The sequence below is a fragment of the Bos grunniens genome, chromosome X (assembly GCF_055505025.1).
Source record: "Bos grunniens cultivar Pamir isolate PY7600 chromosome X, Bosgru_T2T1.0, whole genome shotgun sequence".
Taxonomy (NCBI): domain Eukaryota; kingdom Metazoa; phylum Chordata; class Mammalia; order Artiodactyla; family Bovidae; genus Bos; species Bos grunniens.
The window spans coordinates 54421690-54565868 of record NC_141194.1 but is presented as its reverse complement, the minus strand read 5'-3'; the positions used below and the strand labels follow the sequence as shown (position 1 = coordinate 54565868).

Here is a 144179-nt window from a genome sequence, read left to right as displayed (position 1 = left end):
CATTATACATAAAACACGGAAAAATCAGAAGTTGGCTAGATTTTATTCTGTTTTACAATTTACTATCATTTTATTTTGAATTATATATGGAGTGGGAAGTGAAAGGCATAACTTTTTCTAAAATATATTGAAAAACAAATATACTAACCTAAAAATGCATAAAGCATAAATGTACAGCCAAAAGTTATTATAAAGTAAACATCATGTGATCACCACCCAGGCAAGAAATATAGCATTGCCAACAGCATCCCAGAAGTATCACCTGGGATGGCCAACTCTCTTGATTTGTCTTGAACTGTTATAGTTTAGAAAGTCCTAAAGTTCAGCCCAGGTGGTGCTAGGGGTAAAGAATCCGCCTACCAAGGCAGGAGACAGAAGAGATCCGGGTTTGATCCTAGGGTTGGGAAGATCCCCTGGAGAAGGAAATTGCAACACACTCCAGTATTCTTGATGGAGAATCCCATGGACAGAGGAGCTTGGGAGGCTACAGACCATGGGGTCACAAAGAGTTGGACATGACTGAGAAACTAACACATTGACTTTTACTTTCAAATCTCAGGAAACCCCTCCTTGGGATGTAAAAAGTCTCGATTTTCAGTGATGGTTGCTAAAGATTGTCGGAGGTGGGGAGGTGGGGTATAAAACCTGTATGGTAACCACCCAAAACAGAGAGTGAAAACAACACAATTTTTAGTGTTAAATGGATATGGTATTGATTATCTGCCTTCTGTAGTTGTGGCTGATTTTTTCCCCTGGCTGCTGATATTGATAACCATGATTTTGGTCCACAGTAATGAATCATTCACTGTTGCATCACTCTGAATGAATAATGGATGTTTCATTGTTGCATCACTCTGAATGATGCCACTTCAGTGCATTATAATCATGAGCATTAATAGTCTTTGACTTTGCCTGTACTTTGTTGTCTTTTGTATTGAAATAGTGCTAGTTTAACCTTTAACATTGTTAATATTGTCACCATGTGCCTTAGTCTACTTAGGCTGCAGTAACAAAATACACATAGACTGGCTTAAGAAAATAGAAATTAATTTCTCATGATTTTGGTGGCTAGGATGTCCAAGATCAAGACGTAGGCAAGTTTATTTTCTTCTGAGGCCTCTCTCCTGGCTTGTAGATTGCTGCCTTCTCCCTGTGTCCTTACATGGTCTTTCCTCTGTAAAGCATGCATTTCTGGTATCTCCCCATGTGTCCAAATTTCCTTTTGTTATAGGGGCACAGTTAGATTGGATCAGAGCCCACCCTAACAACCTTAATCACCCCTTTAAAGGTCCTATCTCCACATACAGCCACATTCTTTGATACTGGGAGTTGGGCCTTCAACATACGAATTTGGGAGGAATGCATATTCTGTAAGAAAGCAGATAATGAAAATGAGAACCATTATAATACCAATGCTAGCATCACTGAAAAGAAGGATAAACTATTGTGTTGTTTTAGACAGATGAAAAACACTTACAGTTGGATTAGGGAGGCAAATAACCCAAACAGGACCTATTACGCAATATAAAGAATTTGGGACTGGGCATGGTGAAGAAGGCTGTGTGAAACGATATATGGAGACTGAGACTTGTGAGGCCTGGATGAGACTGGCCAGTACTTCAAAAGTTTCCCCCAAAGATGTCACCGCTCAGTTGAAAATAATAACCACTGAATTAGCATGGACATACAGCACAAATGAACATTCGTTATCATGTTATCCCTTTGTTTACTCTATGAAACTGCCTAGATTTACAGACCCTGATTCAGACGTTGCAATTCTAGGCAAACAAAAGGGGGAAATTTTGATGACAGATATGTTGGTCCCTTGACAACAGATATGTCGGTCGCTTGGGTTTCCCTGGTGGCTCAGATGGTTAACAATCTGACTGCAATGTGGGAGACCCAGGTTTGATTCCTGGATTGGGAAGATCCCCTGAGAAGGGAATGGCAACCCACTCCAGTACTCTTGCCTGGAGAATCCCACAGACGGAGGAGCCTGGTGGGCTACAGTCCATGGGATCACAAAGAATTGGACACGACTGAGCGACTAACACACACACGCACATGTTGGTCCCTTACAGAATGCTTTTTACAGCGTATCAAATGATGAGTCTGATCTCAGCAAGAAAAAATATTCCTCTTAGTCATTAGGTACTTCAACGTTTTTAAAAAAGTAGAATTTCCTATTGTTTTTTGATAGCTGTGAAGATGTTAATGAAACCACAGAAAGCAGAATAATACAAACTAGATTTTGCTCGTATATCTGCATATTCAGCACACAGTACACACATAAATTTTGAAAAGTCCATTCAGTCTATAAATTTTCTAAAGAAAATGAAAATATTTTGCCTGTTCAAAGTCCTGCACACCCCATGCACAGTGCTGCTTAAAAGGAGGGTGTTTTGCTTACTTGTGAAATTAGAACTTTCATAATGAAAGTTTTGAGTCATTTTCAATTTCTTCAAAACATGCAGAAGCACATAATGAGATGTCTTAGTTTATAGAAATGGAAGGAGACAGCCTCCTTACATGTGCTGACAAGACACCTATGGTTGTTAATCATGGAAAAGGTGCTAAAATGTCAACCTGGCATAATGTCAGAATTTCAAAGTATAGGACAAGAAGTATGCTGCTGCTGCTAAGTTGCTTCAGTCATGTCCGACTCTGTGCGACCCCATAGACAGCAGCCCATAAGGCTCCCCCGTCCCTGGGATTCTCCAGGCAAGAACACTGGAGTGGGTTGCCATTTCCTTCTCCAATGCATGAAAGAGAAAACTGAAAGTGAAGTTGCTCAGTCGTGTCCGACTCTTCGTGACCCCATAGACTGCAGCCCACCAGGCTCCTCCATCCATGGGATTTTCCAGGCAAGAATATTGGAGTGGGTCGCCATTGCCTTCTCCGGAAAAGAAGTATGTCTTTCTCTATTTTAAAAAGGCCCTGCAGAATGTGAATAGAGAAAAAGATGATAATAAAATATAAATGAATTCGCTGTTTCTCTGAAAATGTCTGAAGATCTTTGAAAAGGTCATTTGAAGTATAGAAGATGATGAACTCCCTGCACCCCAGCTGTTCAGTGTTATGTGTTCAGTTCAGTTCAGTCGCTCAGTCATGTCCGACTCTTTGCGACCCCATGAATCGCAGCACACCAGGCCTCCCTGTCTATCACCAACTCCCGGAGTTCACCCAGACTCATGTCCATCGAGTCAGTGATGCCATCCAGCCATCTCATCCTCTGTCGTCCCCTTCTCCTCCTGCCCCCAATCCCTCCCACCATCAGAGTCTTTTCCAATGAGTCAACTCTTCGCATGAGGTGGCCAAAGTACTGGAGTTTCAGCTTTAGCATCATTCCTTCCAAAGAAATCCCAGGGCTGATCTCCTTCAGAATGGACTGGTTGGATCTCCTTGCAGTCCAAGGGACTCTCAAGAGTCTTCTCCAACACCACAGTTCAAAAGCATCAATTCTTCGGCGCTCAGCCTTCTTCACAGTCCAACTCTCACATCCATACATGACCACAGGAAAAACCATAGCCTTGACTAGACAAAACTTTGTTGGCAGAGTAATGTCTCTGCTTTTGAATATGCTATCTAGGTTGGTCATAACTTTTCTTCCAAGGAGTAAGTGTCTTTAAATGTCATGGCTGCAGTCACCATCTGCAGTGATTTTGGAGCCCCCAAAAATAAAGTCTGACACTGTTTGCACTGTTTCCCCATCTATTTCCCATGAAGTGATGGGACCGGATACCATGATCTTCCTTTTCTGAATGTTGAGCTTTAAGCCAACTTTTTCACTCTCCACTTTCACTTTCAGCAAGAGGCTTTCTAGTTCTTCTTCGCTTTCTGCCATAAGGGTGGTGTCATCTGCATATCTGAGGTTATTGATATTTCTCCCGGCAACCTTGATTCCAGCTTGTGCTTCTTCCAGTCCAGCATTTCTCATGATGTACTCTGCATATAAGTTAAATAAGCAGGGTGACAATATACAGCCTTGACGAACTCCTTTTCCTATTTGGAGCCAGTCTGTTCATGTCCAGTTCTAACTGTTGCTTCCTGACCTGCATACAGATTTCTCAAGAGGCAGATCAGGTGTTCTGGTATTCCCATCTCTTTCAGAATTTTCCACAGTTTATTGTGATCCATACAGTCAAAGGCTTTGGCATAGTCAATAAAGCAGAAATAGATGTTTTTTTGCAACTCTCTTGCTTTTTCCATGATCCAGAGGATGTTGGCAATTTGATCTCTGGTTCTTCTGCCTTTTCTAAAACCAGCTTGAACATCAGGAAGTTCACGGTTCACATATTGCTGAAGCCTGGCTTGGAGAATTTTGAGCATTACTTTACTAGCATGTGAGATGAGTGCAATTGTGTGGTAGTTTGAGCATTCTTTGGCATTGCCTTTCTTTGGGATTGGAATGAAAACTGACCTTTTCCAGTCCTGTGGCCACTGCTGAGTTTTCCAAGTTGGCTGGCATATTGAGTGCAACACTTTCACAGCATCATCTTTCAGATTTTGAAATAGATCCACTGGAATTCCATCACCTCCACTAGCTTTGTTCATAGTGATGCTTTCTAAGGCCCACTTGACTTCACATTCCAGGATGTCTGGCTCTAGGTGAGTGATCACACTGTCGTGATTATCTGGGTCGTGAAGATCTTTTTTGTACAGTTCTTCTGTGTATTCTTGCCACCTCTTTTTAATATCTTCTGCTTCTGTCAGGTCCATACCATTTCTGTCCTTTATCGAGCCCATCTTTGCATGAAATGTTCCTTTGGTATCTCTGATTTTCTTGAAGAGATCTCTAGTCTTTCCTATTCTGTTGTTTTCCTCTATTTCTTTGCATTGATCACTGAAGAAGGCTTTCTTATCTCTTCTTGCTGTTCTTTCGAACTCTGCATTCAGATGCTTATATCTTTCCTTTTCTCCTTTGCTTTTCACTTCTCTTCTTTTCACAGCTATTTGTAGGGCCTCCCCAGACAACCATTTTTCTTTTTTGCATTTCTTTTCCATGGGAATGGTCTTGATCCCTATCTCCCGTACAATGTCACGAACCTCAGTCCATAGTTCATCAGGCACTCTATCTATCAGATCTAGGCCCTTAAATCTATTTCTCACTTCCACTGTATAATCATAAGGGATTTGATTTAGGTCATACCTGAATAGTCTAGTGGTTTTCCCTACTTTCTTCAATTTCAGTCTGAATTTGGCAATAAGGAGTTCATGATCTGAGCCACAGTCAGCTCCTGGTCTTGTTTTTGTTGACTGTATAGAGCTTCTCCATCTTTGGTTGCAAAGAATATGATCAATCTGATTTTGGTGTTGACCATCTGGTGATGTCCATGTATAGAGTCTTCTCTTATGTTGTTGGAAGAGGGTGTTTGTTATGACCAGTGCATTTTCTTGGCAAAACTCTAATAGTCTTTGCCCAGCTTCATTCCGTATTCCAAGGCCAAATTTGCCTGTTACTCCAGGTGTTTCTTGACTTCCTACTTTTGCATTCCTGTCCCCTATAATGAAAAGGACATCTTTTTTGGGTGTTAGTTCTAAACGGTCTTGTAGGTCTTCATAGAACCGTTCAACTTCAGCTTCTTCAGTGTTACTGGTTGGGACATGGACTTGTATTACTGTGATCTTGAATGGTTTGCCTTGGAAATGAACAGAGATCATTCTGTCGTTTTTGAGATTGCATTCAAGTACTGCATTTCGGCCTCTTTTTTTGACCATGATGGCTACTCCATTTCTTCTGAGGGATTCCTGCCTGCAGTAGTAGATATAATGGTCATCTAAGTTAAATTCACCCATTCCAGTCCATTTTAGTTTGCTGATTCCTAGAATGTCGACATTCACTCTTGCCATCTCTTGTTTGACCACTTCTAATTTGCCTTGATTCATGGACCTGACATTCCAGGTTCCTATGCAATATTGCTCTTTACAGTATTGGACCTTGCTTCTATCACCAGTCACATCCACAGCTGGGTATTGTTTTTGCTTTGGCTCCATCCCTTCATCCTTTCTGGAGTTATTTCTCCACTGATCTTCAGTAGCATATTGGGCACTCACTGACCTGGGGAGTTCCTCTTTCAGTATGTGTATGTTGCAACAAAAAAATTCATATGGCAAAAAAAGAGACTCATTTTGGGGGGGGGGAAATTATGAAGAGATGTTCCACAGAAGGGCAGCCACATTAAACAGGACTTCCTTAATTTCTTTAATAAAAATGTAACTTATCTGGAATCCAACTTCAGCTTTTATTTCATGCTTTTGAACCATTTTTCCTGAAAAATGGATATTTATGACATCTAATTTGTTTCAGAGAATTAAAAAATGATAGCCTTGTTAAGACAAATAGTCCATATATAAATTTAAAGATGCCAAAGACCTAATTGACAAATAGCTGATTTCCCCAAAACACTTTTTTTTAGTCCTTCTGCTCCAGAAGTCTTAATTCAGCTCTGACTTAGAGTGTGAAGGTGGAGGATGAAGTGTGTACTAAAATGTGGCTTGCTAGTGATCTCAGGAGGCAAGTTTATACATACCTCCATCTAAGGACAGTTCTAGTTATGAGCAAGCTGGGAATCAATAGTTACAGCCTTGGATTCTATTACTCCCCATCTGAGCTAACCTCCAAACTTCTGTTGACTCTGTTCTCACATTAGTCAAAGGCAGATCCCCATTTCCCTCTAAGAGCTCAGAAATGGAGAGGAGTGTGGGGATGGGAAAACAGGTTCACTGCTCTTGATCTCTTCCTTCTCTCTTCCTTCTGAAAATTATCTCTTCTACTTTGGGAATCACTAGATATTTATTCAACAAATCTAGATTGGAGCCAGAGATTCTTTTTCACTCTTTAGAAATCAAAGTTCTCATTGGGCAGGGAGCCAAGTGTCTGTGTATGTTGGCCTGTAAGGGATGGAAGGGATGAGGTAGCTGGGGTTGGTGATTAAGAAAAACTTGGTTTCTTTCTTTGGCCAGTACTCAGGTTAGCTTATGGGAAAGTAGGTTTGTTTCCTGAGGTCTGCCTACAAGAGGGAAATAAATTCTGTCTTCAGAGGAAACCGACAAGCCCTAGGAACCAGGAGTGAAAACATAGAAGTCCAAGAAGCAAGCCCCGCTCTGCAGGCTGTTTTTCCCTTCCAGCCATCGTAGTTGCTTCCATAGAACAGCCCTGCTATCCTACTGTCCCGGAATTGTGTTTTCCTTGGTTCTCTGTTGCAGACCGTAAAGTGGAGTGGGCACTCGTGAGGAGACTGGGGAGACAGCTTTTTACGGACTCACTCCATCCCTCAAATCACACCCCACCCTTTTCCCTGTCTTGCTCAGAGATGTATGTGCAAAATGGGGCTGATGATACCTTACTGGGTTGTTGAGAGGATTAACTGCAAGTGTAGTTGAAGTGCCCAGGCCCCAGATTCCCAGTGCCTGTAGGTTCTATGGGAATCAAGAGATGCCAGGCCCAGGCCCTTGAAAACTAAGAAATTTGCCCTCCTTTCCATCCACAATGAAAATGATAGTAAACATTTATCACTTTACATACGTTAACACATTTCAGTCTCCCTAACAGCCTTCTGAGTTAGGAACTATTATCCCCATTTATGCAGAACCCATGATGTGAAACTTGAGACCCAGAGAGGTGAACTAACTTGGACTCACACAACCAGTAAGTGATAGAGTCACTATTTGGACCCAGCTAGTCTGGCTGCAGTGTCTATTCCCTGGGAGGCTCCCAGGCTGAATGCATCTTCTGCTCTTGCCCCTATCTGCAGAGTTCATTCCCAGGATGTGACAGTACCTACTGTTCCCACCTCAGGGATGGGAGCACACAGAGCACCCAAAAGCCCCACTTTGCCTGCTGGTCCTTTCTGAGCAAAACAAATAAGCTTAGTTCCATTACCACCACTGTTTACCCACGAGACAACAGTTAAGCCAAGATATGAATCTCAGACCTGCCCAAATTCACATTTGGGTCATAGAGAAGGAACCTCAAAACCCAAGTCCTTCAGGAGTAAAGTATGGAGGAAGTGAGGTTATGGCTGGAGCTAATGAGCCTCAAGAATGTGAAGATTAACTCCTGCTGGTGCCAGACCCTCCCCATGGGTGCCAGTGGTCCACCCTCCAGGACTCCCAGTTTCCCTCACCTGAGAAATGGCATGGCAAAATATACAAACAGGTGAGTGATGGAGGCATCCTGCAGCACTAAACGGGTTTTGGTTGCTCTGATGAATCCTAAGGACTAATGCGACTTTGCCCCCTCCGCCACCAGGCCTGCGCTGCCTCTTCCTGTCCCTTGTTACTGTAGCCTGCAGGCATATGAATCTTTGCTAATACTGCTGGCAGATGTCTTGAGGCAGGAAAGGGAACCCCAGCTGGGAGGGAAACTGCAATCTGAAAGGGACCCTGGCAGTTGCCTAGCAACCATCAGACCGTACAATAGTCTTGAGAAGTGTTTGTCTCCTTTGGCTGTCTGCTCACAGGAAAGCAGACTGGGAAAATGTAGGGGGTTGGGGTGGGAGGACTAGTGTCAAAGAGTCTTTCTTTGACCAAACTTTAGTCGCACTCCAACTATCTTGTCAACTAGGCCCTGACTTTTTGAGCTTCTGTGTTCCTCTGTGCAGCATCCAATTTTAGCAAGAATCCTGCTAAGTCTGTTTAACCAGAATGCACCTCCTATCTGATCACCCTCAATATTTGATGGAATTCTGCATTCTCTACCACCCCCCAGGTGATGTCTGATCACCCAGACTGCTTTCAGTTAGATTCCTGTTGGTTCAGTGTAGCCAGTATCCCCCCTTACCCATGATGTTTCCTCTTAGTTGTTTTTCATCTGCTGATATACCAGCCCAAACCCTGTTCCTTGACTACAAATCCTCACTTTTTCTTGTTATATTCCAAGTTAAGCCCAATCTCTCTCCCCCATGGCTGACTCCATTGTAGTAATTCCTCAATAAAGTCTGCCTTGCTGTCTTTAACAAGTGTCATGAATATTTTTTTTCATGAATACTTGCAAGATAAGGAGCTGAAATCACCAAGCACAGAGTGAGGCTTTCCTCAGAAAAAGCACCATTTGGTGAAGTTTGTATATGGTCAAATAATTTTTAACAGCTAACTAGAGTAGCATTGCTAGCCAGCTAGCTAGACGTAGACAGCTCCTCTTGCTCTCCACGGGTTGCCAGACTTCTAGAAAATTCAGAAGCAGGCTGGGTCCTTTCTCCACATGTACAGCTTTTTCTGTTTGAGATTATTTCCTGTCTTATTATTACATCATCATCTTGGCTACAAGGTCTGCACTGGGCACTTTCCTACCAGACGTGGATCTCAGCCAAGTGATGGGAAAAAGAATAAAGGCTTTGTGTCTAGAATATACAAAGACCTCTTACAACTCAATAATAAAAAGATAAATAACTCAATCAAAAGATGAGCAAAGAATTTGAATGTACAATTCTCTAAATGAGATATATGAATGGCCCCAAAACAAAAGATGCTCTGACATCATTAGCTATCGAGGAAATGCTGCAAATCAAAATTACAGTGAGATACTACTTTACATCTACTAGGATGGCTAGAACAAAAAAAGATAACAAGTGTTGACATGGAAGAAACCCCCAGTAAAAATGGCCATCATCAAAAAATCCACAAACAATAAATGCTAGAGAGGATGTGGAGAGAAGGGAACCCTCCTACACTGTTGGTGGGAATGTAAACTGGTACAGCCATTATGGAGAGCAGTGTGGAGGTTCCTTAAAAAACTAAAAATAGAGCTACCATATGACCCTGCAATCCCACTACTGGACATAAACCCAGAGAAAAACATGATCTGAAAGGACACACGTTCCCCAATGTTCACTGTAGCACAGTTTACAATAACCAAGAAATGGAAGCAACCTAAAAGTCCATTGAAAGAGGAATGGATGAAGAAGATGTGGTACGTACACACAATGGAATATTATGCAGCCATTAAAAAGAATGAAGCAATGCCATTTGCAGCAACATGGATAGACCCAGAGATTATCATACTGAGTGAAGTAAATCAGAGAAGAAGAACTATGACATCCCTTATGTGTGGAATCTAAAAAGAAATGATACAAATAAAAATGATACAAAAAAAGAACTTACAAAATAGAGACTCATAGACTTAGAAAACAAACTTATGGTTGCAGGGGGGAAGGATGGGAGGAAGGGATAGTCAGAGGGTTTGGAATAAACATGTACACACTGCTATATTTAAAATGGATAACCAACAAGGACCCCTATGGTATGGCACATGGAACCCTGCTCAATGTTATGGGGCATCCTGGATGGGAGGGGAGTTTGGGGGAGAATGGATCCATGTATATGTCTGGCTGAATCCCTTCACTGTTTGCCTGAAACTATCACAACATTGCTTGTTAACTGACTGTGTGTGTGCTCAGTTGTGTCTGACTTTTTGTGACCCCATGAACTGTAGCCCGCCAGTCTCCTCTGTCCATGGACTTTTCCAGGCAAGAATACTGGAGAGGGTTGCCATTTCCTACCTCAGTGGATCTTCCCAATCCAGGGATTGAAGCTGTGTCTCTTGTGTCTCCTGCACTGGCAGGCAGATTCTTTACCATTGTGTCACATGGGAAACCCAATACAAAATAAAAAGTTTTTAGAAAACACTAAAAAGGTAAAAATAAAGCTATCAAATCAATCCAATTAAAAAAAGAAATAGAAACACTTATACACTGTTGGTGGGAACATAAAATAGTATATCCACTTTGAAAAATAGTCTGGTGGTTCCTTGAATGATTGAACGTAAAGTTATCATATGACCCAGCAATTCCACTTCTAGGTATATACCCAAAAGAAATGAAAACATATGCCTGCACATAAACTTGTACATGAATGTTTCAGTTCAGTTGAGTTCAGTCACTCAGTCGTGTCTGACTCTTTGTGATCCCATGAATCGCAGCACGCCAGGCCTCCCTGTCCATCTTCAACTCCCAGAGTTTACTCAAACTCACGTCCATCGAGTCGGTGATGCCATTCAGCCATCTCATCCTCTGTCGTCCCCTTCTCCTCCTGTCCCCAATCCCTCCCAGCATCAGAGTCTTTTCCAATGAGTCAACTCTTCGCATGAGGTGGCCAAAGTACTGGAGTTTCAGCTTTAGCATCAGTCCTTCCAATGAACACCCAGGACTGATCTCCTTTAGAATGGACTGGTTGGATCTCCTTGCAGTCCGAGGGACTCTCAAGAGTCTTCTCCAACACCACAGTTCGTTTACAAGAGCATTATTCATAATAAGAAAAAGGTGAAAACAACCTAAATGTCCATCAACAGACAAATGGATAAGCAAAATATGGTATCCATGCAATGAAATATTATTCAGCTATAAAAAGGACTGAAGTACTGATACTTATGCTACAACATAGATGAATCTTGAAAACATATGCTAAGTAAAGGAAGCAAGTCACAAGAAAACCTGTATACTATATGATTCCACTCATATGAAAGTTCAGAAAAGGGAAATACATAGAGACAGAAAGGAGATTAGTAGATGTTTAGGGTTGGAAGAGGGAATGGAGATATGGAGGGATGATAGCTAAGTGGTTTCTTTTTTAAAATTATTTATTTATTAATTTAGCTGCCTGGGGTCTTAGTTGCAGCATGTGGGATCTTTTGCTGCAGTGCATAGACTCTCTAGTTGTGGCGCACAGGCTCAGCGGTTTAGTGTGGACTTAATTTGCTCTGTGGCATGTGGGATCTTAGTTCCCTGACCAGGGATTGAACCTGTGTCCCTTGCATTGTGAGGCAGATTCTTAACCATTGGACCACAGGGATATCCCTAACTGGTTTCTTCTTGATGTGATGAAAATGTTCTAATATTAACTGTGATGGTTATACATATCTGTGAATAAGTCACTGAACTGTACATAGTTTATTACACACACACACACACACACCCCTAGTAACTCCATAATATGCCAATCATGAGCTAGTTTTCAGCAGTTACCTTCCCTTGATCATAGCTGAATAACAATGTAATTAATTGGAAAACAGGGAAACCAGAGACATGGCTAGAAATGACCTCACACAGCCTATACCATTGCAATATAATCGTCAAGTTCAGTGGAGTTTGTAAAGCTGGTTCAGTTCTGCTCCCCTTGGCAGAAATTCTCACGTTTGTAAAAATTGGATCAATAAGTTCCTAGTTTGAATTGTCAATGGCTTTATCCAGAATATCACTGGCAACTGGTGACTGTAACACCAGCCCAACTTCTTCTGCCCCCATGCTGAGGCACTTCCAATTGTAGATAATACTGTAGGTTGCTGTCCCCATACTGAACTTGAACTTCTCCAGGAAAGTTTTGTTCTCCATAAGGTTCACTGCATTGAACACGTCAAACCCTTTCATTTTGGTGAGAACGAGGGTATTACTCATGAGTTCTAGAAGAGGGGTCTGAGTATGAACATTGTAGAAAGAATATGCAGACTTTAGACTCTTGTGAGGCGGATGGTTCATGATGGTGAGCAGAAGTGTATAAAAGTTCAGGAAATCTATTACCTCACTATTCACATTCTCCACCACAAAACTGTTAATGATAGAACTTCGACAATGTTCTGTAGAACCAGTGTTCCACCTCCTCCTGGCTCATGACTGTTGTGACCCAAAACTGCTTCAGGTACTGGGTGAGGAGCTGGTGCACTACGAGTATGTTCTTTTTTCCCATTGGTCACACCCCAGCTGTCTTGAGAGTCTCTGGCAGCTGGTAGAGCTTCATAGTGCACTGCATGGTCAGAATTCAAGTGGAAGAACTTCACTTCAATCAGCTTCCATGGGTTTAGGGACCAAGGCCAGTACCTGCAGGTGCCAACAGGCTTTGGTAATACCATTGTGGCCGTGTAAACAGCTTGGAAGATGCCTTCCAGGTAAACCCATCAGGTTATCTCATGGATCAGGACTGGAACCACCTTCGTGGAGTACAGCTTCTGGTGGACACACAGGAAGTTGATCTCTACCATCTTCTTCTCTGTGTAATATGTATGGATGTTTGCTGGGATGGCAGTGATGAATCCAACCCATTTCTGACTTGAGACCACCCGAACCCCACAGTGCCACTGGGAAAGCCAGCTAGGTGGCTGGAGAGCCCACGAAACAAATTCTGGGGAATAATCAAATCAGAACATGTTGTCATCATCTTCCACATAATTCTCATTCAGGAGGGTGTTTTTTGCAGATTCCTTGACCCAGTGAAAAAGACCTGAATGGCCTTCTGTGTTTCCTGGGTCTTCTGCTGGCAAACAGTTCATCTGATGAACAGGCCGATCCTGAGCTGAATCTGTCTCATTGCCTTCCTCTTTCTGCTGCTTCTTTTCAGTTTCTTTTTCTCCTTTTTGCTCCACTGTCATTGGATAGACTCAAGCCATCCTGACTATAGCTGGTGTCCTCCTCCTTCTTGCAATCGCTGCAGTGCTCTTGGGCCTTTCCATTCCCTTCCATCATCTGCAGCAGTGGAAGTGCCAGTGGTTTCCCTGCTGTATCACTCCCATCCACCTTCTTGAGTTGCCTGTACATACACTTTTAATGGGTGAATTGTATGATATGTGACATGTGACTTATATCTCAAGGGATAAAAGGAATGAGAAATACTTAACTAAATCCAAATAAAAGTGAGCAATAGAAGGCCTTTCTTCACCTCCTACACACACGCACACATACTGCCCTTCCAACTCGTCCATGGTACCTAGAATAATTCTTGGCATATATAGTAGGTACTCAAATATAGATCAATGGAACAAAATAGAAAGTCCAGAGATAAACCCACGCACCTATGGACACCTTATTTTTGACAAAGGAGGCAAGAATATACAATGGAGAAAAGACAATCTCTTTAACAAGTGGTGCTGGGAAAACTGGTCAACCACTTGTCAAAGAAGGAAACTAGAACACTTTCTAACACCATACACAAAAATAAACTCAAAATGGATTAAAGATCTAAACATAAGACCAGAAACTATAAAACTCTTAGAGGAGAACATAGGCAAAACACTCTCTGACATACATCACAGCAAGATCCTCTATGACCCACCTCCAAGAATATTGGAAATAAAAGCAAAAATAAACAAATGGGATCTAATTAAAATTTAAAGTTTCTGCATAACAAAAGAAACTATAAGCAAGGTGAAAAGACAGCCTTCAGAATGGGAGAGAATAATAGCAAATGAAGCAACTGACAAACAACTAATCTCAAAAATATACAAGCAACTCCTGCAGCTCAATTCCAGAAAAATAAATGACCCAATCAAAAAATGGGCCAAAGAACTAAATAGACATTTCTCCAAAGATGACACACAGATGGCCAACAAACACATGAAAAGATGCTCAACATCACTCATTATCAGAGAAATGCAAATCAAAACCACAATGAGGTACCATTTCACACCAGTCAGAATGGCTGCGATCCAAAAGTCTACAAGCAATAAATGCTGGAGAGGATGTAGAGAAAAGGGAACCCTCTTACACTGTTGGTGGGAATGCAAACTAGTACAGCCACTATGGAGAACAGTGTGGAGATTCCTTAAAAAACTGGAAATAGAACTGCCATACGCCCCAGCAATCCCATCGCTGGGCATACACACCAAGGAAACCAGAATTGAAAGAGACACGTGTACCCCAATGTTCATTGCAGCACTGTTTATAATACCCAGGACATGGAAGCAACCTAGATGCCCATCAGCAGATGAATGGATAAGAAAGCTGTGATACATATACACAATGGAGTATTACTCAGCCATTAAAAAGAATACATTTGAATCAGTTCTAATGAGGTGGATGAAACTGGAGCCGATTATACAGAGTGAAGTAAGCCAGAAAGAAAAACACCAATACAGTATACTAACGCATATATATGGAATTTAGAAAGATGGTAATGATAACCCTGTATGCAAGACAGCAAAAGAGACACAGATGTACAGAACAGTCTTTTGGACTCTGTGAGAGAGGGAGGGGGGAATGATTTGGGAGAATGGCATTGAAACATGTATAATATATAAGAAACGAATCGCCAGTCCAGGTTTGATGCAGGATACAGGAAGCTTGGGGCTAGTGCACTGGGATGACCCACTGGGGAGGGAGGTGGGAGGGGGATTCAGGATGGGGAACACGTGTACACCCATGGCAGATTCATGTTGATGTATGGCAAAACCAATACAATATTGTAAAGTAATTAGCCTCTAATTAAAATAAATAAATTTAAATTAAAAAAATAAATATACATGAAGTAGATACTCAAGAAATATTTGTCAAATTAAGGAATATAGTTTATATCTACGAATGGATGTATTGGAGATGGATGAAGGAGTAATACAAAACTGAAGGATGTCCAGAACAGGGGCTAGCTGGGCCTGAGGTTTTGGGGAATGGTCACTATAAGTTCTCTCTCTGTATATATTTTGTCAACCTGGTAGACAAACTACTTTCCTGAAATCCAGTGAGACACATCAGTTTTTAGCTGCTCCATCCTAGACTCAGTCACTACTTCCTCTAATCATATTCTGCTCTTCCCATAGCCACCATTTCCTTTTCTCTCTTGCAATCCCACTACCTGGATTACTACAATCCCACTAGGAGTACAGCAGACTCAACATTAAAAGCGCTCTCTTATGAGGTAATGAGCTTCATGTCACAAGAGGATGAAGACCTACTATTAGGATTCTATAAACACCATTCCTATATAAGATTCCATCACATACTATATAAGCATGGTCAACATACATAATGTCAATTTCAATTTCCTCATCTGCATGCACACATAAACCCCCTCAGACTTAATTCAGATAGTCCCCACTTTAAACAAATTCACAATAAGCTTTCAAAGGCACAGGAATGGTATATACATATATATTTAAATAGTCAATAATAATCCAAATAATAACTAAAAGCATGAAACACATGATTCCATACTGATATAAATAAATGATTGAACAAATAAATAAATAGAGGAGAAGGAAAAAAATCTTTCTTACAGAATGATTCCAAATAGTATACATATTCTCTTCTTCTAGGTGGTGGAGCTTAACATCCTTCCCCTAGAGTATGAGCTGGACTTAATAACTCAGTTCTAACCAATATGTGTACAGAATAGAAATATGTATAGAGATGGGAATGTAGTAACTTTTTGATGGAGAAATTTGGTGGAGACTAACTTAGAAAGGTGATAAAAGTTCACATTACCAGTGATGTCCTGTGGATGTTACCTCCTCCCTGATACCGTGAGATAAGAAGGGCACTTCACCTTGGTGATGTTCTTCTCCCAAGCCAATCACCCCAGCCTAGTTATAAGGAAAACATCAGACAAACCCAAACTGAAAGACATTCTACAAAAATACTATTCTAAACTGTTGAGGTCATGAGAACCAAGGCGACTGACAAACTGACAGATCAGAGGGGACTAAGAGAACATGATGACTAAAGACAAAATGGTAGCCTGGACTGAGTCCTAGAACAGAAAAAGAGCATTAGTGGAAAAGCTAGTATAATACAAATACATTCTGTGGTTTAGTTTACAGTAATTTGGGTTTTTATTTTTTATTATTTATTTATTTTTTATTTTTTAATTTAAATTTATTTATTTTAATTGGAGGCTAATTACTTTACAATATTGTATTGGTTTTGCCTTTAAATTTTGAAACAAGGAGTCACAGGAATGTAGCACGCTGACATAAGGGGAAACTGGGTGAATTTTTGATACTATCTTTGCAGCTTCTATGTAAATCTAAAATTGTTCTAAAATACAGAGTTTATTTAAAAAGAAACAAAATAAATATTCTCAAGATTCTTTTAAAGAGATTTAAAGGATCTTAGCATCACTGACTCAACGGACATGAATTTGAGCAAATTCTGGAAGACAGTGGAGGGCAGAGGGGCCTGGTGTGCTACAGTACATGGGGTTGCAAAGAGTCTGACCCTGTTTAGCGACTGAACAACAATAATAAAGGATCTTAATTCAACCATCCATCCAGGATTTTTGTTGAAAGAGACACTAGAGCATAATGGTTAAGAATTGATTGAGGGCAAGTGTACCCATGTGGACTCCCCAGGTGGCTCAGTGGGTAAAGAACCTGCCTGCAATGCAAGAAACGCAGGAGGTATGGGTTCAATTCCTGGGTCCCCTGGAGAAGATCCCCTGGAGAAAGAAATGGCAACCCACTCCAGTATTCTTTCCTGGAGAATCCCGTGGACAGAGGAGCCTTGCGGGTTACAGTCCATAGGTCGTAAAGAGTCAGACACAACTGACTGCAGATGATGATTGCAGCCATGAAATTAAGACACTTACTCCTTGGAAGGAACGTTATGACCAACCTAGACAGCATATTAAAAAGCAGAGACATTACTTTGTCAACAAAGGTCCCTCTAGTCAAGGCTATGGTTTTTCCAGTAGTCATGTATGGATGTGAGAGTTGGACTATAAAGAAAGCTGAGTGCCGAAGAATTGATGCTTTTGAACTGTGGTGTTGGAGAAGACTTTTGAGAGTCCCTTGGACTGCAAGGAGATCCAACCAGTCCATCCTAAAGGAGATCAGTCCTGGGTGTTCATTGGAAGGACTGATATTGAAGCTGAAACTCCAATATTTTGGCCACCTGAAGCGAAGGGCTGACTCATTTGAAAAGACTCTGGTGCTGGGAAAGATTGAAGGCAGGAGGAGAAGGGGAAGACAGAGGATGAGATGGTTGGATGGCATCACCAACTCAATGAACATGAGTTTGGGTAAACTCCGGGAGTTGGTGATGGACAGGGAGGCCTGGCATGCTGCAGTTCATGGGGTCACAAAGAGTTGGACATGACTGAGTGACTAAACTGACTGAATTGAAGCACTGAACATGTATGCATGCATGCACATGCGTGCCTGGCACACAGACTACAGCAGTTGCCTATGTCTGTGCAAGCTCTCCAGGCTTGGTGGCTCCTGGTTAAGCGTCCATCTGGCCCTGCCACTCATGGACATCCCTTCCTGTAGCACCCACACACATCCTGGGCGGTAATCCCCAGCCCTGTGCTGCATGCTCAGGCCCCAGCCCAGATCCAACATGGACGATGTCCTGCAGCATATCATGGCCATCACCGACCAGAGCTTGGAGAGGCACAGGCCAGAAAGCATGCTCTGAATTGCCATCCAATGAAGGCTGCTATCTTCAGTGTGCTCTGTGAGATCAAGAAAAAGACAGGTGAGCAGAGTGAAGGTCCGGAGAGAGAGAATTTCACCCCAGTAACCCACAGCCAGGCTGCATGCTGCCCCTCCAGACCCTGTAATGGCTCAGGGAGGAAAGCCTGCACCCACAGGCCCCAGGCACTGTCTGTGCATCTGCTGCTCTACCACATCCATGAAGGCTCCTGGCCTCTGCCATCTGTTTCTTCCTCTGAGTGCAGGGTCTAGGATGCCCTGTGTCCTAGGACTGCCCTGGTACCTGGCACACAGTGTACACATCTTATATTTTTGTTGAATGAAGAATTGTTTATAGTGACTGATACCTGTTAGGTGAAATCCTTTTTATCCTGTGCACCTGACAGAGTTTAGGAAGACTGAGTGTCTGGGGCCTGACTTAGAAAACAAGGCTTATCATCATATCATCCTGAAAAGAAAGCTATCCTCCATGTAAACCTAGCGTTGCTGGACGTTCCTGGAAGCACTACCCTATGAGTTCCAAGAACTACCCTCTGATGCCTCCTCTGACCTGTGGGACGGACGCTGGTGAATCTTCCGTGGTTGATATGTGGGGGCTCCGCCTGTATTCTCCTCTGTGGTGTCTGAGTGGTCCTGCCTGCTGCAGTTTCTGAAAGCCAAGGATACCATAGGAGTACACACTCCTCCCAAATCCTTCCCTTGAAAGAGTTCTCCTTCTTGGTATTGGGAGGAGCTGTCCCGAGGAGAACAAAGAAACACTTTTTTAGAGAGCTTTGAATTTAGCTGGGGGAACCCAATACTGGCCCAGTCCCTTTCCTGAAACCCTTCAGGGCTGAGTGTATTAGAGAATTCAGAATTGTTTGGGTTTCAGGTATGTGGTGTTGGCAAGGACTGAGGCAGAGCCTGTGTTCATTGACTTTTAGCCTCAGAACATGAACAGTTGCCCACAGTGGTGTGGGTCGGGCTTTGCCTCCAAATGAACTTGAGTGCCAACTTGCATAAAAACTTTGTATCTTGGATTGCAGCTGGGCAGGCCCTTGAGGAGCTGCCAGGCTTCCTGGGCAGTTCACACTAAGGGGCCTGTTCTGTCTTCTCTGAGCTGTGATTGTCCCCTGCTCGGGCCTCACGTGCACATCTGTGCCTCACTTTGGTCAGTTCTGAGTTTGCTTCATCTCTAAGGAATAAGAAGTTCCAGCTCCACCAGACTTGCTCTCGGGCCAAGGGGCCCTTGCTATGCTGAGGGAGCACAGGCAGCTGCTGTCAGTGGGAGTAGATGTGAGTAACTCATCACACAAGGGAACACCCTCCTATTTCCTCACCACTGTTCTTGGGCTGGGCTTGGAATTGTCAGGCATAAGTAATCCAGTGATTTTTAAAATAAAATTTTCTTTTAGTGTAGTTGCTTTACAATGTTGTGTTCGTTTCTACTGTACAGCGAAGTGAATCAGCTATACATATACATGCATCCCCCCCTTTTTGGATTTCCTTCACACTTAAGTCACCACAGAGCACTGAGCGTGTTCCCTGCACTACACAGTAGATTGTCATTAGTTACATATTTTATACACAGTATCAATAGTGAAAGTCGCTCAGTTGTGTCTGACTTTTTGTGACTCCATGGAATAGTCCGTGGAATTCTCCAGGCCAGAATACTGGACTGGGTAGCTGTTCCCTTCTCCAGGGGATCTTCCAAACCCAGGGATCGAACCCAGGTCTCCCACATTGCAAGCGGATTCTTTACCAGCTGAGCCACCAGGGAAGCCTTAGTATCAATAGTGTATATTTGTAAATCACAATGTGCTTCCCTGGTGGTTCAGATGGTAAAGAATCTGCCTGCAATGCAGGAGACCCAGGTTCCATCTGTGGGTCGAGAAGATTCCCTAGAGAAGAAAATGGCTACCCACTCCAGTTTTCTTGCCTGGGAAATCCCATGCACAGAGGAGCCTGGCAGGATACAGTCAATGTCCCAATTCATGCCACCCCTCCTCTTTTTCCCTTGGTATCCATACATATACATCAACAGAGGAATAAATAAAGAAAATGTGGTACATATATACAATGGAATATACTCAGCCATAAAAAGGAACAAAACTGGATCATTTGTAGAGACTGTAATACAGAATAAAGTAAGTCAGAAAGAGTAAAACATATATGTGAAATCTGAAAGAATTGGTATAGACAATCTTATTTATAAAGCAGAAATCCAGTGATATTTTACCTCTCTTTCCATTTCTCCTTAGCCACTCAGGTTTGTTGCAATTGGAATATCATGATTAGTAGCTTCAGCCTTCTGGTTGGGGTCAATGTGTGACTTCTTCCAGAATTTGGATCCCTTTTGTAATTGGCTAGACCCAGGGCTGAGACCCATGTCCAGTATTTCATCGTGACCATGTGGCTTACCCTATGGGAGTGATTTACATCTGAATTAATTAAATTCAAGTATAATTAAATAAGGCATTCTTCAGCCACACTAGCCACATCTCAAGTGCTCAGTAGCCACATGTAGCTGGAGGCTCCCGTATTAGATAGTACAGATCTAGAACATTCCATTATTGGGACATTTTTATTGAACAGGCAAGTGGATTAGTATAGCCAAATCAAGGATTATGAAAAAAAAATCTAATGTCCATGATGATGACTAGAGAAACAAAATATGGTCCATATATTCAATGGACTGTTATTCAGCCATAAAAAGGAGTGAAGTTTTATGACACGAGCTACAACATGGATGAACCTTAAAAACTTTATGCTAACAACAAGGCCCTATTGCATAGCACAGGGAACTATATTCAATATCTTGTAATAACCTATAAAGGGAAAGAATCTGAAAAAGAATATGCATACACACACACATACACACAACTGAATCACTTTGCTGTATACCTGAAACATTGTAAATCAACTATACTTCAATTAAAAAAAAAAAAACAACCTTTATGCTGAGCGAAAGTAACCAGACACAAAAGTCCACAATAATGTGTGAGTTCATTTATGGGAAATGTCGAGTAGGTAGAAAGAGATTAGCAGTTGCCAGGGCCTGGGGTGGGGGAATGAGGAGTGACTACTAAGAAGGACAGGATCTCCTTTTGAGGTGGTGAAGAAGTTAGGTGGTAGTTGTACAACCTGGTGAATGTACTGAAGACCACTGAATTATTCACTGGAAATGGGTGAATTGTATATCACATGAATTATATCACAATAGCTGTTATAAAAACCAAAATAAGGATTGATTGAACTCCAGTTCTGGTTCTTATCAGCTTTATGACTGTGGGTAAGTGACTTAACCCCTCTGTGCCTCAGTTTACTCATCTCTGAAATGAGGATAATAATAGCACTTACCTCATAGGTCAATGGAGAAGGCAATGGCACCCCACTCCAGTACTCTTGCCTGGAAAATCCCATGGATGGAGGAGCCTGGTGGGCTGTAGTCCATGGGGTCGTTAAGAGCGATTTCACTGTCACTTTTTGCTTTCATGCATTGGAGAAGGAAATAGCAACCCACTCCAGTGTTCTTGCCTGGAGAATCCCAGGGACGGGGGAGCCTGGTGGGCTGCCGTCTATGGGGTCGCACAGAGTCGGACATGACTAAAGCGACTTAGCAGCAGCAGCAGCACAATATCTAGCACTTGTAAATGCTATATAAGTATTTGTTGAATAAAATATAAAGTAACACTTATGAAAACTTCTGCACAGACCCTAGCAGTGCAGCAGCCCATCATATATCTCAGTACACGCTCATTGGATTCATATAACATACCCTGAATATAATTTAGGGATGTTTATGAACCTACTAACCTGTGAGATGGCATTTACAATCCCCCAAAAGGTTACCAGAGAAGCTGCTTTAGAATAACAGGCTGCTTTGGGGACCCCAGATGCAGACTGGCAGTTATTGATGGATGATGGATGGTATGTCAGGAAGAAACCTACTAGACAACGGTGTGCACAGGGAAATACTTATATTTCTTCCCCCACAGATTCACCTGGGTTGCTTTTTGCTCCCAATGCTCTTTCCACTCACTCTCTGATTAAGACTTTCCTTTCTTTACCATTCAACTTAAATCTTACCTTAGCTCTGAGGCCTCCAGGGCAGTCTTTCCTCTGAACTCCAACAAAGCTAGTTGGTTCTTTCATTTGGCCTGGAGACTATGCTGTCTTGTGCATTTTTTTCTCTCCTCCTTCAGATCACAAGTACCTGAAGGGCAGACACTGACCTTGTGTCCCTCACAGGACAGCTCCCCCTCCGTGGGAGGTGAATTGATACTTAGTGTTCAAGACCAAACAGAAAGTCCACCCCTCCCTTACTGAGTGGTGTTCCTCAGATACTTACTGAGCTGTGTGCTTGGAGCAGAGGATCTGGAGGATGAAAGAGTAGAGTCACTGTCCTCAGGAAGGCAACAAACTTGAATCAAAACTTTATGTGTTAAATTCATAATATCATTAGTCTTTGGTGGGAGTTGAGAAAAATGGGATGGGGTCGGGGCAGCAACAAAGGAGCCTTTGTTTAACCTTCTCAGTAATGTTCTTTTATACATAATTTAACTACCTGGTGGAAAAGAAAGGCATCAAACTGAGGCAAAGGTGGAGGAGAGAGGGCAATTCTAATAGGAGAGAGAGAGGAATTTGTAGTGTGGGAAAAACACAGGACAGGGCTTCGGAAAGAAGCAGGAAGGGAGAGACAGGAAAGTATGACCCTTCCCTTAGTCCCTCTACATCTTCAGTAGATTCTTCTCTCCGCCTCTGATTTATTTTTTAAAGATTTTTTTTTTTGATGTGGACCATTTTTAAAGTCTTTATTAAATTTGTTACAATATTGCTTCTTGTTTTATGTTTTAGTTTTTTGGCCACACAGCATGTGGGACCTTAGCTCCTTGACCAGGGATGGAACCTGCACCCCCTGCATTAGAAGGTGAAATCTTAAACATTGGACCACCAGGGAAATCCCTGTGCCTCTGATTTTTTAAAAATAAGAGTCTTTATGCAGCTGAATTGCTTGTGGGAACCAGAGAGAGCGTATGTAATACAAAATGAACGTCCCTCCGCCCACCACACGCAGAGTTCAGCCACAGTGGTTTTACACGAATAACTGTTAAAACCACTTCTATGCAGTTGTGGACTTCCCAGGCGGCACAGTTGGTAAGGAATCTGCCTGCCAATGCAGGAGATAAAAGGGATGTGAGGTCAATCCCTGGGTTAAGAAGATCCCCTGGAGTAAGAAATGGCAATCTGCTCCAATATTCTTGCCGGGAAAATCCCATGGACAGAGGAGCCTGGTGAGCTTCAGGCCATGGGGCTGCAAAGAGTTGCACCTGACTGAGCACACACGATCTATGTAGGTACTCAGGCAGGAAGCAAGGTATATGGTGCCAACTTCCTAAGGCTCCCAATCTAGGGATGAGACAGATAGTAAACAAGCAGAAAATACATAATTTCCAAATTGTGATCACAACCAGGAAGAAGAAATATCAAGAGAAAGTAATGGGCAGATGGCCTACTTCAAAGTTGGTACATAGAGATGGCCTCTCTCAGAAGGGATTACCTCAGCTGAGACCTAAGCATTAAGCTGCCAACAGTGCAAAGCCTGGAGTGGGAGTTGGGGGAGTGCTCCAGATGAGGGGAGCAATGAGAGAGAGAAAGATTAAAAGGAAGAAGAAAATGTGAGGGGAAATATTAGTAGGAGATATTACATCCACTGAAACTCAGGGTAAATGATCTGCTCAAAATTACAGCACTAGTTAGTGACAAATGAGAGGATTTGACTAGTTAGACAAATGAGAGGATTCTAGAGCTCTATCCTGAGAAATAAAACTGAACAGAAGGCATCTGGGGCTTCAAGGAAGCATCTAGAGACCTAGGGACAAAACAACAGGGATAGGGACTCAGAGCACTTTCTATGACTCTAGAAATTTTATCAATATTCCAGTTGTAGTAATTTTTGTTAATCCCTTTCTGTTTCCTGAAGGGGCTGACAGCAAAATCTTTGAATGAAATTCATAAATATCAGATTAGTAAATGTTTCCAAGTTGCCAGGTCATGGCCCCTTGTCTCTGGGGCAGGCCTGCAGGCCTGGATTCCATATCTCAGTCAATCCTGGAAAAGCTGAATCCCAAGGCAAAGAGCAAAGGCTGACAGCTCCCAAAGGAAAGAAAAGCAAGTTGAATGCCCGGGTTTGTGGAACAATCCAAAGAAGCAGGGCCAAGTGGTTGAATACATGGTGGAGAATTGAAGGAATGGAGAGGGCTCAACAGTTTATCAGAAGGTTCAGAAAGAGGTTATCTTGCTCAAGGCCACATAGCAAAGCCAGGAGTGGAAGCCAGGTCTGACACATTCTAGCCTTTGTATGAAATCACTTGAGATGATTCCTCCACAACTCCTCTTTAATGTTGCTGGTAAGTTGTTTTTAGAATGATGATGTTTAAAAGTGTGAGTGTAAGAGTAAGAAAAATGTGAGTGTGTGTTGAAGAGAGACCTAATGAGATTGATGTGCTTCTGCTGTTTTATTTGTGTACTTTCTCTGTGTCTACCTATGACTTGGTAGAATTATTCCATAAATGCATTTCTTGCTGATGAGACAACCTAGTTCCAGTTCATGGAAATCCCTGAACCTGAACAGAGGGGCCTGAAGAATATTGAGGATCCCCTACTAACCAAACCTTTTGGATTCTTGGGACAGCTGAGCAAGGGCAGAGAGGAAACAGCCAGTGGTGTCAATGGGCAGCAATCCTGAGCTGTAGGCTGGGCCTCCATGATTGAGGTTTTATGGGAATGTAAACCTGGAAGCAAAGTCAGACAGTTGTGTCTGATTTTTTACAACCCATGGACTGTAGCCCTTCAGGCTCCTCTGTCCATGGAATTCTCCAGGCAAGGACACTGGAGTGAGTTGTGATTCCTTTCTCCAGGGGATCTTCCTGACCCAGGGATGGAACCTGGGTCTCCCACATAGCAGGCAGATTGTTTACCATCTGAGCTACCAGGGAAGCCCCTAACTGGTTTCATAAAGACGCTGTATGTGCTAGGGGTAGCCCTGAGGGATACCCGCTCAGTATTGGAGGTACAAACATCACTTCACAACTCTGAGGGATAAGAAATATCACATCTCTTTGTACATCAGAGTTAATTCTATTTTGAACTCCCAATCCCATAAGTACAGAGGGAAACTCAACCTGTGCTTTTTCGGACCCCTGACTCATAGTTATACATCAGTTCTGGAATTTTATACACACAAGCACATAGCAGTATGGCCCTCCAGTCATCAAGCCATTTGCTTACACTGGTAAATGTTGAGATATCCATTGACCCCTGTTCTGGTGGGAAAGATCCCCTGGAGAAGGAAATGGTAACCCACTCCAGTATTCTTGCCTGGAGAATCCCATAGACAGAGGAGCCTGGCAGGCTACAATCCAGGGGGTCACAAGAGTTGAACACGACTTAGCAACTAAATCATCAACACCAGGGCCCTTCAGGTCCAGCAGCACTCTGATGCTTTTGTGAAAAATTTTTGCTTCTGGTTCCAACTTCCCAGATTCCCTACCTCATGACTTCTCACTAGGGCCTTCCCCATATGCTGCCTAGAAGCCAGGCCAGGCTCTGCTGCTCTGGAATTCACAGAGCTCTTTCTCTTCTTCCCTTACACTGGAGAAATCTCTTTTTTTGATCTGAGAAAAGCCTCTCTCCTTTTTATTTCTTCTAAGATGTTTTTTTCTTTACTGGCAATTTTTTTCCCTCCCTCTGGGGCTCAAAGCTCTTGTGAACAAAAGTCACAAAGTGTTGTGGGAAATGTCAATTTTCTGCCCTTCTACAACCCTCCTGGTGGCCAAGAGGGCCAGAACCAGCTACCTACTTAAGTGAAGAAAATAAAAGGAGGAATATATGGAGATAAAAATATATACAAACACATTAATCTCTTAAAGTATTATCCAACTATAGAGCAACAGGAACTCTCATACATCACTGGTAGAGGTTTAAATTGGTACAACCTCTCTGGTAAATTTACAGTATCTATTAAAGATGAACATATACATGTCAGAAATATCATCATCAAGTATATAGCAAGTATAAATGAATGCTTTTGGCCACCAAAAGACATGTATAGGAGTGGAGTATTTGTAGGAGCACTCTTGTTTTTTTTTTTTTTTTGAAGGGGGACAGGAGTCACTTTTTTATTGGCTTGGTGTGGGTTCTGCAGTAGAGACGCTTTGGGTTTAAGAGCATTCTGCTGTTTCCTGTCTTCTCAACTTCCCCTGCTGCCTGAGCTGCCATGCCTGTAATCCAGCATCCATTTCCTGTGACAGCAGTGCAACTCATCTCGCAAACTTTTCCCTTTGAGTTTGTCTTCAAAGCTGGCCTTTCACTGGAGGAGAAGGGCGGCCATCTGCCTAAGATCAGTCTGGGAGCTCCGTAAAGGGCTGGTAGCCAGAGGGGCTGGCAGCGAGGCCCTGCTGGAGTTGCCACTGGCTGCCCATGTGAGCCTTGGGGCTGCAGTGCAGCCTCGGGACACCCAAAGCAGCCATGCTGAGGCACAAGAGCTGGAAGTGGGTGCGGTCTCGGTAGCCAAGGGCAATGCTGTGTGGGAAGCTATAGCAGCAATATTCTTAGTAAGCCACACTGAAAACAATCCCAATGTTTATCAATCATAAAATAGATGATATAACATACAATGGAATATTATACAGCAATGAGAATAAAACAATGTGCAACATGATTGACTCTCACAAATATAATGTTGAGCTAAGGAAATAAGGCACAAGAAAATTATACAGTATGATTTTATTTATACATAAAGTTTTTTAAATGGCAGAGACAAGCTGTGGTGTTGAGAATCGGTATAGTGGTCACCTACGAGAAGAAGGGAAGGGGTAGCATTTTAAAGGAAGCACAAAAGAGGGGCTTTGGGATGCTGGTAATGTTCTGTTTCTTGACCAGGGTAAGTCCAGCTTGTGATAACATCAGTAATACATTGGGCTTAAGACATGGAAACACTCTAAATATCCATCAGCAGATGAATAGATAAAGAAGTGGTACATATATACAATGGACTATTACTCAACCGTTAAAAAGAATGAAATAATGTCATTTGCAGGAACGTGGATGGACCTGGAGATTGTCATGTGTTAAGTAAAATAAGTCAGACAGAGAAAGACAAATATCATATATCACTTATATGTGGAATCTAAAAAGAAATGATACAAATGAACTTATTTACCAAATAGAATCACAGTCATAGGAAACAAACTTACCATTACCAAAGGGGACAGCGGGAGGGGGAGAGGTAAATCTGAAGTTTTGGATTAACATGTACACATTATATATAATAAAGAGCTTCCCTGATGGCTCAATGGGTAAAGAATTCGCCTACAATGCAGGAGACACAGGAGATATGGGTTGGATCCCTGGGTCAGGAAGATCTCCTGAAGGAGATAATGGCAACCCACTCCAGTATTCTTGCCTGAAAAATCCCATGGACAAAGAAACCTGGCAGGCTACAGTCCAGAGTCACAAAGAAATTATTTACAAAATAGAAACAGAATGACAGTCATAGAAAACAAACTTATGGTTACCAAAGTGGATATCAGGGAGGAGGAGAGATAAATCAGGAGTTTGGGATTAACAAATACACACTATTATATATAAAATAGGAAAAACAACAAGGACCTACTGTATAGCATAGGGAACTATAGTCAATATTTTATAATAACTTATAATGAAAAAGAATCTGAAAAAAGAAAAAATATATATAAAACTTTGGTATACAGTCGAAATAAACACAACTTTGTAAAGTAATTATACTTCCATAAAAATGCATTAAAATAATATATTGGCTAATGATTTTGTGTTTTTGTGTATACAGCCAATAAAAAGTAGAAAGTTGAATTTTAAAAAAACAGCCTGTCACACCAATTAGCTGACTATAGCAATAATCCAGGTGGTAAAGAGTAATGGCCTGAATAATTTAAGATTGTTTAAATAAGGAGGGAGAGTGAGTGAAAGTCACTCAGTCGTGTCCGATTCTTTGCGACTCCATGGACTATACAGTTCATGAAATTCTCCAGGCCAGAATACTGGAGTGGGTAGCGTTTCCCTTCTCCCAGGGGATCTTCCCAACCTAGGGATCAAACCCAGGTCTCCTACATTGCAGGCAGATTCTTTACCAGCTGAGCCACAAGGAGGGAGAAGCAAGGATCAATGAATGACTGGATGTGAACAGCATAGAGGGAAAGGAGTCCAAGACAAAGCCCAGGATTTGGGCTTGGTTGTTCATTGTTGTTCAGTTGCTAAGTTGTGTTTGACTCTTTGCGACCCCATGAACTGAAATACGCCAGGCTCCCCTGTCTTTCACTATCTTCCGGAGTTCGGTCAAATTCATATCCATTAAGTTGGTGATGCTGTCTAACCATCTCATCCTTTGCTGCCTGCTTCTCCTTTTGCCTTCAATCATTCCCAGATCCAGGGTCTTTTCCAAAGAGTCAGCTCTTCGCATCATGTGGCCAAAGTATTGGAGCTTCAGCTTCAGCAACAGTCATGACAATGGGTTTGGACAATTAGGTAAATGATGGTGGGATTAGTTGAGATAGGGATCATTGGAAGAGGTAAGACTAAAGTGAATGAATAGGTAATGAAGTCTGATTGGCACATAATGAGCTCATAAGGTCTATGGGACATTTATGTGGAGAGGCGGTGTGGCATAGGGTTTTAAAAGTTAGGGTTGATTTTTGATTCTGGATATAATGTAATAAACACACACCTCTTTATCTGCCACACACCTCTTTATCTGCCACTTAGCTTGACTCTAAAACTTGTACAGAATACATGAGCAACTCTTTGAGAACTCAATACATATCAGCAGACAGATCAGAGAACCATAGAAATAAAAGTAACACCAAACTGGTGGAGAGTTTACCACTTTTGTTCCTCCAGCATCTCCCACCACAAACTCAACACATTCTAAAAACTGGAAGTGAGCACAGTGATGCAAAAGGACCTAACTGAAGCAGAAGATATTAAGAGGTGACAAGAATACACAGAAGAACTATACAAAAAAGATCTTCACGACCCAGATAATCACGATAGTGTGATCACTCCCCTAAAGCCTGACATCCTGGAATGTGAAGTCAAGTGGGCCTTAGGAAGCATCATTACGAACAAAGCTAGTGGAGGTGATGGAATTCCAATTGAGCTATTTCAAATCCTAAAAGATGATGCTGTGAAAGTGCTGCATTCAATATGCCAGCAAATTTGGAAGGAGGAAGCTGCTAGTTTTGCATGGAGGAGCAGCAAAGGGAAATCCTAAGCTCCAGACAGAGTGCAGGACACACACGGGTACTCTCTCCCCCTCCCCTTTTTTTCTGTTCTCTAGTGCCCCAGTCACCAGGTAGTCCCACAGTGGGGGTGGAGGCAGAGGCAAGGAGCAGCCGGAAATGGGAAATGGCAAAAGCCAGAATTCTGAAGTACTTTCCTCTCTCTTCAATACACCTGCAGCTCTAAGAGGGAGGGGCCCAAACCCAGGGCTTTCTTTTTTAGTCTCTGTCTACCCCTTCCTTGTCCCCTCCTAGTCCCAGCACAATTCTGGACATGGGTTCTTTCTAGCCATGAAGGAACCATGAGAACCAAACATGGAAGCCTGGGAAACTAGGAAGTACTGGAACTCAGGAAAGCTGCCAATAAAGCTGTTTACTCTCAACCTCTGGGTGCATTTTAACTGCTCCTAATTAGCATAATGCAGATGGAAAACTGAACTAACAGTACTTTGTGAAGGCCCAAATGACTCTTGGTTGGTGAATATATAGGAAAGACCTGATTAGTGGTGCACAATTTATAAAACCCCAACGGAAGTTGGAAACACAGCCTCCAGAAGGAGCAAAACAAAAATGACAACATTATTCATAGGAGGGAGTGAGGTGTGGTGACTATAAAGGGAGAACACCAAGGTGTTTAGGGGGATGATAGAACTGTTCTGTATCCTAGAACCAAAAATCAAATGAATAATAGTTTTAAACATAAAGTGAAAAAATAAAAGTGAAGGCCCTGGAGCCAGACTGCCTGAGTTCAAATTCTGGAACTGTACATACTAGCTGTGTGACCCTAAATAAGTTACCACCCCACTGGGCTTCAGGTTTCCTCATTCATTAAATAGTGGCAATCATTCCTAATTTAATAAATTAGGAGTTTGGGATTAAGGGATCCACACCGCTATATACAAAGTAGATAAACAATAAAAGTTAACTATACAGCATAGGCGGAGAAGGTGATGGCACCCCACTCCAGTACTCTTCCCTGGAAAATCCCATGGACGGAGGAGCCTGGTGGGCTGCAGTCCATGAGGTTGCAAAGAGTTGGACAAGACTGAGCGACTTCACTTTCACTTTTCACTTTCATGCATTGGAGAAGGAAATGGCAACCCACTCTAGTGTTCTTGCCTGGAGAATCCCAGGGACAGGGGAGCCTGGTGGGCTGCCATCTATGGGGTCGCACAGAGTTGGACACGACTGAAGCAACTTAGTAGCAGCAGCAGCATACAACATAGGGAAATACATTCAATATCTTGTAGTAACTTATAATAGGAAAGAATCTGCTATATATGTATGTGTTTAAAGCTGAATCACTTTGTTGTACAGCTGAAACTAACACAAATCAACTATACTTCAATTAAAATAAAAATAGGGACAATCACAGTTCTTGCCTTCTAGAGAGTCTGCTGTGGTAAAGTGTAATGATGTAAATGTGCTTAGAACAGTGCCTGACACACAGCATATGTTCAATGAATGCCATGACCAATCAGCATAAGGCTCTGGGGCACAGGAGTCGGGTGAGAGGACTCAAGAAATCACCCTGAATCACTATTGGGTGTATTTCAGCGTTTGTAATCCTGAGAAGAAGAGCTGCTGTGACCTTTTATTTTTAAGCCATTCAATCTGCCCAGCCACCACCCTTCTTCACTACCCTTCTGACCTCCTTTCAGTTTTCATGCAGTTCCTGAGTCTCTGTTTTTGGCTCTAGGCCTGCCTTTCAGTTCATTAACTTGTGATCTCTCCAAACTAGTCTCTAAGCTGTTCTTTACCTTGGCTGTATGTCAAAATCTCTCAGATATTCTTCGAAACTACTGGCCTGAACTCAAAAAATGTCAGTGTCATGAAAGACTAGTGAAAAGGCTGGGGAACTGTTCTAGATGACAGGAGACTAAAGATAACTCCATGCAACATGTGGATTTTGGAGGGGGTAGAGGAGAATGTCTGAAGAGGCCATTATTAGGATATTTAAGGAAAACTGTATATGAACTCGGAGAAGGCAATGGCACCCCACTCCAGTACTCTTGCCTGGAAAATCCCATGGACGGAGGAGCCTGGTAGGCTGTAGTCCATGGGGTCGCTAAGAGTCGGACACGACTGAGCGACTTCACTTTCACTTTTCACTTTCATGCATTGGAGAAGGAAATGGCAACCCACTCCAGTGTTCTTGCCTGGAGAATCCCAGGGATGGGGGGAGCCTGGTGGGCTGCCATCTATGGGGTTGCACAGAGTCGGACGTGACTGAAGCGACTTAGCAGCAGCAGTATATGAACTATATGTGAAAGAATGTCCTTGTTCCTAGGAGATACACACTACAGTACTTGAATATCCTAATGTTTGCAACTAACTTTCAAACGGTTCAGCAAGATACTAGTTACTATGTTATATGATAATAATTACACACTCATGATTTTAGTCAGTTGTGTGCTAGATAGACAAGCAAGATGGCAAGACATTAACAGTTGGTAAAACTGGATAAAGGGCACTTGTGCTAATTTTACAACTTTCTGCAGGTTTTCTTTTTTTTTTTTCAAAATAAGAAGGAGTGATAGACCATCTCTTGAAGATTTTTTCAAAACACACATGCCGTGTTGCAGTCCTAACTGAGGAATGAAGACTTGCCCTGGGTGGGATCTAGGAATCTGCATTTTAAAAGTTTTGGGATCCTCCTCTCCCCAGAAAAGAAGCACCACAGAGAAACTTCATCTCAGACCCACCTCTACCTCCTCTGGCTCCTGGTTTCCTTCAGGACCCAAACCTCAACACTAAGGTTTGTTTGGCAAACCTTAAACAAAGTTCTGTTTGGCAAGGTTACAGCTGGGACTTTCTCCAGCCCTTTGCAAAGCTGGTGCAGCCAGGGAGTGGGAGTGGTGAGAAAAGGTGAGGGTGGATCTCTGTGTACTCCAACATTCATCACATGAGTAGATAGGGTTCCATGAGAGACTGAGAAGGAAGGCCAGGGAAATAGGATGAAAACCCCAAGAATATACTCAAAGGTGGATAAAGATACATGGCAAATTCTAGGAGTGCCTGCTCTACAAGAAGCATCAGGGTGAGAAGTAAGTTGCTGTATCAGTGCAGAAGTGGGCCCTTTGTTGCCAGAAGAGATTTTCCTGGCAAGCCCTCTCTTCCCTACATCAGAGTCCCCCACCCCCACAGGGCTGGCTGACAGGCATCTGAGATCTCAGACAGGAGAAATCTCTTTTTTCAAAAGCAGGGTTCCTGGGAGACAAATGCTATCAAACCCTTCGAGAGGAAGATTTGCAGGTCAGGGTGTTTGACTTTGCTTCTCCCTCCTGCTGAGTTTGGAACAGGATTTATAGTTTCTGGGAAGTGTTGTCTGAAACCCCTTCAGGGTCAGAAAAAATACACCCATTTGTCATTTGGGGGTGGGGGGCATGGAATCTAGAGTTGACTGTTCGTTCCTAGCATCTGGTGAGAGTGAGAGTGTGAAATACAGACAGTGAACAAAGTGCAGCCATAGGGAAGGCAAGTTAAAATCTACCACCCTTCCCTTTACCAGTTGGCTCCATCACAGCAGAGGTTTTCCTGTCAGTCATCCTTACCTCCGCCACCTGCCTTACAAGGGATGGGTTGGCCTGCATGTGGATAAATCCTTTTAACCATCAGTAAAGTCCAGTGAAGTTGGCATGATGTATGGAACAGTCTTATGGACTCTGTGGGAGAGGGAGAGGGTGGGAAGATTTGGGAGAATGGCATTGAAACATGTAAAATATCATGTATGAAACGAGATGCCAGTCCAGGTTCGATGCGCGATACTGGATGCTTGGGGCTGGTGCACTGGGACGACCCAGAGGGATGGTATGGGGAGGGAGGAGGGAGGAGGGTTCAGGATAGGGAGCACATGTATACCTGTGATGGATTCATTTTGATATTTGGCAAAACTAATACAATTATGTAAAGTTTAAAAATAAAATAAAGTTAAAAAAATAAAATAAAAATGAAAAATGAAACAGAGGAACAACCAGAAATAAACAAAGGAAGTAAATAACAGTTGAGCAGCACTCCATCCAGTACATCCGTCCCACAGCAGACCAAGTGAACATTCCAGAACATAAATCTCACCCTGAAACTGCCGGGCTCCAACCTTTCAAATGGTTTCACATTGGCCTTAGAAGTGAGTCCAAAATTTCAAACAAGATATACAAGGCCCTTTGCAATCAAATGCCGGCTGAATTTTCTAGCTTTATTACCCGTCAACTCCCCTTCACACACTCTGCATTCCAGCTACATATGTCTCCCCAGTTCCTAAACAAGCCACATTCTATTCATCTCTGAACTTTTGCACACGTATGGCCACCTACCAGTCACTTAAATCAAACACAACAGTTAAGAGTACAAACTCCAAAATCAGGCTGCCTGTTGTGGGCCAGTTTCTGATTTTATTTGCCTTCATTTCTTCAGTTGCCAAATGGGGTTTCCAATAGGGGTGCCACAAGGATCAGATGAGAAACCTGGCACAGAATCAGCACACAACCCACATTAGCTGTTACTCAAGAAAACATCGATTGGCCAACTGCCCAGGAAGTGGGGGGCCCTTTTTATCCATTTATTATTACATGCTACTTCCAGTCTAGAGGAAAGACAGACATGTAAACAGGACGTTATAATACAACATGAGCAAAGTGAGGATAGAACTCTGTGAGCCACAAGGAGAAACTCGTGGGTTCCTTCCATTCCACTCTTTCCTCAGCTGGATTCACGTCAGATGATATCTCAAATTCAGTTTTCAGCCAGACCCTGAGGCTTGAGGAAGATAGGAAAAAGTAAAGAATTTCAAACCTAGGGCTGGCATTCAGGCTTTAGGCACTGGACAACCCTTCAGTTCAGTTCAGTTCAGTCGCTCAGTTGTGTCTAACTCTTTGTGACCCCATGAATCGCAGCACGCCAGGCCACCCTGTCCATCACCAACTCCCGGAGTTCACTGAGACTCATGTCCATCAAGTCAGTGATGCCATCCAGCCATCTCATCCTTCCTCTGTCGTCCCCTTGTCCTCCTGCCCCCAATCCCTCCCAGCATCAGAGTCTTTTCCAATGAGTCAACTCTTCGCATGAGGTGGCCAAAGTATTGGAGTTTCAGCTTTAGCACCAGTCCTTTCAGAGAACACCCAGGACTTATCTCCTTTAGAATGGACTGGTTGGATCTCCTTGCAGTCCAAGGGACTCTCAAGAGTCTTCTCCAACACCACAGTTCAAAAGCATCAATTCTTTGGCGCTCAGCTTTCTTCACAGTCCAACTCTCACATCCATACATGACTACTGGAAAAACCATAGCCTTGACTAGACAGACCTTTGTTCGCAAAAATATTATTAGCTGTTAAAATATTGAAATAACTTTCATACTCATTGGCAAAGGCCCTAAGCACCCCTAGTGTTCCATAATGCCTCCTCCCCCTTGCCTCGTGCAGCCTGACTCTTGGAAACATTGAATGGACACCATCAGGGACCACCCTTGTTCCCCAAAGAGCACATGCATGCCAACTTGTCTGGAGCTGTTTCACTCTGGTTTCTCCCCCATCCCTCAGGACCCACCCCCAAGTAGTGGGTTTGGGGACTGTGAAAAAATGTGAATTACCAGTTTGTTCCCTGAGTGTGCATTTTGAGTATCTCCTCTGAACTTAGGGGTATTGCCTGTTCCATGAGTCCCAGGAGTTTTGTCTGCTTGTTTGTTGAGATACCTGCTGCTTTGGGGTATCTTTTGACCTTCTTGTGGACCTTGGCTTATGCCTGCAATACCCTTTGGAAATCTCTGCCCATCCACCAGCTTGGATTTCTTCCAGCAAACCATCCACTCCACACCAGAGGTTCCTGTCACCTCCTAGATGTGTCTACTCCATTCTGCACTATGCCGGGACTTATCCTGACATGTGGCATAATGGACAAGGTCTTGGTATTCTATGAAGCAGAACAGAATGGGGGTTTAGGAGCCAGGATTATCTGTGTTTGAATGCCAATTCTACCACTCCTAACTGTGTAAACTTGGGAAAGTTCTTCAGATTCTCTGGGTCTCATTTGTCTCATCTTTTTTTTTTTTTTTTTACACGCGGCCGGTGGACCGACCCTGGGCCTGGGGCAGGTACCGCCGCCTCCTGCCCACCTGGGGCGCTCCTCGCGGCTCCGCCTCCAGCTCCTAGCGCCGGGGCTTCCTGCTCCGCCCTGTCTCATCTTTAAAATGGGATAATAAGAGTACCTAACTCATAAGGTTGTTGGGAGGACTAAAGGACAACATAGTGGAAAGCACTTAGATGAATGCCTGGCACATAGTAAAAGTTCAGTAAATGTCAGGTATTTATTATTTTCCATGGAAACTTTAATGAGCACATTTAGGTATATTTTTCAACATTTTCACCTGGTTTGTTGACTCTTTGATCTGTACAACAGCTCCAGAGAGGTAAATATTGAAAGGTATTGGTTAGCATCTAGATTTTGGGGATGAGGAAATTGATACTTATGTACTATATTTAGTGATGAAGTGGTATTAAGTGGCCATGGTTAATGACAAATTTTCTGATTCCCCAATTAGTTCTTTGTCCCCATCAGGGAACACTGAAATAGGTAGGTTGCTATTCATTCAAGAAATGCTTATTGAAGAGATACAGACATAGAGAACAACTGCATAGACACCAAAGAGGAAAGGGGGTGGGTGGGTGGGAGGACTTGGCAGATTGGGATTGACACACATACACTACTGATACAATGTATAAAATAGATAACTAATGAGATAGTTATACTGTGGAGCACAGGGAACTCTACCTAATGCACTGTGGTGACCTGAATGGGAAGGAAGTCCAAAAGGGAGGGGTATATGTATATGTATGGCTGATTCATTTTGCTGTACAGTAGAAACTAACACAGCATTGTAAAGCAACTATGCTTCAATTTCTGAAATAAATTTGGAAAATTTATTTCCAAAAATTTTTTTAAGAAAATAAAGGACTTCCCTGGTAGTGCAGTGGATAATAATCCATCTGCTAATGCAGGGGACAGGGGTTTGATCTCTGGTCCAGAAAGATTCCACATGCCACAGAGAACTAAGCCTGTGTGCCATGGCTACTGAGCCCCATGTGCTGCAACTACTGAAGCCTGTGCACCCAGAGCCTGTGCTCTGCAACAAGAGAAGCCACCACATTGAGAAGCCTGTGTACTGCAAGGAAGAGTACCCCCTGCTTGCCCCAACTAGAGAAAGCCAAAGTGCAGCAACAAAAACCCAGTGCAATCAAAAATAAATTAGAAAAATACAAAAAGATGTATTGAATGGCTGCTATGTACCAGGCACAGTGCTGGGTGCTGAGAATACAGTAGTGAACAAAACAGGTAGGTCCTGTGCTCCTGGTGTTACTGTTCTGGTGGGAAGAGACAGTCAATAGGCAAATAGATAATGATGAAAAGGATGTATCAATTAGTGTGATGAAAATAAGGCAGAGTCATATAATAAAGAGTAACTGTGGGAGACAGGGTGGTGGAAGAAGGCTTTTCTGAGAAGGAGACTTTTATGACAAGAAAGAGGTGAGCTGAAAAACCTTCTCCCTTTGGATATGTAGCTGGGATCTGGGAGGGAAGTTCTGATAAAGAGAGAGCTTCCAAAGTTCTGCTCTGAGCCACGACAGACAAGAAGAAGCAGCAGGAGGGAGGGCTGCTCTTTAAAGGTACCCCAATGTTCATCGCAGCACTGTTTATAATAGCCAGGACATGGAAGCAACCTAGATGTCCATCAGCAGATGAATGGATAAGAAAGCTATGGTACATAAACACAATGGAGTATTACTCAGCCATTAAAAAGAATACATTTGAATCAGTTCTAATGAGGTGGATGAAACTGGAGCCTATTATACAGAGTGAAGTAAGCCAGAAGGAAAAACACCAATACAGTATACTAACGCATATATATGGAATTTAGAAAGATGCTAACAACCCGGTGTACGAGACAGCAAAAGAGACACTGATGTATAGAACAGTCTTATGGACTCTGTGGGAGAGGGAGAGGGTGGGAAGATTTGGGAGAATAGCATTGAAACATGTAAAATATCATGTATGAAACGAGATGCCAGTCCAGGTTCGATGCACAATACTGGATGCTTGGGGCTAGTGCACTGGGACGGCCCAGAGGGATGGTATGGGGAGGGAGGAGGGAGGAGGGTTCAGGATGGGGAACACATGTATACCTGTGGTGGATTCATTTTGATATTTGGCAAAACTAATACACTTATGTAAAGTTTAAAAATAAAATAAAATTAAAAAAAAACAAATACAGGTAGCTCATTAAAGGTAAACAATAGAATGGGAAAGGCTAGAGATCTCTTCAAGAAAATTAGAGACACCAAGGGAACATTTCATGCAAAGATGGGCTCGATAAAGGACAGAAATGGTATGGACCCAGCAGAAGCAGAAGATATTAAGAAGAGGTGGCAAGAATACACAGAAGAACTGTACAAAAAAGATCTTCACGACCCAGATAATCACGATGGTGTGATCACTCACCTAGAGCCTGACATCTTGGAATGTGAAGTCAAGTGGGCCTTAGAAAGCATCACTACGAACAAAGCTGGTGGAGGTGATAGAATTCCAGTTGAGCTATTCCAAATCCTGAAAGATGATGCTATGAAAGTGCTGCACTCAATATGCCAGCACATTTGGAAGACTCAGCAGTGGCCACAGGACTGGAAAAGGTCAGTTTTCATTCCAATCCCAAAGAAAGGCAATGCCAAAAAATACTCAAACTACCACACAATTGCACTCATCTCACATGCTAGTAAAGTAATGCTCAAAATTCTCCAAGCCAGGCTTCAACAGTATGTGAACTGTGAACTTCCAGATGTTCAAGCTGGTTTTAGAAAAGGCAGAGGAACCAGAGATCAAATTGCCAACATCTGATGGATCATCGAGAAAGCAAGAGTTCCAGAAAAACATCTATTTCTGCTTTATTGACTATGCCAAAGCCTTTGACTGTGTGGATCACAATAAACTGAGGAAAATTCTGAAAGAGATGGGAATACCAGACCACCTGACCTGCCTCTTGAGAAATCTGCATGCAGGTCAAGAAGCAACAGTTAGAACTGGACATGGAAAAACAGACTGGTTCCAAATAGGAAAAGGAGTATGTCAAGGCTGTATATTGTCACCCTGCTTATTTAACTTATATGCAGAGTACATAATGAGAAATGCTGGGCTGGATGAAGCACAAGCTGGAATCAAAGTTGCCGGGAGGAATACCAATAACCTCAGATATGCAGATGACACCACCCTTATGGCAGAAATTGAAGAAAAATTAAAGAGCCTCTTGTTGAAAGTGAAAGAGGAGAGTGAAAGAGTTGGCTTAAAGCTCAACATTCAGAAAACTAAGATCATGGCATCTGGTCCCATCACTTCATGGCAAATAGTTGGGAAACAGTGGAAACAGTGGCTGATTTTATTTTGGGGGGCTCCAAAATCACTGCAGACAGTGATTGCAGCCATGAAATTAAAAGACACTTACTCCTTGGAAGAAAAGTTATGACGAACCTAGACAGCATATTAAAAAGCAGAGACATTACTTTGTCAACAAAGGTCCGTCTAGTCAAGGCTATGGTTTTTCCAGTGGTCATGTATGGATGTGAGAGTTGGACTATAAAGAAAGCTAGTGCCGAAGAATAGATGCTTTTGAACTGTGGTGTTGGAGAAGACTCTTGAGAGTCCCTTGGACTGCAAGGAGATCCAACCAGTCCATCCTAAAGGAAATCTGTCCTGAATATTCATTGGAAGGACTGGTGTTGAAGCTGAAACTCCAATACTTTGGCCACCTGATGAGAAGAGCTGACTCATTTGAAAAGACCCTGATGCTGGGAAAGATTGAAGGTGTGAGGAGAAGGGGACCATAGAGGATGAGATGGTTAGATAGTATCACCGACTCAATGGACATGAGTTCGAGTAAACTCTGGGAGTTGGTGATGGACAGGAAGGCCTGGTGTGCTGCAGTCTATGGGGTTGCAAAGAGTCGGACATTACTAAGTGACTGAACTGAACTGAACTGATAGTCTGAAGTCAGAAAGACTTGCTGAATTGGAAACTTTCTGGAAAGAGACAGAAGAGCAAAAAACTTGTGAACAGTGGAAAGGGAATTTTTTCCCTAAGGTATTCCATTTAGATATATTTAAAAATATAATTCCCTGGTGGCTCAGACAGTAAAGAAGCTGCTTACAATGCAGGAAACCCAGGTTTAATCCCTAGGCCAGGAAGGTCCCCTGGAGGAGGGCATGGCAACCCACTGCAGTATTCTTGCCTGGGAAATGCCATGGACAGAAGAGCCTGGTGGGCTACAGTCCATGGGGTTGCAAGAGTCAGACATGACTGAGTGACTAACACTTACTTACTTATGTTTTAAAATATATGTATATATATATATATATATATATATTAGCAAGCATTATATATATTAGGAAGCATCATTATGAACAAAGCTAGTGGAGGTGATGGGATTCCAGCTGAGCTATTTCAAATCCTAAATGATGATGCTGTTAAAGTGCTGCACTCAACATGCCAGCAAATTTGGAAAGCTCAGCAGTGGCCACAGGACTGGCAAAGGTCAGTTTTTGTTATAATCCCAAAGAAGGGCAATGCCAAAAATATTCAAACTACTGCACAATTGCACTCATTTCACATGCTAGCAAGGTGATTCTCAAAATCCTTCAAGTTAGGCTTCAACAATACGTGAACTGAGAACTTCCAGATGTACAAGCTGGGTTTAGAAAAGGCAGAGGAGTCAGAGGTCAAATAGCCAACATCTGTTGGATCATAGAAAAAGCAAAAGAATTCCAGAAAAACATCTGCTTCACTGACTACACTAAATCTTTTGACTGTGTGGATCACAACAAGCAGGAGGAGGAGGCAGGATTGAAGGCAGGAGGAGAAGGGGATGACAGAGGATGAGATTGTTGTATGGCATCACCATCACAAGGGATGTGAATTTGAGCAAACTCCAGGAGATGGTGAAGGACAGGGAAGCCTGGTATGTTGCAGTCCATGGGGTTGCAAAGAGTTGGATACAACTGAGCGACTGAACAACGATATATATTTTAAAATAAATTATTGATATAATTTAGATAGAATAATGTTCACTAATTTTAAGTGTGCAATTTGATCAGTCTTGAGAAATACATACACCTGTGTTAAATGTATACATATCTCCTATCAAGATATATAGTTGACATTTCCATAACTCTAAAATGTTCCCTCGTGAACCTTTGGAATCAATTGTGGTCATCTGGTTAGCTATTTTGTAGACTGTCCCTCAATTAAGGTTTATCTGGTAGTTTCTCATAATTAGATTGCTGTTATGGGTTTTTGGCAAGAATGCCACAGAGGTGACATGCCCGTCTGTTGATGTTATATCAGGAGGTGCATGATATAAATATGTCTTCACTGATAATGTTAACCTTGATCACATAATTCAGGTGTTACTGGTAGGCTCATCCATTGGAAAGTTGCTCTTTCCCCTTGGCAAGTAATAGCTATCTTGCGGGAGATACTTTGAGATCATCCCAAAAAGATTTAAATTGGCATTATATGAAACATATATTGAATTAGAAAGTGTTTTTTTTTTTTTTTTTTTTTACTTAGTTTTACTAGTCAGGGGCATGGCCTATTTTTCTATTTATCTATCTATTTTCCTTTCTTTTTCTCACTCATGTATTATAGTTGTTTAATAAACATGGATTCAGAATTAGTGGGAAGACAGTGTAATAAAAAGGAAAAAACATAGGATTTGGCATGAGGCAAACCTGGATTTGAATCCCAACTCTCCTGCTTACTGATTGTATGACTTTTAAAAGGGTCTTTAAACCTGACCCACTAATTTCACGGCTGTATAAAACAACTAATAACAAACCATCTTACAAGGTTTTTAAAAGTAGTGTCTGGCACGCAATAAGTGCTCTGTAAATAGCATTTCTTGCCTTCTTTAATACCTAGGTGTTTAATATTATTGTCACTAAGGTAATTAGCCTTTCTTCTTTCTGGCTGGGTGGCTCTAAGATATAGAAAGTCAATCGATTCTTTCAGATTTTTTCATGTTCTGACACCACAGAGACCTTAGTGCAGGGGAGCTGCTGGACTTTTTACATGTCTTCAAGTCAGTGGGGAGGAAAGCAACTGGAATTGTTTTATAGTTGATGGCAAACTCTTACAGCTCATAAGTGTTTTCTATCCTATACCTTTTCAAAGCTCATTCATTACCTCTTGTATTTGGGGATTTGATTTTCATGGATGTACAAACATATCATTTGCTAACGTGTCATTTTTATTTCTACTGCCCCTATATTTCTACTTTTTACTTATTTTTCTTCTTTCATTATCTGAACAATTTTAAATGAGAATTTTAATCAGGGCAATCTTGTGTGCTTCCTGTTTTTAACCAGGATTAATCTAATTTGAGCTTTGGTTTGGACAGATATGTTATTGCTGTTTAGTCGCTAAGATGTGTCTGAATCTTTTGTGACCCCATGGACTGTAGCCCACCGGGGTCCTCTGTCTGTGGAATTTCCCAGGCAAGAATACTGGAGTGGGTCACTATTTCCTTCTCCAAGGGATCTTTCTGACCCAGGGATCAAACCCGCATCTCCTGTCTCTTGCATTGGCAGGTAGATTCTTTACCACTGAGCCACCAGAGAAGCCCTTGGAAAGATATACTCAAATTAAGCAAGAGAGAGAACATGCAATACCCCTTTCCTCATCCTTGATTTTTTTTAAAGGTTTAAGTGAAGCTTTGCCTTTTGTTTTTTTTGTTCTTGCTCCAAATTTTATTTCTCCTTTCCTAAGCTTGTTTGATGTGTTGTTTGTTCCCTCCCTAAGTTCTTTAGGCAGTAATTAATTGTTGCTTTTTTGTACTGATGCAGGCTTTCAGGGCTATACATTCTCTAAATACTGCCTTGGCAATCTCTCATAAAGTGGTCCCTCCATAAAATGTCTTACCAGTTTTTCCTTTTACCTCATGTTCATAATGTTTTGGCCTAGCATTATTACTAATCCTTCGTATCACCGTTTTTGACATTTTGATACCCTACATTAATTGTGATTTTTAAATGATGCATTAAAATTATTGATTTAGGGAATTTGGGATTAGCAGAGGCAAATGATTATATACAGGATGAATAAACAATAAGGTCTTACTGTACAGCACAGGAAACTATATTCAATGTCCTCTGATAAACCATAATGGAAAAGAACATGGAAAAGAATATATATGTATATATGTGTATGTGTGTGTGTGCTTAGTTGCTCAGTCATGTCCAAGTCTTTGCAATGCCATGGACTATAGCCTATTAGGCTCCTCTGTCCATGGGGATTTTCCAGGTAAGAATACCAGAGTGGGTTGCCATGCCCTCCTCCAGGGGATTTTCCCTCCCCAGGGATTGAACTCAGGTCTCCCACACTGAGGGCAGATTCTTTACCATCTGAGCTACCAGGGAAGCCCAAGAATACTGGACTGGGTAGCCTATCCCTGCTCTAGGGAAACTTCCCAACCCAGGGATCGAACCAGGGTCTCCTGCATTGGAAATCGATTCTTTATCAGCTGAGCTACCCGAGAAGCCCAATCTGAGTCACTTTGCTGTACAGCAGAAATAAACACAACATTGTAAATGACACTACCATTACGGCAGAAAGTGAAGAGGAACTAAAAAGCCTCTTGATGAAAGTGAAAGAGGAGAATGAAAAAGTTGGCTTAAAACTCAACATTCAGAAAATGAAGATCATGGCATCTGGTCCCATCACTTCATGGGAAATAGATGGGGAAACAGTGTCAGACTTTATTTTTTTTGGGCTCCAAAATCACTGCAGATGGTGATTGCAGCCATGAAATTAAAAGACACTTACTCCTTGGAAGGAAAGTTATGACCAACCTAGATAGCATATTCAAAAGCAGAGACATTACTTTGCCAACAAAGGTCCATCTAGTCAAGGCTATGGTTTTTCCTGTGGTCATGTGTGGATGTGAGAGTTGGACTGTGAAGAAAGCTGAGCCCCAAAGAATTGATGCTTTTGAACTGTGGTGTTGGAGAAGACTCTTGAGAGTCCCTTGGACTGCAAGGAGATCCAACCAGTCCATTCTGAAGGAGATCAGCCCTGGGATTTCTTTGGAAGGAATGATGCTAAAGCTGAAGCTCCAGTACTTTGGCCACCTCATGGGAAGAGTTGACTCATTGAAAAGACTCTGACACTTGGAGGGATTGGGGGCAGGAGGAGAAGGGGATGACAGAGGATGAGATGGCTGGATGGCATCACCAACTCGATGGACGTGAGTTTGAGTGAACTCCGGGAGTTGGTGATGGACAGGGAGGCCTGGTGTGCTGCAATTCATGGGGTTGCAAACAGTCGGACACAGCTGAGCGACTGAACTGAACTGAACTGTAAATGAACTCTACTTCAATAAATTTTTTTAAAAGAACATTTTGATTACTGAGGTTTTTTTGTGTGTGTGCCCCCCTCATATTTTGTCCCTGAGGCAAATGCCTCTCTTTGCCTCACCTTGGCCTAGGCCTGGCCCTGTGGTAACCTCTCAGATGAGTTTTGCTCACAACTTTGTGAAATGGAGGCCAGATGTTCAGAAAGACTAAAACTGTCAGAAATATCAAACCAGTGATGCTGCCTGCCAGGAAATAATCATGTTTTCCTTTTCTTACTCCTGTCATCCCTCTCCTACTATTTGCTAGGCTTTCAGCTCAGCAGAAGCCCTTGTCCTTTTCTAGCTGCTGACACTGAGCACAACCACATTGCTAATAGGATGCCTGGGATCACTTCTCCATTTAGAGAGGTGAAAGGCCAGGGTCTCACCCTCCAGGAATAAACCCAAGGACTGTTGAGCTCCTCCAGACTCTTGTCAGGGCCCTTTCTGGCCCAAAGCATTCCTTTCTCTGCTGGAGTCTGTCAGCTCTGGCAAAAATCAAGTTTCCTCACCCTGATCTTACCTCATCCACACAAGTTTCCCTGAGAAATTATGGAAGAGAAACTCTTAGAATCCTCAAATATCAGAGTTGGAAGGGTCTGTAGAGACCATTTTGCCCCAACGCACCTCATTTAACAGAACATATAGCTTCCTTTGCTCTACTTCCATGTTCCAAAGAATCCCCAAGGCAGCCTCATAATAAAAATCAAGAGTAAGTCAAGAGCCAAGTTAATCAATAAAGTAAATTACTATGGGACCCAGCTGTGCTCAGGGAGGATTGAGTAATCAGAAATGTAGCCCTGGTCCCAGGATTTGTTTATTAAGGATTTTCTTCAAGGACAAAGAGAAGGATCTGTGGTGGCTCAACTCCAAAACTTTTCATGGAGTGGGGATACGACTGGAAAATGTTTGATTAACTTTATCAGGGCTGGGGAGTTTTTAAAGTCCTGCTTTGAAGAGGCCTGCCTTTACTTCTGACTAGTCCAGACACTGTGAAGAAGTTGTCAAAGTTAGTTTCTTTGCTTCTTACCTCCCTCAAAATGTGCTTTTCTAGGTCCCACATTCAGAGAATCTTGCTTTCAGTTTTGGAGTGTATCAAGAGCACTTGCAGCTGTGTTACCATGGGCTGTGAGAGGTACAGCTTCCATTCCATACCTCATTTGTAATAAGATTCTTCTTGCAAAGATTTATAGAAAGAACTTTTCGAATGGGATCAGATACTTTATGACTGACAACCAGGGGATTGCACATACTGAAAAAGACATAGGGCTTCCCTGGTGGCTCAGTGGTAAATAATCTACCTGCCAATGCAGGATACATGGGTTCAATCCCTGGGTCAGGAAGATCCCCTGGAGAAGGAAATGGCAACCCACTCTAGTACTCTTGCCTCATGGGAAATCCGATGAGGAGAGGAGTTTGAAGGTTACAGTCCATGGGGGTGCAAAAGAGTCAGACTAAACAGCAACAGCAAAAAGACATAATTTAGAGGACTATCTCCAACCTGAATGGAAGGATCCTTTTCAGGTACTCTTAACTATCTAAGTACAGTGAAACTGATGGGAATTGACTCTTGAATTAATTTCCACTCACAAAGGGCCCCTGCACTGGACTGGACTATGGAGAGGAAATAACTCTCAAACAGAGGAGAAACTATCCTTACACCAGGACAAGAAGAAGACAATATCAGAAATAGATAGCTTGCCCAAGATCCTCAACTTATGACTTGTGTGATCATTTATGTTTTCTTGACTTCTTGGAAATTTGCATATGAATCAAATGGTTTTTTATCATAGGCGTGATCCTAAACTATTTTTAGAAATCAATCCAATTGTTGGGTTTGTGGCCAATTAACCTGTGTCTAGTCCTTCTGGGTTACCTTGGTGAATTCCAGTACTCCAAGGCTCTAATTGGTTGGCCCTGAGAAAATTTACCTTAAAAGGAAAATTATAGTTATATTCAGGTCACTGTTGATATTACCAGATGGAATTCCCTCACCTGGCCAATTAATGCCTGCTCTGACTCTGGCTGTAAATATATTTTCTTCTATTACTTAAGCTCAATCAAAGCAACAAGCAAAGTTTCAGCCAAGGAATAAAATATCCCACAATTGTGGGATGGATTTATGTAGATAACATCAAGTCATGGTAATTTAAGTTTAAAGTCTCTATGTTGGGAACAATTAAATCATACTAAGGGTAATCAGTCTAGTGCTTAGTTGCTCAGTCATGTCCGACTCTTTGCGACCCCACGGACTGTAGCCTGCCAGGACCCTCTGTCCATGGGGATTCTACAGCCAAGAATATTGGAATGTGTTGCCATGCCCTTCTCCAGGGGATGTTCCCAACCCAGGGATCAAACCCAGGTCTCCCACACTGCAGGCAGATTCTTTACCATCTGAGCCACCAGGGAAGCCCAATCAGTCTAGTAACACTAAGAAACTGGGCTGTGTGCATTGTGGACAATGCCAATATATAATTTCTCTGAAAGATCAAGGTTGGAACAGAACAGACCAAGTCAGGTGACGTGGGATATTATTGGGATGGACCTAATGGAAGTTCTTGACTTAATTATTACTTATGATTTTACTAATACTGCTAGCTATGTTATGTATATTTCACCTGTTTTATAAAATTGATCTTTCTTACATTACCAAATGTGTTACTGAGCCTCTGATACAGTAATATATAGTTCCATATGAGATCAGTGATTGTAACAGTGTAACTCTGGATTTGGGAACAATAAGAGGAAATATTTTCCTAGGCCAGAAGAGGCTTATACAGGCAGGTGGCCCAGAGAATTTTGGATATTGTTTTATGGCCTAGTCCACTAACAACACATTGAGTTACCTTTGTCACACCTGGGAAAGAACATTCCCAGCACTGTGGGATGAAATGGTCATGAAATGTGCCCCCTCCCATCTCCCTGCAAACCATGGTCAAATTTATTACCATGAAGAGGTCCTTGCCATCCGCCTCTGCAAAGATTAAATCATGGTCACTGTAGCTGCTGACCTTCAACACCCCCTGAAAGGAGTTCAGGGTGGAGATCAAGAATGAGGCACTCTTCAGAGAGTTAGATATTTTCAGAAGACTTTATGAGTCCCAATTCTTACAACCTCTTATACCTAGAGAAATACTAACATGGTTAACAGTGACATCTGCTTTGGCTATTGAGAATATTACAACTAAAAGTAAAAATTGTGTAGTTATGGTTCAGACATCCAAGGAAATAACTAGGTAACACTATGCATGTAATTTCAGGCAGGTCCTTGTATTGCTAAGAACTTGAATTTTCTGAGCTGTGTTCGATTTGGATGCCGCTGGATGCCACCCACATTCTCAAAACAATGTCTGCTGGAAGCTAGTAATTGCAACCTTACTTTTTAAAGGTCTCCTCTTGTAACTATTATATTTCTAGACAAGGAAATTGCTTTAGATCATACATTAACAGAAAGAAGAGAGATGTATGATAACTAATAGATCCTATTTGTGGTGGTGGTTTCATCCTAAGCCTTGTCTGACTCTTTGCGAACCCATAGCACCTATAATCTATATGTTAATACTCCATTAAAAGTTAAAACCTACTCATAAGACTAGACAACTGGCTACCTGGCTACAAGTCTCCCCAAAGTGCCAGGTCCAGACTGGGTTTCAAGCTTATTCTCCTGAAAAGAAATGAAATTTGTCTATTAAAATTCCACTTGTTTTTCTTCCAACTATTTGTAATTTGGTCTGTTACACCACAATCACAGGCAAGGGATTGAGATTTTAGTCATACAAGACTCAGATCCAGCACTTGGAAATCAGAAATACTTGCAATTCAATGCCTGTTCTCCAAATTGAGCCAGCACTATGCTCCATCTTCTCCATGGAGAAGGAAATGGCAACCCACTCCAGTGTTCTTGCCTGGAGAATCTCAGGGATGGGGGAGCCTGGTGGGCTGCCATCTATGGGATCGCACAGAGTCAGACACGACTGAAGCGACTTAGCAGCATGCTCCATCTTGACAGGAAGTTGCCAGAGCCATAGTTGCCCAGTTCCTTGAATTAAAACTGAGCAAGACGGGGCTCTGGACTACAAATCCTTTCTGTGTCCCCATTTTTTTGGTAGGATATGGACTTCATTCAACGTCCTGACCTTCCCTGAGTTCCAAAAGCCAGATTCAAACAGTTGCTAATCAGAGAAGGGAGGGGATACAGAAACAGGGGAGGAGCAGTCAAGTGGTGTTACAGCCTTCGGGCAGGATCCTAGTTCATAATCAAGGAATATGTATAACAATATCTTTGAGTTGTGTAGAACTGGGACCCCACCCAGGTGGATGATGGAAACTTCAAGCTGAATGCTAGATTCCTGGAACACTATAAGATCCACTGGAGAAGGAAATGGCAAACTACTCCAGTATTCGTGCCTGGAAAATCCCATGGATAGAGGAGCCTGGTGGGCTATAGTCCAAGAGTCAGACACGACTTAGCGACTAAACTACCACCACCACCCTATTACTTCACCACCAACCATTCAGAAGAAAGTCACACCATGCCAAGTCACACCTCATGCCAAATTTTGCCTTCCTTTTCTGGGGCCCAGTGATGACCATTCTGTTAGGCCTCCTGTTTGGCCCCTGTCTGTTTCATCTCTGACAGGGTCCAACAGTTTCAGGCTAAATTGTTGTTACTATGAGGTGAATGTTGGTTTTAGGCACAGAATACCTCTGTTTAAGTCAGGTGGAGAGAGACTTCTGCTCTACTAGGCAGGACTACGTATGCCCACTGTCAGCTGAAAGTAATTATAGAAGAACCAGCCCTCTGCCTCAATTCCCAAGAAGTATCTTGAGTATAGGGCTTCCCTTATGGCTCAGCTGGTAAAGAATCCGCCCTCAATGTGGGAGACCTGGATTTGATCCCTGGGCTGGGAAGATCCCCTGGAGAAGGGAAAGTGTTAGGCGAAGCACTCTGACTAAAACCGCCACCCTGGCCAGACACAATAGTAACCATTTGCATGAGTTGTTTTACGCAACAGGAGGTCCTGGTAAGGAACAGGGAACTAACAAGCCACCACCAACCGAAAGAGTTCTGGAAAGGTCAAAAGGAGATACCACATGTCTGACCACCTCCCAGAGTCCTTCTTGCTGGCATCCATCTTGGCTGAACAAGTCCTGCACCACCAGGAAGGACTCTGAGCCAGAATGATTGGCTAAAGACAACCCAGAAACGAATCCTATCACCATAAAACTTGAGACTGTGAGCCACATGGCAGAGCAGTTCTCCTGGGTTCCCTTAACCCTACTGCTCTCCACCCAGACACTCTTTCCCAATAAAATCTCTTGCTTTGTCAGCATATGTGTCTCCTCAGACAATTCATTTCCAAGTGTTAGACAAGAGCCCAGTTTCAGGCCCTGGAAGGGGTCCCCCTTCCTACAACAACTCCAGTATTCTAGTCTGGAGAATTCCATGGACTATATAATCCATGGGGTCACAAAGAGTTGAATATGACTGAGTGACTTTCACTTATCTTGAGTATAAAGTATCTCAGGGGGAGTTGTGAGGGGAAACTGACTCAAATCATCTGCCCTGGCCAGGTACCATAGTAACCATCTGCATGAGTTATTTTCAATAGGAAGTCTTGGTAAGGAACACTGAACTAAGCAGCCACCATCAACTAGAAGAATTTGGGAAAGGTCAAAAGGAGATGCCACATGTCCTACCGACCTCCCAGAATTCTTGCTGGCATCCATCTTAGCTGAGCAATGCACGTGCTATCAGGAAGGACCCTGAGTCAGAATGATTTGTCAGAGACAACCCAGAAACTAATCCCATCACCATAAAACTGGAGACTGTGAGCCATGTGGCAGAGCAGTCTTCCTAGTTTCCCTTACCCTTCTGCTCTCTCCTCAGGCAATCCTTCTCAACAGTCTCTTGCTTCGTCAGAAAAAAAAAAAAATCTTTTTACAGAGCATCATCATATCTATTCCTGTAGTTTAATCTTTAAACAGGGAAGGTAACTTTGTCTACGTTTTGTGTGTGTGTGTGTGTGTGTGTGTGTGTGCGTGTGTGTGTTAGTCTCTCAGTCGTGTCCGACTCTTTGCAACCCTATGGACTATAGCCTGTCAGGCTCCTCTGTCCATGGGATTCTCCAGGCAAGAATACTGGAGTGGGTTGCCATCTCCTTCTCCAGGGGATCTTCCCGGCCCAGGGATTGAACCCCAGTCTTCTGTACTACAGGTAGATTCTTTTACTGTCTGAGCCATCTGGGAAGCCCTGTCTACATTTTACAGGTAAATAAAAAGACTCAGAGTCTACCTAGATGATTCTAAGGCCATGAAACTAAGTAAGAGTCCAAAGCTTTAACTTTTGAGTCCAGAATGATGCAAACTAGCCAACAGAGGACCACAGGGCTGGAAACACTGTCTTGATCTGATTTGTAATGAATTATAGCATTGTGATGGACTTCTGAGAAGTATACAAGAAATCTAGGAATTTAGTGCTAGTCTCAAAGGAGATATTGAGATTCACATAGGGTGGCTGTGAAGAATTTATCATTCTATAGCTTTGTTCTCTGCAAATTTTTTTCAAACTGCTGGAAAACAAGGAAATCTCATCAGTTGAAGGAAATGACTTATAAGGAAGCTTTGTGTGTGGGGAAGGATTGGATCCTGATGTAGTTCTGGGTGGTATTTAGCCATGTGTAGTGGACCCTGGGAGTGTATGTGTGTGCGTGAGTAATATGCTTTCTGAAGTTTGTTTTTCATCTAGGCTCCTATCTTCAAACTCTTAAGTGACCAAGAAATCTGCATTCTTGGGATTATAAGGGGGATTATCAAGTTATGTGCATAATTCAGGAAGAACAATAACTTGTGGACTGAGATTTGGATAAGCCAAATGACTTAGGAACTTGGACATGGGTTATACCCCTGTGTCTTGGTTGCTTAGAAAATAAACCAGGGTGAGATATGGACACAAGTCCAACACTGTATCACCATTCCTTGAAACTGGACCCAATTGCCTTAGATACATCTGACAAAGAAAACACTGGCACCATTTTTCATTTTAATTTTTTTTATTCATTTTCTTTCCCAGCTTGTTGGGACACCCTGTATTTGCACAGTCCAACTGCTGATGTATTGGGAAATACAATCACGTAGAGTGCAGTTCACTGGCTTGATGGTAGGGGGTGTTCCAGCTGGGATGGAATGCTGCTGGGGGCGGGAAGTAAACGGAGAGGGAGAGGAGGCAAAGGAGTTGTTGGCTCACAGGTTAGCGAGCAGCCAGTCTAGCAGTTGTTTTCTAGCCATGTTTCCCACGGCTTCATCCAGTTGTCGTTCCTTGGCAAACTTCATGACCTCTTGAAGAAGATCTCCTACGCTGTACCCCTTCTCTGCTGCCTTAGCCGAAACTTCAGGAAGCTGCACGAGAGCAGAGATAGCTTGAATCATGTGATGCTTTTAAAGCCAGGACCCAGAGGGAGAAAGTCACCTACACCCCACCCATCTTTCTGCCTATGATTCTTGGATTAAAGGCTGAAAAGATAGACTGAAAAAAAGAATGGACTGCTCTGAGTACAATACTACCTCCCTGCCCCTACCCACTCCAGCCCCCTTTCTTCTTGTTCCTTGTCATGTCGCTATCGCTTACCTTCTCCAGTTGTCCATCATCGTCTCCCATGAAGTAGAGCATGGGTACATTAAATTGTGAGGCTGCAATCCACTGCAGGACAGCTTGGAGCTGCTTTTGCAAGCTGCTTGTTGAGCACTGATTATTGACAATGACTTCAGGCCCGTGAGAGTCTTGGTAGCTCTGAGACATCCCAGCTTCGTAACTAGATCTGGGGCCACTGGTCTGGTAAAAATTAGAGTTGTTGGATGAGGATGCTTGTTCTTCCAAATCAGTGAGGGCTGCCTCGTTGTTGCTATACTTAGCCATGATAAGGCACAGCTTCATCACAGATTCTACCAGCTGATCTATAAATTGTCGGTTCACTTGCTTCATCCCACTGACAAAGTCAACTTCTCGATTGTCCTGGCCTTGTTCTTCCTCTCTGTCAGACTTCTTGAATATGGAGGTTGATTTGTTTGTCCTGATCTCGGAATGTTTGTTCTCACCTTCACAAAGATCTTCACAGTTGAAGGGGCTCTCATTAAGCAGTTTTTGAATAAGTGATAGAACCATGTTTGACATATCCAGCTTCTGGGAATCCAGATGTTGATTGTCCTTCATAGAGGTGGATGGTCCAGGTGCTCCACGAGTTTCTAGATGTTTCATTGAAAGTGCCTTGGCACTTTGGCTACCTCCGCACTTTTCATATTGGGCACTCTGGGTCATATAGCTCGTGGTACCAGGTGGACAGTCATCTTCACATGCCTCTTTGCCCTTGGCCTGCTGGGTCAGATGGTACTGGATCAGCATAAGGGCAGAGACAATCAAGTCCTTTGCCAGTGAATCTGTGGAAGGGCTGATCTTCTCTCTCTTTTCCTCCTTATGGGGACAGGTTTTGCTAGGCATCTTGCCTTGATTACACTGCTTTTGGTTCCACATAGTAAGGCTCTCCTTGAGGATATGTTCACTGACTTTCTCAGCACTGGTCAAAGACTTGCATTCCTCTTGTTTCACCTTGCACTTGTCCTTTCCTTTCATCTCAGCCTTCATAGATGAAAATTCAAGACTTTGGTTTTTGCACTTGGCATCATGGGACCCGGCTTTCAAGGATGTATATGACAAACACTGAGATTTAGTTTCCTTTTTTTCACCAAGAAGAGCACTGACCAAACGTTTCAGCATAGCCTCCATGATATCAGCAGCATTTTGTTTCCCATGATTGAACAGATTCCTCTTGACAGCTGAGACAAAGTCTGAGTCAGTCATCAGGACCCCAGTGATGTTATGTAGGTTCTTCAGGCAGGAATCAATCAAATCTGACACAATTTCTTTGGTATGTTTCAATAGCACCCTCTTCAGGACCACACAAGCTGGAATTGGTTTCCCAGAGCTATGAACTTTCAAGGTCTTCATAACAGAAACCATCATATCGGATGCCACTTGATTGGCATAAACCATGAGTCCTTTGCTGATGGAATCTGCAAAGTCTTTGCTGTCTCTTTGGCACATTTGTTTGTCTCCGCCTTTGTTCTTGTTGGATAATTCACTATACAGAAAGGTTTTTCGACCACCATCCCTACACTCCTCCCCAGTGCCCCGCATTTCTGCAGAGGTCACTTCTACAGCATCATGGGCCATTTCAGAAGCGATCTTGCTCACAGCACTGCGAGGGCTGTTTTTCCCTTTGTCCCCACTGGGTGGATAGATTGAATGATGAAGACATTTGCTCCCATTTTCTAATTTCTCCTTGATTTCCTTACGGGCCATCTGGATTACCAGAGAAGATAATCGATTGACATAGAAGGAGAGATCATCCATAGAACATTCTCCATCAGGGGAGATAACTGCCCTCTGATTACTAGGAGATTTGCCTGGAGGAGTAGAAGGACTCTGGTTATTGTTGGTGTTTTTGGCTGCTGTCATTTCCAGACGTAGGCTCTGAGGTTCGTTGTTCACACAATCCATGTTCAGGTGATTGGCATAGATGCTGTAGCAGTTCCCAGAAGACAATTTTTGACAGTTTCCCTCTGTCTCTCCTACTTTATGTTTACAACTGGAGGCTGAAGGGCTCAGTGCATGTTGGAAACCTAGGGCATACTTTTGAAGATCATTCAGAAGCCAGTTGAAGACACTTAAAGGATCAGAAGGAGCTTGTTTGAAAAGGCACACTGACCCCTCCGTCTAAAAAAAGAACAATGCCCATCCATAAGAGTTTGGATAGGTACTTCTTTCCCCTATTTAGAAAATATATCTCTGAAGTTTCACAGATTAAGGATTTGGCCTTTAGAATTTTCATGGGCACATATCATACAATTATATACATTAATACACATTCAAGCACAAGTGGCAGTGACAAAAGCTTAGTGTATATACATTTGTACATTTAACTACATATAAGTGTTATCAATATATTTGTCAATTTCATTTGAGTATGTGAATTTATAACAATATATCTCAAAAATGTGTCAGTGTCTCTGTTGTGTGTGTATATGCACATTAATATATCAACTCATGAGTGTGAATGTGTCAGTCAATATTGTGTGTGAAAATGTGCCTGTGTGTATGTGTGCACATGTGTGTCAGTGCACATGTGTGATGTCACTGTGTGTAAGCATGTGTCATAAGGTACTGACATCATACTCATTGTATTATGTCATCTGTATAGGCCAGCATGTGCATGGTAGTATGAATATTCAGTACATATGTGTGAATGTAAAAATATGCATGTATATCAGTGTGTCTCTTAATATGCTTGTCACTGCCACATGTAGCTTAAGTTACAATCAAGGAGACCTACACTGTGTGTTATAAATATGGGCTCCTCTTCTAAAAACAAACACCAGGTGTATCCTTCTATTAAGACCCCAGAGTGAAGTTGGCCACCCCTAACTGAACCCAAAACCCTTTGGAAAATATTTTATAACTGGTTTTCCCTGCCTTCGAGTCTACTTTCATCATAATACATGTAAAAAATGCTTCAAAGGCATCTGTGGTCAGAAATGATGTTTCTGATCATAATATGAGCCTAGGAACACAGAACAAGGAATGTTTAAGTCTTTTGCACTGAAACCAGATATCTTGTTCCAATTATCAGCTACTCTAGGCTTCTAGGACTGTGAGAATTATCATGTGTGCTAATGCCTACCCCAAACCAGCTTACCAGGTGTAATTTGGAATATTTACACAAAAACAAAAAAATTCCATATGTGATAGTGGTGTGCAAATGTAATTGATTCAAACGTTATGATACCCACTAGCCTAGGTAATCTCTTAGACAACAGGGTGGAGACCAGGCAACTACAGTGTTTGATTGTTGTGGATTCTCTCTTCTCCATATCTTCTCTATTGTTTTGGACACTGGGCAATGTGAGACACACAAGTCCATTACAAACCAGCAAAGAACATTGCAAACGATCTTGCTTATAAGCCCGTGTCTTTGTTAAGAAAAGCACAGCAAGATTCTATTTGCAGGAGCTACTTGAAATCAAGAAAGGGCATTCTGAGCCTCTGTGATTAGTGTCATTGTGAGATACTGTGAACTTACTGGGGGCATTGAACTTACCATGACTCTGAACTTAGGCATGTGTTCTCTAGAATGCCATAGTATTAAAATTTTGAGTCTATTTGACAATAGTTCTCTTACTATCTCTGAACCAGAGCCCTCAGATTCAGCACTGAGCTCTGGGAATGAGAAAGGCTAGACTCAGGGGCTGTCTATACCTTAGACTGGTCTTGCTTCTCAGTATCCTTGATCACAATAATTTCTTTTTCTTCTAGATTCTCCAGGTTTAAGTCACCTTCTGAACTACAACCAGCAGCATCCTGTGGAATTAAGAGATAAGATTCTTGTGAAAAGTTGCTTTTTTGAGATTTTTTCAATCTGCCCCCCTAGGCTACTACTTCAAACCAAGAATGATGGCTTCCCACCTGAGTCCCCTCCACCTTTCCCCCCTCTGCCACAACCTTTCCCTTCTCATGCTGTCACTGATAACCCTTCTTGGCAGCTTCCCGCCCATTCCAACTCTGAGGAGAGGAGAGGGTACCCACCTTAGAATCTTTATCTTCCATGCTCAGGGTAGACACATCGACAAAGCATATCTGCATCAAATTAGGAGGGTTAATTCAGAAAAATTCCAGAGAAAAGGCATTAATTTTCCTGGAAGATGATAGTAGCACCTACCTTATCAGTTCTTGTGAGAATTGATTGAGATAGTGTGTGTAAAGCTTTTAGGAGAGTGCCTGGATATAGTTAAGTATGCAATAAACAACAGACAAATAATTTTTATTAGGCAGATAGAATCTTAATGTTACTACATTTCCTAAGTGAGAATACTTACTTGTGAAAGAGAAAGAGTTCAAAATACAGCACCCACATTTACTGAGAAAACCAAAAAGAGAGATGATTTGCCCAACTGACATAAACTCAAAGGTATAACTTGTATTATAACTGGCTCCCAGTTTGGAGCACTTTCTACTGTTGCCAAAATGTGGTGTTTTTACTATTGATAACATAGATTTTAGGTGGCCCATGGATAAAAATGTTTGTGTTTAATAGGTAATTTTTAATTGTTATTCATTAGGAAAATACACACTAGAATATCAAATCTATCATATTATGGATAACAGTGTTTAGAGTGATGGTAATTTTTAAATGTAAGTCATTTTTTAAAACATTGTAGAGGAGGCGGTCCTAAGATGGTGGAGGAATATAGGACGGAGAGACCACTTTCTCCCCGACAAATTCATTGAAAGACCATTTGAACGCTGAGCAAATTCCACAAAACCACCTCTGAACGCTGGCAGAGGACACCAGGCACCCAGAAAGGCAGCCCATTGTCTTCGAAAGGAGAACAAAGGACTGAGCGAATACTAGAGGAGAGCTAGCCGGCTGTGGACTGGCCCATCCCCCGCTGGAGGCAGGGAGACAGGTGGGCAGCAGCCAGAGCTGGAAAGGGGCAAACTCAGCCCTAAAGATGGCACCCTCTACCAAACTGCAAGCAGGCTTCCAGTAACCAAGACTTTCTGGGATTCTGGATGGTTAACATCCGCCAGGAGGATTGTAGCCAGAGATCAGCTCCCCAGAAGACACACACAGCACACCTGAGAGGGCGTGCCCACTGCCACCCAGGAAATCCAGCTGCTGGGACCAGGGAGGTGATAAGACACACTGCACCTGGGGAGAGCGCGCTCGCCAAGCACCTGGTTGCCTGAGCTACTCAGACTTGGGAAGGGAACAAAACGCAGGCCCAACCAAGTCTGCGCCTTTGTGGAGTACCCAAGAAACTGAACCTGAGCAACTAAGACCTGGGAAGTGCACGCAACCAGGGCCTGCTTCAGACAGTTCCACTGCAGAGCAACCTAAAGCCTTCGCAGTGTAGACTGGAAAAGCACATATGCTGTGAGCAGGCACAAACCCAGTGTGGCTGAGACACTGTGAGCACTCCCCACACACGCCAGTGATATTTGTTTGCAGTGTTCCTCCCTCCCCACAGCACAACTGAACAAGTGAGCCTAAATAAGTGACCACCTTCACCCCCTTGTGTCAGGGAGGAAATTAGACACTAAAGAGACCTGCAAACAGAAGAAGCCAAAATAAACAGAGGGAATCATCTTGGAAGTGACAGGTGCAACAGATTAAAACCCTGTAGTTAGCACTGACTACATAGGAAGGGGCCTATAGACCTTGAGAAGTATAAGCTGGAACAAGGAACTATCTGAAACTGAACTGACACCACACTGCCCACAACAGCTCCAGAGAAATTTTTAGATATATTTTTACTATTATCATTTTTTTAATTAAAAAAATTTTTTAAATTTTAAGTCCTCTATTACTCCTTTAATTTTCATTTTTATAATCTACTATTACCTTGCAAAAGAGAAAAAAAGACCCTATTTTTAAAGCAAACTTCAATATATTTTTTATAATTTTTGTGATATTGTCTTGTTTTTTTAATATTGTACTTCTGAGAGTATAACCTCTACTTTAAATTTTTAATCTTTGCTTTGTGGTATTTGTTATCAAATTTGAACCTTTAAGAATCCAATCTTGAGTACCCGTTTTTACTTAGGAGTGTGATTACTGGCTTGATTGCTCTCTTCCCCTTTTGACTCTCCTTTTTCTCCCCCAAGTTACTTCTATCTCTTCCCTCCCTCTTCTCTTCTCTACCCAACCTTGTGAATCTCTGTGGGTGTTCCAGGCTGTGGAGAACACTTAGGGAACTGATTACTACCTAGATCTCTCTCCTTTTGATTCCCCTTTTCTCCTCCTAGTCACCTCTATCTCCTTCCTCCCTCTTCCCTTCTCTATGTAACTCCATGAACCTCTCAGAGGGTTCCAGATTGTGGAGAGCACATAGGGAATTGATTACTGGCTAGATTGTTCTCTCCCCTTTTGATTCCCCCTCTTCTCCTCCTGGTCACCTCTATCTGCCTCCTCCCTCTTCTCTTCTCCATGTAACTCTGTGAACCTCTCTGGATGTCCCTCACTGTGGAGAATCTTTTCACCATTAACCTAGATGTTTTATCATAGGTGCTGTATGGATGGAGAAGTCTTGAGGCTACTGTAAGAACAAGACTGAAAACCAGAGGCATGAGGCTTAAACCCCAAACCTGAAAACACCAGAGAACTCCCGACTCCAGGGAACATTAATCAATAAGAGATCATCCAAAAGCCTCCATACCTACACTGAAACCAAGAACCACCCAAGAGCCAACAAGTTCCAGAGCAAGACATGCCATGCAAATTCTCTAGCAACACAGGAACATAGCCCTGAGCTTTGGTATACAGGCTGCCCAAAGTCACACCAAATCCATAGACATCTCAAAACTCACTACTGGACACTTTATTGCACTCCAGAGAGAAGAAATCCAGCTCCACCCACCAGAACACCGATGCAAGCTTCCCTAACCAGGAAACCTTGACAAGCCTCTGTTCCAACCCCACCCTCAGGGAGGAACCTCAACAATAAAGGGAAACCACAAACTGCCAGAATACAGAAAGGCCACCCCCAAACACAGCAATCTAAACAAGATGAAAAGGCAGAGAAATACTCAGCAGGTAAAGGAACAGGATAAATGCCCACCAAACCAAACAAAAGAGGACGAGATAGGGAGTCTACCTGAAAAAGAATTCAGAATAATAGTAAAAATGATCCAAAATCTTGAAAACAAAATGGAGTTACAGATAAATAGCCCAGAGACAAGGATTGAAAAGATGCAAGAAAGGTTTAACAAGGACCTAGAAGAAATAAAAAAGAGTCAATCAATAATGAATAATGCAATAAATGAGATCAAAAACACTCTGGAGGGAACCAACAGTAGAATAACGAAGGCAGAAGACAGGATAAATGAGGTAGAAGATAGAATGGTAGAAATAAATGAAGCAGAGAGGAAAAAAGAAAAAAGAATTAAAAGAAATGAGGACAACCTCAGGGACCTCTGGGACAATGTGAAATGCCCCAACATTCGAATCATAAGAGTCCCAGAAGAAGAAGACAAAAAGAAAGGCCATGAGAAAATACTTGAGGAGATAATAGTTGAAAACTTCCCTAAAATGAGGAAGGAAATAGTCACCCAAGTCCAAGAAACCCAGAGAGTCACAAACAGGATAAACCCAAAGTGAAACACCCCAAGACACATACTAATCAAATTAACAAAGATCAAGCACAAAGAACAAATATTAGAAGCAGCAAGGGAAAAACAACAAATAACACACAAGGGGATTCCCATAAAGATAACAGCTGATCTTTCAATAGAAACTCTTCAGGCCAGAAGGGAATGGCAGGACATACTTAAAGTGATGAAAGAGAAAAACCTGCAACCCAAATTACTGTACCTAGAAAGGATCTCATTCAAATATGAAGGAGAAATCAAAAGCTTTACAGACAAGCAAAAGCTGAGAGAATTTAGCATCACTGAACCAGCTAAAGGATCTTCTCTAGACAGGAAACACAGAAAGGGTGTATAAACTCATACCCAAAACAACAAAGTAAATGGCAACAGGATCATACTTATCAATAATTACCTTAAATGTAAATGGGTTGAATGGCCCAACCAAAATACAAAGACTGGCTGAATGGATAAAAAAACAAGACCCCTATATATGCTGTCTAAAAGAGACCCACCTCGAAACAAGGGACACATACAGACTGAAAGTGAAGGGCTGGAAGAAGATATGTGGTACAAATGGAGACCAAAAAAAAAAAAAAAAAAAAAATGCAGGAGTAGCAATACTCATATTAGATAAAATAGACTTTAAAACAAAGGCTGTGTAAAGGGACAAAGAAGAACACTACATAATAATCAAAGGATCAATCCAAGAAGAAGATATAACAATTATAAATATATATGCACCCAACATAGGAGCACCACAATATGTAAGGCAAATGCTAACAAGTATGAAAGGGGAATTTAACAATAACACAGTAATAGTGGGAGACTTTAATACCCCACTCACACCTATGGATATATCAACTAAACAGAAAATTAACAAGGAAACATAAGCCTTAAATGATACAATGGACCAGTTAGACCTGACTGATATCTATAGGACATTTCACCCCAAAACAATGAATTTCACCTTTTTCTCAACTGCACACAGAACCTTCTCCATGATAGATCACATCCTGGGACATAAATCTAGCCTTGGTAAATTCAAAAAAACTGAAATCATTCCAAGCATCTTTTCTGACCACAATGCAGCAAGATTAGATGTCAATCACAGGAGAAAAACTATTAAAAATTTCAACATATGGAGGAACAATATGCTGCTGAATAACCAACAAATCACAGAAGAAATCAAAAAAGAAATCAAAATATGCATACAAACAAATGAAAATGAAAACATAACAACCCAAAACCTGTGGGACACTGTAAAAGCAGTGCTAAGGGGAAGGTTCATAGCAATACAGGCATACCTCAAGAAACAAGAGAAAAGTCAAATAAATAACCTAACTCTACACCTCAAGCAACTAGAAACGGAAGAAATGAAGAACCCCAGGGTTAGTAGAAGGAAAGAAATCTTAAAAATTAGGGCAGAAATAAATGCAAAAGAAACAAAAAAGACCATAGCAAAAATCAACAAAGCCAAAAGCTGGTTCTTTTAGAAGATAAATTAAATTGACAAACCATTAGCCAGACTCATCAAGAAACAAACGGAGAAAAATCGGATTAATAAAATCAGAAATGAAAATGGAGAGATCACAACAGACAACACAGAAATACAAAGGATCATAAGAGACTACTATCAGCAATTATATGCCAATAAAATGGACAACTTGGAAGAAACAGACAAATTCTTAGAAAAGTACAACTTTCCAAAACTGAACCAGGAAGACATAGAAAATCTTAACAGACCCATCACAAGCATGGAAATTGAAACTGTAATCAGAAATCTTCCAGCAAACAAAAGCCCAGGGCCAGAGAGCTTCACAGCTGAATTCTACCAAAAATGTAGAGAAGAGCTAACACCTATCCTACTCAAACTCTTCCAGAAATTTTCAGAGGAAGGTAAACTTCCAAACTCATTCTATGAGGCCACCATCACCCTAATACCAAAACCTGACAAAGATGCTACAAAAAAAGAAAACTACAGGCCAATATCACTGATGAACATAGATGCAAAAATCCTTAACAAAATTTTAGCAATCAGAATCCAACAACACATTAAAAAGATCATACATCATGACCAAGTGGGCTTTATCCTAGGGATGCAAGGATTCTTCAATATCCGCAAATCAATCAATGTAATACACCACATTAACAAATTGGAATATAAAAGCCAAATGATTATCTCAATAGATGCAGAGAAAGCCTTTGACAAAATTCAACATCCATTTATGATAAAAAAAAAAAACTCTCCATAAAGCGGGAATAGAAGGAACACACCTCAACATAATAAAAACTGTATATGACAAACACACAGCAAACGCTATGTTCAATGGTGAAAAATTGAAACCATTTCCCCTGAAGTCAGGAACAAGAAAAGGGTGCCCAATTTCACCACTGCTATCCAACATAGTTTTGGAAGTTTTGGCCATAGCAGTCAGAGCAGAAAAAGAAATAAGGAATCCAAATTGGAAAAGAAGAAGTAAAACTCTCACTGTTTGCAGATGACATGATCCTCTACATAGAAAACCCTAAACTCCACCAGAAAATTACTAGAGCTAATCAATGAATATAGTAAAGCTGTAGGATATAAAATCAACACACAGAAATCCCTTGCATTCCTATACGCTAATAATGAGAAAATAGAAAGAGAAATTAAGGAAACAATTCCATTCACCATTGCAACAAAAAGAATAAAATACTTAGGAATATATCTTGGAGAAGGCAATGGCACCCCACTCCAGTACTTTTGCCTGGGAAATTCCATGGATGGAGAAGCCTGGTGGCCTGCAATCCATGGGGTCGCTAAGAGTCAGACACAACTGAGCGACTTGACTTTCACTTTTCACTTTCATGCATTGAGGAAGGAAATGGCAACCCACTCCAATGTCCTTGCCTGGAGAATCCCAGGGATGGGTGAGCCTGGTGGGCTGCCATCTATGGGGTCGCACAGGGTTGGCTGCAACTGAAGTGACTTAACAGCAGAAATATATCTACCTAAAGAAACATGGTGATAGTAGCAAGGTCTGATGCTGTAAACAGCAATATTGCATAGGAACCTGGAATGTCAGGTCCATGAATCAAGGCAAATTGGAAGTGGTCAAACAAGTGATGGCAAGAGTGAACGTCGACATTCTAGGAATCAGTGAACTAAAATGGACGGGAATGGGTGAATTTAACTCAGATGACCATTATATCTACTACTGTGGGCAGGAATCCCTCAGAAGAAATGGAGTACCATCATGGTCAACAAAAGAGTTTGAAATGCAGTACTTGGATGCAATCTCAAAAAGGACAGAATGATCTCTGTTCGTTACCAGGGCAAACCATTCAATATCACAATAATCCAAGTCTATGCCCCAACCAGTAACTCTGAACAAGCTGAAGTTGAATGGTTCTGTGAAGACCTATAAGACCTTTTAGAACGAACACCCAGGACTGGAATGCAAAAGTAGGAAGTCAAGAAATACCTGGAGTAACAGACAAATTTGGCCTTGGAATATGGAATGAAGCAGGGCAAAGACTAATAGAGTTTTGCCAAGAAAATGCACTGGTCATAGCAAACACCCTCTTTCAACAAGATAAGAGAAGACTCTACACATGGACATCACCAGATGGTCAACACCGAAATCAGATTGATTATATTCTTTGCAGCCAAAGATGGAGAAGCTCTATACAGTCAGCAAAAACAAGACCAGGAGCTGACTGTGGCTCAGATCATGACCTCCTTATAGCCAAATTCAGACAGAAATTGAAGAAAGTAGGGAAAACCACTAGACCATTCAAGTATGACCTAAATCAAATCCCTTATGATTTTATAGTGGAAGTGAAAATTGATTTAAGGGACTAGATCTGATAGATAGATTGCCTGATGAACTATGGACTGAGGATCGTGACGTTGTATAGGAGACAGGGATTAAGACCATCCCCATGGAAAAGAAATGCAAAAAAGAAAAATGGTTGTCTGGGGAGGCCTTACAAATAGCTGTGAAAAGAAGAGAAGCGAAAAGCAAAGGAGAAAAGGAAAGATATAAGCATCTGAATGCCGAGTTCCAAAGAATAGCAAGAAGAGATAAGAAAGCCTTCTTCAGCGATCAATGCAAAGAAATAGAGGAAAACAACAGAATGGGAAAGACTAGAGATCTCTTCAAGAAAATTAGAGATACCAAGGGAACATTTCATGCAAAGATGGGCTCGATAAAGGACAGAAATGGTATGGACCTAACAGAAGCAGAAGATATTAAGAAGAGGTGGCAAGAATACACAGAAGAACTGTACAAAAAAGATCTTCATGACCCAGATAATCACGATGGTGTGATCACTGACCTAGAGCCAGACATCCTGGAATGTGAAGTCAAGTGGGCCTTAGGAAGCATCACTACAAACAAAGCTAGTGGAGGTGATGGACTTCCAGTAGAGCTATTCCAAATCCTGAAAGATGATGCTGTGAAAGTGCTGCTCTCAATATGCCAGCAAATTTGGAAAACTCAGCAGTGGCTACAGGACTGGAAAAGGTCAGTTTTCATTCCAATCCCAAAGAAAGGCAATGCCAAAGAATGCTCAAACTACCGCACAATTGCACTCATCTCACATGCTAGTAAAGTAATGCTCAAAATTCTCCAAGCCAGGCTTCAGCAACACGTGAACCATGAACTTCCAGATGTTCAAGCTGGTTTTAGAAAAGGCAGAGGAACCAGAGATCAAATTGCCAACATCTGCTGGATCATCGAAAAAGCAAGAGAGTTCCAGAAAAACATCTATTTCTACTTTATTGACTAGGCCAAAGCCTTTGACTGTGTGGATTACAATAAACTGTGGAAAATTCTGAAAGAGATGGGAATACCTGACCTGCCTCTTGAGAAATTTGTATGCAGGTCAGGAAGCAACAGTTGGAACTGGACATGGAACAAAAGACTGGTTGCAAATAGGAAAAGGAGTACGTCAAGGCTGTATATTGTCACCCTGCATATTTAACCTATATGCAGAGTACATCATGAGAAACACTGGGCTGGAGGAAGCACAAGCTGGAATCAAGATTGCCGGGAGAAATATCAATAACCTCAGATATGCAGATAACACCACTCTTATGGCAGAAAGTGAAGAGGAACTAAAAAGCCTCTTGATGAAAGTTAAAGAGGAGAGTGAAAAAGTTGGCTTAAAGCTCAACATTCAGAAAACGAAGATCATGGCATCTGGTCCCATCACTTCATGGGAAGTAGATGGGGAAACAGTGCAAACAGTGTCAGACTTTATTTTTCTGGGCTCCCAAATCACTGCAGATGGTGATTGCAGCCATGAAATGAAAAGACACTTACTCCTTGGAAGGAAAGTTATGACCAACCTAGATAGCATATTGAAAAGCAGAGACATTACTTTGCCAACAAAGGTCCGTCTAGTCAAGGCTATGGTTTTTCCTGTGGTCATGTATGGATGTGAGAGTTGGACTGTGAAGAAAGCTGAGCCCCAAAGAATTGATGCTTTTGAACTGTGGTGTTGGAGAAGACTCTTGAGAGTCCCTTGGACTGCAAGGAGATCCAACCAGTCCATTCTGAAGGAGATCAGCCCTGGGATTTCTTTGGAAGGAATGATGCTAAAGCTGAAACTCCAGTACTTTGGCCACCTCATGTGAAGAGTTGACTCATTGGAAAAGACTCTGATGCTGGGAGGGATTGGGGGCAGGAGGAGAAGGGGACGACAGAGGATGAGATGGCTGGATGGCATCACTGACTCGATGGACGTGAGTCTGAGTGAACTCCGGGAGTTGGTGATGGACAGGGAGGCCTGGTGTGCTGTGATTTATGGGGTCGCAAAGAATCAGACATGACTGAGCGACTGAACTGAACTGAAAGACACTAAAGACCTATATATAGAAAACTATCAAACACTGATGAAAAAAATCAAAGAGGACACTAATAAATGCAGAAATATACCATGTTCATGGATTGGAAGAATCAATATAGTGAAAAAGAGTATAGTTACCAAAGCAATGTATAGATTCAATGCCATTCCTGTCAAGCTACCAACGGTATTTTTCACAGAGCTAGAACAAATAATTTCACAATTTGTATGGAAATACAAAAAACCTCATATAGCCAAAGCAATCTTGAGAAAGAAGAATGGAACTGGAGGAATCGACCTGCCTGACTTCAGGCTCTACTACAAAACCACAGTCATCAAGACAGTATGGTACTGGCACAAAGACACAAATATAGATTAATGGAACAAAATAGAAAGCCCAGAGATAAATCCACGCACCTATGGGCACCTTCTCTTTTACAAAGGAGGCAAGAATATACAGTGGAGAAAAGACAATCTCTTTAACAAGTGGTGCTGGGAAAACTGGTCAACCACTTGTAGAATGAAACTAGATCACTTTCTAACACCATACTCAAGAATAAACTCAAAATGGATTAAATATCTAAACGTAAGACCAGAAACTATAAAACTCTTAGGGGAGAACATAGGCAAAACACTCTCCGACATAAATCACAGTAGGATCCTCTATGACCCACCTCCCAGAATAGTGGAAATAAAAGCAAAAATAAACAAATGGGACCTAATTAAAATTAAAAGCTTCTGCAAAGCAAAAGAAACTATAAGGAAGGTGAAAAGACAGCCTTCAGAATGGGAGAAAATAGTAGCAAATGAAGCAACTGACAAATTAATCTCAAAAATATGCAAGCAACTCCTGCAGCTCAATTCCAGGAAAATAAATGACCCAATCAAAAAATGGGCCCAAGAACTGAACAGACATTTCTTCAAAGAAGACATACAAATGGTTAACAAACACATGAAAAGATGCTCAACATCATTCATTATCAGAGAAATGAAAAGATGCTCAACATCACTCATTATCAGAGAAATGCAAATCAAAACCACAATGAGGTACCATTTCACGCCATTCAGAATGGCTGCAATCCAAAAGTCTACACGCAATAAATGCCGGAGAGGGTGTGGAGAAAAGGGAACCCTCTTACACTGTTGGTGGGAATGCTAACTAGTACAACCACTATGGAGAACAGTGTGGATATTCCTTAAAAAACTGGAAATAGAACTGCCATGCTGCTGCTGCTGCTAAGTCACTTCAGTTGTGTCCGACTCTGTGTGACCCCATGGATGGCAGCCCATCAGGCTCCCCTGTCCCTCGGATTCTCCAGGAAAGAACACTGGAGTGGGTTGCCATTTCCTTCTCCAATGCATGAAAGTGAAAAGTGAAAGTGAAGTCGCTCAGTCGTGTCCGACTCCTAGCGACCCCATGGACTGCAGCCTACCAGGCTCCTCTGTCCATGGGATTTTCCAGGCAAAAGTACTGGAGTGGGGTGCCATTGCCTTCTCCGAGAACTGCCATATGACCCAGCAATCCCACTGCTGCACATACGCACTGAGGAAACCAGAATTGAAAGAGATACGAGTACCCCAATGTTCATCACAGCACTGTTTACAATAGCCAGGACATGGAGGCAACCTAGATGTCCATCAGCAAAAGAATGGATAAGAAAGCTGTGGTACATATTCACAATGTAATATTACTCAGCCATTAAAAAGAATACATTTGAATCAGTTCTAATGAGGTGGATGAAACTGGAGCCTATTATACAGAGTGAAGTAAGCCAGAAGGAAAAACACCAATACAGTATACTAACGCATATATATGGAATTTAGAAAGATGCTAACAATAACCCGGTGTACGAGACAGCAAAAGAGACACTGATGTATAGAACAGTCTTATGGACTCTGTGGGAGAGGGAGAGGGTGGGAAGATTTGGGAGAATGGCAATGAAACATGTAAAATATCATGTAGGAAACGAGTTGCCAGTCCAGGTTCGATGCATGATGCTGGATGCTTGGGGCTGGTGCACTGGGACGGCCCAGAGGGATGGTATGGGGAGGGAGGAGGGAGGAGGGTTCGGGATGGGGAACACATGTATACCTGTGGCGGATTCATTTTGATATTTGGCAAAACTAATACAATTATGTAAAGTTTAAAAATAAAATAAAATTAGAGAAAAAAAAAAAAAGAAGAAAAAAAAAAAAAGAATCTCCCTACAAAGAATAATTCCAAGTTTTAACAGCTTTATTTGTGAATTCCACCAAACATTTAAGGAAGAAACAATATTAACACCAGTTATACACAAACACTATGAGAAACTGAAGTGGAAGGAATGCCTCTAACCTCATTGTATGGTATCGATTAATTTTGTTTCAGATTTCAGTTGTTCTAGGTTACCTCTCATTTGTATATATTGAATTTTAAAGTGTTTCAATTATTTAAGGAAACTCCCAATTCTCCTCCTGTCCAACAGCCAAAACTTTTCCATATGATGATGTTTTTATTATAAATGAACCTTAAGAGTATTTCCTCTACCATATGAAAAGGCTTCCTAAATATAGATAAGCCTTCAATGGATTTGCAAAGTAATAAAATTTCAAATAAAATTCCACTGAAAAAAAAAAAAAAGAAACTGGAGCCTATTATACAGAGTGAAGTAAGTCAGAAAGAAAAACACCAATAGAGTAGTATACTAATGCATATATATGGAATTTAGAAAGATGGTAATGATAACCCTATATGTGGTACAGTGAAAGAGATACAGATGTATAGAACAGTCTATTGGACTCTGTGGGAGAGGGCGAGGGTGGAATGATCTGAGAGAATACCAATGAAACATGTATATTATCATATGTGAAACAGATCGCCAGTCCAGGTTTGATGCATGAGGTAAGGTGCTCAGGGCTGGTGCACTGGGATGACCTAGAGGGATGGGATGGGGAGGGAGGTGGGAGAGGGGTTCAGGATGGGGGACACACATACCCATGGCTGATTCATGTGACTGTATGGCAAAAACCACTACAATAATGTAATTTAATTAGCCTCCAATTAAAATAAATAAATTAAAAAAAAACATTGTAGAAATACATATTAAATAACAATATGAGTGGTGCTTGAACATGATAAAAAATATGAAGTACTATGTAAATCACTCTTAGTTTTGGAACATAGCATTAAGTATTTTGCCCCCCTGAGGGAGTCCAACTTTGGGGCAACTTACTGGTAGCTAGGCAACATCATTATGACTTCAGAGGTGTGAGGTAGTGAAGGCTGGTAACTAGGCAACCACCACCCCTCACTCCCCTCAGCCTCCCTCCCCGGCCTGCCCCCCCTCTCCCAGATCCTTTACATCACTCACCGCCCCCCCCCAGATCCTTTGCACCCCGTCCTTTAATTGTGACTGTGTTATCCATGACCTCACTGATCCCCCACAGACCTTACTGAGCTTGAATCCTTGGAGAGGTCACTATCCATTAGCCTATCCTGGGCTCCAGGATATCTATACCCAAACACCAATCCTTTCCACTCCTTGGTAGGAGTAATTTTTGTGTCTTACCACTTTCCGGTCCTGATCTTGTTGTCCTCTTGGGCTGTAGAGATCAACCTTGCACACGCCCCTGCGGCTGTGTAACCAGTCAATATCATCAGACATCTGGAAAGAGAAATAAAATAAATCTTAAAGTCTAATACATGATTTTAAGAAACTGAATTGGTAAAGAATCCCTGGAGGGCTTTCTGAAACCCATCTGTGTTTCATATAAGTTTTAGGTTGGGAACTGATAGGGTAAGCCATGGGGGAAGGACACTCTGAAATGTTTGGACCTGAAGATCAAAATCTTTTAGCTCAGTCCATGGTCTTCTTTAATTTAGATTCCCCACACCAACTATTTGAAACCAAGGGAGTATCATATTGACCTGGGAAAATGCCAGTCAGGAAAAATGACAGCCTGGGAAACAAATTTAAAAGGGGGTCTACACACTGTAGGGGAGTCAAGTTCACCTCATTCCCTTTAACTGAATTTTAGCTAAACCTAGTCTAACCCATGTCTTCGGTTAACAGCTATAATACTTACCACATAGGGCCACTGGAGAAGACCAAGGTCAATACTAGTAAAGTGAATAAAGATTTCAACATATAGAACAAGTTTCTGAACATTGAGACCGCTCAGTCTAATAAGTATAACTAAGAGACAAATGTCTGAGGGAAGATCAGACCCTGATCCCATAGGACAAAGTTTAATTTTACTTTTGAAAGAGAGAATAAACTCTGCCAACTTCCTTCAAACGCCTTGACACCTCCCACACTTTTCTCTCCCTCCTTTCCTCCTCTTTCTCTTCCTCCCTTCCACCTTCCCTCCTTTCCTCCCTCTCTCGTCCTTCCTCCCTCCTCCCTGCTCTTTCTCCTTTCCCATCCTCCCTCCCTCCCTCTCTCTCTTTCCCTCTGCCTCTCTCAGTCTCAACATTTTAATAACTATCTTCTGATGGCTAGCCTTCACAGGATACTAAAAAAACTGTAAAAAATTAAATTTATAAACTCATTACCTTGATAATGAAGTTATTTTAGACTTCGGCTGAAAATGTGCCACCTAGAAGGGAGATGGGCCCCTTGAGATGGAAGTGGGCAGTGCCAAGTTCTTGGGCACGTGCAGCTGGCTGCCACCCCGGTCAGCTGTTGGATGAGACTGAGGGAGCCAGGCTCTTGCCTGCTGCTTTTGACCCTGGTGTGTGACATCAGGGTTTGTTGAATCATAATGCCTGAAACCATAGCAACCCAGCAGGGGCGGGGCAGGCTGGCAAACTCAGTAGCCCTCCATGTCAAAAGCATATCAGTTTATCCACTGTACAACACATCTTTTTCTGTTCTATCCAGAAGAGTACACATATTTCTTTTATATTTTGTCCTACTCACAACTCCTTAAGACTTCCCTTCACATTCACAGATCCTTAAGGCCTCCCTTCTCGTTCAGAATGCCTTAAGATCCCCCTTCTCATTCCTTTTCAGCCTAGACTTCCAGTACCATCTAGTCATATTAGTTACCAGTGTGGTGGGGTCTATTTTTCATATACAGATTGACCACCAGCCTCTCTGAGCATAACAGTATTAATTTTCATAGCTTATTTCCCTTTGGAAATTCAGAGTTATGTGGCAATAAATCTTTGGATGTATGTAGAAATAGAGAAACATTAAAGTCCTTTCTGGGTATCCTGAATAAAAATACGAAAGAAAATTTGAGGCAGCCTCAGCCCCTTCTGTAGTTTCACCTCACCATTAGGACATCCCAGTAGCTAGTCAAAAAGAAGGAAGAAGATGCCCTTACCTTTGTAGTATCAGAATAGGCTATCTTGTAGGACATTGGAATGGCTTTTTCTTTTAAATTTGGATGGTGTGATGACCCTTTCAGTTTGGCTCAAGATGGTGCTGCTTTCCTCAACCCTCCATACCCTCCTAAAGACTTGATTGCCAGTTGGTACCAGAACTTATACTTCATGACATCACTGTTTCCATGGAGAACAGTGACAGCACAGTCAGGGACTTTGTCCTTAGGATTCTAGTGTCTACTTCGTCCAATAAGCTTTAACCTTTCTTCATGAGACATAATTAGCCCCCCCACCCCACCCAAAGCCAATCCACTTGGGTCAGGGTCAGCCTTTCACATACTCCTCAACCAATCAAAAGACCTGAGCCTCACTTATTATTTTCCATTATGGTCAGTGACAGATTGCTGGCTACAGTGTTTCTTAAAGCAATATCCACCCATTTGAGATGCCTTCAGGTTAGCCCCAGTTTGGAAGCATTAGCCCATAACCAAATCCTCTTATTGTGTCCAAGTCTTATCTTGGTTTTTCCTTGTCCTTTCTCCACCAGCCTTCACCTTAACCTCATGTGAACAAATGTATCTAAATTAAAAATCAGTTAAGATGAACACCTAAATCATAGTTTCAAATCCTTGGTTCTACCTTCATTTCTTCTTTTATCTGTTCCCTCAAATCACATGTCTTAACCCTCCTGTACAATTTTGATATTGTCAGTTCATGGCATCAGAGACAAACAGAGCTGGACCTTTGTTTGAGGTGGCAAAACCTATTTTATTCAGGCTACTGAAGTAAGGGAGATAACTCAGATGAACAGAGCTCAATCCACTGAAACAAAAGGCCTTTAAAATGCTGGGAAGTGCTAGAGGAAGTAAAATCTTGGTGGCGCAGTGGTAAGGAATCTGCCTGCCAGTACAGGAGATGCAGGAGATGTGGGTTTGATCCCTGGGTCAGGAAGATCCCCTGAAGAAGAAAATAGCTACCCACTCCAGTATTCTAGCCTGGAAAATTCCATGGACAGAGGAGTGATGAGGGAAATCTGTGTGGTGGGAGGTTAATCAATGTGATCAGGACATCTGTGTTTGCTAACTGGTGCTTATCAAAGTTAGATTCCTACCCTTCCATACAGACTGGGAGACAGGGGCCCTGTCTTTCTTGATGATTACATTTCAAAGGGATGACTCCCAGGCCTTCGAGAAACATTTTCCTGGGTTATAGAGGATACGTTCCAAAGGGACAGAGAAAAGATTTACAATCACAAGTTTTCTAATGTAAATTTCTGAGTAAAGGAAGATCAGGGGGCTACAGTCAGGTTTTGGCTGAAATAAACAGTAAATTCTTTTGGCACTTTTGAACTTTCTCAGACAGGCATTTTAAAGAGGTTGGTATCATCATCCCACGGACATGGCCTTGAATTGATAGAAACTATGCTGGTGTTTGTTCAAGTCTCTTAATGTAGAGAGTGGATGAAATTGTTTGTGCTGAAGGTTATAGTTCTTTCTAGGCCAAGGTTGTGGAGAAGGCAATGGCACCCCACTCCAGTACTCTTGCCTGGAAAATTCCATGGACGGAGGAGCCTGGTAGGCTGCAGTCCATGGAGTCGCAAAGAGTCGGACATGACTGAGTGACTTCCCTTTCACTTTTCACTTTCATGCATTGGAGAAGGAAATGGCAACCCACTCCAGTGTTCTTGCCTGGAGAATCCCAGGGACAGGGGAGCCTGGTGGGCTGCTGTCTATGGGGTCACACACGACTGAAGCGACTTAGCAGCAGCAGCAGCAGACCAGGGTTGAGGCCTAGTTGAGAAGGCAGCTCAGAGGAACCTGACTATATCAAACCATCATGTTATATACCTTAAATATATACAACTTTACTAAAAAATAAGTTTGGGTCAAGGAAGGTGTCTTCATCAATGGTTAGCATACTTAATACAAGACTTGTTTTTCCTATACTACTCTTTGGTCAGGGGAACTTTTGATGATTAAAGAAAAAGTTGGAGCTCCTGTGTCTGGCTCATGTCTGTGGAATAAGAAGCAAAGAAAGAAAATGTTTACTTATTCTTCAATCACAAGAAAGTATACCCTAACATAAAAACAAACAGACAACAGCCACACACACACACACACACAAACACACAAAGCTATAAAACACCCCTCACAGCCTAGAAGAGAACAACTGTGATCTCTGTCTGGAAAATGTCTGATGAAATCACCTAACTGATAAAGAGGGAACTATTATGGATAATTAGAGGCCTGTCCCTTGGCATCCCAATCCTGTCATCTTGGAGGCTAACCAGGAACAAACAAGAGCAGCATTTGGATGGGATGGGAAACCAATAATGAAACGTAAGGAAGTTTAGTCATAGGTTACAGTATATCCAACAAGAGCTTCTCTCAAGTTGCTGAAGCTCTCAGACTGGTCTGTACTGACTTGAGATGGGGATAGATGGGGGAGAAGGGATACTCAAAGAGTCAAAAGAAGGAATATGCTGTGTTAGTGTGTGAATATGTCTGAAGTAGTATACACTTAGGTTAGCCTTTAAGAATCGAACATAGAGATGTTAAGCACACAACCTTTGGTTATCATTCTCCCTCCCAATCATCATCATCTGTTTTCTAACCTTGTTTATTCTACCCAAACATCTCTTGCACACAAACTTGTGAATAATTATACAAGTCAACACTTTAAATATGCTTTCAGTTTGCATTTGGTTTGAAAGAGCTATTAAGATAATAGAAATGGGACCTGTGCCTATAATGTAATTACTATGAATAATGGCAAAATGAAATTTAAATAAGCGGAACGATCAGCCTTTATTAAATCACTCTCTGCCTGTTAGTACCACTAATGATCTTCCAGACTTAGATTTAGCCTACTTAATTTAGCTTATATGATGACACTGTGACCATTTGGAAAATGGCCGTGATGCTAATGATTATCAGACATTGTTTACTGTGAACCAATACAAATGGAAAATCCATTTCTTTTTCTCCTGAATTGTTTTCCAACCATGAGAATACACAATGTCATTTAGAGCAGCTTCATGCAAACATGCTACGATGAAAAATTAGTTATTTTGACATCTTGGCAATGGTGCTGCATAATTACTTCTGTCAAGCATTTATGTCTGTACTGTGCATATCTGTCTGTCCTTTCCTATGAGTGATTGAAGCAGTGGAGGGAGAAAATAAAAGACTTTAAAAGCTATAAACATTCTCATTTTTTTTTTTTTATTTCAAGGGGCAGCTGTTAAAGGAAAGCAGACTCCTAGATATTTTGTGATTTTCTTTTAGGCAGGGGCTTAATTAGGCAGCTAAGATCTGGTCTATTGCCTTGTAGAAAATGACTTACAGCTATTTTGAGGGGTGGGCTTGGCTTGGCAGTGAACATTTCTAGTCAGGCCCTCCCCCTTATAATTGTGAAATTTCCCTCCTGTGATTTCCTAGAACATTTGTTTATTGTCTGTATAATTTATCTGACATTGACTAGATCTGGCCTTGTAGAGTTAATTAACTTTCCCTATTCCTGGATCACCTACACTGAAAGCCTGGAGGGCAGTTTCTCTGTCTCTTTCTCACTGTTTCTGTCACAATACTGGGCACACAGCTGGGCTCAAGAAACAAACGATGGCTTTGAATTTCAGGCGGGTAACAAGCCAGAAGCCATATAGTCATGAAATCTGTAATAATGACAAAAATCTTGGTTAGTTATTGGAGGGAGCAGCCTTCTTAGAGTAATAATTCTTACTCTTGAGTGTGCCTCAGAATCACCTGGAGAGCTTGTTAAAATAGAAGGTTAGGGAGCTCCCAGGATCAAGAGGGTAATGTACCTGAAAAGGGCATGAAGGTTCTGCATACACCTACCCCCACCCCATGTCTTGCCTTTTACATCCCTTCTTTTGGCTATTCCTGAGTTATAAACCAGTAAACATCAGTAAGGGCTTCCCAGGTGGTGCTAGTGGTAAAGAACCTGCCTGCTAATGCAGGAGACATAAGAGATGCCGGTTGGATCCCTGGATTGGGAAAATTGGGAGGGTACGGGCAATCCACTCCAGTATTCTTGCCTCGAGAACCACATGGACAGAGACCACGGTGGGCTACAGTTCATTGGGTAGCAAAGGGTCGGACTTGACTGAAGCGACTTAGCGCGCATGCGCGCGCGCACACACACACGCACGCGCATGCGCACGTGCACGCGCACGCGCACACACACATATCAGTTTTAAAGTTAAACAAACAGATAGTTGGGCCCCATCCCAGAGTTTCTAATTCTGCAGGTCTGCAATGAGGCCTGAAAATTGCCCTGTACTGTGTTTTGCATGCATTATCTCATTTAATTCTCACACAATCTTCTGAAGTAGGTACCTTTCATACTTTTTCTCAGGGAATTTCTCTTCTGCATCTTGGATCTGCTGCTGCTGCTGCTAAGTCATTTCAGTCTTGTGACTCTGTGCGACCCCACAGACGGCAGCCCACCAGGCTCCCCTGTCCCTGGGATTCTCCAAGCAAGAACACTGGAGTGGGTTGCCATTTCCTTCTCCAGTGCATGAAAGTGAAAAGTGAAAGTGAAGTCGCTCAGTTGTGTCCGACCCTCAGCGACCCCATGGACTGCAGCCCACCAGGCTCCTCTGTCCATGGGATTTTCCAGGCAAGAGTACTGGAGTGGGGTGCCATTGCCTTCTCCGATCTTGGATCTGAGAAGAAAGAAATGGCCATTTTGGTGGTAGTCTCACACTGGTCACTACCATTATCCCGGACGTGGGTGTCTGTGTGTGCACAGAGATTCGTACCCCCCCCCCCTTTTTTTTTTTGGATTCTTCTCAGGTCCAAGATGCAGAAGAGAAATTTCCTGAGAAAAAAGTATGAAGGGTACCTATTCTGATCTTTTGGCCCCATCTGGTGGTTTCAGGTTTGACTGAATCAAATACTGCTCCCCCTGCTGGTGAGAATGGTTGGGTCTGTCAGACGACCTCTTTTCCTGAGGTGGTTTTTTTTCTGAAGAGGTTCTGCTGAGGCGGTTGTTCCGAGGCGATTATTCCGAAGCGGTTAGTATTCCCCCACTCTCTGCCCCTTTTCTGGATTTTGTTTGTTTTGTTTTCTGTTTTCGTTTCTGATTGATGGGGAGCTCCTATTCAATGTAAAGCATTTATTCCAGTCCCCCTGTGACATGTTAAAGGTAAACATATTTTTCTAGGTATTAAGAGTCTTTTGCCATATATATACATACACACACACACATATATAAACATATAAATATATAATTATATAAACATATAAATATATAATTATATCCTGTGTCAGAGCTGGAGATGTGGCTGAGGGAATTCGGCTGTTAATCGGATTTTTTTTCTCTGTCAAACCCACAAACTTGTCTCGGACATCTGACAAAAATACTTAAAATATAGTATTAACTGGAGACAGAGTTTTTATCCTTCCCTCCAGATAGTGTCATTATCAGCGAGTGAATGTTTTAAACAAAGATCTTGGAGGAGAGGAAGGGGATCTTGGAGCACGAAGCCTCTCCGGTTCCCTCACAGACCCTCTAGGGGATTCCCTCCTCTCCCAACACGCACACTTAAGGATGATTAAAATAGGGTGAAGACTACCCTAGTATTCTGCTTTGCGCGTGTAGTGTGGCCCCGCGGGGCTCTCAGGCTTAGACCTTCTTTTGCCTTTTTCAAATCAAGATGACACAGAGGGTAATGAGTTCATGTGACCACTAGGGGGTCTCAGCTGCTTGGAAAACGTGTTTGTACACAAGCCTGCTTTGCCAAGTGAAGTGAAAGTCGCTCAGTCATGTCTTTGCGACTCTTTGCGACCCCATGGACTATACAGTCCTTGGAATTCTCCAGGTCAGAATACTGGAGTGGATAATCTTTTCCTTCTCCAGGGGATCGTCCCAACCCAGGGATCGAATCCAAGTCTCCCTCATTGCTGGCGGATTCTTACCAGCTGAGCCACAGGGAAGCCCAAGAATACTGGAGTGGGTAGCCTATCCCTTCTCCAGCGGATCTTCCCAACGCAGGGATCAAACCCAGGTTTCCCTCATTGTAGGCAGATTCTTTACCAACTGAGCTATAAGGGAATCCCTCAAAGTGAAAATCGCTCAGTCTTGTCCGACTCTTTGCTACCCCATGGACTGTAGTCCATGGAATTCTCCAGGCCAGAATACTGGAGTGGGTAGCCATTTCCTTCTCCAGGTGATCTTCCTAATCCCGGGATCGAACCCAGGTCTCCTGCATTGGTGAGTCTCCCAAATTGGTGAGTCCCTCCCTGCTAGACTCACTCCCCATCCTAAAAACTGTTTGTATATGTTATATTTATTTATACGTTTCCTTAATGGCCCCATCATAAAAATGTGTATAGGTTCAAGGAGACAGCGACAGTCCAACTCCGTAGAGAAACTAACAGGGCCTCACGTACTTAGCCATTCAGTAATCACTCTTGGTGCTATCAGAGTGATTTTGACAGTAGTGATTGTGTTACAGTAATCACTCAGCATGTGTCCTCTGAAGCCTGTTTTAGTTTTATATTCAGCTTGCTTTGGGGCTTATCACACTCTGCCTTGTGTTGTAGTTATTTCATTAGGCACTTTATCTTTCCAAATACAGAAATGCTTTGGAGAATGACTCTGTTTTACTCATTTTTATTTACACTGTAAGAGATAGCACTAGGCTGGTCTATATTAGTGAGTGCTTAAGGATATTTACATAATTGAACGTTAGTGTGTACACCTGAAACTAATATAATGTTATATAATAATTCTTTTTCAATAAGGAAAGAAAGACAACCACTGGTAATGGTTGTCCAAGAATTGCTATGCCCAGAACCAGACAGAAGTGCCTCGCCACGGCCAAAAATACTGGATCATGTTGGTCCAAAATGCCTGGTTTATTTCAATACCTTCCTAACTAGTTCCACTGAGTGTTTCCTTCCACTCTTCAATAAAATATTTTTTAAAAGAACCAATATATTTTATTAGCCACTGTTATAACAGCTTTATTGAAATGTAATTTAGATTCCACATACTTCATGTAAGTGTACAATTCATTGATTTTTAGGATACTCACAGAGTTGTGCAAATATCACCATAATAAATTTTAGAACATTTTCATCACCAAAAAAGAAACCTTGTACCCTTTAGCTATCATACCTCAGTTCCCCCAACCCTGTACCTCCTCAGCTTTAGACAGCAACCATTCTAATTTCTGTCTCTATGGATTTGCCTGTTTTGAACATTTAATATGTGGAATCATACAGTATGTGGTCTTTTGTAACTGACTTCCTTCACTTAGCATAACTTTTTTCCAGTAAAGAGTTGTGACAACACATGTGAAATGTTGTTCATGAAGGAAGGAAGCTCATTAGAGACTTGGTATCAAGGATTTTTGTTGGGGGCTGGTCATGCAGGCACCCTCTGCCTAGAACATACCAAAACTCCAGAGTCCCAGGAGGAAAGATGGTGTTCATCAGAAACCACGTTGTTTGCACAAACAGTGCAAGTACAGTGAGCTATTCTTGTCAATTAAGGTGGTGGGAACCCTCCCCAAATCCAAGTTCCCAGATCCTAGCCAAGGGCCAAACTTACCAACAGGATTTTCAAATAATAACATTCTCAGGCCTGTTATATTAACTCTTTTCTACACAGATTTTGATAGGGATTGCATTGATCATTTTGAGGGGAATTGCCATCTTAACAATATCAAGTATACCAACCACTGAACACGGCATGTCTTTACATTTATTTAAGTCTTTAATTTCTCTCAAAGATGTTTTGTGGTTTTCAGTGTGCAAGTCTTGTACTTCTTTGGATAAATTTATTTTGGACTATTTTATTCTTTTTGACACCATTGTATTCATTTTCAGATTGTTCCTTGCAAGTGTATGGAAATACAATTGAGTTTTGTATATTGATCTCGTATCCTACAACCTTGAGCTCATTTGTTAGCTAATTAAGTTTTCTTTTTGTGTGTGTGTGGATTTATTAGCTTGTTAATATGGTGGATTATATGGATTTTTAAAAATTGAAGTATAGTTGATCTACAATATTACATTATGCAGATGTATAATATAGTGATTAACCATTTTAAAGGTTATACTCCATTTATAGTTATTATAAAATATTGACTATATTCCCTTTATTGTACAGTATATCCTTATAGCTTGTTGTGTTGTTTAATTGCTAAGTTGTGTCTGATTCTTTTTGACCCCATGGACTTCAGCACACCAGGCCTCCCTGTCCCTCACTATCTCCCAGAGTTTGCCCAAGTTCATGTCCATTGAATTGGTGATGCTATCCAGCCATCTCATCCTCTGCTGCCCTATTCTCCTTTTGCCTTCAATCTTTCCCAGCATCAGGCTCTTTTCCAATGAGTGGGCTCTTTGCATCAGGTGGCTAAAGTGTTGGAGCTTCACCTTACTTCAGCATCAGTCCTTCCAATAAGTATTCAGGCTTTATTTCCTTTAGGATTGACTGGTTTGATTTCCTGGCTATTCAAGGAACTCTCAAGAGTCTTCTCCAGCACCACAGTTCGAAATCATCAATTTTTCGGCACTCAGCCTTCGTTATGGTCCAATTCTCACATACAAACATGACTACTGGAAATGCCATAGCTTTGACTATATGGACCTTTGTTGGCAAAGTAATGTCTCTGCTTTTTAATACACTGTCTAGGTTTGTCATAGCTATCCTTCCAAGGAGCAAGTGTCTTCTCATTTCATGGCTGCAGTCACCATCCACAGTGTTTTTGGAGTTCAAGAAGAGAAAATCTGTCACTGCTTCCACTTTTCCCCCTTCTATTTGCCATGAAGTGATGGGACTGGATGCCATGATCTTAGTTTTTTTTAATGTTGAGTTTTAAGCCAGCTTTTTCACTCTCCTTTTTTGCCCTCATCAAGAGGCTGTTTAGTTTCTCTTCACTTTCTGTCATTAGAGTGGTATCATCTGCCTGAGGTTGTTATTTCTCCTGGCAATCTTGATTCCAGTTTGTAACTCATCCAGCCTGGCATTTCACATGATGTACTCTTCCTATAAGTTAAATAAACAGAGTGACAATATACAGCCTTGTCCTACTCCTTTCCCAATTTTGAACCAGTCTGTTGTTCCATATCTGGTTCTAACTGTTGCTTCTTGACCCACATACAAGTTTCTCGGGAGACAGGTAAGATGATCTGGTATTCCCATCTCTTTAAGAATTTTCTACATTTGTTGTGATCCACCCAATCAAAGGCTTTAATGAAGCAGAAGTAGATGTTTTTCTGGAGTTCCCTTGCTTTCTCTATAATCCAACAAATGTTCGCAATTTGATCTCTGATTCCTCTACTTTTTATAAATCCAGCTTGTACACTTGGAAGTTCTCAGTTCTTGTACTGCTGAAGCCTAGCTTGAAGAATTTTGAGCATAACCTTACTAGCATGGGAAGTGAGCACAATTGTCCAGTAGTTTGAACATTCTTTAGCACTGCCCTTGTTTGGGATTGGAATGAAAACTGACCTTTTCCAGCCCTGTGGCCACTGCTGGGGTTTTCAAATTTGCTGACATATTGAGTGCAGCACTTTAACAGCATCATCTTTTACAATTTGAAATAGCTTAGCTGGGATTCTATCACCTCCAGTAGCTTTATTGGTACTTTCTAAAGGCACTTGACTTCACACTCTAGGATATCTGGTTGTAGGTGAGTGACCACATTATTGTGGTTATCCAGCTCATTAAGATCTTTTTTTGTGCAGTTCTTCTGTGCATTCTTGCCACCTCCTCTTAATCTCTTCTGCCTCTGTTAGGTCCTTACTGTTTTTTGTCCTTTATCTTGCCCATCCTCGTATGAAATGTTCCTTTGATATCTCCGTTTTTCTTGAAGAGATCCTTATAGCTTATTTCATATATGATAGTTTTGTGACTCAATTCCCTACCCCTATATTGGCCCTCTCCCTTCTCTATCCCCATTGGTAACCACTAGTTTGTTTTCTATATCTCTGAGCCTGCTTAATTTTTGTTATATTTACTGTTTTTTTTTGTTTTTTTTTTTTTTTTTTTTTTAGATTTCACATATAAGTGAATCATATACAGTATTTGTCCTTCTCTGACTGACTTATTTTACTTAACATAATACCCGCCAGGTCCAATCATGTTGCTGCAAATAGCAAAATTTCATTCTTTTTATGGCTGAATAGTATTCCATTTTGTGTGTGTGTATGTGTGTGTGTATCTCACATCATCTTTATCCATTTACCTGTTGATAGACACTTAGGTTGCTTCCATACCTTGGCAATTTGTAAATAATGCTCCTATCAACATTAAGGTACATGTATCTTATCTTTTTGTGTTAGTTTTGTTTTTCAGATATATACCCAGAAGTGGAATTGCTGGGTCATATGGTAGTTCTCTTTTCAGGTTTTTTGAGAACCTTCCATACTGTTTTCCAGAGTGGCTGTACCAGTTTACATTCCCACCAACAGTGTACTAAGGTTTCCTTTTCTCAACATCCTCACAAACACTTTGTTATGTATTGTCTTTTTGATGATGGCCATTTTGACAGATGTGAGGTGCTATCTCATTGGGGTTTTGATTTACATTTACCTGATGATTAGCAGTGTTGAGCATCTTTTCATGTACCCATTGTCCATCTGCATTTCCCCTTTGGAAAAATGTCTATTCAGGACTTCTGTCCATTTTAAAATCTGAGTTTTTTGGATGTTGTGTTGTATATAGCTTTTTTTTTCAGTGCATGTTCTAATTATTCCATTATATATACACAACATATCACAGTCTACTGTAGTTGACATTTTATCAGTTGGAGGGAGTGTAAAACTTTTCCTTCCTTTATCCTCCTACATCGATATTATTGTTTTAAACATTTCCTCTACATATATTGAGAACTGCATCAGATAGTGTTATACATTTTGCTATAACTCTCAGACATAATTGAGAAAGCAGTATCAGAAGGAGGGTCAGTTGTATCTACCTGTATTTTTACTCTTTCCACAGTTCTTTCTCCCTTGTGTTGTTAATACAAAATTTCTTCCATGACTATTTTTTTTACCTTGTAAACTTTCTATTCTTTTAAGAGGAGCATCTGAGAATGACTTCATTTCCCCTTCACTTTTGACGGATATTTTCCTTGGATATAGAATTCTCAGTTGCCAACTGACAGCTCTTTCCTCTTAGTATTGGAAAAAACACTGCCACCTTCTTCTGGCCTGTATGGTTTCTATTGTCACTCGACAAAATTTTGCTCTATTAGAAAGGTATCATTTCTCTCTTGCTGCTTTCAAGGTTTGTTTTTTTTTTTTTGTCTTTAGTTTTCAGAAGTTTGTTTTTGTTTGCATTTCTTTGGGTTTATCCTCTTCGGGGTTTACTTACCTTTTTGAATGTAGGTTTATGTCTCTCTCAATTTTGGAAAACGTTCAGCCTTATTTCTTGGAATAAATATTTTTGTAGAAAAGATTACCAGAAGTAGAATCTCCCATCAAAATATACAATTAAAATTGATGCAGTTTTTTGTCTATATATCATACCATGATAAATTTGATTTTTAAAAGAACTCAGAAGTGGCAAGCAACAATTGGAAAAGGAAAGTATTTAATTTTAGACTCTGAAAAGATGTAAAGCAAATATAGAAAAGCCCACAAATATCTAAATTGTAAAGAATGACAAGAGTTTTAATAAAAATCTACATTTACTGAGGAAAAAAAAAAAAGAAGTAGAATCTCTGGGTAAAATGGTTCAAATTTTTAAAAGTCACTATATGTTTTCAAATAACACTCCTAAAGTTGGTAGCAGTTTTTATTTCTGCCGAAAATGTAAGTGCCTGTTTACTCACCCCTTTAGTAACAGAAGTTATTACTAATCTATCAAAATTTTGCCAATATTCTAAACAAAACAATGCATTGCTGTTTTAATCTACATGTAGTTTTAGTGAAACAGCATATTTTTATGTTTATTGACCATTTATATTCTCTAATTGTTCATTTCCTTGTCAGTTTTTTTTTTTTTTTGGTGGATAGTTCATCTTTTTCTTGTTGATCATGAAGTTCTCTTTGTACATTTTGGAAATTATTCCTTTGTCACTTGTGTTGACAATGTTTTTAGCCAGTTTGTTGTTAGATTTTTTAAACCTTGTTTTTGTTTACTTGTTTTGCCAAATACTACTTAATATTATTGAGACTTTTGCTCAAAAATCTCTAAATTTTTGTCCTGTTTAGAAAAGTTTTCTTTTTTTTTTAAATTTTATTTTATTTTTAAACTTTACATAATTGTATTAGTTTTGCCAAACATCAAAATGAATCCGCCACAGGTATGCCCGCGTTCCCCATCCTGAACCCTCCTCCCTCCTCCCTCCTCCCTCCCCATACCATCCCTCTGGGTCGTCCCAGTGCACTAGCCCCAAGCATCCAGTATCGTGCATTGAACCTGGACTGGGAACTCGTTTCTTACATGATATTTTACATGTTTCAATGCCATTCTCCCAAATCTTCCCACCCTTTCCCTCTCCCACAGAGTCCATAAGACTGTTCTATACATCAGTGTCTCTTTTGCTGTCTCGTACACCGGGTTATTGTTAGCATCTTTCTAAATTCCATATATATGCGTTAGTATACTGTATTGGTGTTTTTCCTTCTGGCTTACTTCACTCTGTATCATAGGCTCCAGTTTCATCCACCTCATTAGAACTGATTCAAATGTATTCTTTTTAATGGCTGAGTAATACTCTTTATTCAAGATTATAAAAATATTTTTTATATTTTATCTAATATTTCCATGGTTGCATTTTCACAATTAAATGTTGGATCCATGTGAAATATATTTTCATGTTAAAGTGAGGTAGATAAGAGCAGATGTTTCCTACCAGGTTTTCATACAGGAATGTAGTGGGTAGGGGAAAGGAGAGTTCATGACAATTTTGTATGCCTAGGTTGGAGGGAAATATTGGAAAATGGCAGTGTCAAAGAGCTGTCTCCTCTTTTCTTAGTAGTCTCTCTGAGTGCTGCCCAAAGGAAAGGTTAAGTCAACTGGAGTTTTGAAAGTTGAGAGAATTTTTTTTTTAATTTTTGGAAAAATTATAATTTTTACTCAATAACTGTTTAATTTTTGTGAAAAACTGGAAGGAAATAGGAAAAATAAATTTCTCGTTTTGTGATTTTTGTGTTGCTGTTGTTTTGGTGGATGTACTTTTTCCTCTTTTGACTAAAGAAGATCTGTAGTGATTTGTGTTAATACTATATTTCCTTTATAGTGCATCCCAGTAGGATGCTTATCCACAGCGATGACCCTTAAAGGAAGATAACCCATTTACTTGGTTAACAAATATTTTCCACTCATCTGTCCAGGAGACAGGTATGGGGTAGTGCTTTGTCTTTGGTCTCTGGAATCAGACTGCATGGGTTTAAATCCCAATCTAATAGCTTACTAGCTGTGTGATCTTGGGCAAGTTACCACAAGCTCCTCTTCTGCAAATGTGCTGTGTGCTTAGTCACTCAGTTGTGTTCGACTCATTGTGACCCCATGGGCTATAGCCTGCCAGGCTCCTCTGTCCATGGGGATTCTCCAGGCAAGAATACTAGAGTGGGGTTGCCGTGCCCTCCTCCAGGGGATCTTCCAAACCCAGGGATGGAACCCAGGTCTCCTGCATTGCAGGTGGATTCTTTACCAGCAGAGCTACCAGGGAAGCCCTTCTGCAAAACAGAAACTGTAACAATTCATTGTATTGTTGTGAGTGTCAAAACAGTGTTACACATACAGTAAGCAGTTGATAAATGTGGACTCTTCTTAATGCTAATCACTGAAGATAGAGCACAATGCCTGTGGTCCTTACAGTTGTGGAGCTTGCATTCTTGAGTGATGAGGTAGGTTCAAAAATTAAAAATTGCAATAATTACTCTAAAAGAAATGTAAGGGTTGAGATAAAGTATAAGCGAGTGGGAGAAGAATCCTACTCTAGATAACATGGTAAAGGAAGGCCTCTCTGAAGAGAGGATAGTTAAGCTGCGACTTTAAAGCATGAGAAAAAAAAAGTGATTTAAAGAAGAGAGGGAAGAATATTTCTGACAGTGGGAATATCATGTGTGAAGATCCCGAGGAGTGTGATTTTCTGTATATTCAAAGTTTGGGAAGAAGATCATTATGGCTGGAATGGAGTAAATGAGAAAGAGAGTGGTATGAAATGAGGTTGGTGAGATAGATGGGACTTGTAGTCCAGGGTAAGGAGTTTGGATTTTAATTCTGTGGGTACTACAAAAGCAGGAGAGGGACATAATTTTTGTTTTTTGTTTTTTAAAAAGGTTGATCACATCACTGTATTGTATTTGCATTATAGACGAGCCAGATTGGAAAGGGGTAGAACATCTTGGAGGCTTTTGACAGTGGTCCCATTGAGAGATCATGGTGGTAGTGGAGATGGAGAGAAGTGGATGGATATAATATATATGTATATATATATATATATATATATTTGCAACAAAGTTGGTTTATTTTCAAATATCTCCTATGTTTTACTTACTTCTATCAAAACAGGATTTTTTAGAATGGTGTATTGAATTCTTTTTCAATATTCCCTTCCTCATTTATTATTTTATTTATTTATTTTAATTGGGGGCTAATTACAATATTGTATTGGTTTTGCCATACATTTTGAGGTAGAATCAACAGGACTTGCTGAAGGATTGGATTTGGGAGGTTAACGTGGTGGGAAAGAGTAGAATCAAGGATGATACCCAGGTTTCTGACTTGATTAACAGACTTGATATGGTACCAGTTTCTGAAATGGGGGGCATTGGAGGAAGGATCAGATTTGGTGAGGTTGTGAATATGTTGAGTTTGAGATATCTATTAGACAGCCAAGTGGAGATGTGGAATAATCAGTTGGATTTATGAGTCTGGAGTTCAGGGCCAGCTTTTAGGTGATATTTAAAGTCATGGATTTATATGTGATAACCTAGGGAGATTAAAAAGAGACGAGGGCTTGGGATCATATGACTATTTTCCCTTTAATGTAAAAGCTATGAGATACTATCAGTAAAAGGAGAATGGACTAATAATAAAGGTAAAAATGTAGTTTAGTAGTAGAGCATCTGTATATGCAGGAATTCTTAGATTTTATTCCTGGTATCTCCACTTTTCTCTTTCCCTCCTCAGGACATAGAGCAGGGTGATAAACTCTTCAAGTCTTTTATCAGTTACTCATATATTTTTTTCTAGCTCCTGGACCAAAGCAGGTGCTCAATAAATGTTGAATGAATTAATTAATGTACTAATGAAATAAACGAAAATATCAATGGTAGTACCTGCTTTGCCACAATGCAGCATTTTGATATTGGGCAGTTAGCAAGCATGGGGCTTCACTGGTGCCTCAGAGGTAAAGAATCTGGCTGCAATGCAGGAGCTGCAGGAGACACAAGTTCGATCCCTGGGTCAGAAAGATCCCCTGGAGGAGGGCATGGCAACCCACTCCAGTATTCTTGCCTGGAGAATCCCACAGACAGAGGAGCCTGGCAGGCTACAGTCCATAGGGTCACAAAGAGTCGGACACAACTGAAGTGACTTAGCACGCATGCAATTAGCAAGCTACAGTTTTCTTGTGTCTGTAAAATGACAATAATAAAAGCACCTACTTTTGGGGACAATGTTTAAAACAATTTAAAAAGTTATAGCAATCACCAAGAGTTAGCCCTCAATTAATGTTTTAGCTACTATTAGTTATCTGCACTATGGGTGCTATCCATGAAATAGGGGCAATAATTTCTGCTCTGCTTCCATCACAAGGCCATTTGTGAAGCCAGCAAGAGTTCACGTTTGACTCTATAAAAGCTTATTATTGTTGTTGTTGTTATTATTTGACCGCCCTGTGGTTTTCGGGATCTCGGTACCCCCACCAGGGATTGAACCTGGGCCAGGGCAGAGAAAGCAGCGAGTCTTAACCCAATGGATCGCCAATTCTCCAAAGCTTAATAATGTTTTAATTGCTCAGGACTTCACCACGTAATGCAGCCGCTCTCTCAATCCTCTGGCAGGGTTATTTAAATAAAAACACGTCTTTAAAGGGACCCACCATGGGGTCGCTGGAGTCGGACACGACTGAACCGCTTCACTTTCACTTTTCACTTTCATGCAATGGAGAAGGAAATGGCAACCCACTCCAGTGTTCTTGCCTGGAGAATCCCAGGGACGGGGAAGCCTGGTGGGCAGCCATCTATGGGGTCGCACAGAGTCGGACACGACTGAAGTGACGCAGCAGCAGTACTCCCTTTGTCAGTCTAGTCCAGTCTAACCAATGGTACTCGAAACCACGCCCCATTGGGGAGTCTATTAGCCTCAGAGTTCACTTTGAAAATATCCAGCCCGCCCCTCCTTGCTAGGCGACGCGACTCAACGGCACGCTGATTGGCCCCTCCTGGCCAATCACCACTGCTCTTCTTCCTGGGCTGTACTTTTAAAAATTAGCTTGGCTAAATTGAGACGGACGCCGGTTGCTGCAACGCGGAGCTCCGGTCATTTCCCTGGCCTCATAAGGCCTAGGAGTGCGTCCGTGATCTTTCCTGTTCTGCCCTCAATCTCGATATGAGGTAGGCGCCTTTGAACTTGTCCTACTGACTCGAATGTCCGGCTCTGTCGCCCGCGGGTGGGTCCTTGAGGCTCACTCCAGTCCCTGTAACTTTTGCCGGAATGCGTCCTGCCACGAAATTTTTGCTTTCTCCTGTCAGTCAGCAGTCTGCGGAGAGAGTCCTGTCCAATGTTGGGCAGGGAGTGTGTATTAGAGGGTGAGATGGCAAAACAAACAAACAAACCCCAAACTGGTTCCCGGCTTTTAAATGGAGCTACCGCTGCAACATTCCTGAATCTGAGTATATTTCCGTAGTCTTTTCACAAGTGAAGGTATACAGGACCAATTTAACCTACAAAACGTACTTAAGTTAGAGAATGCAACGTGAGAGATATCTTGAACTACAGGTGGAAGGATATGAAGGGGGATGGAAACGTGCCTTTTCTCCCTTGTCTCCAGTCAGTCCGTCAGTTGTGTGCTCAGTCGTGTCCGACTCTTTGCGACTCCATGGACTATAGCCCCCCAGGCTCCTCTATCCGTGTAATTTTCCATGCAAGAATACTGGAGTGGGTTGCCGTTTCCTCCTCTCGGGGATCTTCCCGACCCAGGGATCGAACCCAAGTCTCTTGTGTCTCCTGCATTGGCAGGCGAGTGCCTCACCACTGCGCCACCTGGGAAGCACCGTTGTCTCCACTAGCTAGTGATAGAAGAGAGTTAGTGAGACTTAAGATTTTCACTTTCAGTCCCGTCCAGCTCTGGCTTTGTCATGGCTCTCTGCTGTGGACCTCCTGGGATCCTAGAATGTCAGAGGTTGAAGGGATCCAAGAACAATACTTCTTAAAGTGCATACAAATCACCAGGGGAAGTTAACTTCCATGTTCAGATTTGGTAAAGCCTAGTTTGGGGAGTGGGAGCAGGCAATGGCAACCCACTCCAGTACTCTTGCCTGGAAAATCCCATGGACGGAGGAGCCTGGTAGGCTGCAGTCCATGGAGTCACGAAGAGTCGGACACTACTGAGCGATTTCATTTTCACTTTTCACTTTCCTGCATTGGAGAAGGAAATGGCAACCCACTCCAATGTTCTTGCCTGGAGAATCCCAGGGACGGGGGAGCCTGGTGGGCTTCCGTCTATGGGGTTGCACAGAGTCGGACACGACTGAAGCGACTTAGCAGCAGCAGCAGCAGCTTGGGGAGTGAGATTTTAAATTGCTAACAAGCTCCCAGGTGATGCCAATATTGCTGGCCCATTGACGATGGTTAAATGTCCAGGAGACTCTGGTCTCACTATCTCATTTTCTTAGGTGAAGGAAGGAAGCCTGGAGATGGTAAAGGGACCTGTCCAGTGTCACTCAGCCAGCTAGGGACAGGATCAGAACTACACTTTAGGCATCCTCCCCAGCTCAGTGCTGCTTTCATTGACATCATCCTGCTTTCTCTCCCCAGTGTCTTGCTGTCTGTAATCTGCCTTTGTATATAAAAAGAAGTTGCTACTGTTTCCTGAGACTGTCCTGATCTACAGTTTTGGACTCTGAGCAGTTGGGCTTCTGAACAAGCCTACTTGTCCCTGTGTGGGTTTCAACACCAGCCCTGGGGTAGAGCCTTTAACACTCATCAGGGTGTATGTAGTGGAGAAGGAAAGTCTGGAAAGTGGAGAGGGTTCTAATTTTCTTGTCTAAGTAAGGCTAAGGGTTCTGTAGGTAGTAGAAGTTGAGAGTGTTCTGCAGAGTGTCCTTTTATGAAAACATGCTTTTGGTGGTGTAATCCCCTCCCCTCTCCTAGTGGCAGGGAAATTAGTTACTTGAGCCAGATTATTGTTCAGGATAATGAAAGTGATAAATGACCATCATCTGAAAACTGATTTTCTCTGAGGTTTAGTCATGCTGTGATGTCATCAGCCAAAAGTTTTCTGGCCTGTTGACTCCAGTTTGATGTTTTTCTTTCCAGTTGAAAGATAAAGATTTCAGGACCCAAGTCTTTGGTCATCCATAAAAAATTGTATGAGGTGTGAACAATAATAATGGAGTGAGTGGTTTTCATACAGTCCAGTTAAGGCTGGGTTCACTCAATTTAGCTTTATTTCTGCTTGGCTGAGTTTTGAGGGATGAGATGGAAAATGGGTTTGGATTTGGAGGAAGAGGAGGAGAGTAAGATGCACCATTTATTTTGAGGACGTACCAGGTTAAGCTTTGCACGTGCAAATTTACATTTGAGCCATACGATACCTCTGCAAGTAAGAGGTGGTACATAGCTCTTTTGCAAATAAGGAAGCAGGCTCAAAGATGCTAAATTGGCTGATTTAGAAGCCCAATTGCTTCTTTAAAAAGAAGTCTGTGGTCGTTCTAACTCCTCAGTACTCCTCATACTACCACTCTGTGGTCTTTAACTTTGTTCTGTGGGCTGTTCTGGAATCTTTTCACATACAATCAGAGAGGCTTCATGGTATTTTAGAGAAGAGCCCTGGAAAGAGCTGGGTGATCTATGCTGCTTAATAGTTTGTTCTGTGTAGTAAATAACTTTTAACTCATCTGAGACTATGAAGTGGAAAGAATTGTACTTGCCCTGCTTACTCTCACAGCTTGGGGAGGATTAACTGACATAATAAATGTGAAGGCACTTATTTGTACTGACTTTTCCTCGCCAACAAAATGTTTAATATTGTCCATCCAAAGAAAAACCCAAGTTAGCCTTTCACTTTTCTTCAACCTTTCTCTCAAACTGCAATCTTCTCTGCAGTCTTCACAGAATGGTCCCAGCCTAGCTCTCAGCCTCTTTCTGACTCCTCCCTACACATTATACTTCACACTCCGGGCAACCTGGATGTTTCCAAACCTGCTGTGTTCTACACGTTCAAGCCTCTGCCTGGGCTCTGGCTTTCTTTGCCTGGAAAGCTCACCTGTCTACTTGAGAACCTTTTTATCATATTAAGTCCAGATCAAATATAGGAGGAAGGTGAAGCCTTTCTCCACCCCTTGTCTCCCACAAGATTACTGACTTTACGTTATGTTTCTAAAGTACTTTGTGTCTACGGTTATTAAATCATTTGTCACATTTATGTGTTGCTGTTAGAGCTGTGCCTGTGAATACTTCTAGAATAAGATCCATGATTTATTTGTGTTTGTCTCCATTGCCTGATGTATCTTGTACATAAATTTGTTGCATTGCCTTTAGGGTCTCTCTATGGAAGCCTGTTCTTTGTCAAATGTCGTTGAACTTGGAGACTGAATATGGGTGGGTTCAGAAGAGCAGTTGTATCTGAGTGGGAAGGGTCTCTTTTATATTCAAGAACTGATTCCTCCTAATATGCATCACTGACTCGATGGATGTGAGTCTGAGTGAACTCCTGGAGTTGGTAATGGACAGGGAGGCCTGGCGTGCTGTGATTCATGGGGTCACAAAGAGTCGGACACGACTGAGCAACTGAACTGAACTGAATGTGCTTGTAAGCCACTTAAGTGTATCATAACATAAGACACTTAAGTATATCATAAGTTATGATAGTGAGTTCTTAGTTTAGTTTGAGAACTCACAAGCTAAAAGACCCTTAAGGAGTATAGAATGGGGTCCCACACTGAGGTGGGGTGAAGGTAGGACTCCTAAGTTCTGTAATGACTGTTAAATTTTATATGTCACATGATTTTCACCAAGTAAGTTCCTTCTGCTATTATCTTTTTTTTTCCCACCAGTATTATCTTTTGATTTTTTTTTTAACCAGATGTCTGAAACTGGACTGCAGTTTCTTGATTGAATGCAGCCTAGAATACCCTCTGGCCTATTCTGCATGTGTGTGTGTGCAGTGCATTCTTTTGCCTTCTCTGTAGCATCATTATTGCTGGGGCCAGGACCCCATGCCTTTTAAAGAACATTAACCCTACCAGTGAGCCTCCATACTATATGATTTGTCATGCTCTTGATTATTTTCAACTGTTAATTTTCCTCTAGTGTTCCTAGGCCTAAGCTAGGGGCTAGGCCATAGTCCCAGTACCCACAGGGGGTGGCAGGCACTGTGCTTGGCTTTTTACACAGAGTGTCTCATTTAATTTGAACAGTGCCCTGCAAAGATGTATATACTTACCTCCATCTTGCAGATGAGATAATTGAAGCCCAGGGAGGTTAAGTCACTTGCCCATGGTTAAGTGTGGTACAACCAAGATTTGATCCCAGATCTGCTAACATTGAAGTCTGTTTTCTCCTAGGGATGTTATAGAGAGACAGGGTTTTCTCAAGGATCTCCAGAGAATCGGTGATGTTTCTGGTGAATGTTTTAAAGAGTCTTTTTCTGATTGCAGCCCTGCCTTGGATAGACGCTGCTGAATCTGTAAGAAATGCCGCTGCCACTACCATCCCACCACTCCAAACATGAGACTAGGAAATCTCAGTCCAGCATTGTGCCCAGTGATCGTGAACCATCTGAAAAGGTTAGAGCAAGCTGTCCCTCTCAGTAGTGTCTCATTTAGCCTCTTTTCTGTGTTGGCTTAGTCCTTATTCTCCCCTCTGTATCTTTTGGAATATGTGTGGTTAATCTGAAAAAATGAGAAGGCATGGGAAACCTTGTAGTTGGAGGAGACCAGCAAATTATAACTTGGGGAGAAAGCATAAACTCTTCTTTCCGATAAGTGCATGGCTAAGATGAAGGGTGTCCTCCACAACTTTCAAAAGCAAACAATACTCAGTTCTCATTAGTGATCCCATTTAAACTCTTATTGTCTCCGAGAGGCTCAAAGCACCTTGCCAGGTGGCTGCTTAGTACATCCAGGGGAGAGTATGATGATTAGGTCAACAAATGTATTATACTGCTTTTTACAGCTATTACATTTGAAGAATGGGTCCATTTTGAGCCTGCTATTTTGACCTTGTGAATAGTTTGACATTGACATTCCAAGCTTGTGATGTTCTGTGTTTGCCATCAGTCATATTTTAATCAGAATTTTACTAATACTGATGAATTGTTGCTAAGAAAGTGTTTCCTGGAGCAAACATCATTAGGCCAATTTAATTTCCTTGATTGGTTTTCTCTCAGCACAGATAAACACGTTCTAATCATTTTCATTTTTGTCTCACTAAAATGATTTTCTTGGCGGTTAGGGAAAACAAGTGTATTTTTCCTATGTAAATTTGGCAAGAAAGATTTGCTATATTGATCAAATTTTTGTTCACATCAAATTTTATGATTAGAGTTCTGCCACTGTACATTTTCTTTTGTGGCAGTTATTTTTCCAAATCCAACTTTCTCAGGGTGTATTTTTCAAATATAAATTTTATAGGATTCAGTTTCACCAATAATTTTATTTGGGGCTGGTTATTTCTGCCAGTAATATTAAGTAGGAGTGGGATAGCAGACCATAGTTAATTTCTTAGCTAATTTGTGAGAAAATAATAATTTATTCTTTGCTAATTATTTCCATTAGGATTATTTATCATGAACTAGATGAAAGACTAATAGTTTACTTATTTCTTAGCTTAACAGTTAAAAAACAGAAGTAATTCTTCTCAGCTCTTTCAGAATTGCTCCACTGTACTAGAATTGGTCTATTGTAATATGAATCTAACTCTCTAAGTTTCTAATCACTTACTGTGTCATGTACTAACTGTACATAATGTTAAGAGAGAAACGGAGAAAATAAATGGTCTGACCTCAGTGTTCTGTTTCACATTATAACAACTTGCTGACATAGGTAAGGCAGAGTTCTCAGTTCATAAAGGAAATCTGATACATAGGACACTTTCACCAAACAAAAACTGTTAGGGAATAGAGAAACCCTACAGTGTGATTTACCTTAACCTTTAACCCCATAGAGATAGTCTTGCTCATTTGGTAGTGGGATAAGGCATTTCAGATAAACACTAGCTAGAAAGAAAGCTCCCTTTGCTCCAAAATATTCTCCCTGCCTCCTTTTCCCCATTCTTCCCTTATATACACTAAAAGGGATAAATATGAATTACCAAACTCCTTTCTTAAAATACAGAATTTTCCTTATGAGTTTTAAAATCACACTGGACCATGTATTTTTAAAATACTATTTCTGCCCATTTACAGCTTATATAGATTTTTAAAAAACATGTATTCTCTTATTTGATCCTCAAATAAGGTAGGTCATCTTTCCAGTTTTACTGATGAGAAGATTGAGGTTCAAAAATTAAGTGACTTTTCCAAGGTCAATCGCTAGTAAAGGACTGATCCTGGATCAGTATCTAGGTATGTGTGTGATTATCCTTACTGAGAATGTCTTAACTAACATAAGAGAGGTTCGTGACATTGTACAGGAGACAGGGATCAAGACCATCCCCATGGAAAAGAAATGCAAAAAAGCAAAATGGCTATCTGGGGAGGCCTTACAAATAGCTGTGAAAAGAAGAGAAGCGAAAAGCAAAGGAGAAAAGGAAAGATATAAGCATCTGAATGCCGAGTTCCAAAGAATAGCAAGAAGAGATAAGAAAGCCTTCTTCAGCGATCAGTGCAAAGAAATAGAGGAAAACAACAGAATGGGAAAGACTAGAGATCTCTTCAAGAAAACTAGAGATACCAAGGGAGATCTCTTCAAGAAAACTAGAGATACCAAGGGAACATTTCATGCAGAGATGGGCTTGATAAAGGACAGAAATGGTATGGACCTAACAGAAGCAGAAGATATTAAGAAGAGATGGCAAGAATACACAGAAGAACTGTACAAAAAAGATCTTCACGACCCAGATAATCACGATGGTGTGATCACTGACCTAGAGCCAGACATCCTGGAATGTGAAGTCAAGTGGGCCTTAGAAAGCATCACTATGAACAAAGCTAGTGGAGGTGATGGAATTCCAGTTGAGCTATTTCAAATCCTGAAAGATGATGCTGTGAAAGTGCTGCACTCAATATGCCAGCACATTTGGAAAACTCAGCAGTGGCCACAGGACTGGAAAAGATCAGTTTTCATTCCAGTCCCAAAGAAAGGCAATGCCAAAGAATGCTCAAACTACCGCACAATTGCACTCATCTCACATGCTAGTAAAGTAATGCTCAAAATTCTCCAAGCCAGGCTTCAGCAATATGTGAACCGTGAACTTCCTGATGTTCAAGCTGGTTTTAGAAAAGGCAGAGGAACCAGAGATCAAATTGCCAACATCCTCTGGATCATGGAAAAAGCAAGAGAGTTCCAAAAAAACATCTATTTCTGCTTTATTGACTGTGCCAAAGCCTTTGACTGTGTGGATCACAATAAACTGTGGAAAATTCTGAAAGAGATGGGAATACCAGACCACCTGATCTGCCTCTTGAGAAATTTGTATGCAAGTCAGGAAGCAACAGTTAGAACTGGACATGGAACAACAGACTGGTTCCAAATAGGAAAAGGAGTACGTCAAGGCTGTATACTGTCACCCTGCTTATTTAACTTATATGCAGAGTACATCATGAGAAATGCCGGACTGGAAGAAGCACAAGCTGGAATCAAGATTGCCGGGAGAAATATCAATAACCTCAGATATGCAGATGACACCACCCTTATGGCAGAAAGTGAAGAGGAACTCAAAAGCCTCTTGATGAAAGTGAAAGAGGAGAGTGAAAAAGTTGGCTGAAAGCTCAACATTCAGAAAACGAAGATCATGGCATCTGGTCCCATCACTTGATGGGAAATAGATGGGGAAACAGTGGAAACAGTGTCAGACTTTATTTTTGGGGGCTCCAAAATCACTGTAGATGGTGACTGCAGCCATGAAATTAAAAGACGCTTACTCCTTGGAAGGAAAGTTATGACCAACCTAGATAGCATATTCAAAAGCAGACACATTACTTTGCCAACAAAGGTTCGTCTAGTCAAGGCTATGGTTTTTCCTGTGGTCATGTATGGATGTGAGAGTTGGACTGTGAAGAAGGCTGAGCGCCGAAGAATTGATGCTTTTGAACTGTGGTGTTGGAGAAGACTCTTGAGAGTCCCTTGGACTGCAAGGAGATCCAACCAGTCCATTCTGAAGGAGATCAGCCCTGGGATTTCTTTGGAAGGAATGATGCTAAAGCTGAAACTCCAGTACTTTGGCCACCTCATGTGAAGAGTTGACTCATTGGAAAAGACTCTGATGCTGGGAGGGATTGGGGGCAGGAGGAGAAGGGGACAACAGAGGATGAGATGGCTGGATGGCATCACTGACTTGATGGACATGAGTTTGGGTAAACTCCGGGAGTTGGTGATGGACAGGGAGGCCTGGCGTGCTGCGATTCATAGGGTCGCAAAGAGTCGGACTCGACTGAGCAACTGAACTGAACTGAACATAAGAGACACTTAAATTTTGTTAAATTATTGAACTAATTTACCTGGAAAGTCCATATTAAATGAATGATTGGGAGTTGCAAGGTGGTGGTGATGGTCATGATTAATCTTGGGTAGGATAGCCATAGATATGAGAGGAATAAGAGAGAAAATTAGCTTCACCAAGCTATTTTGCTCATTTTAAGAGTTACACTGAAGGTCTTCCTGTCTCCTTACAGCCTTGTCACCATCATCAATGATTATTACCTCCTTCAGGAACACTCTAAGCAGCAGTGAGTGCCAAAACTTTCTTTTGTTGTAATTTATTAGGGTTTATTTTAGGCATTCCCAATTGCTTGGAGATTCAGGCGTTTCCCTGTTGAGCTCCAAAGATGACCTGAAGTCCCTGAAAAGATTGTTCACAATTGGATATACTCATTTACCTTTTTCCTTTTTTAGAAAGATGAGAAGTACCAAGCAAAGATATCTCCATCTTCACCTCAGGGACCACTCAAAAAGAGATCAGCTTTTGAAGATCTCACCAATGTGAGTATGCTAGTCTAATCCTATGGTGTTGCATAAGGTTCAAACAACCTCTTCCTTGAGGGACCTTTCTAGTTTACCAAACCCTGACGCTCTGTAGAATGCTGAGAGCCAATTTTACTGGCTGAGAGCCAATTCCAATTTTATTTGGAGTCAGTGACCCAATTTCAGAAACTGTAGGGGCTTTTCTGCTGGCACATACCATCTGTTTTAATTGGTGGAGCTCGCTGAAAGCCACAGACAGAATGATGATCAGATGTGAACTTGTAGACAGATATGAGAACTATGGAATCTTGCATTTAGGTAAAGTCCACAGATGGCTCGACTGGCTGCCTCGGCCTTGGAGGCAAGTGTCAATACAATGGTGGGTTCATTGTAGTCTAGGGCAGTGTTTATCAGTTCAGGCACTATGGGCATTTTTGAATAGGACAGCTTTTCTACTGTGTAGGACTGAATGACTGGGAATTGCACCACCTTGCAACTCCCAGTCATTCAACCAGCATTCCTGGCCCCTGGCATTAAGTTCCAGCAGCATCCCAGTCATAGTGACAATCAAAACTGCCCTCTGATGTACAGAACCATTGATGACCACAGTTCCATGATCTGGTTTTCGACTAGGGATATCTAGAAACTCAATTGTGACTAGAATTCTTGAGTTTACTTCCAAGTTACCTCCCTTCTGGTATTATTAAGGTACTAGCAAAAAATCAAATTTAATAGTTAGAATGTTACTAATTGAATATAGATAACCTTTGGTCTTAGAAATCAGTAATGACTGATAGCTCCTGAGTATTTACCACATGCCAGGCACTATTCTAAGCATTGTCCCATGTATCCACCCACTTAATACTCATAAAATTCTATGAGGCAGACACTAAAACTATAACCCCTTTACAGATGAAGACATGGCTAGTGTTGGTTTTGAAGTCCATTTCATCTAGGATACAGACAGCCCTAGTGAGGCCTGTCCTGCCCTCTATAATAGAGTGTTCTTTTGTGGCTACCAGAATTCTTAACATTTACTAGATAATATTTTACTGCCTTGGGCAGGGTTGGATAAGCATTGGCAAAGTTCTCTCCTTTGTATCTCTGCTCTTTAGATGCCATGTGACTACTTTTGTGTTAAACCAGTCTTTCCCCCACACAGATTACAACATGTGTAATTGTGTTACAGCTTCCTGCATAATCAGATTTACTATATACTGGTTGAAAGAGCTGCCTCCCACACAGACCTGTAAAGTTAGATTCATTTCCTGACTTATTTTACCATGGCTCTTGAAACTGTTGAGATAAGGTAGCTACATAAGTCAGGAGCAGATGCAGCCTATCTTAGTGTAGCTTCCCTTGGCCTCCAGAGTCCCTGATAGTGCAAAGAAAAGTCTAACAGCACATGAGAAACTTTCCTGCTGTGTCTCAGTACTTTTTTATTTGTGAAATTTATGTCATCATCGATAAAGAACAAACAAATTAATAGGAAATACATGCTAGGACTCTCCTGGTTCTCCAACTGAATTCACCATCTGTTAGGTCACATACTCCTCCAGGGTAGGGAAAGCAAGGCATCCCTGGGAAGTATCTCTGCCTCTAGCTTTTCAGAAGCTCAGAAAGCCCATTTCCCCTTTTACCTTCAAGTTCTGGTCATTTTGAATTGTCCTTGGTGCTTTCCAGAGAAAGTTCCGTGATTACAGTATACCTAAGTCATTCCAGGATTGAGCATTTCTGCAGATGTCTGAGCTCATCTCTTTGAGGGTTGAGGACTCCTTTCTCTCTGAATTTTGGGGATTCCCTTTATGATTTTGCTTCTTCCTGTCAGTATTACTATGTCTTCATGTCCTCATATCTGTCTTCTCCTCAGCATTCACCACAGTGAGGTTCTGGCTGGCCAAAGGAGCTGATCTGTTTTAGTTATTTAGTCTGCTGTGAGTTTTCTTTTTCCTCTCCTTTATCCTTCCAGCATGGGAAGGAGTTTTGATTTGTTAGAGCTGATCCTGAGCCATTGGCTGAGGAGATAAGGTCTATTTCCTAAATTATGTTTTGTCAGTAGGATTTTCATCTCTATTTTCCTATTTCTCAGTGAAAGAATTATGGGGAAATACTGGTAAAGGACCCTTGAGCTTACATCTGAAAATATTAGTACTTTGAACCTTCACATATGGCAAGTAGAAAGTTTTGCTCTGGGAATTAGAGTCTCCACCTCTCTCCTGCCAAGAATGCACATCTTTTCCAATTGTGGATCTCGGCTGGACAAAGAAGGAGTTTGTAAATCTTTAGGTGAAATTCAAATACAAACTGTGCCAAACTCTTTGAAGAGCAGAAGTGGACAAAAACCTGAGGGCCTAAGAAGGAATTCCCTGCTGGATTGTAGTAGCTTATTATGATATGATGATACAAAGGCATATTTTTTTATATTTCATTTGGAAATAATTTCATTTATAAGTTGCAAAAAGAATAATACAAAGAACACACATATACCTTTTACTTCAGTTCAGTTCAGTCGTTCATTGTGTCCAACTCTTTGCGACCCCATGAATCGCAGCACGCCAGGCCTCCCTGTCCATCACCAACTCCCAGAGTTCACTCAGACTCATGTCCATCGAGTCAGTGATGCCATCCAGCCATCTCATCCTCCGTCGTCCCCTTCTCCTCCTGCCCTCAATCCCTCCCAGCATCGGTCTTTTCCAATGAGTCAACTCTTCGCATGAGGTGGCCAAAGTACTGGAGTTTCAGCTTTAGCATCATTCCTTCCAAAGAAATCCCAGGGCTGATCTCCTTCAGAATGGACTGGTTGGATCTCCTTGCAGTCCAAGGGACTCTCAAGAGTCTTCTCCAACACCACAGTTCAAAAGCATCAATTCTTCGGCGCTCAGCCTTCTTCACAGTCCAACTCTCACATCCATACATGACCACAGGAAAAACCATAGCCTTGACTAGACGAACATTACATTTGTTGGCAAAGTAATGTCTCTGCTTTTGAATATGCTATCTAGGTTGGTCACAACTTTCCTTCCAAGGAGTAAGCGTCTTTTAATTTCATGGCTGCAGTCACCATCTGCAGTGATTTTGGAGCCCCCAAAAAATAAAGTCTGACACTGTTTCCACTGTTTCCCCATCTATTTCCCATGAAGTGATAGGACCGGATGCCATGATCTTCGTTTTCTGAATGTTGAGCTTTAAGCCAACTTTTTCACTCTCCTCTTTCACTTTCATCAAGAGGCTTTTGAGTTCCTCTTCACTTTCTGCCATAAGGGTGGTATCATCTGCATATCTGAGGTTATTGATATTTCTCCCGGCAATCTTGATTCCAGCTTGTGCTTCTTCCAGTCCAGCATTTCTCATGATGTACTCTGCATATAAGTTAAATAAGCAGGGTGACAATACACAGTCTTGACGTACTCCTTTTCCTATTTGGAACCAGTCTGTTGTTCCATGTCCAGTTCTAACTGTTGCTTCCTGACCTGCATACAGATTTCTCAAGAGGCAGATCAGGTGGTCTCGTATTCCCATCTCTTTCAGAATTTTCCACAGTTTATTGTGATCCACACAGTCAAAGGCTTTGGCATAGTCAATAAAGCAGAAATAGATGTTTTTCTGGAACTCTCTTGCTTTTTCCATGATCCAGAGGATGTTGGCAATTTGATCTCTGGTTCCTCTGCCTTTTCTAAAACCAGCTTGAACATCAGGAAGTTCACGGTTCACATATTGCTGAAGCCTGGCTTGGAGAATTTTGAGCATTACCTTACTAGCATGTGAGATGAGGGCAATTGTGCGGTAGTTTGAGCATTCTTTGGTATTGCCTTTCTTTGGGATTGGAATGAAAACTGACCTTTTCCAGTCCTGTAGCCACTGCTGAGTTTTCCAAATGTGCTGGCATATTGAGTGCAGCACTTTCACAGCATCATCTTTCAGGATTTGAAATAGCTGAACTGGAATTCCATCACCTCCACTAGCTTTGTTCGTAGTGATGCTTTCTAAGGCCCACTTGACTTCACATTCCAGGATGTCTGGCTCTAGGTCAGTGATCACACCATCGTGATTATCTGGGTCGTGAAGATCTTTTTTGTACAGTTCTTCTGTGTATTCTTGCCATCTCTTCTTAATATCTTCTGCTTCTGTTAGGTCCATACCATTTCTGTCCTTTATCAAGCCCATCTCTGCATGAAATGTTCCCCTGGTATCTCTAATTTTCTTGAAGAGATCTCTAGTTTTTCCCATTCTGTTGTTTTCCTCTATTTCTTTGCATTGATCGCTGAGGAAGGCTTTCTTATCTCTTGCTATTCTTTGGAACTCTGCATTCAGATGCTTATATCTTTCCTTTTCTCCTTTGCTTTTCACTTCTCTTCTTTTCATAGCTATTTGTAAGGCCTCCCCAGACAGCCGTTTTGCTTTTTTGCATTTCTTTTCCATGGGGATGGTCTTGATCCCTGTCTCCTGTACAATGTCACGAACCTCAGTCCATAGCTCATCAGGCACTCTATCAGATCTAGGCCCTTAAATCTATTTCTCACTTCCACTGTATAATCATAAGGGATTTGATTTAGGTCATACCTGAATGCTCTAGTGGTTTTCCCTACTGTCTTCAATTTCAGTCTGATTTTGGCAATAAGGAGTTCATGATCTGATCCACAGTCAGCTCCTGGTCTTGCTTTTGTTGACTGTATAGAGCTTCTCCATCTTTGGCTGCAAAGAATATAATCAATCTGATTTTGGTGTTGACCATCTGGTGATGTCCATGTGTAGAGTCTTCTCCTGTGTTGTTGAAAGAGGGTGTTTCCTATGACCAGTGCATTTTCTTGGCAAAACTCTATTAGTCTTTGCCCTGCTTCATTCCGTATTCCAAGGCCAAATTTGCCTGTTACTCCAGGTGTTTCTGCAGGCCATTGTGTCGCTAAGAGTCAGACACTACTGAGTGACTTGACTTTCACTTTTCACTTTCATGCATTGGAGAAGGAAATGGCAACCCACTCCAGTGTTCTTGCCTGGAGAATCCCAGGGATGTCGAAGCCTGGTGGGCTGCTGTCTATGGGGTTGCACAGAGTCAGACACGAATGAAGCGACTTAGCAGCAGCAGCCAGGTGTTTCTTGACTTCCTACTTTTACATTCCAGTCCCCTATAATGAAAAGGACATTTTTTTTGGGTGTTAGTTCTAAAAGGTCTTGTAGGTCTTCATAGAACTGTTCAACTTCAGCTTCTTCAGTGTTACTGGTTGGGGTATAAACTTGGATTATTGATATTGAATGGTTTGCCTTGGCAAAGAACCAAGATCATTCTGTCGTTCTTGAGACTGCATCCAAGTACTGCATTTCGGACTCTTCTGTTAACCATGATGGCTACTCCATTTCTTCTGAGGGATTCCTGCCTGCAGTAGCAGATATAATGGTCATCTGAGTTAAAATCACCCGTTCCAGTCCATTTTAGTTCCCTGATTCCTAGAATGTTGACATTCACTCTTGCCATCTCTTGTTTGACCACTTCCAATTTGCCTTGATTCATGGACCTGACATTCCAGGTTCCTATGCAATATTGTTCTTTACAGCACGGACCTTGCTTCTATCACCAGTCACATCCACAGCTGGGTATTCTTTTTGCTTTGGCTCCATCCCTTCATTCTTTCTGGAGTTAGGCACCTACTGACCTGGGTAGTTCCTCTTTCAGTATCCTATCATTTTGCCTTTTCATACTGTTCATGGGGTTCTCAAGGCAAGAATACTGAAGTGGTTTGTCATTCCCTTCTTCAGTGGACCACATCTTGTCAGATCTCTCCACCATGACCCGCCTGTCTTGGGTTGCCCCATGGGCATGGCTTAGTTTCATTGAGTTAGACAAGGCTATGGTCCTAGTGTGATTAGATTGACTAGTTTTCTGTGAGTATGGTTTCAGTGCGTCTGCCTTCTGATGCCCTCTTGCAACACTTACCGTCTTACTTGGGTTTCTCTTACCTTGGGCATGGGATATCTCTTTACGTCTGCTCCAGCAAAGTGCAGCCGCTGCTCCTTACCTTCGACGAGGGTATCTCCTCACCTCTGCCCCTTCTGACCTTCAACGTGGGATAGCTCCTCTAGGCCCTCCTGTGCCTGCGCAGCCACCACTCCTTGGACGTGGGGTTGCTCCTCCCGCCTGCAGCCCCTGGCCTTGGGTGTGGGGTAGCTCCTCCCAGCTGCCGCCCCTGGCCTCGGGCGTGGGGGTGTGGGGTAGCTCCTCCCAGCCGCAGCCCCTGGCCTCGGGCGTCGGGGCGTGGGGGCGTGGGGGTGTGGGGGCGTGAGGGCGTGGGGTAGCTCCTCCCAGCCGCCGCCCCTGACTTCAGATGCGGGGTAGCTCCTCTCGGCGGCCGCCTCTGACCTCGGACTTGGAGTAGCTCTTCTCTGCCGTTCCTGCGCCGTCTCAGCCTGGCACTCTCGGCCACTGCCCCTGACCTCGGACGTGGGGTAACTCCTCTTGGCCGCCGCCCTTCGGGCATGGGGACCTCCTGGTTTCTGCCCCTGACCTTGGACGTGGGGTAGCTCCTCTCGGCCGCGCTTAAGTGCGCTGAAGTGCGCCGGTCGCAGCTGCCCGCGCCTATACAATCTGTACCTTTTACTTAGGTACCTATTATTAACATTTTATCCCATCTTCTTACATACATCATTGCCCTTTACCCCTAAGTACTTCAGTGTATATTACCTCAGAGAAGTAGTCTTATATAACCATAGTGCAGTCAACTTCATAAGTTTACACTGATGTAATGTTTTTATGTAATTTATTGCCCATATTCCCATTCTTCCCATTGACTTTGTAAATTCAACATTATAAGCATTTTTCCCCCTCCAGGGAAGGATCCAGTCTAGGGTTGTTTACTTGTCATGTCTCTAGCTTCTTTTAATCTGGAATGCTTCCATAGCTTCTCTTTGTTTTTTATGACATTTTTTAAGAGTAAAGTCCCACTCAAGTCCTCTTTTAAAAATAGAACATTCCTCATTTTATGTTTTTCTAATGTGTCCATGGGATTAGATTGGTGTTATACGTACTTGACTGGAGTACTGTATAGGTGATGGTCTGTCCTTAGGGTATCACAGCTGGAGGCATACAATGTCCATCTGTCACTCACTGGTGAGGTTAATTTTGATCACCCAGTCAAGATGTCTGGTTTCTCTGCTGTATAATGACTGTTTTTTTCCCTCTTGCAACTGTCTGTGGGACACACTCTTAAGAGCCTGCAAATAACTGCTTTTCATCAACATGCCCCCTAGATTTAGTATCCATTGATGATTTTTGCCTAACCCAGTCTTTATGGTGATTTTTCCAGCTATAGCTCTTGCTCCCCATTTACCAATCAGCCCTTGGCATTCTATAAGCAGAGCATTCCCTTCTTCCCTATTTATTAGTAATATAGACTTACGAATTTTTATTTTTCAGTGGTTTGTTGTTCATTATTATGTTATTTTGGTGTTCAAATTGGCCACTAGGGTCCCCTTGAATCTAATTATTGTGTCTTGGTGACATACTCTCATCATTTTTTTGAGCATTTTCGTTCCAGCGTAATAGGATGTCTCAGACTCATCATGTGCCTATTTTTATCTCAGACAGGGAGTCAACTGTTTTTCCAAAGAATTCCTGCTCCTTTGAGTGGGGAATAGTACTAGAGACCAAGCTCTCAGTATTAGGTGTGCTACTGGGGTATCTGCTTTTTCTGCCCTTTTTGCAGAGAGTTAGGAAATATCTGGATGTAATGCATATATTTATTGTTCTTTTAGTCACTAATTCATGTCCAACTCTTTGTGACCCCATGGACTGTAGCCTGACATGGCTTCTCTGTCCATGGGATTCTCCAGGCAAGAAAACTGGAGTGGGTTGCCATTTCCTTCTCCAAGGGATCTTCCTGACCCAGGCATGAAACTGGGACTCCTGCATTGGCAGGCAGCTTCTTTAACTGCTGAGCCACCAGGGAAGCCCACATATACATTATACATACACACATATCTGTACTTAAAGATATACACACACACACATATATCTATATATACAAGTAATACACTCCTATATATTCAGATGTATATATATATCATAATATATAATATGTATCATATATCACATATATATGATATATCATATATATCTATATCATTACATATACCTGTGTAAGAAATCATGAGTCTACACAGCTCCCATTCCAATGCACAGGATTCTTTCTTATATTCCTCAATCCATATTTGTATGTTCCTTCTTTACAGTGAGAACAATGGTTCCTAAGATCATCAACATATTTACTCAATAGTATAATACATCTAAAAGTTTCAGAATTACTTGTTCCACACTACCATAATAAACCCACCTATTAAAAAGAGTTCCAGATTTATTTGTGATATTCCCTACCACCCCAGAAACCCATCCTGATTGAGAATGTATATACTGAGGGTATATAGCCTGTGTTTACTTGGATTAGCTGTTTCTTGTATTTTCTTCTGTTTTCTTTCATTTGTCCTTCAGTGTAGTTATGGTATTTATTTGGAATATAATTAGATTCAATTTGTTTTATTTTAAAGGCATAACCTTTAAAATGATTTTTTAATTGATGTTATTCACAGTCCCATGATTTCTTCTACTGTTTAATAGAATTAGTCATGATTAGAGTTTTTGGTGGAGCTCCCCAGAGCCCCATGTTAAATAAATATCCCCTCAGTGGGATGGGATAGATGTATCACAGATAGTGATGTGTTAGAGGTCTACCCTGAAATGTTAGTTGATCTTGGCATTCTTAGGCAGCAAAGCCAGTTATATGGTCTTTTCCCCCCTCTGAACGTCTTATGGGGTCAAATGCAATGTGACGTTTACAGAATATCTTTTTGGGAATTTGCCAGCTAGTATGGAGATCAACACTATATCCTATATATCTTGAAATTACTGAGTGTTGCTATATAGCTAATATGTACCAGGATGAAAGTGAAAGAGGAGAGTGAAAAAGTTGGCTTAAAGCTCAACATTCAGCAAACGAAGATCATAGCATCTGATCCCATCTCTTCATGGGAAATAGATGGGGAAACAGTGTCAGACTTTAATTTTTGGGGCTCCAAAATCATGGCAGATGGTGATTGCAGCCATGAAATTAAAAGACGCTTACTCCTTGGAAGGAAAGTTATGACCAACCTAGATAGCATATTCAAAAGCAGAGACATTACTTTGCCAATAAAGGTCCGTCTAGTCAAGGCTATGGTTTTTCCTGTGGTCATGTATGGATGTGAGAGTTTGACTGTGAAGAAAGCTGAGCGCTGAAGAATTGATGCTTTTGAACTGTGGTGTTGGAGAAGACTCTTGAGGGTCCCTTGGACTGCAAGGAGATCCAACCAGTCCATTCTAAAGGAGATCAGTCCTGGGTGTTCTTTGGAAGGAATGATGCCAAAGCTGAAACTCCAGTACTTTGGCCACCTCATGCGAAGAGTTGACTCATTGGAAAAGACTCTGATGCTGGGAGGGATTGGGGGCAGGAGGAGAAGGGGACGACAGAGGATGAGATGGCTGGATGGTATCACTGACTCGATGGACGTGAATCTGAGTGAACTCCGGGAGTTGGTGATGGATAGGGAGGCCTGGCGTGCTGCGATTCATGGGGTCGCAAAGAGTTGGACACGACTGAGCAACTGAACTGAACTGAACCAGGACTATTGTACCGCTAGCTTCCATCATGATTAGTTGGCACCAGAACCATACTGGTTGAGAGATATTTTGATTGGTGTTTCTGAAAACACTCAAACAAGGCGTCCAGGGTGAGGACGTGGGTCAGGACTTTCCTATAAGAACCACTTTCTGAATAATTTGAAGTTTTCTCTCTCCATTTCCTTGTTTCCTTCTCCTGATCACCACCCCCCACCTTTTTTTTTCAGGCTCCTCAAAGTCAACCTGTCCAGCCCAAGGAGGAAGCCAATAATGAGTTTGTTAAAGATACTTCCAAGAAGAGAAACAGGAACACATCTGCTAATAGGTTGCCTGAAAACAATAAGATGAATATAAAAAGGTGAGTAGAGGGAACTCAGATGGCATTGCTTTAGATGTTAAAGGAGAGGGAGTGACATCCTTTTGACTGCCTTTTGTTCCCATTGAGAACATTGTTAGTGAGCCACAGTGGTGAGTACTATATTAACCCTGGGTGCTTAGATGGTCTAAGTTGCTAAAGAATTTCAGGCCTCTTGTCTCTCCCTCCCTCCCTCCCTCTGCCCCTCACCCCCATGTTGTGTGCATATTGAAAGAGCTGTTGTCGTTGAGGAATTTGCCAAGAGATCTTGTGTTCATATTTTCTCTCTTTTGGTGATTCAGTCCCTGATTAAGCAAGTCTGGGCTCGAGCCAATTTTCAGGGGATTCTCAGCAGCTGATTAATAGCTTGCCAGTCTGCTTATCCCATAAGAAGCCTTAGGGGGAGGCTTGTTTCTTGTTACTCTAGAGAAATTACTGTCTCCTTAGGCCAAAAATGTGTATTTTCCAGCTGTTTTTAGGGAACTGATCACAGGTTCTGCAAGTAGATATGCGTATTCTCACCTAGGATTTGGGAAAAAGGATTTACTCCTAGGAAAACTTTTATTGGAAGAAGAGTTAGAAAGTGGAGTAAGACCTTTCTATATCTTTTCCTATTCCAGTGGGAATTACTTCTTTTAGGAAGAATAGATTTCCCAGTCCCCCTTTCTGTCTTCCTCCCCACCCCTTCCCAGCTCCAGACACCCACCAGTCTACTATCTGTTATGGATATACCTCTGTGGATATGTCTTCTCTGGATGATTCGTATAAATGGAATCATATAATATCTAGTTTTTTTGAGGTACTTTTGTTCAGATCGATCATATTTACCAATAATTCTCTTTTCTTGTTCTGATTTTTAGTCATCCAGTGATTTGGTCACACCAGGTTAATCATTCTAATTGAAGTGCAGTCCTATTCAAAACAAAGCTTTGCATCTGACACATGTCAACAAATGTTTATTTTGGTCTTTTTATTACCTTCACTGGGAAAGCATCTTGTGAATGGCCTAGGGTGAAGGGAATATGATTAGATACCATGAGCATTAAGTACCAGACCAACTTTCTCTTATAAGCTTTCATAAGCCTTTCATAAGCCTCTCTCTTATAATCCTCTCTCATAAGCCTGAAACAATATTAATTTCAATCTGAATTTCACCAGATGTCTAGTGCTGATAGACAAAGACAAATGCAGCTAGTGAGAGAAACTGATACATAAGCAAATCACTCATACAATGTGCTAAGTATTATAATAAAAGCCTTTTTATATAAATAAAGGTAATAAGTCATATATGAAAAAGCAAGATAAGGATTTCAGGGGGAATTTTTTTAAGAAAAGTGTGAGGACCTAGATCATAGAAACTATACACTATGCTACTTAGTAGATTTACTGTGTTACCCATTGATTTTTACCCTCTAGTCTGTCTCTTGGGGTTGCAGTCCTTTCCCTTTCCATACATTTAGTAAGTGTAGTGACAAAATGCAGTGAACACTTCCCTGGTGGCTCAGATGGTTAAGTGTCTGCCTACAATGCAGGAGACCTGGGTTTGATCCCTGGGTCGGGAAGATCCCCTGGAGAAGGAAATGGCAACTCACTCCAGCATTCTTGCCTCGAAAATCCCACAGACGGAGGAGCCTAGTAGGGTACAGTCCACGGGGTCGCAAAGAGTCAGACATGACTGAGCGACTTCACTTCAGTGACAAAATGAAATGATAGGTAAGGATTCTAGGAACTACATTCTTCTCACCCAGACTTTGTTTCCTTTGCAGATGTAAGGTAGAACTCTCACCAATAGTAGTGTCAACCACAATGATGCCAAACATTATAGATAATCTGCTCACTCTGGGTATGTCTACCAGCTCCAAGACACCCAATACTGAGGAAGCATCTCTTTTCAAAGAGCCATTCATTTTAAAAGAGGAACCCACTTCTGAGGATGCAGTCCTCATGAAGAGGTCATTATCTTCAAAGAAGTGCACAGATCAGGGGGTAGTGTCCCTCTTGCAGAAGCCACTGTCCTTGCAGGGGAAGAGTGACAGTGATGTTGTACAGCCAATGATTTTTGGGAAGAAGTGTAAAACCGAGGAGACAGCCATCACCAACAGGACATTATCCTTAAAGAATATGTGCCCATATCAGGGAAAGCAGTCCTGCTCAGGGGAGGAGTTGGCCTTGCACGATGTCAGTGTTGAAGAGGATTCTTCCTTTATGGAGCTCCAGAATGTTAGGAAGAAGCCTAAAACTGAGGAAGCAACCTTCACCAACCCATTATCATCTTTAAACAAAAAGTATACCACTCAGAGGAAGATGTCCTGTAGGAAAAATCCTCTAGTACTGCAGAAGACCACCTCTGAAGAAAAGCCGCTTACTAAGGAGTCTTTTAAGAGAAAGCCTACTGCTGAGAAGGAGTCCTTTTTCCAGGAACCACCTGCATTACAAGAGAAGCACACCTCTGAACAAGAAATATCCATCTTGAAGAAATCATTGGCCTTTCAGGAGAAGATTGACACTGAAGACAAATCACTTTTTAAGGAACCATTGGCTTTTAAGAAGCAATCTACCACTGAGGAGACAACCTTCACCATGAGGCCATTACCTTTAAATAAAAAGTGTACTACTCAGAGGAAGAGGAAGATGACCTACTCGAAGACGACCACCTCTGGAGAGAATGCACTCATTAGCCAGTTACTGTCCTTTAAAAAGAAGCCGACCCCTAAGGAGGAGTCCCTCTTCCAGGACCTCTCAGTGTTGCAAGAGAAGCATACTGATGATGGAGCAGTGACACTTGTGAAGAAGCCATGGGCATTGCAGAAGAAAGATGATGAAGATGATTTTCTTATGGAGCCACTTTCCTTTAGGAAGACTCATACTACTAAGGAGGCAACACTTCCCAAGAAGCCACTACTTTTAAAGAGGAAGTGTACTACTCAGGGGAAGATGTACCACTTGAAGAAGCCACTAGTATTGCAGAAGGTCACATCTGAAGAGAAGTCACTCGTTAAGGAGCCATTACCCTTTAAGAAGCCGCCTACCGCTAAGGAATCCCTTTTCCAAGAGCCATCAGCATTGCAGGGGAAGCACACCATTCTAGAGGAGGCATCCATCTTGAAGAAGCCCTTGGTCTTGCAAAAGATTCCAACTGAGGAGGAATCACTTAAAAAGGAGACTTTGATTTTTAAGAAGTTTACCACTGGGGAGGCAACCTCCACCAATATGCTGTTATCTTTAAAGAATAAGTGTACCACTCAGGCTAAGTCCTGTTTGACCAAGCCACTAGTATTGCAGACCATTTCTGAAGAGAAATCACTCATTAAGGAGCCTACCACTGAGGTGGAGTCCCTCTTGAAGGAACCATCTGCACTGCAAGAGAAGCACACCACTCAGGGGGATGTGGCCCCCTTGAAAAAGCCATGGGCATTACAGGAGAGAATAGACAGTAAAGATGAATTTCTTATGGAGCCACTATCATTTAGGAAGACACATACCACAAATGTGGCAGTCTCTACCAAGGAGTCATCATCTTTAATGAAGCAAACGTGTGCCACTCAAACACTAATGTCTATCTGGCAAGAACTGTTGGGGTTGCAGAATATGATTGGTGAAGGTAAGAATTCCTTTATGATGCCAGTATCATCTAGGAAGAAGTCTTCAACTGATGAGGCAGTTCTTACCAAGACACCATTATCTCCAAAAATGAGGCAAATCACTCAGTGGAACACCATCATAGAGAAGACCACCTCTGAAGAGGAGTCACTCTTTAAGAAGTTATTTCCCTTAAAAAAAACGTCTACAACTGAAGAGGAGCTCCTCTTCCAGGGTCCATCTGTATTGAAAGAGAAACACACCTCTCTGCAACAGGCATCCCTCTCAAAGAAGCCATTGACCTTACAGGAGAATATCGCCACTCAAGAAGAATCATATATCAAAGAACTGTTGACCATGGAGAAGTCCTTAGTCTCGCAGAAGACTGATACCAAAGTGGACTTCTCGACGTCGTTGGCTTTGCAGAAGAAAAGCACCACTGAAGAGAAATTCTTTTTCGAGAAACCATTGGTTCTGAAGGAAAAGCTCTCCCCCAAGGCAGCAGCCAGCAGAGAGGGACAATCATCTTTTAAGAAGCAGCCCACTGCTCAGGGGGAGGTGTTCCTCTTGAAAAAGCAGTCGACCTTGCAAGAGAACATCACCAGTGAAGAGGAGTGCATTATTAAGCAGCCACAGGCCTTGCAGGAGAAGTCCAGCGTTGAAAAGGAGACGATCCTGAGGGAGTCCTTGGCCTTGCAGGAGAATTCCACGATTGAGAAGGACGCTGTCTGGAAGGAGCCATTGGCCTTGCAAAAGACTCTCGCTCACAAAGAAAACACCTTTCTCAAACATTGCACCCTGCAAATTGAAACCAGCCCAGATGTGTCCACCACCATCCCTGAATCTGGAACAGGCTTGTCCAACACCATCACCATGTCTTCCAGTATCATAAGCAAGTCCAGTACTTGTGAATCCAATTCCGATAAACCTTTCTCATCTTCCGACAAAAAATCACAGCAAGAGGTATTCTGCTTTCTTTCTTCTTAAATTAGATGAAGTGTTCTTTGTTGTCTTGGAGGTGGCTGCTAGCAAAGAGATTTTTTTTGCCTTCCTAAACAATTGAGTTGTATATAGTAAGTGATATTAAACCAAACTGGCCTTGTAGAATCTCTTGACTTCATGATTGGCATAGTGATATACCTGAGCCACTAGAAAGTATTTATTCCAGGGACACCCTCAAGGGTCTGGAATACTCTGTGTGTGTGTGTATTTCAGTAGTGGTTAGATAATTTCAGGAAATTGCCTTTCTTAGTAATTACAATCTGCATTACATAGGACCTTAGCTAAAGATGAGTTAAATTCACAGAGGCATCTTCCAAGGAAGATTGTTTATAAGTTGTAAATTAGAAGGAAAATGAGATGAGATTTGGTACCTGGGAGGAGAAACAACCTGGATGTAGGCAAAATAACTTGATTAAAGATATAGAAGGGAGGAAAAAGCTAACAAGATGAACTGGGCCCGATCAAAGCATTGAAACATGACAGGTGACATAAGCTGGAAGATTGTAAGATCACAGTGTTTTTCTTGGAGAATCTTGTGCTTACCTGTAATAATAGTGCCTGGTTCTTAGGGCAGAGCAGGTATGTACAAGGATTAAGTATTTCTTGGTTACTCAACAGTATGCAGATTACAGGGCAAAAGCTTGAGCTGAAGATAAAAGTGGGAAGAAAGGAGTAATTTTTTATGTGTGTGTGCTAAGCTTCTCTTGGAATCTTTTCCCTAATGTATCTTTTTGATGATTTCCAAACAGGTGATCCCACTGGGGAATACTGACATAGACTGCAGTGACCCATTTTTCAGCTCAGTATATGCTAAGGATATTTTCAGTTACATGAAGAAAAGAGAGGTATGTAGGGGATGGGGGTGAGGGGAAATGATTTTCCAGTTCTCATTTCCTCCATCCTTCAAATGCAGCTTTAAAGGGGAGATAATAATGATGAGGAAAATAATAACAGTAGCAACTGATGTCTCCTGGTAGCATACTATGAGTTAAACATTATGCTAAAGGATTTATAAACATTATCTTGTTTAATTCTCCCAATAGCTTCATGATGGTAGGTATTATTATCTCCTTTTTATAGTTGGGGGAAACTGCTCAGTCAAAACAACTAGTGTGTAGTAGATCTGGGATATGAACTAGAGTCTGATTACCTTAGAAACCATAAGCCCGCACCTCTAATTGCTTAGGAGGTAATCTCAGACACACAAATTGTCAAGTGAGCTCTTTCTGAGTGACTGTTCTTAGAGATCTTTCCCCTTCTCTATGCAGTTTTCTGGCATTGCATATAAAACCAGACTCTTTGTTCCAGCTTTCCAACCTGGTGAAATGTTCTTTCTCCTTTCAAATCTGCCAGTCTCCTTTACCACTAATGTTCATCAATTCCAAATTTTCTTCTCTCTCTCAGTGGAACAGATGGAACCAGGGTTATGTACTAACTAGAATTTTAGCAGGCCATTCATAAGAGGAATGATGAATGTCTCATCTTCTCTCTAGAGATGTGGTAATAGATGAACTGACTCCAGAGCCTGTACTTTGTCTAGTATATCTTGGAAGAAGCAAGAGATAATTTTGCTATACTAAAAGTGTGGGCCTTAGCTCAGCAGTATTGGTTTCACTTAAGATCTTGTTAGAAATGCAGAAACCTAACCTCACCCCAGACTTTCTAAATCTTAAAGATCCTCAAGTATCTTTCAAATATGTATGTTAGAGTTTGAGAACGACTCCTCTATACAGCATGGTATTGTGCTTTTGATTGAATTGCAAAGAAGGGGCAGAATCTTGTTGGTATTCATCTATAGTCATAGGTGTATTTCTGCCTATATTTCATATTCTGCTAGACTCCTCAATATCCACCCTGACACTTGAATATCATGTGTGTTCATTTCCCAAGGATAACTGACCTTGTCTGGGAAAGGATACTTTGCTCTGCCTCTATCTGATACCAGCTAAAAATAATGAGTTAGAACTATAAAGAAATTACTTATGTTGTTATAATTTGTTTTTAGATATTAGTTGCTTATAGCTTTTCCTAAGTTATAATTTTGAACTACAAGAAGAGTTTATCTGTTAATATTTCTTTCTTACTGCCAGGAAAAGTTTGTACTTAATAAATATATGACCAGGCAGACTGATATCGACAGTGACATGAGGGCCATTCTTGTGGACTGGTTGGTGGAGGTGCAGGTAAGCCTGACAACTGCTGCCTTAAGGGGCTGCTATTCTCTTTATTGATTATTCACTCAGCATTGCCAGGTCTCAAACAGTAAAAGTTTACTGGGTCTCCAGAGCTGAATAAGCCAGGATTCCTGCCCTCAGGAAGCTTATGACCTAGGGGACAAGATAAGACATGCAGGCAGGTAAGAATAATACAAAGTAGAATATACTAAGTAATGTAAGAATGCTATTAATAAGACACTGTGAGAAACCAGTGGAAGGAGAGAGATTTATAGAAAAGGTAATCATGGCATGGTAGTTCAGTCATTCTCAAAATCTTGTAAAAGTATATGTAGTGATTGGATAAAGGTCAGTGACAAAGTCTTTCAAGCTTTGGATGGGATGAGTAATAGGAAGGACAGTATAGCCCCAAACAGGGCAGATGGCTGTTTGTTCAGAGTTGACTGTTGAGGGAATATTGTTGTGAATACTTAATTATTACTTTACACTAATGAAGGTGTAATAGTACCTGGATGTTGTAGGTGTCAGTGAATATTTGTTGAATGAATAGAATTGAAGGAGTTGCTCTGGAGTTTGCAAGGACATAAAAGGCATAGTCTGTGCTCAGCAGAAGAAAAGGTGATATTGTTAAACATCCTTTAAATACCAGAGTAATGGCTCAGGCTCACTTTGGAGTGACAAACCAGGGAAATGTGGTAAACATTGTATATTTGAACATCAGCAAAGCATGAAAATGTCATTCTATGGAAATGATGAAAAATAGTAAACTAGATAAAGTAGAATCTGAGTAGATCTTAAATAAGTAAAATTGATCACAAATATTGCTGATCATTACCAAACAAGAAAGAGATTTCTAGTAGACTGCCAGTGGAATTTGTTTTGATTGACATTTTTTCTAAATGATATAGAGGAGAACGGAGAGGATCATCTCATCAAATTCACAGATGGCATGAAACTAGGAGTAGTTGTTTGTTGTTGTTTAGTTGCTAAGTCATGTTTGACTGTTTTAGAGATACCAGCTGGAATGAAGAACTGAATTTTTTAAAAAAGGTTTTTGTTATTTTTATTGCACAAAAGTTCACATTTATTATAGCCAAGTAAGAAATTATAATTACTTATGATCTCACAACCTACAAAGAGTGTTAATATTCATGTGTGTTTATTATGCCCCCATTTTAAAAATGGTACACTGATCACAGAGTCAGATGCCCAGGTCCCGTCTGAGACTTATCATATATTTTTTAAGTTCCATAAGCCATGCTAATATATACTTTTGATAGAGAATCACAGTTGTAGAAAATGTGTTCCTATATATATTACTTTTATAACTTTAATTTTTATATCTTAAAATAATTAGTAAAATTGACTTTTGGTATACAGTTCTATGAACTTTTAATATTTTTAAATAATAGATTCACAAGAAGATGCAAAAAAAAATAGTATATAGAGAGGTCCTGTGTACCCTTCACCTGGTTTCTCCCAGTGGTAACATTTTGCATAACTGTCATATAATATCACAGTCAAGGTCCAGAGGCTTTATTTATATTTTACCAGTTTACATGCTCTTATTTCTGGAGAAGGCAATGGCACCCCACTCCAGTACTCTTGCCTGGAAAATCCCATGGACCGAGGAGTCCATGGGGTCGCTAAGAGTTGGACATGACTGAGCGACTTCACTTTCACTTTTCACTTTCATGCATTGGGGAAGGAAATGGCAACCCCCTCCAGTGTTCTTGCCTGGAGAATCCCAGGGACGGGGGAGCCTGGTGGGCTGCCGTCTATGGGGTTGCACAGAGTCGGATACAACTGAAGTGACTTAGCATGCTCTTATTTCTGTGTGTGTTTAGCCTATATAATTTTATCACACATGTAAGTTTCATAAGCACCATCAGATCAGATCAGAGCAGATCAGTCGCTCAGTCATGTCCAACTCTTTGCGACCCCATGAATCGCAGCACGCCAGGCCTCCCTGTCCATCACCAACTCCCGGAGTTCACTGAGACTCACGTCCATCGAGTCAGCGATGCCATCCAGCCATCTCATCCTCTGTCGTCCCCTTCTCCTCCTGCCCCCAGTCCCTCCCAGCATCAGAGTCTTTTCCAATGAGTCAACTCTTCGCATGAGGTGGCCAAAGTACTGGAGTTTCAGCTTTAGCATCATTCCTTCCAAAGAAATCCCAGGGCTGATCTCCTTCAGAATGGACTGGTTGGATCTCCTTGCAGTCCAAGGGACTACCACAGTTAAAATACAAAATTGTTCCATCACCAGAATGATCCCTTGTTTTACTCTTTTATAGCCACAGCCATCTCCCTCCCCTCACCTTCCTGTCCCTGGAAACTTCCAATTTGCTTTCCATTTCTGTAATTTTGTGATTTCAGGAATGGTATATAAATGGAATCATATACTGTGTAACCTTTTGGGATTGACTTTTATCACTTACCATAATTCCTTTGAGATCTATACAGGTTGTGTGTATCAACAGTTCATTCCTTTTTATTGCTGAGTAGTAGTCCATGGTATGGATGTACCAAGGTTTGTTTAAACCTTCCCCCATTAAAGGACATTTTGAGTTGCTTCCAGTTTCTGAGACTGTGAGAAGAATGTCTATAAACATTAATGTACAGGGTTTTATGTCAATATAAGTTTTTTTTTTTCCAACATCAACACCCAGGAGTGGGATTTCTGGGTCATATGATAAATGTATGTTTAACTTAATGAGAGAGTGCTACAGAGTGACTATCATTTTGCATTCTTACCTGCAATATATGAGAGTTCTAGCTGCTCTGCATCCTTGTTAGTACTTAGTATTGTTTGTTTTTAAACTTTGACCATATAGACGTATAGAGGAATCTCACCATAGTTCTAATTTGTGTTTCCTCAAGGGCTAATAATGTTGAACATACTTGTTTGTATGAAGTCATCTTTGATGAAATGTCTGTATCTTTTGCCCAGTTTTAAATTGGATAGTTTATTTTCTTTGTGTCAAGTTATGAGAGTTCCTTATATGTTCTGGTTACAAATCCTTTGTTGGAGGTGTGATTTACAAATATATCCCACCAGTTTTTTTTTTTTTTTTTTTATCTGTGTCTTTCATAGAGCAAAAGTTTTTAATTTTTATAAAGTTCAATTTTTCTATGTTATCTTTCTATGCTTAGTTGCTCAGTCATGTCCAACTCTTTGCAACACTATGGACTGTAGCCCGCCAGGCTCCTTGGTCCATGGGGATTCTCCAGTCAAGAATACTGGAGTGGGTTGCCATGCCCTCTTCCAGGGGATCTTCCCAACCCAGGGATTGAACCCAGGTCTCCCACATTGCAGGCGGATTCTTTACCATGTGAGCCACCAGGGAAGCCTTGTGCTTTTTGTGTCATGTTTAAGAACTCTGCTTAAACCTAGGTCATGAAATTTTTTCCTATATTTTATATGAATGTTTTAAAGCTTTAACATTAAATCTATAATCCATTTTGAGTTGAATTTCTATAAGGTATGAAGGTTTTGAAGTCAGTTCATTGTCTTGCATATGAATGTTTACCTGTTCTAACACCATTTGTGGAAAAATATACTTCTCCACTGAATTGTTTTTGGACCTTTGCCAAAAAACAATTTGCCTCATTTGTGTGGGCCTATTTCTATACTTCTTTCTACATTCTGTTTCACTGATCTGTGTGTCTTTCTCTTTGCCAATATCACAGTCTTTAGTTCTGTAGTTTTATAATAAATCTTAAAACTACATAATGTGATTCTTCCAACTCTAGTCTTTTTTTTTTTTTTTCAAAATAGTTTTAACCCCACTTAGTTTTAGAATATCATTCTTATATATTTCTGGATTATATTTGCTAATATTTTGTTGAGGATTATCGCATCTATGTTTATGATGGATGTTGGTCTGTAGTGTTTTTTTCTGTTTTTTGGTACTGACTTTCTGGTTTTGGTATGAGAATGATACTGGTTTTATGAAATGATGTGGAAAGTATTCTCTTCTATTTTCTTGAAGACGTGTAGCATTGATGTTTTATTCTTTCAATGTTTAGTAGGATTCACAAGTAAAACCATCTGGGCCTGAAGGTTTTTCTTTTCTCTGAAGAATTTTCTCTAAGAATATGGGCCTGAAGGTTTTTCTTTTCTCTGAAGAATTTTCTCTAAGAATATAATTTCTTTAATAGTTATGTGATTTTTCAAGGTATTATTTCAGATGACTTTTGGAAGTTTGTGATTTTCAAGGAATTGGTCCTTTCATTTAAGTTGTTGCATTTATGTTCATAGCATTTGCTGATTATTTAGTCATTCATTCTTGATATTTAGTCATTTGTGTCTTCTCTCGCTTTATCAATCTTGCTAGGAATTTATGATTTTTATTGATCTTTTCAAAGAACCAGGTTTTGGTTTCATTTGTTTTCTCTATTTTTCTGTTATCAGTTTAACTGATAGCTGCTTTAATTTTCACAGTTTCCTTTCTCTTGCTTTGGATTTAATTTGCTCTTTTCCTAGTGTGAGGTAGAAGAGTAGATTATTGATTTGGGACTTCTTTTCTTCTTTAAAAAGATTTATTTATTTATTTTCGGTAGTGCTGTGTCCTTGATGTTGCGCAGGCTTTCTCTAGTTGCAGTGAGCAGGGCTACTCTCTAGGTGGAGTGCATGGGCTTCTCATTGTGGGGGCTTCTCTTCTCGTGGAGCATGGGCTCTAGGGCAAGTGGACTCAGTAGTTGTGACACACTGGTTTACTTGCCCCGTGGCATGTGGGATATTACCAGACCATGGATCAAACCATGTCCCCTGCATTGGCAGGCCGATTCTTAACCACTGGACCACCAGGGATGTCTTAGGACTTTTCTTCTTTTCTAATATAAGCACCTAATTGCTCTAATTTCTCCTTAAGTACCACTTTTAACTGCTTGAACTATTTAGAAGTTTGTTTAATCTCTAAGTGTTTGGAGATTTCACTATTATTTTTCTGTTATCGATTTGTAGTTTAATTCCACTGTGGTCAAAGAAAACAGTTTGTATGATTTTTAATTATTTAAAAAAAGTTTAAGGTTGATTGTTCAGGATATGGTCTGTCTTGGTGAATGTTACGTGTGCACTTGAGAAGTATTCTGCTGTGTTGGATGGAGTGAGTGTTCTATAACATGTCTGTTAGATTCAGTTGGTTCATGTTGTTAATTTCTTTATTATTTTTGCTGATTTTCCATGAACTAATTCCGTTACTGAGAGAAGAGTATTGAAGTTTTCAACTCTGATTATGAATTTGTCTATTTCTCTTTTCAGTTTTGTCACTTTTTTCTTTGTGTATTTTGAAAATCTGTTGTTCAGAGCATATGAGCATATATTTTTAGGATTGTCATGTCCTCTTCATAGTTCTTTATGACTTGCTTTTTTTTCTCATGTAACAATGCTCATGTAATTGCAAATATCTTTCTAGTTAAATTGACATTTCTACATCAATTTTGTCAACTGTGAAGTATTCTGTTTTCCCATCTAAGTACTAACCAGGCCCAACCCTGCTCAGCTTCCAAGTTCAGATGAGATCGGGTGTATTCAGGGTGGTATGGCCTTAGACCGTAGTATTCTGTTCTTCAACTGGCATTATTTACTCAGTCTCCTATTAATGGACATACAGGTTATTTCCAATAACCCTGTAGTGAACAGGCATACATTTGCATTGCTCATAAATGTACTTTTGTTTTTCTGGAATAAATACTAGGAATAGAAGTATTAGACCAACAAAATGCATATTTAAAATTTTTGTGGGTGTAGGAAACTATTTTGGGGGGCTCTCAGTAAATATCTATTGCTTTAAGAAATTGAATTTATCCAATTGTGTATAGACAACTATGCTTCTGAAGTGTCTTGCCCAATTGTACTTTTCAGTTTGGTCAGTTCAGTTGCTCAGTTGTCCGATTCTTTGTGACCCCATGGACTGCAGCACGCCTGGCCTCCCTGTCCATCACCAACTCCCAGAGTTTACTCAAACTCATGTCCATTGAGTCGGTGATGCCATCCAACTATCTTATCCTCTGTCATTCCCTTCTCCTCCTGCCTTCAATCTTCCCCAGCATCAGGGTCTTTTCAAATGAGTCAGTTCTTTGCATCAGGTGGACAAAGTATTGGAGTTTCAGCTTTCAGCAACAGTCCTTCCAATGAATATTCAGGACTGATTTCCTCTAGGATGGACTGGTTGGATCTCCTTGCAGTCCAAGGGACTCTCAAGAGTCTTCTCCAGCACCGCAGTTCAAAAGCATCAATTCTTTGGTGCTGAGCTTTCTTTATAGTCCAACTCTCACATCCATACATGACTACTGGAAAAGCCATAGCTTTGAATAGATAGACCTTTATTGGCAAAGTAATGTCTCTGCTTTTTAGTATGCTGTCTAGTTGGTCATAGCTTTTCTTACAAGGAGCAGGTGTCTTTTATTTTCAAGGCTGCAGTCACCATCTGCAGTGATTTTGGAGCCCCCCAAAATAAAGTCAGCCATTGTTTCCACTCTTTCCCCATCTATTTGCCATGAAGTGATGGGACCAGATGCCATGATCTTAGTTTTCTGAATGTTGAGCTTTAAGCCAACTTTTTCACTCTCTACTTTCACTTTCATCAAGAGGCTTTTGAGTTCCTCTTCACTGTCTGACATAAGGGTGGTGTCATCTGCATATCTGAGGTTATTGATATTTCTCTCGGCAATCTTGATTCCAGCTTGTGCTTCTTCCAGCCCAGCGTTTCTCATGATGTACTCTGCATATAAGTTAAATAAGCAGGGTGACAATATACAGCCTTGACGTATTACTTTTCCTAAAGAACAACATTAGAACAATACAAAAAAGGAAGAATATATATATACACACACATATATATGTGTATATGTGTGTGTGTGTGTATAGGGGGAGAGAGAGAGAGGTAGTAAGAAGAATGTGCTCTAATTCCTCCATTGTCCTCCCCACACAGTGAACACCAGCCAGTCTGTGTACTGAGGAAGTCCTCTAATATTTCTAGGAAGGTCTCTGGACCTGCTGTGGGGTCAGCCCAGTCTCAGATCTGGCCTTACTCCAGGTTGTGCTTGCTCCCAAAGTCCACAATTGCCTGCAAATTCCACAGTCTCAGCCTAATTGCGTGCGTGTAATCCGCTGCAGCTGTTCAGATGGTAAAGCGTCTGTCTACAATGTGGGAGACCTGGGTTTGATCCCTGGGTCAGGAAGTTCCCTGGAGAAGGAAAAGGCAACCCACTCCAGTACTCTTGCCTAGAAAATCCCATGGACGGAGAAGCCTGGTGTCCATGGGGTCGCAAAGAGTCGGACACAACTGAGCGACTTCACTTTCTCTTTCCTCTTTGCTCACACAGCCCCTGGTTCTCTGCTTTGATTTTAGACCTGCCTCTGCTTGTAGGCCGCCCTGTTGTGTCTGTTCCCCACCCAAACTAGTGGGGGCAAAGGTAGCAGCTTTTTAGGGCTCACTTGCTCAGTTGGGCTGTGGAGAGGGAGGGTTATGAAAGCCACAGTTGGGGTGTTTGGAGAGTGTTTGCTGGGACTCAGGCCTGCAGGAAGTTGCTAAAGTCGGAGGTGGTTCATGCGCTCTCTCACAGGAATTGGCCTTGAGTTGTATGTCCCTTGGCAGAGCCAAGCAGTTTAGGCTCCCCGGAAGGTGTGGGCAGTAACCTTTGCCTGCTTATGGCTTGGTGGCAGCTACTACCTCTGTGGTCAGGACTGCAGTGGTGGTATTTAGTCCCTGTCTCAGGCACTCCCCCTGGCTTTGAGGCTTCAGCAGTGGCCAGTCAGCTTGCATTCTCCCTCTGGGATTGTAAACTGCAGTCACATCTAGTTCCACCTCTGGCACTCTTGCTGGCTTGGCATACTTTGGTGGTGGCCAGGCATACCTTCCTCTGGGGTCACGCAGCTCACAGCCCTTGCTTACCCCACCTATGGCATTCTCGGAAGTGGGTTCCTGGGATCTGTGAGCTTGGGGAGTGAGAGGTTCTTGCAGCAACAAACTCTTGCCTCTCTAGGAGGCCCAGGCTTTTTCCTGGACTCCCTCAGCTGTGTTGTACTAGCCCCTCAGAGTATCTGCATAGTAGTCAACCCCAGTTCTCTCCCTGTGGCCTGAGCCCTGAAGTCTTAATCCTCAGCACCCAGCCCCTCTCTTGCCACGGTGGGTGTGCAAGCTGCTTCTTGGCTGGGAAGTGCTGGTTGGCAACATCTCTGTGGTGAATTCTCTCTGTTTTGCCTTCCAAGCACCCATTGCTGCATTACCCTTGAGGGTCTGAAGCTCCCCCTATCCCTACCCGTGCTGGGGTGTCCAAATGTGCAGAAACTTTTCCTCCTTCATGGCTCGCTCCCTGGGTGCAGGTCCCTGTTCCAAACTCCTTCATCTCTTTTTATCTTTATCTTTTGCCCTACCTCATTCTGAGGAGATTGGCTTGCCTTTTTGGAAGTCTGAGGTCTTCTGCCAGCATTCAGAAGGTGCTCTGTATGAGTTGTTTCATGTGCACATGTATTTTTGATACATTTGTGGGGAGGAAGGTGATCTCCCCATCTTCCTCCTCTGCCATCTTGAAAGTTTCACACCTAAGGTCTTATTACTCTTCTTGAGTCATTTTTGTAGTTTATATTTCATTAAAAATCATTGATTTCATGGATATTTTCACAGATATTACTATAGATTGCATATGGTATTCTTTTACAATCCTTTGAAATTATTTCTTTTCTCATTCAAAATGTGTGTGATGTGTTATCTCTCTCCCATGTATTTCCATGCCTTTTTTTCCTCAGTTTTCCTCAAAAAAGATTGATTCAGTCCTCTGGTCAAAGAACCAGCTCATGGATAAATATATAACTCTTTCTTTTTAATGAAATTTATTACCATCTGCTTTCATCTTTTTTATTTTATTCTTATTTTATTAAATTTTATTTGCTGTTTTTCCCTGGCATCTTAAAATGAGTGCTTAGTCTAATTTAAGTTTTTCTGACTTCATAATAAAAGCCCCCAAACTATATATCTTTTTCTAAGTAAAGTTCTGACTATATCCTACCAGTTTTGAAAGATAGTATTGTAGCTATCTTGTTTTTCCTCAATAATTTGCAATTTTTATTTTCCCTTTGAGCAAGGCTTTTTTCTTTAAGAATAATGCTTATGATTTTTTCAAATGCATTGCTTGTCTTTAGTTTGTTTAGTTTATCCTTTTATTGCCAATATCTAGATTTATTGTATTGTGTATTGAGTATGTGACCTGAATGATAATTTCTTCTTTTAGTTAATGAGATTTTCTTCATGGCTTCAGATATAATGGGTTTTTGTAAATAGTTCACTGATGTTTGAAGAAAATATGTATTCTCTTTAGGGTACAAGAATCATTCTATCAATTAATTTTGGCTTAATTATTGTATAATTTATATGCTAATTTATTTTTTCTGCTTAACTTATCAAAGTCTAAGAGCAATGTGATAACCACCCATAATCATTGTTTAATTAATTTATCCTGGCCTTTCTTCACCTCCTCCATCTCACCTTGACCACTCTGTTCTATACAATTTTTTAAGCTACAAAATTATTACATGTTTAAAATATGTATTCATACGTTTGTGTGTGTGTATGTACAAAAACAACTGTTTTACTCTATCCTTATTTCTCAGAGATAACTATAATTTAGAATGTATCTTGTCTTATCACTTCTATTAAGTTTTTGACTATCCTTTCTTTAAAAATGTTGAATTATATGAATACATGAATGCATATACATACACACATATATAAAAATATAGCTTTTTACTTAGTATGGGTTTTTTGATATCTTTTGTTGCATGACTAGGTCATGTGCCACTTGCTCTTTTCTCTTAATAAGCCTTAATAATCTTTCCATATAAGTAGATCTATACTTATAGATAATATTCTACCATATGGATATTGTTGTTGCTTACTTAACTAACCCCTTTGGACCTGATCTATTAATTGACTCTCAAGAAAGATGAGATAACCTGCATACTTTTAGTTTATTTCTTCTCCTGTTTTTAGTCAAAGCAGTCTAGACTTTTAGATTCAGATTATTATTTAATATATTACCTTCCCTATAAATAATTATTTTTACATGTGTATATGTAGATCTGTTTTCCTTAATTTTATCTGGTATATTGTGGGTCCTTTCACTCTAAAGGTTCAGTCTTTCTTTGGCTCAGAGAAAATTTTATTTATTATTTTTCTCTCATTTTGATTTCCCGTGTGTGTGTGTGTGTGTCTCTCCAAAATCTGTTCTCCTTGAGTCTCAAGTTTTTATTCATTATCCTCAACTTTGTTTTACCTCTCAGTTCTGGAAAAATTTCTTAAAGTGGCCTTTGAATCATTGGTTTGGTTTTTTTCATAATCTAATATACTGTTCACTGCCTCTATTGCATGTTATTTATGTAGCTACTTTTTCATTAGAATTAGTCTTTCTAGATCCTGGAGTATTCTCTTTTCATAGATTGAGTGTCCTCTCAGATCTAGTTGAGAGTTTACTTTTTAAAACAATTAATTAATTTATTTAAATTGGAGGCTAATTACTTTACAATATTGTGGTGGTTTTTGCCATACATTCCCATGAATCAGCCATGGGTGTACATGTGTTCCCCATCCTGAACCTCCCTCCCACCTCCCTCCCCATCCGATCCCTCAGGGTCATCCCAGTGCAAGACAGCAAGAGACACAGATGTAAAGAACAGAGTTTGGACTCGGTGGGAGGTGGTGAGGGTGGGATGATTTTAGAGAATAGCATTGAAACATGTATATTACCATATGTGAAGTAGATTGCCAGTCCAGGTTTGATGCATGAGACAGGGTTCTCAGGGCTGGTGCACTGAGAGTTTACTTTTAAAAAGTTTATTCTGTATCTTTGGAGTGAAAAGATTTCAATACGTAAGACACTTGCTCTGGTTCCTCAAAGCATTTCTCCTTGAAAAATTACTTGTTCTTTTTCACACATCTGGTAGATTTTTTCTGTAAATTACTTGTTCTTTTTCACATATCTGGTAGATTTTCTGTTTATTCATCTTTATAGAAGGTGGTCTTTGAGTTTTGGAACTTGGGATGAATTTTATCATATATGCTTCCTAACATATATGAATACATACACACATATTTAAAACATATATTAAGTTCAATGTTAAGAGTAATCTTTCTATTTTCTGTAGTTTTGATTGATTTATCACTTCCTTTGGTTTCTTCTTATCCATTTCCAGATATGGAAAAGAGTTGTTTTTGAAGAATTGGAAGGATATGCCTGACAAAGGCAGTCATGAGGGAGAGAACCTTGCTCCTATGATGAAAAGCTTCTTGTCCTCATTTTGTGTAGCTGGTTGGAATTACCCACTCTTCTCTAACTGGCACAAAGTTAGGCTCCTGATTTGAAGCCTGATTCTGAGCAGTCAGAAAAACTGTATCATGTGAAAAATAGATGAAGTCAAGTTATTTGGTCTAGAATGAAGATGTATAGGAAACAGAATAACTAAAACAGTAGCTGAAGGGCTGTCACAAGAAGGATTAGACTTGTTCCATGTAGTCCCAAGTGGTAGTTATGTTAGCAGAGTCTCGTCTCACATTCAAGGAAGGAAGAGTGCTGTAACTGACCCAGCTGCTAATTTAAATATTTATTGACTCCACATTTCAACAATTCATTCAGATACTACCTATTTTTGATGTTATCATTTGATAATGATGTACTGATGGGTGGCCAGGTGCCTATGTGAGGTACTGCAAGGAGGCTATGCATCCACTAGCCTTGTTGTTTGCTCACAAAGGCATCCTCAGAGAATTGCTGTTTTTCATTTTTACACTTTTTTCCCTGTTATTATATGACCTCAATTTCTTGACACTTAGAGGTGATAGTCATTCTCTTCATCTGCATGAACTTTCCCCATCCCTTTCTTATATGTCCCTTTGGAAAACATAGTAGGCAGAATAAAATGCCTGCATCCTAATCCTCAGAATCTGAGTATGTTACCTTGTGGGAATGGAAAATTAGACTATGGAATTAAGATTATAATCAGCTGAATTTAAGGTAGGGCGACTATACTAGGTTATCCAAGTGGGCCCAATTATAATCACAAGTGTTAAATGTGGAATAGATAGGCAGAGAGTAATGCAGTATGAGAAAGACTCCGCCGGCCACTGCTGGCTTTGAAGATGGAAGGGGCCACAAACCAAGGAATATGGGCAGTTTCCAGAAACTAAAAAAGATTCTCTACTAGAACCTTCAGAATGAAACATAGCCCCACTTTGCACTTTGATTTTTTTAGTTCAGCAAACCCAGTGGACTTATGACCAACAGATCTGTAAGGTAATAAATCTGTATTGTTTTAAGCCACTAGTGAATTTTCTAGGCCAGAATACTGGAGTGGGTAGCCTTTCCCTTCTCCAGGGGATCTTCCCAACCCAAGGATCAAACTAGGTCTCCTGCATTGCGGGTGGATTCTTTACCAGCTGAGCCACAGGGAAGCCCAAGAATACTGGATTGGGTAGCCAATCCTTTCTCCAGCGGATCTTCCCAATGCAAGGATCGAACCCAGGTCTCCCTCATTGCAGGGTGGATTATTTACCAGCTGAGTGTGATAATTTATTGCAGAAGCAGTTGGAAACTAATAAAGCCAGATTTCTGAGAACATCCAGGCCATATCCCAGGAACAATAAGAAAAGCTTCATGGTATTTGTTATTCAGAAATGTAATATATCTATCGCTAAACCAATGTATTCAATCATTATCTGGTAATTATTTGCCCATCCAGTTATATATCCACTTCTCCAGTGCTTTTTATGGACCTCCATTTGGTTATCTAGCCTCCGGTCAATAATATTAGCCAATGAAAAAGGAGGCCCAAAGAAGTAAGTAAGCTTACATTAAGGATGATATCTACTTAGTAGAAAGAAGAATTTTCTGTTAAAACCAGGTTCTGGTTTCTGTTAAAGCCAGGTTATATTTGGAGGTTCTGTGGCAGAAACTGAGTAACTATTTGGTGGAGATGTTAGAGGGGATTCACACATTGTTTAAGGTGTTGGACGGTTACCAAGTCCAAGCTCATTCTGCAGTAAATCAGGAGATGAGGTGTTGGGGCAAGAAATAGTGACCTTTATTCAGAAGGCTGGAAGTCTGAACCATCTTGCCAGGGTCTGGATGCTAGTTTCTTTGATGAAACAAAGAGTAGGTGAGGTGAGAGGTCAAGTAGAAGGCCATAAGTGGGGGAGATGAGAGGTAAAGTAAAAGGTCATAAGGTGTTGCAAATATGTCCTGATTTCTGCCAGGGGAGGTATGTTAATTTCTTCTTTCTGGCAGTCTTTTACAGGTGGGCTGAGTCAGGATGTTTCCTTTGAGCTGAATTTATTTTAGTTTCAGGCCTGGGAGGAGGGCAGGATTCCTGCAAATAGGCCGATGTGTATGCTTTAAGCTATAGGCAACATCTCTGAACAAGTTACAAGTTAATCAACTTGTAGAATAAGGAATAGAATACAAAGGTTAAAGTAAAAAAAAACAGACCCAATATGGAATCAGATCTGATAGATTGTATTGTTTTTGAATCCTAAGAACCCAAGGTGGTGTAAGGAAGAAGCCTCACTGATAGATTGTATTGTTTTTGAATCCTAAGAACCCAAGGTGGTGTAAGGAAGAAGCCTCACTGATAGATTGTATTGTTTTTGAATCCTAAGAACCCAAGGTGGTGTAAGGAAGAAGCCTCAGTGAGGATTGCGTTGGACCACCATGAGTGCAAAGTGTGCCTACACACAGCTTCCAGGCAAGGCAAAAGCAGGCGTGGAATCCAGCTAATAGCCTTATTTGCTAAGCTGTGCATTCTGACTATGGGGTTGCTAGGCCTGAGGCAAAGGCACCTTTTGCTAATTTATATAAAAGTATTGTCTACTTGATAAGATGTGTGCCTGTAGGGCTGCATTCACCCAGAGAGACTCCTTTTTTCTAATTTGCACAAAGATGCCATATGGGCTAGCACAAACTGTGGGACTAGGGCTATAGGAGAGTTTCTTGGAGTTGGTGAACGCAAGAATAAGGATAAATAAGAGAAAGAAGGAAAGGAAGGTTATGCTACTAATGCTTTAATCTCTTTCTGGGTTCTTTAGCCCCTCAGCTCACTTACAAACTGTGCTATTGGTACTTGCTTCCAGTCCATATATTCTAATAGCATATCTAGTTGGGAAGAGAAACTAATGAATGAATAAACTAATAAACAAGTCCCTTTATTTCAGAGCTAAATAAACATCTCTTTTGGGAGTTCATTGTATGAGGTTATAGTGTTTTTTGTGCTGGTCTCAGCCTATCAATAACTAATGTCATGGCTGGACTACCCTCTGTGGTTCGTGTTATGATAACGGAACACCCTTCAGCAATAACCATAGGAAACTTTGAAAAAATACAGGTTTATTACTTACAGGGCTTGGAAATTACACAGCACAGCTGGGTCCACATGGTGAGGTTGAGGTTGGAGGGAAGGAGACAGAGAAACAACACACATGTAAACATGCAGGCCAGGGGGTTCTGCTTTTACTGGGTCAGAGGTGCAGGCCTAGGCTTTCTGGTGCTCATTCTTTATTGGCAAATTTAAAGCCTGGGAAGAGAAAAAAAAAATCAGTCCAAATGATCAGTTATCAAAGCCAACCAAGATCTTTAAAACAAAGAAGCCTCAGTGGGGAAGGTGGCCTGGCTCTTTGTCTCGTCTTGTGACTGGCAGTGTGTTCATTGGACATAGCCATTCTTGAAGTGGATGTCTCTTTGAAGTGGATACTTTGGCAATCAAAACTTAAGCCAGGCGCTGGCATTACAAAAAGTCAATGCTTAGGGTTTACACTGTTGCTGCTAAGTCGCCTCAGTCATGTCCGACTCTATGCGACCCCATAGACGGCAGCCCACCAGGCTTCCCCATCCCTGGGATTCTCCAGGCAAGAACACTGGAGTGGGTTGCCATTTCCTTCTCCAATGTATGAAAGTGAAAAGTGAAAATGAAGTCGCTCAGTCGTGTCTGACCCTCAGTGACCCCATGGACTGCAGCCCACCAGGCTCCTCCATCCATGGGATTTTCCAGGCAAGAGTACTGGAATGGGGTGCCATTGCCTTCTCCAAGGGTTTACACTATAACGTAGCAAATGCGGAGAGCAAGAATCTAAGTTTTGGAGGTGAAAGAGAGAGGATGTGTTCACCCAAGGTGCTCATAGAGAAGGCAGAGCATCTCCCTCTGATGTAAGATTTGTCATTTACCCAAATGTGTAGGGATAGGTATTGCCAGGGTCCTCAGAGGCACTAGAGATACAGCCAGGCACCTAGCTGAAGCATTTCTTGCACTCAGAGCAGTTTCAGCTGGCTAGGTCTTGTAGTTAGAGTGTCCTCAATACCACAGACCAGGTAGTTAGATCATCTGGATATGCCTTTGGAGTTGGACAACACTCAAATTCCTGCCTTGTTTGTGTATTCCTCCAGATGAGCTTTGAGATGAGTCATGAGACCCTGTACTTGGCAGTGAAGCTGGTAGATCACTACCTTATGAAGGAAATATGCAAGAAGGACAAGTTACAACTCCTTGGTTCCACTGCTTTTCTGATTGCAGCAAAATTTGAGGTGAGCCCAAATCCACGGGACTTGGAGAAAATTAATCAATTTCTGTCCAAGCCATATATGTATGTATGTACATTTACATATGTATGTATATATGTGTGTGCATGTGTATATATATTATATACATGTATACCACATGTATGCATGTGTATACATTTGCATATATGTATATCTGTGTGTGTATACAATTACATTCATGAACACAATTAAGTTTTCCTATCAAATTTTTGTCTGTCTTCCATGGCAGGGAAGCTGGTATTGGGTGCAAATGGTGGTGTATTTGATTCCTGGCATCAACAAAGTTCTCCTGTTTCCTCTTTGAAAATGTGTGTATGTAGACATATTCCTAGTTAAATGAGTTGTTCTTTTTAAAGCTTACTTCTGGACTGTAATTCTCTGTCCTCACCCACTTTTCTTCTTCCAGCAACTCCATCTCCCTCTGGTGGAGTCTTGAATTGCATGTATAAGGAAGCATTTCCAAATCTAGGTGCTGGAGACATTTAAGAGAAAATGGCCTAGTGTAGATGGTAGTGAGTCCACGTAAATTACTTTTGAAGTAGCATTATAAAAGCAAGTAGTTGGCCATAATCCATCTATCTGATTCTTTCCTCTTCCTCAGGTACTAAATGGTCTTGTTCAACTCTCATTTTTCCTTCAAACAGGCTAATAGTATAAAACCTTATGGTTTAGGAACAGAGAAGTAGTAACTTCTACTGAGCGCGAAAACCTTTAGAACTGTGGATTTGTTTTTGTGTTCCCTCCTCAGCTGTATCCCTAAATAGCTTTCCACTTCCCTTCTTCACTCTCTTCTTCACTCGCTAGCTCCTACCAAGATCAGTACCTCCCTCTCAAACTCTCCCTCCTTTGCTCCTTACTTGCTTCCTTCTTGCGCCAGTTCTGGCCCACATCCCCACTTCTGGCCTTCACTCCATTTCTGCCCTTACTCTGCTTCTGTGCTCATTACACTTCCGCCCGTGCTCCATAGCTCCCTTCCTCCCTCCAGCCTTCTTTCAGTTCCTTCCTTGATCCCTCAGTCTGTGCTTTGAACACTCACTCCATGCTGAGCTTCCTCCCTCCCTCCCTCCCTCCATCTGCCCACCCACTTCTTTCTCTTTCCAGCCCTCATTTTCTTTATCTTTCTCTTGATTTCTCCTCCCCTCCTCACTTGCTCCCTCCTTCCATGATCCTCTCCTTCCTACCCTGGTTCTATCCCTCATTCCTCCATGCCTCCCTCCCTCCTACCACCTTCCCACCCTCCTACCCACCCTGTTTCTCCCTCCATCTTATGCTCCACCCTCCCTCCCTTTCCTTTGTTTACTCTCTTTTCTCCTTCCCTAGCTAACTCTCTTCCCTCTGTCCCACACTCTTTCTCTTGCTCTTCCTTCTCTCTCCTTCCTGTTGCTCTGCTGGTGCCTGCTCCCCTCTCTCTTTCTCCCCTCCCCCTTCCCCTCTTACCCCTTTCCCTTCTCCCCCTTCTTTTTCTGCTGGTTCCTTCTCTCCCCTCCCCACTTGCTCCTTCCCTTCCTATCTCCCATCCTTGCTACATGGTACCCTGGCAACATGACCCCCCCGCTTAACTTCCTCCCACCTTCCTTCCCTGCTGCTAAGTCGCTTCAGTCGTGTCTGACTCTGTGCGACCCCATAGACAGTTCTACAGGCAAGAACACTGGAGTGGGTTGCCATTTCCTTCTCCAATGCATGAAAGTGAAAAGTGAAAGGGAGGTTGCTCAGTCGTGTCTGACTCTTAGCGACCCCATGGACTGTAGCCCACCAGACTTCTCCATCCATGGGATTTTCCAGGCAAGAGTACTGGAGTGGGGTGCCATTGCCTTCTCTGAACCCTCCTTCCCTGTTTGCTTCTTTTTCTTCCTTCTCTCTCTTCTCCCTCCCTCCCTCCCTCGTTCTCCTGATGTTTTTCCTCTCTGACTCATTTCCTTCCCTACTCTCTTACTCCCTGGTTCCCTTATACCTCCTCTCTCCTTGCTCCCTCTCTGCTCAACTCCCTCTCACTCACGCTTGTTCCTTGTTCCACTCCATCCTCTTTTCCTTCCTGACCTCTTCTTTCCCTGGCTCTCCCCCTCATTACTATCCTCCTACCCTCCTTCCTGCCCTTGCTTCCTAACCTTTTTGCTTTTCTTCCTCTTTCCCTTCCTCTTCTCTCACTCTCTCCCTTGTTCCCTGCTTCCCTCTCTAGCTCATTCCCTTCCCTGCTCACTGGCTTCCTAGTCCATTCTTTGCTCCCCTTCCTCTCTCTTTTTCCTTCTCTCTCTCCCTGCTCCTCCCTCTGCCTACCTAGGGATGTCCTTGGGGATTGAGCAAGTATTCCCTGCCTCAACCTCAAGGGGGTTAAAAAGAAGCTAGGGATCCCTGGCCAGCCAAGCACAGGAGGGAGAAGGAAAGTGCAAGGTGCTCTTGTTAGCAAATTTTGGAACCAGGAGTGCCCGTCCTTTGGTTGTCAGGACAAAGGACCCCCACTAGGTTTTTTTGGAGCAGGAGTGTCTTCCCCTCACAAGACTGAGAAGTACAGAAAGACTTTTGCAAGGGGAGGTAAGGAGATGATAGGAGAAGAGAAGAAAGGAAGGAGCCACTGGTAAGTAGAGCAGTAGAAGGGAGAATTTCTTGTTCTGGCCTTGTCACTAGGTGGCTGTGTGACCTCAGGCAAGTCTCTTTCTCTCTCTGGGCCTCAATTTCCTTGTCTGCAAAACCAGAGGATTGGTCCAGTTTGTGATCTAAAGATAGAGAAAGTTGTGACAAGAATGCTGGAGTGGGCAGTGAGGTGCAGCTAGAGAAAGGATTCAGGGGTCTTCCTACCTCCTCTTCCTCACCCCAAAGCTCAATTTCAACCTGCAGAGGGCAGGACATGGGAAGGTGCTCCTGAATGGGGAGAGAGGTGTTGTTCTCACCCGCCATCTGCCCTGGATCTTCCCAGTCTAGCCCCCCTTGCATGTCCTCCCACCGCCTTCAGTCTCTGCTTGGGTTCCCTCTGTGCCCTTCTCTCTGTCTCTCTTTCAGTGCCTTTTACCCCAACAGTGCCCCCTCCCAAACATCCTTATTCATTCCTTAGACTAGGAAACAAAGTGTGGGCTTAGTTTCCATCTCTAGCTCCCCTTTTTGTGGCCTCTTTCCTTCCATTCCCCTCAGAGCAGGCCTCAGAGTTCCCATTTCTGGCTCTCACTCATCAGAAGAGAGGTCAGTGCTTCCAGTCCATGCGCTGTGTTGTGCCACTTGCAGTGCTGTAAGACTCTACCCAAAAAGGCCTTGTCCTCTCCCCCTGTGTCTCTGATTTTGTTTTTCAGATGGACTGCTCACATCAACCAGATGCTGGCTCTCAGAGCTACCCTGAAGGTTTATTCCAGGGAACGTTATTACCTCCTATCATTCACCCCCTCTTCCCCTGCCTTGCATCTCCAAGCAGAGAGGGATGGGTTGTCTTTGCCTGTTTGTGACTGCCTCTCCTCTCCACCCACAGGAGTGCTACCCACCTAGTGTGGATGACATCCTGTACATCTGCAACGATATTTATAAGAGAGATGAGATGCTCGCCATGGAAGCCAGCATCCTGAAAATCCTCAAATTTGATATCAACATTCCCATCGCCTATCATTTTCTGCGCAGATACGCTAGGGTAAGAGGGCGGAAGCACATCTTCATTTTCCCACTGCTGAGTTAGTCCCCTCCATTCCCAGAGTAGCTCCCTGAGTGGTAGGGAAAGGGACAACTGAGGACAGGGGAGTTTCTTCAAGCCACCCTCCTAGAATGGTGATCTTTATGGAGTGTGGTGGTTGTGGTGGTGGTGGTGGTGGTGGGCAGAGAAAATTGCAGATTTCCATGGTATGCCTGTAAAGTTTTGAGGTGAGGGCAGAGTAGGGGAGGGGAAGAAGATTCTTTAATCAGGAAGGGACACATGAGAAGTTTAGAGGAGATGCTAGCAAAGTTCTCTTCCTTCACCTGAATATTGCTTACAAGGGAAACCATTTTGTAATTATTCACTTATTCTACAAGTGTGTTTTGTGGTAGGATTTATGTGTGTGTGTATGTACATATAAATATACATGAAAAGTGTTAATCGCTCAGCCGTGTCCAACTCTTTGCGACCCCATGGACTTAGCCCACCAGGCTCCTCTGTCCGTGCATTTCTCCAGGTAAGAATACTAGAGTGGGTTGCCATTCCTTTCTCAAGGGGATCTTCCTAATCCAGGGACAGAACCTGGGTCTCCTGCATTGCAGGCAGATGGTTTACTGTTTGAGCCACCATGGAAGCCCATAAATATATATGTGTATATATGTGTCTGTGTGTGTGTATGTATGTAATATATATGTATGTTAAAATTATACGTGTGTGTGTGTGTGTGTGTAGATTCAAACAAGAAAAGATTTCTAGTCTGGAACCTGGTACAAAGATAGCAGTTGGAGGCCTTTGGCTTTTCAAAGGATGGCATATACAGAAAAGGGAGGTGGGAGGGTACCATAAGTACAGTTGGTATTTTGGCTTAAGATCCTAAAGATGGCAAATACCATTGCTGATTTCAGAATCCCCCCTCCTAAAGATTCTGTGCTTTAGGGACAGGGTCCTTAGTGTGGTCATGGTGGCAGAAGTACATCGCTCAGGCAGAGAACCATTTAGGCCCAAGGTAGGATAACTGGAGTGAGTGCAGGGGTCATCTGCTTGGTGCCAGTGTTCTGAATTGATTGCTGAGTCAGTCTTCTTCCTGCCTTTAGTGTGTCTGTGCCAGCATGAAGACACTCACCTTGTCCCGCTTCATCTGTGAGTTGACCCTGGTGGAATATGACTATGTCCAGGAGAGGGCTTCCAAGCTCGCTGCTGCCTCCTTCTTCCTGGCGCTCTGCATGAACAAGCTCGGACACTGGGTAAACACTTGTGGGCAGTGGGGAAGACGGGGTGGGGATTTAAAAGCACAGGGTCAGCTCTGGAGGAAGGTATAAGTTAGGGTTGTGGGAGACTCTGTGACAAAACTGCTGCATATGTGCTGTTAGGAATCCTTTAACATCTTGACCTCTTAGGGGCCTGGCTGCCTAAAGGTTTTCTGTAGCCCTGGTTTTGAAGTATTTTATTTCATTTTTCTTTGTCACAGTACCATTTGTTCTAAAGACAGCTTACCTGAAATCCCAATATCACAAAACAGACTAATGTGAAATTATTTTGATTGTGGCAGGGGGTGGGGTAGACCCACTTGCCTTACCCCCATGCCACCCCTGCTCCTAGCAGTCCTCTCAGCAAGGTTGGCCCCCTACAGGAGAGCTCACTGGAACAGGATTTGGCAAGTACTGACCCAGAGAATAGAGCAGTGAAAGTAATGTCCGTGTACATAACAGGGGACTCAGACATATACTATAGTACTCTTCTCTGAAGGGGAAGGCCTCCACAGCCTCCTTCCCCAATATAAATAAAATGTATATTTGATGCTTTCTTAATTTTATGAAAAATTGTGAATAAAAACAACTTTAGAAAACTATGAACTTTTAAAGATGTAAATGAAATCCAAGTAGAAGAGTGTGTTCACAAAGGAGCATACTCTTCCCAACCTCCCCTAGGCCCCTCCAGCCTAGAAATTCTAGCACCACTACTGATGGAAAAACCTCTGTGTGCTGAGAAAGAGCCCTAAAAACAGTTGTGTGAACTTGGACAAGGCCCTGAAATGTCTTGGGACAGAGAAAGCATTCAGTAAATGGCAGTGATGATGATGAAAAAGAATATGTAATAATGGTTAGCATTTATTGAATGCTTAGATGGTGGTCTAAACATTTTGTGTATTAACTCACTTAATCTTCACAACAACCCTATGAAATCAACAGTATTATCCCTATTGGACAGATAAGAAATAAGTTCCCATGTTTGGCTAATGAGAGGCAGAGCTAGGCTTTGAGAACTACGAGTCTGTTCAAAGTATATACCTACTCTACAATCAGAATGGATGTGGCCATAGCTCTGGCGTCATGATCCTGGAGGCCCTATGCTGACCAGGCTTTGGATCCTGGGGAAGGTTGGTAGTCTTCAGGGAGGATGGTTGAGAGGCTCAGGGCAGCAAACTGCTTGCCAACCAGCATAGAAATATCTCATTATTTTAATATTTGATGTGGATGTACTAACATCAGCTAAATGTCAGTCCTGATCTGAACTCAGGTAGTCTGGCTTCACAGTCCTGTACACTGTATGTGTGTGTGTGTGTATATATATATATATATATATATATACACTCCTATATACACACATACAGTGTGTGTGTGTGTGTGTATATATATATATATATATATACATACATACATACACACACTCCTATAGATGAGAAAGGCTTCACACAGAATATGACTTTTGAGTTGGGTCTTGAAAGATCAGTAGGAACATGTGAGAAGGGACATTCTAGGCAGAGGGAAGAATGATTGAAAAGACGTGAAGGCAATAAGGAAACTGATTTTGGGGAGGCAGATAAGATATTTCCTATGGACAGAGCAGGGAACGTATTAACAGGGAATGGTGAGAGGTGAGAGCAGCATTCCAGTGACTGCCCTTTGCCTGTGGCAGTGGTTTCCAATATTCAGTAGAGCCCTGAGATTCCTGCAGAAGTATCTCAGGGCCATGTAAAAGGGAAAGGGATCCAAATTGGTGGACTTCTTATCCCCTGCCCCCAATTCCAGGTAAGATATTTGGAAAAAAATGAGTTCCGGGAGAATAATTTAAGACGTTTTAAGAAAACTCCTGCTTTGCAGAATAATCTTCCTTTCTCTACCTGTGGAACTCCCATTAGACCTTTAGCACCTATTGTAGATGTACGCTTCTCTACAAAGCTTTCTGTGGCTCTCCCAGACAAAAGTCATGGGTCCTACAGCTCTTTTCCTCTAGTGTCCCATGCTCCGTTCCCTGGTAGCACTTCCCACACATTTTGTAATTCTCTGTGTGCATGTCGTCTCTCCCACTAGACTACAGACTCCTCAAGGGCAGGAGCCTTAGTCATCCTTGTATTCCCAGCATTGTGTATGAGGCTTGGTTAATATTAATCCTAGCTCATATGGTATGGGCATGTGCTAGACTCTGTTTCATGTGCTTTATGTATATTAACTCATTTAATCCTATTATGTAATTACTGTGATGATCCCCATTTGGCAGATTTAGAAACAGCGGTACCGAGAAGTTAAGTAGCTGGTTCAAGGTCATGTTGTAAGTGGAGCTGGAATCTGAACCCTAGCAGCTTGCCTGCAGAATCTTCGGTCTTAAACACTCTGCAATGCTCCTTTTGCCACATGCTAGGCATCCTTAAAGTTGAAGAGAAAATAAATGCGTGAAATGATAGCTGTTCAAGCCAGAGAGGAAGAACAACCTTAAGTTCCTGATGGCTGTTTTCTTGGGACCTTAAGTTTGTTCTGAGGTTTGCCTAGCCATTGGCTCTTAACCTGAGAGTGCCTAAGTTATAAACTCTGTCCTGTTCCTTGAATTCTTAGTGGATTTCAGTTTAAATACCTATGACGGGGCCTTGTATCCAGCTGGTACATATGGATATAGCCATTCCACTAGCTTGCAGATAAAACATATTTTTCTAGGTAGTACCCTACAATTATTGGCCAGTATCTGTGCTGTATGAGTTTGAATTGTTTGACTATCTTCTCTGCCTGTACTATGGATAGGAGGTTTGGACTTGGGTATTGGAAACAGGAAGGGTCTGCTTCCTATCATAAATGTTACTGTTCATGTTGCTTCTTCCAGGCTCCTATCCTGGAGTATTACAGTGGCTACAGGATCTCTGATCTTCACGCCTTGGTCAGGCAGCTGAACATCCTACTGACTTTTCATTCTTGCAATAGGCTCAAGGCTGTACATTCCAAGTATTCGAACAAGTAAGTATCAGTCTCCAGTTGAGATTGGGTTTATGCTTCGTCATGGGGAGGCCCAGACTAACCTCACTTAAGGGGAAAGAAGGATTCAGATACTTTTTTACCTTACTTTCTGTTCCAGAGTTAAAGCAAGATAGGGAACCAAGGGCCAATGTCCCACTTATTCCATGGAGCCTCCTTGCTTTGGCCTGTTTCACACTGAGCAGACCCCTCTTCCTTTTGCAGGGTCTTCTTTGAAGTCACCAAAATCCCACCCTTGGACATGTTGGCACTGGACAGAATTTTGAGGTGTTGCTAATTCTGAGGCCGAGGGTCTGGTACTCCGGCAGCAGCCACCAGCACTGGGCAGGCGCATAAATAGGCTGTATTTATTCTGTCTTTGGATTTGTCTTTTCTTCGCTTTTCCTCATTTTTATACTGTTTGTCTTTTCCCAAACTGATAATGTTGTAAATGTTTAAATCTTTTTGTTTACAAAAGAAAAGTTGTTGTAATATTTGATTATAAATTTAATAAAAATGATGGTTGTTGTTAAAATGACTCACTTCCCCTTTATTGCTCAGGAGCCCCATACGTAGCCCACAGATGTATTTTCCTCTGCCTAGTAAAGGCTTATCCAGTTTCCCTCTTTATTTGAAGGCCTTCTCTTCAAAGGAAGAGGAATTGAGCTAGGTGTACATTGATGGATGAGTCTGTAGAAGGAGCACCCTGGTGCTGGGAGAGGCAGTCCAGAGAGAGAGACCCCTTACAGACAGACAGGCCTCAGTGTTCAGATCTGGGGCAGCTGGATGTGTGGCCCAATATCCATCAGTCCCCTTTTCTGGTTGCCTGCTTTCTTTGCTGCTTCCTACATGATGAAAAGGTAGGGATCAGGATTTTCACTGAAGTGTACCCCTACTTTTGCAGTTAGGTGACTTTCTAGAGTCTAAATTTGAAAACAACTTGGCATGGTGCACTGAAATCTCTTTGGTCCTTCAGTCAAGAGGAAAAATTCCCACTGGTGAAATCTGCAAGATGTCCCATGAATGGAAGCATCAACCACTTGCTCAATCCTTCATAAAGCTTTCAGGAGGTTCTACTCTCTCTATCCTATGTTTGTGGTGAGGTATACTGATACAGCACTTCCCTGCTGGCTCAGACGGTAAAGAATCTGCCATTTGAGTTATTAGCAGAGGACTTGGACATCCTCTGTGCCAGTTGATGAAGAGCCACTGCCCCAGTCTTGCCTCTAGGACTTCTAGGACCTCCCCACAATCTAGCAACTGAATCAGGTAATGTCTGTCATAGCAAGAGACCTCCAAGGCTCTGTTCTAGTGTTGTGACTGGCAACTGTTGTGATTGCTCTGTGGCCGATTATCACTTGTCAAATATTTTGAAATTTAGTCCTGGAGGTAGGTATCTGGTAGAAGGGGGAAGTCATTGAAGACTCTCCAATTCTCACCCGAGTCCCCAGGCTAATCTGGTCATATCTCCTTCTCTGATGAGTTGGACACAGGAGGGAGAGCGTGCCATGCCTTAGATGCTTTCTTACCCATTGTGTTAATTTTCCATTCTGTCTCCCAGCTTGCTTTGTTTTGGTGACCAAGTATCATTAGGTTTATGCCTGTCCCCTCCCACTGCCTTGCAGAGTGACTGAAGGGTACTGCCAGAGAGGTCCAAGCTGCTTGGCAGTGATTTAGCTGGTACAGCCAATTTTGTATAAACATGTTAAAAGCACTAGGCTGGAAGCCGTCTTGCAAATCTCCAGCCTCACTAAAAGCAGATCTCTTGTCTGTACCCGGTTTTTAATCCTGCAGCTTCATCAGGGGAAACAATTGACTGTTTTACTTTCCGTCCTTTTTTTCACGTCTGTTGTCCTTTAGTGATGCTAATGAAACTGTTAGTCATTTTTGTTGTAGTTGTTGCACATGTCTTAAAATTTATTTTACACTCATCACTACTTCAAAAGTAAGTTAGCTCTTAGACCTGGATCTTGTTATTTAATGCCTTACTAAAGAAACACACCTATTTCTTTATCAAGATTTTGTGTCTATCTTTTGATTCCTCTGGTTCAATATAACTGATTTTCTTTGAACCTTATGCATTTTCAACAGTTTTATTGACATAAAATTCACCCACTTATAGTGTACAAGTCTATAGTTTTTAGTATATTCACAGAGTTGTATATCTATCATCACAGTCAAATTTTGGAACATTTTCATCATCCCAAAAGAAACCCCATACCCATTAGCAGTCAGTCCCCATCCCACCCCATCCCTACCCCCTAATCCTAAGCAGCCATTGGTTTACTTTCTGTCTCTGTAGATTTACCTGTCCTGGACATTTCATATGAATTAAATCTTACAGTGTGTAGCCTTTTATGTTTAACTTCTTTCATTTAACATAAGATTCATCCATGTTGTAGTATGTGTATTTCATTTCCTTTTATTGATGAAAAATATTTCATTGTATGTGCTGTGCTTAGTAGCTCAGTCGTGTCTGACTCTGTGACCCCGTGGACTGCAGCCCACCAGGCCTCCTCTGTCCATGGGGATTCTCCAGGCAAGAATACTGGAGTGGGTTCCCATGCCCTCCTCCAGAGGATCTTCCCAACCTGGGGGTTGAACTCAGGTCTCCTGCATTGCAGGTGGATTCTTCACCAACTGAGCCACCAGGAAAGCCCATTCCATTGTATAGATATAGCATATTTTGTTTATCTAATCATCAATTGATGGGAATGAGGGTTGTTTTCACTTTTTGGCTATTATGCATGATTCTGCTTTGAATATTCATGTACAAGTTTTTGTGTGCACATATGTTTTCATTATTCATGCATATTTACTGAAGAGGGAAATTGCTGGACCATGTACTGCTTTACATTACCATCAGCAATGTATGAGGGTTCCAATTTCATTACATCCTCTGCAACACTTTTTATAATCTGTCTTTATCAGCCATTCTAGTGGGCATGAAAGTATCTTCCTGTGATTTTGATTCACATTTCCCTAATGGCTAAAGATGTTGGACGTTTTTATCTTGTGCTTATTTGCCATTTGTGTATCCTCTTTGGAGAGATATCAGTCCAAATTCTTTGCCCGTTCTTATTTGGCTTATTTACTTCTATATTATTGAATGGTAAGAATTCTTTACATAATCTGGGATTATATTTATGATTTCAAATATTTTCTCTAATTCTATGAATTGTCTTTTCACATTCTTGATTGTGTTAATTGAAGCATAAAAGTTTTTAATTTTGTTGAAGTCTAAATTTATCCAAGAAACCATGGCCTGTCAAGATCATGAAGATTTACCTGCATTATTTCTTCTTGGGAGTTTTATAGTTTTAGTTCTTATATTTAGGTCTTAAATCAATTTTGAATTAATTTTTGTATATGGTGTGATATAGGAATCCAATTTCATTTTCCTGCATGTGGACACGTGACCGAATTGGTTGCCTGGACCCATGCTTGGGTCCTAGCCTGGGATCAGACCTCTTGTCTTGGCCAGGGAGGTTCTTTTTCTGATCAGATTTGCACAGCTAATAATGAAACCAATTCTGAGACTAGAACTGCTGTTGCTGCTGTTTAGTTGCTAGGTCATGTCTGACTCCTTGCGACCCTATGGACTATAGCCCGCCAGGCTCCTCTGTCCATGGGGTTCTCCAGGCAAGAATACTGGAGTAGGTAGCCATTACCTTCTCCAGGAGATCTTCTGACCCAGGGATTGAAACTGGTCTCCCACATTGCAGGCAGATTCTTTACTGTCTGAGCCACTGGGGAAGCCCCAAGACTAGAAGAGCACAAGCTTTATCTGATGGCTGAATAATGGAGAAGCAGGAATTTAGCTTACAAATCAACTTCTCAACCTGCTTTGGGCAGAGACATCATATATATAAGAAGTTCAGTGTAAAAGGTGGGTAATTGGAAAGAGAGGGAGGGATATTCTTGACTTACCTTAGAGCAGGGGTGTGGTTTGGACCAGAACTGAGGCAGTTCTTCTTTTTAGTCCTTGTATGGGTTTTTCTGGTGGTTGTCATGGTAATTGGGTTGGGAAGATCCCCTGGAGAAGGAAATGACAACCCACTCCTGTATGCTTGCCTGGGAAATCCCATGGACAGAGGAGTGGTGGTGGGCTACAGTCCATGGGGTCACAAGAGTTGGATACTACTTAGCGACTAAACCACCACCACCACCTGGAAAATACACAGCACACCTGGGGCCACACAGAAAGATCAAGGGTTTGGGGAGAGAGAAAGAGAGATACAGAGACAAAAAGGGAGAGGAGAGAGAGAGGGAGATAGAGTGAGACAGAGACAGAGACAGAGAATGAGCGAGCAAGCTTCTATTGAAGGTGGGAACCTCGGGTTTCTGGGGCTCCCTCATTATTGGTGAATTTTAAAATGCAGGAGTGGAATTTGAAACCAGAGAAGAGAAAAAATAAGCAGTCCAAATGGTCAGTTATCAAATCAAACAAGATTGCTATAACAAAGGAGTAGGAACTGGGGTGGGGATGGCTAGCAATGTGTTTTTTGAGGTTGCCGTCTTTGAAATGGGTGCCTCTTTGAAGGGGATGTCTGGGCAATCAAGGCTTAAGTCAGACATTTGCATTACAAAAAAGAGAAAATCCAAATGCCAAGACTTATACTGCAACATGATATGTCTTTCCATTTATTGAAGTAGTCTTTTCAACAGTGTTTTACAGTTGTCAGAGAAATATTTTTATATTTCTATTGTTATATTTATTCCTAAGTATTTTTTAATGGAGCCATTAAAAAGTCTTGACCACTTTGAATTTCTTACATGTTTCAACTATGGCCTTGTAAGAGGGTCATCTCTTTGAGTCTTGATCAATTTTACCTCCCAAATATTTCTTGAATTGGCATTCTCATCATCGTCTCTATTACCAACTGCCCAGATTTGAGATCTCATCTATTACCTAGATTACTATAGTACTTTCCTAACTGATCTCCCTATCTTTAGTGTTGTTCCCTTCAAATTCACCTTCCATATCACCACCAGAGTGATTTATTTAAAATTCAATTCTAGATTATAGTTCTGGGTAAGATGGTTAAGTACTTGCTACTTTTTGTCCATCACTGAACACAGTCATAAAACCTGGACAGAATTCACGACACAGCTGTTTGAGAATACTGAAAAGTAAATAGCTGCAGGAAGACTAAAGAAAAACATCAGAATTTGAGAATCCAAGAAACCAGTGGTGAGTTTCCCACTCCTCCTACCCTATTCCCCAACCTGAACTTAATCCATTTGGAAACGTGAAAGTGGTTACTGTAGTACAGTCAGAGAGTTCCAGGAGAAGCCCTCTAGTTCTTGTTTGAGAAGTGAGAGAAGGGGGAAAGTCCTCCATTTTCCCCTTTATTTCTCTTCTCTCACATCCCAGCCCTCAGGCAATCATGCAGTGGCAGCAACAGTGGCAGCAGTGAAGCCATCAGGAACCAATATTCTTGGAGAGGGGAACCCTTAGTCTCTGATGAAGCTGTGGCCATGAGAGCAGAACCACTTACTGTTGCTTTTTTTATCTCTCTGTTTTCCCACTGCTTGTTTCCAGATGTGGCACAATTGCAGAAGTGAACACTTTCCAACTGGAGGCCTGAAAGGGAAATCCCAGGGTACCGCTGGTGAGACTGGAGAAGTAGGAGTTCAGGAAAATGACCCCATAATGTTTTTTGTTAATGAGCTCCTGGATACCCACCACTAACCTGTGCCTATGTTGATTAGATCCCAATGAGCATACCAAAGAACTGAGATAACTGACTTTTATCTAGATTCCAGACTGACCACTTAGTGACACATACCAGACAAATCTGAGTTAACATTTGAAAACTGAACTGACATTGAACCATCAGCCCACAGCAGGCTGGTGGGAACATATGGCCTGAACCTAATCAGATTAAGTGCTAAAGCAAAAATATAAATGCTTTCCATACTTAGAGTTTTGTAATGTCATATATAAAATGTCTAGGATATACTCCAGAATTATCAGCCATATAAAAAACCACAATGATTTCAAGTTGCATGGCAAATAAATACATTTACAATTTAAAAAAATAAAATAATAAAAAACAGCCACAACCAAAGGATGCAGATGTTGCACTTATCTGAAAAAGACTTTGTCAATTAACTATAAAAAATTCAAATGGATAGCACAAACACTCTTGGAACAAATGTTAAAATACAAAGCCTAATCAGATAAATAGAAGATATAAAGAAGTAGAAACTAGATGACAACTTCAGAATTGAAAAATGCAGTTGTTTAGTTGCTAAGTTGTGTCTGACTCTTTTGCATCACCATGGACTGTAGCCCCCCCAGGCTCCTCTGTTCATGGGGTTTCCCAGGCAAGAATACTGGAGTGGGTTGCCATTTCCTTCTCCAGGGGATCTTCCTGATTCAGGGATCAAACCTGTGGTCTCCTGAAATGGCAGGAAGAATTTTTTTTTTTTTTTTTTTACCGCTCAGCCACTAGGGAAGCCTGAAAAATACAATAACTGACATTAAAAAAAATTCACCAGATGGGCTTAATAGCAGAAGTATGATGTTAGAGGAAAGAGTCAGTAGACTTAATTTTTTAAATTAATTTATTTAATTAGAGGATAATTACTTTATAATATTGTGATGTGTCTTCCCCAATGCTGAAACCCCCTAACACCTCCTTCCTCACCCTATTCCTCTGGGTTGTCCCAGAGCACCTGATTTGAGTGCCTTGCTTCATGCATCGAACTGGCACTGGTCATCTATTTTACATATGGTAATATACATGTTTCAATGCTATTCTCTCAAATCATCCCAACCTTGCCTTCTCCCACTGAGTCCAAAAGTCTGTTCTTCATGTCTGTGTCTCTTTTGCTGCCTTGCATGTAGAATCATCAGTACCATCTTTCTTTCTTTTTTTTTTTTTAATTGATTTATTTTAGTTGGAGGCTAAGGCTAATTACTTTACAATATTGTATTGGTTTTTCCATACATCAACATGAATCCACCACGGGTGTACACGTGTTCCCCATCCTGAACCTCCCTCCCCATCCCATCCCTCTGGGTCATCCCAGTGCACCAGCCCCAAGCATCCAGTATCATGCATCGAACCTGGACTGGCAACTCGTTTCATATTTCAATGCCATTCTCCCAAATCATCCCACCCTCTCCCTCTCCCACAGAGTCCAAAAGACTGTTCTATACATCTGTGTCTCTTTTGCTGTCTCGCATACAGACTTATCATTACCATCTTTCTAAATTCCATATATATGCATTAGTGTATTGTATTGGTGTTTTTCTTTCTGGCGTACTTCACTCTGTATAATAGGCTCCAGTTTCATCCACCTCATTAGAACTGATTCAAATGTATTCTTTTAAATGGCTGAGTAATATTCCATTGTGTATATGTACCACAGCTTTCTTATCCATTCATCTGCTGATGGACATCTAGGTTGCTTCCGTGTCCTGGCTATTATAAACAGTGCTGCGATGAACAATGGGCTACACGTGTCTCTTTCCCTTCTGGTTTCCTCTGTGTGTATGCCCAGCAGTGGGATTGCTGGATCGTATGGCAGTTCTATTTCCAGTTTTTTAAGGAATCTCCACACTGTTCTCCATAGTGGCTGTACTAGTTTGCATTCCCACCAACAGTGTAAGAGGGTTCCCTTTTCTCCACACCCTCTCCAGCATTTATTGTTTGTAGATTTTTGGGTAGCAGCCGTTCTGACCGGCGTGAGATGGTACCTCATTGTGGTTTTGATTTCATTTCTCTGGTAATGAGTGATGAGCATCTTTTCATGTGTTTGTTAGCCATCTGTATGTCTTCTTTGGAGAACTGTCTGTTTAGTTCTTTGCCCCATTTTTTGATTGGGTCATTTATTTTTCTGGAATTGATCATAAACTCTAGATCACAAAGAAGCAACAATTTTTCAAGTATTGAAAGATTTATCAGTTCGGATATACAGCAAGAAAATATCCCTCAGGAATGAAGGTAAAATTTAGAACACAATTTTAGATAGAGGAAAACTAAGAAAATTCATAGCAAGCAGACCTTGTGAAAAAGAATTGCTAAAGGAATTTTTCTATCAGTTCAGTTCAGTTGCTCAGTCATGTCCGAATGTTTGCATCCCCATGGACTACAGCATGCCAGGCTTCCTTGTCCATCACCAACTCCTGGAGTTTGCTCAAACTCAAGTCCATTGAGTGGATGGTGGTTGGTTGATGGTGATGATGCCATCTAACCATCTCATCCACTGTTGTCCCAGTCTCCTCCTGCCTTCAATATTTCCCAGAATCAGGATCTTTTCCACTGAGTCAGTTCTTCACATAAGGTGGCCAAAGTATTGGAGCTTCAGCATCAGTCCTTCCAATGAATATTCAGGACTAATTTCCTTTAGGATTGACTGGTTTGATGTGCTTGAAGTCCAAGGGACTCTAAAGAGTCTTCTCCAACGCCACAGTTCAAAAACATCAATTCTTTGGTGCTCAGCTTTTTTTTTTTTTTATGGTTTGGACCATCTCTCACATCCATACATGACTACTGGAAAAACCATAGCTTTGACTAGGTGGACCTTTGTCAGTAAAGT

General features: G+C 41.6%; 2 protein-coding genes and 2 pseudogenes across 7 annotated transcripts; 1 reads left to right on the top strand and 3 right to left on the bottom strand.

Annotated features, from left to right (window-relative positions):
• Window positions 1-12155: 12155 nt before the first annotated feature.
• On the bottom strand, window positions 12156-13357 carry LOC147340388 (glycylpeptide N-tetradecanoyltransferase 1 pseudogene; annotated as a pseudogene).
• A 10555-nt stretch (window positions 13358-23912) lies between these two features.
• LOC147340387 (large ribosomal subunit protein mL52 pseudogene) lies at window positions 23913-26640 on the bottom strand (annotated as a pseudogene).
• A 24239-nt stretch (window positions 26641-50879) lies between these two features.
• Window positions 50880-70317, bottom strand: AKAP4 (A-kinase anchoring protein 4). Of its 3 annotated transcripts, none has more exons than XM_086387005.1 (6): window positions 70188-70317; window positions 68426-68521; window positions 55482-55532; window positions 55155-55256; window positions 51474-53615; window positions 50880-51244 (listed from the first exon to the last, which is right to left on the bottom strand). In XM_086387005.1, exons 1-6 carry the CDS (start codon window positions 70221-70223, stop codon window positions 51089-51091), a joined length of 2583 nt encoding a protein of 860 aa, XP_086243131.1. In that variant the 5' UTR covers window positions 70224-70317; the 3' UTR covers window positions 50880-51088. The 3 variants fall into 3 exon arrangements, with proteins under 3 accessions (XP_086243131.1, XP_086243132.1, XP_086243128.1); XM_086387006.1 differs by lacking the exon at window positions 70188-70317 and adding an exon at window positions 69412-69553; XM_086387002.1 differs by lacking the exon at window positions 70188-70317 and adding an exon at window positions 68943-69309.
• Window positions 70318-74431: 4114 nt separating this feature from the next.
• On the top strand, window positions 74432-136161 carry CCNB3 (cyclin B3). 4 transcript variants are annotated; one of them, XM_086387000.1, is made up of 13 exons: window positions 74432-74458; window positions 75091-75226; window positions 91005-91133; window positions 95400-95486; window positions 105336-105466; window positions 107230-110005; window positions 110794-110889; window positions 112135-112227; window positions 127647-127784; window positions 131251-131406; window positions 132501-132650; window positions 135499-135629; window positions 135852-136161. In XM_086387000.1, the coding sequence occupies exons 3-13, from the start codon at window positions 91041-91043 to the stop codon at window positions 135922-135924; spliced, it is 3924 nt and encodes a 1307-aa protein (XP_086243126.1). In that variant the 5' UTR covers window positions 74432-74458; window positions 75091-75226; window positions 91005-91040; the 3' UTR covers window positions 135925-136161. The 4 variants fall into 4 exon arrangements, with proteins under 4 accessions (XP_086243126.1, XP_086243125.1, XP_086243124.1 ...); XM_086386999.1 differs by lacking the exons at window positions 74432-74458; window positions 75091-75226 and adding an exon at window positions 75946-76425; XM_086386998.1 differs by lacking the exons at window positions 74432-74458; window positions 75091-75226 and adding an exon at window positions 86362-86738.
• Window positions 136162-144179: the final 8018 nt, after the last annotated feature.

What these genes read in the sequence shown, in the direction of transcription:
- AKAP4 (XM_086387002.1), bottom strand. Translation starts at nt 69,095, where the DNA reads ATGGGATCAGGGTCTGATCTTCCCTCAGACATTTGTCTCTTAGTTATA. An exon ending in AAGATCAGGACCGGAAAGTG is followed by an intron (nt 55,533 to 68,425) that starts GTAAGACACAAA and finishes AATTTGATGCAG; the next exon opens with ATATGCTTTGTCGATGTGTC. An exon ending in ATGATGGACAACTGGAGAAG is followed by an intron (nt 51,245 to 51,473) that starts GTAAGCGATAGC and finishes GCTCTCGTGCAG; the next exon opens with CTTCCTGAAGTTTCGGCTAA.
- CCNB3 (XM_086387000.1), top strand. Translation starts at nt 91,041, where the DNA reads ATGCCGCTGCCACTACCATCCCACCACTCCAAACATGAGACTAGGAAA. An exon ending in ACAAAAAATCACAGCAAGAG is followed by an intron (nt 110,006 to 110,793) that starts GTATTCTGCTTT and finishes ATTTCCAAACAG; the next exon opens with GTGATCCCACTGGGGAATAC. An exon ending in TGATTGCAGCAAAATTTGAG is followed by an intron (nt 127,785 to 131,250) that starts GTGAGCCCAAAT and finishes CTCCACCCACAG; the next exon opens with GAGTGCTACCCACCTAGTGT.